General features: G+C 44.3%; 1 protein-coding gene across 1 annotated transcript; it reads left to right on the top strand.

The window, feature by feature from the left end:
• Window positions 1–17132: 17132 nt before the first annotated feature.
• On the top strand, window positions 17133–108620 carry MAP2K6 (mitogen-activated protein kinase kinase 6). Its single transcript, XM_074970819.1, has 12 exons — window positions 17133–17402; window positions 61067–61133; window positions 64321–64369; window positions 69953–70066; window positions 75389–75508; window positions 76628–76744; window positions 77574–77625; window positions 80431–80558; window positions 82046–82123; window positions 87079–87218; window positions 91753–91798; window positions 98276–108620. Exons 1-12 carry the CDS (start codon window positions 17387–17389, stop codon window positions 98351–98353), a joined length of 1005 nt encoding a protein of 334 aa, XP_074826920.1. The 5' UTR covers window positions 17133–17386; the 3' UTR covers window positions 98354–108620.
• Window positions 108621–135650: the final 27030 nt, after the last annotated feature.

The following is a 135650-nucleotide window of genomic DNA, read 5'->3' as shown; positions in this document are numbered from 1 at the left end:
CCTTTGGGCTGCGGCCTACAGTTTGGGAAGCCCTGACATAGATGCTGGACACATACGAAAGTAACTCCGAAAAATGATTAAAGCAGTCAAGCCCACATCAACACATACTACGCAGCTACTCTGATTTTGCCTTTGAGCCTCATTACAGATTGCAGACATAGACATGCATCTACCTTGCATACTTCTGCAGGTTTGGCTATGTTGGTCACAGGTGTGAAGAGGTATGATCCCGGACTGCCAGCTATGCCAGCAAAAGCCCCTAGGGTAGACATAGCTCCAGCAACAACACTGAGCATTTATTGACATAGTTTTTGTTCATTTGGGAGTGGAGGAAGAAGCTATAGTGGTAAGAGTGAGCTCCATTCACTCTCTAATACAGTATACCAGTGAAGGGCTTCTAGTGGAGACATGGTCATACTAACACTTTTGCATAACTGCCTAATGACCTTGACTAGAGGGGTTTTTTTAAAATTAATTTTGTTTTTTGAGAGACAGCGAGTGTACGCACCTGTGGGGAGGATTTAAAGGAATCAATTACAGTTACAGCAAAGGAAAATTATTCATAATCTTATGCAGCATGCTGACAAAAATAACCTCAAATGCTGCCCGTATGCTTATTCTCCGAAAAAATTCTTAGAAGGGGACACAATCATTTTCCCCCCCCTTGTATACATCCCCCTTTCAGCACTGTTCACTTGACACGATTTCAACATGGGAAGTTATTGAGGTTCATACGCAATATAACTGACAATAATTGGAATATTGTCCATGTAATCATAAAAAACCGCTTTCCTCAATCTTAACAAAGGCTACTTTTCCACATTTGAAGATTTGTATGTATATAATTACTAAGAGTCACATGTCCAAAGAAAGTTAGGATTTATGTATTAAAAACAATACTCTACATAATAACCATCCTGTAGAGAAGAAATACTGAAAATCTTGGGAAAGTTGTTACTGTGCCATACGCCTTCTAAAATCTTACCTATTTAAAATTAAAAAACACTCAGACCACGAGTGTACATTGTAAGCTCTTTATCTGAAAATTGTTCATTAAGTTTAGCGGCAGGGTCTGTTCCTCCGCTGCCGTGCCTCTTGTGTAGTCATTTACACGAGGGCAAAATAAGTGTAAAATGCTGCAAAATCAGGATGGGAGCATTTTACTCTCACTTTACACTGGTATAAATGATTATGGAAGGCAATAAGGAGTCCAGTTTGTGTGACAGCAGTGCAAAATATAGATTAGGAAAGACATTTTCTTTTTTGCCCTGTTACTTCCTATAACTTAAAACACTCAAACCAACTCCCGTGTTATAAACCCAAAGTTCAATCCTAGTGTGAGCCCTTGTATTGCAAGTTTCAACCCAGAATAAAAAAACTTTTATGGGGAAGTTAAAAATCCCTGAAAAACAAGTTTTAGATATGGACCATCAATGGAACCCTAACTATAGTGGCACCAGAGGCTACCACTATAATATATACATTGCATACAATACCCATAGTGTCCCGTAATTATATCCGCATCTACAGACAAACATTCATTCCTACCATGCCCAATACCTTACATTCACAGAGGGAGGGGTGGGGAGAGACTCTATTTGTTTTTTTTTCTATTTGCAGCATAAGCAGATTGTATTGTATTCTATTGTATTCTCAACTAGAAAACTCTATAGTCCAAACTGCCTTTCTTTGAGGTGAGCAAAGCAAGCAGAAAGTTGATCTCTCTTTACATGGAGGTGGAGAATGACTGGCGGATCTAGTAGTTGCAGAGCTCAGCCCTGCCTCTTTGCTGCGTGACCTCTGCCCTCTTTGCTAGGGAGTCTGCCCCTTGCGCCCTGCAGCAGGACTATACCAGATCTGTTGCATCTACAGCCCGTGGGGTCTTGAAGGAGAGAAAGGGATTATCCCCTTCACACAGAATGAATTCACACAGGCCTGTTTTCAGATAAAACCTTGTTGAGAGGTAGAATTTTAAAAAAGCTTATGCAAGCAGGTCCCCGGTATATGTCGGGGTTGTGTTCTTGAAAAGGGCGACAGATACCGAAATGATGGATACCGGGGACCCGCTGGTGTAGCAGTGGCGTAGGCAGGAGGGGACACTTGGGTGGGCCCCACGTGGGGGTGGAGTGGTAGGAGCAATCTGGCCGCCTCTCCCCCACCTTCAGCTGGCCTTGCGGGGGGGGGGGGGGGGGGGAGAGGGAGAGGGAGTCAGAAATAGATGCGCTGGCCAGGGGCTCCTGGAAAAATGGGGGGCCCATAAAAATGAGCTCCCCCACACCTCCACCCACTCTGCCCCCCTGCCTGGCGCTCAGGGCTTGCCCTGCTCCACCTGCCCAGTGCTCCTACCAGGGAGCGGGTTTGGGGCACGGGGGCTTGCCCTGCTCCACCCACCCGGAACTCCTGCTGGGGAGCGGGGTCAGGGCTTGCCCTGCTCCGCCCAGTGCTCCAGCCGGGAAGCAGGGTCAGGGTGCAGGGTTTGCTCCACTCTGCCCAGTGCTCCTACCGGGGAGTGGAGTCGGGGGCTTTCCCCGCTCCGCCCGCCCAGCACTCCAGCTGTGTTCTGATTCACATTGGTCTGCATATCCGTCGTTTGCAACTTACAGTACAGTACTGCAAACGATGGATATGCAGATCAGGACCGACATGAATCGGAACACGTTCCCCTACTGATGAGCGACGGATATGCGAAACAATAGATAAGGGGAGACTATACTGGGGACCCCCTGTAGAAGACAAACAGTAAAAGCAGAGAAGGAGTCCCACACATTTAATGGGGCTTGGCACATTTACAGAAAACAAAGGGCTTTTTTATTTTGTTTGATTTTTAAAATGCTGCATGTGGTTTCTTCTAGATTAGTTAGAAATCTAAATTCAGTCATTGTTAGCCACTTTACAAACACTTGTATTTTTCAGATAAGAGCAGCTGGAGTATTTTTCTTTCCCAATGTGTCTTGCTGTACGGATGATTTTCTTTTTTTAGAAAAGCGAGTGCGAATTTGCTGCTTTTGTATTACAGCACATTACTATATACACCCATATTCAAAAAACGCTATCTCCTACTGCCAAAAAAATAAATGTTCTTGCAGAAAAGAGACAGACAACAGTCTCTACTTTATTTAGCCCTATTCATCTGGGAATTTTAGAGCATTTTCAAATGTTAGGTCTGATTCTTCAATGCCTTGCACCTTATATGGCAGATTACACTTGTGCAAAGCAGATGTAAAATACCACATCAGAATTCCACACTCAGCAGTGGTAGCGAGTTACATGCATTACATACAAGTATAAATGGTTCCACAAGATACAAGGCTGTGGAGAATCAGGCCTAGAACACTCATGTGAGGTAGGAAAAGGGTATAACTACCTTAAAGATGGGAAAACTGGAGGTGCAGCCCTCAGACAGCGGAGTGCTTATACATATTTATAAAGTTAAGCACATTCTTAAGTCCACCCCTGTTCACCCAGGCATTTAATCACATGCTTAACTTTAAGTACATGCTTAAGTCCCATTCAAGTCAACCTTTTATTTATTCATGGACATTAATATTCTATTATGTAAGAACGTATATTATTCCAAGCTCTTGACAAACGCTTAAAGTACATTCATAAAGAAAGAACGCTCCAGTAATTACCTCCAGATCCCACTACCCTGCCAGCAACATAAACAAGGGTTTCAAACACCACCACAGCAAAAGCACCCAAAACGTGCTTGGTGTGGTAAACACACAGCAATGGAGACCATCTCTATCCTGAAGAACTTACAGGCTGAGATTCTGATTCTGAAAAGAGCTGTGAAATGGGAGCATCCATGTGGTGCTCTTAAGGGGCTCATTGCAGGCTTGGGAGTTTAAGGATCCAACCCTGCCGACTTTTACTACCAAGTATAGCGCTTACTGCAAGTAGTCCTTTTGACTTTGTTAGGACCACTCATGAGTAAAGTGTTTGAAAGTTTCTAGAAGACAGGCACAGAAGACCACATATAATAGAAAAGGATTTTTTTTTTTTTACACTTTTTTTTTTTAAATTAGGACTCATTTTGAGAGTAGGGGGTGTCACAAAAGGAGGAAGGTTTTTGAGTCAGAAGACTTTGCAAATTAGTACCGGCAGTTCATTTTATGTCTAGGATCAGCCTGGGAAAAAAGGCACAGAAGACTGTCAGCGGTGGAGCAGAGGGGTCAGGAAGATAGAGGCAGAAATAAAGTCCAAGGCACAGGCCACAACTACACTTGCGGAAAGCAAGCATAAGCCAGGCAGAATGCTGCTGCTCAGAAGCGATATACGAAGCCGGTGACACTCCACAGCTCCAACATCCTTCAGGCAAGAGGTTGCAACTACATCTATCATGTTGTACAATCAAATCACTCTTACAGAACAGTCTCACAGGGTCGAGGTCTCCTGCTATGGAAATACAAATTTCTGTCTTGCTTCTGCTGCCACCTGGCAGCAGGAGACAGTTACGCTGAAATGAAATGCTATCCAACTGACATGGTCTCTTAATTAAACCAAAAAGCACCCTTATCTTAAAATAGCCCTAAGGGATTCATTTAAAACTCTCTCTCCTGGCTCTTAGTTTTGCAAAAGTCCAAATGCTATCTAATGCTTTCCTAATGTGAAGGCAAGGGTGTGATATTTTTTACTCAAACTAACGATATTACTTGTGTTATAGTACCTAAGTGCAACTGGATGAATTTAAATTAAGAATTGGATTAGTCTGCAGTCTCAGCTTTTATCCTAAGTTTATTTATATTTTCTCCCCAGCTTCACGGGGAGGGCTAGGTTTTCACGTAATGGCTAACAAATTACTGTGGATCTAAATACCAAAGTGATAGGTGCCCTAAGATTCGCCATATTGGATCAGACTAGTGCTCCATCTGGTCCAGCATCCTGTCTGACCCGTATCCAATGCTTCAGATGAAGTGGCAGGAAATCCAGTGATGCACAACTATGGAAAGGGAAATTACTTCTTGAATCCCCCATCCCCATCATTTAGCGGCTGGTTAAGGACAGAACCAGCGCTATGTTTTTTGTCGCCCCAAGCAGCAAAACAAAACAAAAACCTGCCGAATACGGGGCTGCCGCCGAATTGCCGCCGGGGCTGCTGCCGGAGTGCCATCCCAAGAACAGCCGGAGTGCCGCCCCTTCAGCAGCGCCGCTCCAGGCACCAGCTTGCTTAGCTGGGGCCTAGAGCCGGCCCTGGTTAAGGACTTGAAACTATATTTTTTAAAATTGTAGCCTATCCTTATAGGTGTCCAATTGATCCTTGAACCTTATACAAAAGGTTTGCCTCCAGTATATCAGGGTAATGAGCATCAGATTAATTATGCACTGTGTAAAAATATTTATCCATTTAAAATGCTGCCTATATGTTTATTTAATGTCCCTTTGTTTCTGTTAAGAGAAAGGGTAAAATAGCATCCATTTTACTTTTTCTGTTCTATTCACTATTTTGCATGCCTCCATCATGTCCCTCTATCTTCTCTACACATAGGCCCAGTCTTTTCAAACTCTTGTCATACAGGAACGTCTTCATGGCTATGAGAAGAAATAAGAGGGGTTGTGAGACGGGTGACAAAAAAAATTCTCCCTTTTGAGAGAAGGTGACAAGAACTGAATAGAGTATGTCAGATGAAAAAGTACAATTGATTTATACAATGACATTGTAAGATTTTATTGTTTTCTATCCCCTTTTTTTAGATTTGTTTGCTTTTGGTGACCGCTGATGCTAAGTGAACTTTTCAGTGTGCAGCTAGATCAACACCTAGGTTTTTAATCTGAGTGGCCACAATGAATTTAGAACCCAGCAATAGGTATAAGCAGCTCAAACTTCCTTCAAACATGCATTACCTTGCATTTGTCCACACTGAATTTCACCTACCATTATGCTGTCCATTTGACAAACTCTGTTAGGTCCATCTGTAGTTTCTCACAGTCTTCTAGGTTTGACTAAGGTAAACAATTTTGTTTTATCTACAAATTATGTCACCCCTTTTCCAGTTCATCCTCCTTTCACATTAGTTTTATATTAGGGTAACTTGATTGAAATTACTCCTGATTTACACCAACAGAAGTGAGAGGAGAAGCAGGATCACAATATCTTACAGCCCTTGTACGTTTCACAGTGGTTAGGCCCCAACCTTGCAATTAGACCGAAGCAGGTTTACACCACCACCACCACCACATCAACATCAACGATATTCCATGAGGGTATAAAGGTCCTCCCTCATGGATGCAGCTGCAGGATTACAAAACACCTCTACTTTCAGGATCATAGATTTTACCAGACAGACTATTAAATTAGACTATTATTTGGCCAGATCTGTTTCGTTAAATTGTCACAGCAAACAAAGAAGTCATTGAACCCTCCACCCCTGTGGCAAAGAGCTTGAATGGTTTTGTGAAATCTGTGGTAACCATGAAAACAATGCAGACCGTGCCGAGCAAAAGGCTGTGAAGAGTGTGAATGCTGAGTTCCTCAGATATACAAAAATTTTTTGTATTATTTAACCAAGTAAAAGGAGAGAAGCCTATTTATTTATACATATGATACACTAAGAGGGAAATTGTCACTGAAAATGAACAGTGAGGAATTAGTGGCTGAACTATAGGCATACCAAAATCCATGTAAACATTCAGAGGAGAAAAATCGAAGATGCAATGCTAGCTTTGAACTTGGCAATCTCCCACATTACAACATCACCACAGAGTGACCAACATGCCCCCTCGACAGCACACAAGAAGGAAGCGTGGTTGTGATGAAAGCCCTGTGCTTATCATGCATTCATCCGAATACGGACTTGGGGCTTCTCGCGCATTTACGTTTTGTCAATCCATTTTTACGCAGCCTAGAGAATTTCAAGTTTTGTTTTGTTTAACAAAATGTCAGTCATGTCAGTTCTGTCTATCTTGGCAGATTAATAGTCACAGAAAGGATACCATGCTATATGGAACATGTCAAATATAAATACAAGATTTCTAATTTCATAAACCCCCCGTGGTTTGTCTGTGTGGGTGAAATTGGCCATTCATTCTAATAAATCCTTCTTGGCTCTTATACCCGGAGTTGGCATAGCTCTGTGTTGTTTGGCAAATCAAGATACATACAGTGGTATATTCTTGCTTGCAGCCACTCTTTAGCCTACATGTCTGAGTTATGTTGAAGGAAACAAATATCATCCTCTCTCATTACCAAGCACTCAGTTCTTTATTCTTACCTGCCAATTTTTTCCAGCTCTAAAATTGTATTATTGCTTAGACTACTTAAGTTGTGAATGGGGTTCATTTATTGGGCGCCTGTCGCTTTTATGACCTGATCTACTTTAAGACTTTATAGGTGGTTTTATCCTCTACAAGAATTCCTCAGCCATCTGGTTAAAAACCAAATCTCCAGGCTTAACTTCACAGTGTTAGCTTTAGTTTGTCTGGGTGGGGGTGGCAGGTATTAAACTAATGAAGACATCAGGGGAAACGTGCATTAACCGCTAAGGGGTGCAAGAGAAAATGCGTAAGAGTACGAAAGACAAATAAAGGAAGCTAAAATCAAACGAAAGATATAGCAGCTTATCGCTCAGGAGCTCCATTTATTTGACTTGCAAAGGGCAAAAGCACCCACAGCCTACAATTACCTTCAAAATAGAGAACAAAGGAATCCATATCATTTTGCACCATTCATACCAATAAAAAGCAGATGGCTTTTCCTCCCATAAGCCACCAGTACTCATGATTGTTCATTGTTTGTCACCTTCTCTATTGTGAGGCAAGTGTGTTCTTGTTAGCTATTTCACCCACCTATCACCTTGGCTTTCCTTAGCAGGCTCCCTTGTGGCATCCTTTCCTCCAGATGGCCAGTTTCTTCTTGACAAACATCCAATGGTTTCTTGATCTTCTAAAGCAGCGGCGTCCAACAGAAATTCGATGCTAGCCACGATGCTAGCCACACTTGTGGTTTTGAATTTTTCTTATTCACCACATTATAAAAAAGCCACATTCAGCCACATCATAAAAAAGCCACATGCATTAGCCACAATTCAATAGCCTATTTGCCACACGTGGCTAGTGGCGAACTTATTGGACACCGCTGTTCTGAAGCAATGAAGATTTCTTTGTCCACCCCGCCCCCGCCCCACTACAGTTATTCTTAGGTTCATTTACTGGTTTTTAAGAGTCCATAGCAGTCATCTTTTGGTGCAACATTTGCTCAATGTTTGAAAGCTAAGCACCCCCCATTTCCCTTTTCACACATGCTTGTTGTAAAAGACTGTTGTAATCTGAATGGTCACTCAGAGTAGACTGTGTAGATCATGAGAATATGACATTTCCACTCATTCCTTCTGACTGTGAAATATTTAAAATAATCCTTACTGATATGAGTTCACAACCACTGTGGTGAATGGGACAGTTCACATATCAGAGCTGTTGTTTCAGGCTCTCTGCAAATTCAGACATCATTGTGTTAGTTACACTCAGGTCGAGTCGGGTCTTAAGGTTTTCTTTACAACTAGAACAGCGACAGACTTTCATTTAAAAAGAAAAAAGCTTGAGGCTTCGTAGAACAATTAAGCAGCCTGCTCATGCCTGCCTGCAGCTGGTGCTTCATACCCCATCTAGCTTGGTGGCCCCTCTGCCCCCATTCTGGGAAATATTTCTTTGGTGAAAGAATCTCATTTAGAAAACTCTCCATCTGTTTTCTTTGGTTGTTTTTAAAGTCCAAATTGACACTCATGCACAGTGATGGGCCAAAGTAGCTCTCCTAAAAGCCTACCTTTTTATGCTTGCCCCAAACTATTTTTTCCCTTCCACATAGTTCTCATTCCCATGAAAGGTGATGATGGCTGGAAGTGGCATATTCCAATAAAAATGCAAGGAAATGAAGGATATACAAAAAATCACAGACTGCTTCTTTGAGATATTGTTGGAGCACATCCCATCTCTCTGCTCCACCAAAGCTAGCTGACAGTGCTTCTCCACTTGCTTGACTTCATTTACAATCTGCATTGTTTTTGGAATATCTCGCTTCCCAGGCATCATGACATTTGTCCTCCATGCATATATCAGTCATCCAAAATCCACACTGGCTTTGGACAGTCGCTTTATCGTACTAACTCTAAAGGCAATTCTTCACACTATATGACAGGGAGGCACATTCACTAAACTGTTTTACTTTGTCATCAAATATCTGACCTCTTATACAGGCCCTCAGGCTGCGTTTCAGATACCAATTCTGCTTCCACTCTGTGTTTACCTTCACTGTTGCAGTTTACATGTGTATTCCACCTTCCAAACAAAGGATCTCAAAAGTGTTTTACAAACGTTCCTGAATTAAGTTGCAACTCCTGTCTGAGGTGGATAGAGGGAAATATTATCCTTCCTATCTAGATGCAGAAACTGAGCCCCCCCCGCCCCCCCCCCCACATTCATGTGAAGAGACTTGTCCAAGTCACACACAAATAAAGCAAGGAGAATATTCAACAAATTGTGCTTTTTCTCTGTCTTTTCAACCAGTCATAGATTTTTGCAAATAATTATTGGCCTACGCTTATTCACAAGCAGTTGTTAGCAAATATTCAATATTTGAAGATTCCAGCTGTATTTTGATTGGACAAATACATCACATTGTATATTTCTGCTCCCTGATCATTGCTCAAGCTCCCCCGCCTCTCAAAAGAAACCAAGTTTCCAGTGTGAATATTCTAGATTATAAAGTTGGAGATTTGCTTTCTGCAGTGTTTGCCTTAAAATATTGCCATTTCAGCAAACAGTCCTGCCAGCAAATTCATTTGCTAGAATATCTGTGGAAAGCGAACTCAGAACAGGTACGAACAGTCAAAAAGTGTATAAAACGGGAATGACTCTTCCCAGAATATTGCTGAACTATTTGCCCAGTTCTGCTCCCAAAAATCTCAGGAAAAAACCAGAAATAGAATCCATATCTCATGACTCGATTCTGTGCATTAACCACAAGACCAGTCCTCTTCTCTTATTTCCTAAGGCCCTTTTTTCTTCCTGATCCCTTCCCGCAGTATCTCACTCACTCAGTTCGTTTATTTGCACTTTCTGCTGTTCAGTTCAAAGATTAGAGGCTGAGATAACTATTTCATGTACTGAGTGAACTTTGCAAGTCACAAATCTTGATCAGAATCAATACTGAAACCGGGTTAAGTAGGGTATATAGCTAAGAATAAATCAAAGGAACGACCACCAGGGGGAATATACAATGAAAGGTGTTCTCCAGTGATTTAGGAGCAGGGCTGAGAATCAGGAAGTCCTGAGCTCTGACAGTGATTCCCCTTTAAGCCTTTGGCAAATACTCAAATAAGTAAGGCCCTACCTGAATCGCAGGACGACTGTCAAAAAATTGTGACTGAGTTGTGGACAAGCCATGGAAAATCATGGAAAAGTAAAAATGGACCTTGTTATTTGCAGGAATAAGGTTCATTGAGACTTTTCTGCAATTTTCCTCCATGTGCAGTCCCGGGGCTCAGAACAGGGCTCCTGCTGTCAAAATTGTAGTGGAAGCCCATTATTGAGGGATCAGCAATATCACAAATTAAGTAGGGCCTTATAATTAAGACGTTTCTGTCTTGCATGCACATCTACGACTTACTCATTTATACAGAACTAAGAACTAAAATCACCACTCTTCACCTGTGTTTGAAAGTTACTTGAGAGATGAATGGTCCTAAGCATAGAATACAATTGAGTAGGGGCTCTGAGGGCTGTAGCCCTTCAGTGTAGACACTCCCTACAGTGACAGGAGGGGCTCTTTTGAGTGTAGACCTGGCCTTAGACAGCCCATTGAAAAAGATTTAGGATGGTGCGGTGGTGGTGGTGGTGGTGGTGAGAGGAGACAAATGTTGACCAAAACAAACAAACAAAAAAAAGACAGGGTAACTTTTGCAAAGGGAATTTTGCTTTTGACTTTACTGGGAACAAGACCAAATCCTGGAAAACGATAAAGATACAACAGCATTATAAATCTGGACCAATGCCTGTATAGAGATTAGAGTAGAAGTCGACTCAACCCCATGTGTAGGTGCAGCTAGACTCATGGACAAATTCTTCTGCTGACTTAGCTACCACCTCTTGGGAAGTGGATTAACTACACAGATGGAAAAAACGCTTCCACTGACGCAGGAAGTAGACATGCCAAACCTGCGGGGGAAAAAAAGCAGAAATTGGGCTTGTTTTTGGCTTAATTGGCTTGTGAGTTGCTTGTTAGCTAGTTTTTGGCTTGAAGTTTGTTTGTCTTGTAGCTTGTTGCTTCTTTTTTTTTTTGATCGGCTCCCAGCAAGCAGGGCCAAGGGGAGGAGAGAGTCAGGGGGACGCAGCGGGCCCACTACAATCCCGGACTGCATGCTGGGGGGAATCTAGTCACAGAGTGTTGGGGTTCTTAGGGATTGGCTTGTTTTGAAACGGGATTATCTTGATTTTTGGCTTATTGTGAAAGCCGGGGTGCTTATTTACCATGTGAAAGTTGGCAACTATGGCAGGTTGTATGCCACAGCTGTGCCGCTATAGTGCGGACCTACCCTAGGGCTCTGACCTGCAAAGACTTGTATATCTACTTAAGTTCATGAATTGCGAGTACTCAAGTGAGTAAAACTTTATGCACAATGAATTGTTTCACTGTGCTTAAAATTAAGCTCAAGTAAGTCTTTCCAGGATTGGGGCCTTAGACTGCAAACTCATCAGGGCAAGGAGTCTCTGACTCTGTGTTTGTAGAATGATTAGTACAATGGTGCCCTGATCCTGACTGGGGCCTCTAGGCATCACGGCAATAAAATAAATGCAGCCATCATTACCACTCAAAAGTTACACATCCTGGGGGAATAAAAGACATTAACCAGCAAAAAAACCCCTCTACACTTCATTATTCATAGTGTTCCTGCGGCATACGTTTTGCTCCTATATTCGGTTTGTGCCTTCCCATCTAAAGTATATAACAGAATGCTTTTGGGATGTATCAACTTTTATGTGCAAGCCAGCGATGGAGGAGCAAGTAGAAAGTGTTGCTAAAACTGCAAAGAAAGATAACTCCACCTTCTACAGGGAAAATGCATTACAACAGATAGTCATAGAATCATAGAATATCAGGGTTGGAAGGGACCCCAGAAGGTCATCTAGTCCAACCCCCTGCTTGAAGCAGGACCAATTCCCAGTTAAATCATCCCAGCCAGGGCTTTGTCAAGCCTGACCTTAAAAACCTCTAAGGAAGGAGATTCTACCACCTCCCTAGGTAACGCTGTGGTCTCATGGTGGATTTTTTTTGAACAGCAGTCCAAAAGCTAAAAAGTGAAAAATCAAAAGGAATATCACTTAGTATGCCTCCAAATCTGACCACCTACTTTTAATCCAAGGATTGAAATCAAACCAGAAGAAAAAGACCAACTCAATACAGATCTTCAAACTGGCTAGGTTTGTAGACTGCTGCCAGGTTGCTACAGCCATGCTTGAAAGCCACACATGCTACTGTTAATTTAGCTTACGGCTACTGTATTGTAACACTGCCATTCAGGATGTGTTAGTTAAAGGTCTGTCAGCATTTCCACAATAAACCCCTAATTTTAGGGATTTATTGCTTGGTTGTAAAGATTTTCTCTCATATGAAACTTGGCATGTAAGATCTCAAAGAGGGGCACATTTTAAGCCATTTCCCTGCCCCGCAAACAATCACCCTGGACATTAGAAAGTTATACAAACATACAGCTAATTGAACATTGCCATATCCTTTTAATTTTTGCTCTCATAACTAAAAATGGCAAAAATACCATTTGCCAAGTGACGACTGCATAATATGGTTTAAGTCACTTGAGGCATGTTGGAAGGAAAAAGGGGAGAGAGATGAAGTTGTGGTATAGAAATCTGCTACAATACACATTTTTCAATGTATGGAAAAAACATAGTGATGACTAGTAGCACTGCTTATAATTATAGATATGTTCCTTCTGAACCCTTTATGCAGGATTTTATACCGCTGGTATCGCTATTTTGTGTATAAAAGTTCCAGCACAAACTTTGCTGGAAGTCTTTTAAGAGTGTACAGCTATTCGAGCCCCCAAAACAGATGTTAGATTGTTGAAGCCAGTTTTTACACTCCCATAATGAAAGGCAGCTTCATTATTTAAAATGACACTTTGCAGATAATAGATTTGGAAGGTGGGAACCACTTAAAAAAAAATCTGCTTTAAACAAAAGTAGGGCTTTTTTAAAGTGGTTCCCACCTTTCAGTTAGGAAGAGTCCACCTGCTGGCCACACCCCTATTTTCCAGTATGATGGGGCAAACTGTTCACCATTCTTAAGATTTGCTATGGAGTACAACAGAAATGGCCTCTGGCTCCTCACTTCATTGGCATCTGTGTGAATTCTCCATGGGATCACTGGGACAGAGTTGACCATTACACCTCAGCATGGTGCAAACACTGCCTTGAACTGCCTCTTCCATTTCAATTGAGCATCTTATCCACCTGAAAGAAAAAAAAGAAAAAAAAAAAAAGAGGAGAGAAAATAAGAGCTCACCCGTCTCTGATCTATTTGCACCATGTGTTTCCACCTGTGTGCTTCACACTTTAATTGTATTGTGTCCTAATTGAGTGTGTAAGCTCCCCAGGCAGGGAACTGTATTAATTATGGGCCAAATCCATCCCTGGTATAATTCCAATAAGTTACACCACGGATGAACTTGCTCCTATGTGGTTTGCAAAGTTCCATGCAGACTCTACGGTCTTTATAAATAATTTCTGGAATGGATCAGTTAGACGGAGAAGGCAAGATTTACCCAGGAATAGATCAGAGTTATATCCACTAGGATCTCCCATTAATATGCATCCCTAAGACTGATATCTGCATCCAGAATAAGACCTCCTAGATCTGCTGAAGAAGGGTCACTCGGCAATATTTATTTTTGAGGACCTGAGTGATAGCGGTGGGCCTAGACACGGAGGAGGGCCAATTGCAGTACGCGTAGGCATCCCCTCGCTAAAAATAGCAGTGTAGCCGTGTCAGCGCGGGTGTCGTCTCAGGCTAGCTAGCTGAGCACAATCCTGCTCAGGCCCCGGGCTACATACTCTGGTGGCTAGCCCATGCCAACGTGGCTATGCTGCTATGTGTAATGAGCTGACTCGATCAAAGCTACTTTGGGTATATCTATATGCTCCTCCTGATTGCAGTGTAGACATAGGTCAGTTGTGATTCAGACTCTCTCTGTTCATCCCAAATGGACCACAGCTGACCCTCATTTTGGAGAATGATTACTCTAAAGTGAGGCATTTTGCTGCATGTAATGGGTACAGCATGCTGCTATAAGGACAGCTTTTACGCAGGTTGACCCAGCTGCCATTGGTACAGCAGATCAACATAACATATGCAGTTTAAAAAAAACCTGTCCAACATGAAGACTTTACCTGATCGCCTTGAAGAGCCCTATAAGCAGCTGTCTGGGTTTGTCAGCTTTTTACTTAGTACAAGATTAAAAAACAAAAACAAAAAACCACCCTACATATTGATCTGGAAGTTTGGAATGACGTTTTCAAAACAAACCAAAAGTGAATAATCTGACAAGAGACAGGAAATTAAAAGCTAAAGTTGACATTTATTCCCTTCCTCGCTATATTGTACCTTCTGTTCCTCCTAACTAAGGGCTCGTCTTTACTGCGGGTTAATTTGAGGTATAACTCGAGTGTTGCCCATAGCCCAACTCCTGACAATGCACAAAAGTCTCTAGCTTGCGCTAAATGAGGTTTTAAATTCAACTTATGTGGTTCTGCGCATCGCACACAATCATTCTGTGCCGCTTGAGGGTTTTTGCAGTGTGACCGTTCTCACTCAAGCTAGGCTAACTTGAGCTAATGTATGTTTGGGCTGTAAGCGGCTTGGAGGAGACACATAGGCCCTGATGCAGATCTCACTGGTTTTATTCCTGATTTGTGCCCAATCCTGCATGCACAGGCGCGCGCACACACACACAAACACACACACACACACACAATTTAAGCACACGAACAGTTCCACTGACCTCAAATTAAGCATGAAGGTAAATCTTTGCATGATCAGGGCCCTGGTAGAAGCAAGATCACACTCAAAACAGTCTTCAGAGCAGCAGCATCCGATGAAGTAAGCTGTAGCTCACAAAAACTTATGCTCAAATAAATTTGTTAGTCTCTAAGGTGCCACAAGTACTCCTATTCAAAACAGTGTTAAACTTCCATATTCACTTACAGCCCCCTAGATAATAGTTTAACCTAGAATGTGTTAGGTTCTTCTTCATTACTATCACATCCTAACTTTTATACTGGTGTAGTTTTAAAAAGTATTCTAATGTAGCTAATGCTATTGTCTCATTATTACAAACTATTCTATAAAAATACACTATGCAGCATACCAGTTATTGAAAACTGTTGTTTTTTGGGGAAACAACAAAACCAAAGCACACATGATCACTCTGAATAAAATTGCAGCAGAAAAGCAGGCTTACTGCTCTTCAAGAAAATACCATAATATTGTTTTGTTTTTTCAGTCACATAAAGACATTAAAAAGAGCACCCAGATGGTTAAAGACTGTCTGAGTTCAGAGTCTCTCTCCATAAAATAGTTACTCAGTATAAGAACTTTGTAATTGAAAAATTGTACATCAGACCTTGACACACCACCTGAAAAAATGAATGGAATAGGATTCTAAATAGAGCCATTCATTCCTATGATATGAAGAGGACTTCACAATAAAATTTGACAGCCTGGATACCACATGTTTTGTATGAAGAGAGAGGTCAAGGAAATATAAGGAAACGAGCACGATTAGTTTTTAATACATCAGTGATGCAATAACAGTGACGGGCATGCCTGAATACAGGCCTGATGAAAGGGAAAACATGTTTGTACCTTCCTTTTGCTTCTTTATGATGCATAAAGGGAAGATTTGGATCGCTTTCATTCCTCCTTTCAGAATTATTTTTCTCGGTGGTTGATTTTTTTTTTTTATTTCAGATTTTACAGATTTCAGTAAACGTCAAGTCTGATCGCCTCTGTATTTGCTGGAGGAATTATTGGAAAACTGGAGTGGGAGATTTTATAGCCTTAACTGAAAGAGGAATCGGTGTTGAATCTTTCACAAAGAGAGGATTTCTCCCAATGATGTGTTAGTTAAATGGGTGGAGGTTTTTTTTAAATGAAGTATTTCTATGGCACTGTCTCCCTGAACTGCCTCCAAATGGCTTTATTGAAAACTGCAGCATATATGCACCAGTGTCTCCCTTCCTCTTACATATTTAAATATTGGAGTAATCTCTTTTTTCCTTCCACAGGAGAAACAGCATAACTAGACTGTAAATTCATGGTGTTTATTTTTGTGGGTGGCAGCGAATCAATGTGCTGTATGCAAACACTAACAGAGCGAAGGCCAAACTGAAGAAATGAGTCCGGCACTTAGTTTTGAAAGCAGTAAATTCCATGGACATTTTTATTTCCTGGGGGAGTTAATTCCATGATCGGGCTCCAGCTCTTGAGCTCAGCAAGCTGCCCCCTACTGACTGATGGTTTCATTGATCCAGTGGAACATGGCTGTCCTTGGAGGCTGCTGGAGAAAGGAGACATGGTTTGTCATTGTCAGGGCGTTAGGACCAAAGCCATCACTGGACTGTGCTACACTGGAAGCCAGTGAATAAGCATTGGCGAGATGTGTTCTAGTCACCCTGTGTTGCTAAGCAGACAGGCTGCTGGATTTTGTACCAACATGCATAACAAGGAAGGACTATTATTAACTACCATAAACAGAAAAATGCACACAATCGCCAAAGGAATATTGTAACTAAGGAGAGAGTAATCTGCATCTCCCCCACCTTGATCAAAGCCACACTGACTCAAAGGCTGCTGTTGCCGTGACACTCCCTGTAAGCACAAGGACGTGCAGTCGTTTGTGGCGAAGCCGATTTCTGCCGTGTGAACGAGACGATTATTTTTTGCAATGCATCCAGATCGACTGTGCTGTGCAATGCACCACGGCAACTGTCTCCCCCTTAAGGAAGCGTTCCATGGACTTCTCCGGGAAACTACATTACCCAGTGATCACTGCGGTGCTCGTAGGAAGGACGTCTGCGCACTAAGATACTCAGATCCAAGTTTGGAGCTTTTAGCTGCCAGCCCTGGCCCATCATGTAGGTGCAGCAGAGCCTTCCCTTCCATTGCAATTGGGGAAAAAAATACTTTGCAATCTGTTTTGCAAGGTGTGCAATTGCACCGCCCCTCTCTGCAAAGAGATCTGCTGCAGCAAGTCAGAAAAACTCCAGTTGCATGAAGATTGAGCGCTTGCAGTTTGCATCTTTGTTGCAAAACTAGCTACAGAAGAGAGGCAAGGCAAAGTCTTTTGTGCTCCCCTCCCCCATCAAAGCAAAGGGGAAAATGTCTCAGCCGAGAGGTAAGGATCCGACTTCTGTTCCTTGCAAAATATGCAAAAAAGCATGCATGCATTTTCAAGTGCATGAATGCAATTTTCGGGATGCAATTGCATTTTGAAGTTTGAGGCTTTCAATTGCTTTCAGTTGCATTTCCTGTTTAGTATGTGCCTTTTTTGTAGACAGACACACACACACACACACACAGTTCCTGTAAGGCAGGGCTTGCAGTTCAGCTGTGCATTGACGTTATTTGCATTCTTCTGCTGGGATTACTGAGCTCTTTTTGCCTTTTGCACAGTCAGGACAGATAAAGAATGTTGAAGAGCACATGCATGCACTGCTGTATACATTTGCAAAATAGGCAAAATGCATCCAAACTGCGGATACTTTCAAGTGCAGCATTAAACCAAACTTTTTTAAAAAAGGTCTCTTCAGGGGATGGAAGGTGAAACTTGAGTGGAGTTACTCGGAATTAAATATATACCTATGTTTCCATGAGAAAGTATTGTTCTAGTGCCAGCATTGAGATCATTTTCCACTGACATCTCCCCCCCCCCACTTAATATTTGGTAAGTTTTGGTCAGAGGCAGCGAGGGTGACAGCAGATCGCTGGGAATCTGCAATGGAAGGCTTTTGTTTTATTTCACCTTTAAAAACAGGCTGGGGGTGGACTGGGGCACTACTTATTTTTTAGAAGCACTGGGGACTTGGAGAGAACGCATCCGATGAAGTGAGCTGTAGCCCACCAAAGCTTATGCTCAAATAAATGGAGTACTTGTGGCACCTTAGAGACTAACCAGTTTATTTGAGCATAAGCTTCCGATGAAGTGAGGTCTAGCTCACGAAAGCTTATGCTCAAATAAACTGGTTAGTCTCTAAGGTGCCACAAGTCCTCCTTTTCTTTTTGCGAATACAGACTTAACACGGCTGTTACTCTGAAACAGCTCAAATAAATGTGTTGGTCTCTAAGGTGCCCCAAGTCCTCCTGTTCTTTTTGCGGATACAGACTAACACGGCTGCTACTCTGAAACCTGCTCTCTCTTTGTAAATCTTGGATTGTGCAGGACTCCTACTGCTTTGTAGCCCAAGGGGAGGGGGGGAAGTTGTGGGCGATTTTTTTTTTAATTGTAAAAATGCTGGGGAACTGCAGTAAACGTCTCAGACATGTCTTGAATGGCATAAGTAGGAGTCACTGCACATATTTGTCAGCAACGAGATTCCTGAGTACACAAGATGCAGCTTTGAGCTGGCTGGTTTGGCTCTCATATGGGGGCTGCTTAGTCTTGCATTTTGCAGCCATCAGGTAGCTTCTGGGGGTGGATTAGAGACATTGCCAGCAGCGGACACTTGGGAAGGTGATCCTAGGACTTTCGGGCAGTCTGTCCCGCAACTTTAGTGGCAATCAATACACTTTGATTAAGTGCAATGGGAAAGGACAGGGTGAGAGGGTAAGTTTATCCTTTAAATCAAGGGGTTGCGCTCATATTTCCCCCACCCCCAGTTTTCCTTTTGTAACAGATTCAGAGGGGTTATGTAATTTATTCCTAATTTGGATTTGCTGCAATCATCTTTCCCAGCCAAGTGGAGAAGTGTAGAAAAGTTTCCAGTAGAAGGAGGCAAAGAAGTTTGACCAGATAAAATAGAACAAGAGGATGCTCACAGGACTTGTCACTAATGAGACCCCAACATGCTGATCTATAGCTCATGGGGGGATCCTGCCTCATGTGCAGGGGGGAATGGAGGGATGGAAGGCGGATGGGGTGGGGTTCTTCCTGAGATTCCCCCAGCCACAGAGTTGGAAAAACTGATCAAGCAGGACCAGATGCCTAGTAGAAAAAGACATTTAAGCAAGTATGCCTAGTAAAGGGAAAGCAGCCCATTTCTGGTTTTAACCTAGCTTTTTGCATTTCCCAGCAATAGCCCTGTCAGTTCCCTTTGGTACCAATAAAATGGAGTGGACAAGTAGCCAACCCACAAAACATTATTTCAGTGAATAGGCTCATTCTTGAATCCCTTTTCCATCCATCCCACTCCATCATATGAGTGCCTTTAAGTTTACATTACTTTTGAATTGAGTCATCAACAGCCTTCCCCTACCTCAAGAAACTGTATTGAAAATAGTCAGTCTTCAGAATGAAATAAAGGTATAACATATGTTAGATCATTTAATATTGGATATGAAGTTTTACCTTTCCAGGCTTGTCAAAATAAAAATTTATTGAATAGCTCTTGCCCTTCAACTCTAGAATCCCCCTCAAGTCATTTCCCACAACTTGTTCTGAAAAGTTGACTAAGATTATATTTAATTTGGTTTTGGTGCCTTTCTTCACAACGGAGATAATGCAGTGAAAAGAGATTGGTCAGTAAGTTTCTCTTGTACATACAAATATCAAGTCTTGTCCTTGGTTTAAATGAAAGATCAGTATTTTTAGATACCACGTTTCAGATGTACGTAATTGGAAATAAAATATTTCTATTCCATCAAAAATGTGTCGCCAACCGATTATTTGAGGGTAGAGACCATCCTCGGTAAAGTTCCTTCGTTAATTGAGAGGTAAGTCTTATGCAGATTTCTTTTCATTAAATGTGCTTATAAGCATATTAAGGCTCAGAATTCCAGTGCTAGAATTCAAAAGTTTTGTGGCAGGTAAAATATAAGTTAAGAAGGCAGGTCACGAGAAGGTACAGAATTCTAGTATCTCAAACATTAAGCAAATCACTGGGAAAACATGATTTCCTTATTTTTGTTATTCAAGAGACTAAAACTACATTCCTATGTATGGAATTATTTCCTACCCTAAAGAAAATGCGGTAAAAATGAACAGAAAGAACTGGAAGGCTAGAATTATATGCAAGTATCATTTCTGTATCCCAGAAGTTAATTCCACCTTGATGTATGCAAAATAGTATAGAAGATTATCTGTTTGAGGAAATTATAGTACAGAAGAATTAGAATCAGTGCCAGATATGGAATACAGGGCTGTCACAACTAATAGGATATCACAGAAAAAAAGTGAGGAAATCCCTTATTACATAGATTCCTTGCTAAACACATGAAAGTCAGAGGCTGCAAGTCTGAATAAATGTGTTTATATTTACTTTTTAAATCCATATTAAAGAAACAAAAACCACCTTGTAGACACTTTCGTTTGTTTTTTTTTATGTTAGAGAAGTTCTGATCACAATACTATACTGAGATCACCGTGTGAGATAGTAAATATACTTAGAGCCCAGTTCCTGCATTTCAGTGATTCAAGTTTAGGGGGGTTTTTTTGTTTGTTTTTTTTTTCAAATCAAGTTAAAACTCGATGCAGATAATGTTATGAGAAGCTAGTCACGTGTGACTCACTGACATATGTACTTATGGACTTTGATCAAAGGAAGTGCACATATTGAACGTTACATTTTATTTATATTTCATTGTTCATTTAATTTTTTTCCTGCTCTAAATAGCAACTGAACAGATGTAACACAAAATAGCAACTCCTGTTTATCATCTTTGTGTATAGCACCCCTATGGGTATCTGCTGGTATAAAATTAACCTCTTCTAAGCTGTGTAAAGATTCAGGTTAGTTATGTAATATCCACGTTTTCTCCACTGTGCTATTTCAGAATTTCTTGCCATTAACATATTGTCCTTACAGGCACTTGGCTAGGAGAGAATTTGCAAAAGCAGCGTAAAGTAATGCTTGGTGTAAGTCCAGGAGGCTTGAAACTAGCGAGTTTGTCTAGTTGGGCAAATGCTGCAAATGTTAAGTTACTTGCAGGAATTCTGCCCTTTTAGTTTGTAGGGTTTCTCCCCCCCCCCCATTTTTCAAAGAGGGTTAATTATGGTCCCCCTTGTTGTATGGAACAGTAGAATATATTTTTTATTATGTGATTGGCCCCGCTAACGGAGCTGTGTTAAGAATAGAGAACACATTGTGCATTAAAAAAATTGAGTGAATCTCTCAGACGACAAAGGAAGATATTTCAGTTTTCTCACAAACTATCAAAAGGAATTTTCCTAGGGTTGAGAAAACAGAATGTGAAACTGAAGATTAAGGAGTGGAAGATTGCTCCTAGGCTATTAATCACTTATAACACAGAACTGACCAGTATTTTGAACAGCTGACTAAGTGGGAGTGGTTATAGCTTAGGGTTCCCCCTCTCTTTTGCTAACTTAAACAGATGCCATTGGCGGCACTATACCCGTGCTTTTGATAAAGCATCTTCCAACATCACTCTCTGTATTACCTATCGGTAGCTTTGGCAGCATTAGATTTTTAATTGGTAAGTGTCGGTAAAAGTTGATTTCACTGCACACACAAACCGATGAAAAATATTTCCATTGAGAATAATCAAAACGTACATATAGGCAAAGTAAAAAAAAGCTGCTTGAGGACTTTGTAGAGTTAGATTTAAGGATATTTATTTGGTATGTTTTGACATGCAATGTTGACAATTTCTGCTTTAACTTTTTGAATCTCAATGTCTCAAAGTCATTGTTTGGCCATCCCCTGCAGTTTCCCACAACTGGAAAATTTAAATAGATAAAAATAGGAAAAAAAAATGGCTTCAAAATAGGGCTGTCAAGAGATTAAAAAAATTAATTGTGATTAATTGCACTGTTAATAACAGAATACCATTTAAATATTTTTGGATGTTTGGATATATTGATTTCAATTACCACACAGAATACAAAGTGTACATTGCTTACTGTATATTTCTGATTACAAGTATTTGCGCTGTAAAAAGCAAAAATAGTATTTTTCAGTTCACCTAACACAAGTACTGTAGTGCAGTCTCTATCATGAAAGTTGAATTTACAAATGTAGAATTACGTACAAAAGAATAACTGCATTCAAAAATAAAACAATCTAAAACTTTAGAGCCTACAAGTCCAACCAGTCCCATTTCTTGGTCAGATCACTCAGACAAACAAGTTTGTTTATATTTGCAGGAGATAATGCTGCCTGCTTCTTGTTCTCACTTTCAGGTGACATTGCGAACAGGGGTTCATATGGCACTGTTGTAGCTGGCGTCGCAAGATATTTACATGCCAGATGATCTAAAGATTCACATGTCTCTTCATGCTTCAACCACCGTTCCAGAGGACATGCATCCATGCTGATGACAGGTTCTGCTTGATAACAATCCAAAGCAGTGCAGACTGACGCATGTTCATTTTCATCCTCTGAGTCAGATGCCACCAGAAGAAGGTTGATTTTGTTTTATGGTGGTTTGGGTTCAGTAGTTTCTGCATTGGAGTGTTGCTCTTTTAAGACTTCTGAAAGCATGGTCCACACCTCATCCCTCTCAAATTTTGGAAGGCACTTTAGATTCTTAAACCTTGAGTGCAGTGCTGTAGCTATCTTTGGAAATCTCACATTGGTACCTTGTTTGTGTTTTGTGAAATCTGCAGTGAAAGTGTTCTTAAAAACGAACAATGTGCTCACTCATCATCCGAGATTACTCTAACATGAAATATATGGCAGAATGGGGGTAAAACATAGCTGGAGACATACAGTTTTGCCCCAAGGAGTTTAGTCACAAATGTAATTAACGCTTTATTTTTTTAACGAGCGTCATCAGCATGGAAGCATGTCCTCTGGAATGGTGGTCGAAGCACGAAGGGCCTTATGAATATTTAGCATATCTGGCACATAAATACCTTTCAATGCTGGCTACAAAAGTCCCTTGGGAACACCTGTTCTCACTTTCTGGTGACGTAAATAAGAAGTGGGCAGCATTATCTCCTGTAAATGTAAACAAACATGTTAGTCTTAGCAATTGGCTGAATAAGAAGTAGGTCAGAGCGGACTTGTAGGCTCTGAAGTTTTGCATCGTTTTGTTTTTGAGTGCAGTTACGTAACAAAAAAAAAAATCGACATTTGTAAGTTGCACTTTCATGATAAAGAGATTGCACTACAGTACTTGTATTAGGTGAATTGAAAAATACTATTCCTTTTGTTCACAAATATTTCCACTGTAAAAATGATAATCAAAAATATAAAGTGAAGAGTGTACACTTTGTAGTCTGTGTTGTAATAGAAATCAGTATATTTGAAAATGTAGAAAAACATCCAAAAATATTTAATAAAATTTCAATTGGGATCCTATTGTTTAACAGTGCGATTAAAACTGCAATTAATTTTTGAGTTAATCTCATGAATTAACTGCAATTAATAGACGGCCCTACTGAAAACCAACCATATATAAAATATGAATATTAACTAGAGTGTGTATTCTGCCAAGCCTACCGATCAGGAAAAGGGTGCATACTCTGGGCTCACCCTCTCACACCAGGTCGTCTCTCCAGATGTTGCCACTGGAAAAAGGTGCTGTGGGCGTTTGTCCCACATGTTTTGGAGCTGAGAGTGGTTCTGTGAACACACTCTGTGCTGGTGAGAAGGAGTGGCTCTGGCAGAAGGGCTCCTGAGGGTGCCCTTGCACTTCTTATATGTTTGATGGGAAGTTTTGTTGCCAGCTGGCTCTGGTTTTAGGAATGCAAGAGTGAGCAGGGTTTGCAAAATGCCAGTTGGATGCTAAAGCGTATAAGGTATCCCGTCCTTCGATCTCTGAGCCACTTGTCACTCACTACGCTGTAATAGCATGGGTGGAATGGCCGACATACTTTCTAGGACACCAGCTTTGCACAGTGCGTTGCAGACCACTTGCTGGTTATGAGTATTTGAGAAAATGGAAATGCTAAAATAATTTGAGCTATAAAAGTGATAAAGTAGGGAAAGGGAGAGAGTAGGGTAGAGACTAGTGCTGTTTTTGGGTCTCAAATGACTTTAAATCTCACAGCAACCCTGTGATATAGGGGAGGGATATTTTAAGAAGCACATCACTCACCACTGAAATGCAGCCACCTCTGGGATGAAACAAGACAACTACTTAGCAGCCTCTTGAAATATCTTCAGCTATTTAGGAGAAGGGAGTGAAGATCATCATATTCAATTAAACCTGCTGGAGGGATTTAGAGAGGTAAATATTAATTCTGCCCAAAGACACTGGAGTTAAAGGGATCCAGTCAACGTGAAAATTATACTTCTGTCAATAGTACATACCAATTTTAGTTACAAGTAACATCTATGACGATTGGGGGGGAAAAATTCCCCCCCAGTATTTTCTTTAATCAGTCAGTTTCTTCCTTGCTGAAAGGTCCTTAATAAAAACTTAAGAAACTTACAAGAATTTTTTTTTTTTAAATTAGAACCATTTTAAAAAAGGATTTCAAAAACAACTTCAAAACCATACTATCTGAGGGTGGTTTGTCAGAAACAGAAATTGTTTTAAAGTAGTTTTTTAAAAGTCAAGTTACAGAGGAACACTTTTAAAAGATAACAGGGGACCTGGAATGATCACGAGAGAGACACAGCTGAGGTCCTGATCATGTGTCATTGAAGGCACATTGAGCATCGCTGTGTCTATTATCATATTTAACTTTTGTTGCCCCTGTTTGCTCATCGCTGTCTTGTCCCTCCTTCCAAATGCGTTACCTGACTGCGTCCTGTGGATTTGTTGTTGTAGCTACGGCGGTCCCAGGTTATGAGAGAGAGACACAAATCACCCACCTTGTCTCTCTACTGTAGGTTTAGCATTTCCAGCCCCTTACTTCACTGGATTGTGGAAATACAAGAAGAGAGATGTCAGAGCTTGTTTATTTTAACTCCCATGTGGAATGAATTGTACTAATTCTGTGCTACCATTTTGTGGAGAAATGCACATGTTCCATGCTTTCAGACTTGTGAGGCAGGCTTACAATTTGTACAGCAGCTAGTCAAAGTGACTCTAGCACTCCTATTGTCACCAAGGAGAAAAATAATTCAGACCACCTGGAAGGGAAAGCGTGCCTATTACTGGATATTGCTGCCTTCTCTTTTTCCCCACAGGCCTCATCACTGGACACTGGGGTTAATATCACACATTCTTCTGTGTGTCAATTTGTCTGTAAAACATCAGCATTTTAAAGACTAGTCATCTACCCGTACAATACCGAGTAGGCATACAGGAGCATACACATTCTGCAATACGATGAGTCAGTCTCTAGGGCAGGGGTAGGCAAACTTTTTGGCCAGAGAGCCACGTCGGGGTTCCGAAACCGTATGGAGGGCTGGGTAGGGAAGGCTGTGCCTCCCCAAACAGCCTGGCCCCTGCCCCTCCCACTTCCCACCTCCTGACTGCCCCCCTCAGAACCTCCAACCCATCCAATCCCCCCACTCCTTGTCCCCTGACCACCCCCTCCCAGGACCTCCTACCCCTAACCGCCCCCCCCGGGACCCCACCCCACCCCCCCGTTACCTGTCCCCTGCCTGCCCTGACCCCTATCCATGCCCCTGCCCCCTGACAGGCCCCCCTAGGACTCCCACACCTATCCAACCACCTCTGTTCCCCATCCCCTGACCACCCCCACCCCGAACCTCCAACCCATCCAACCGCCCCCCTGCTCCATGTCCCCTGACTGCCCCCTGGGACCCCCTACCCCTTATCCAACCTCCCCGCCCCCTTGCCATGCCGCTCAGAGTGGCAGGACTGGCAGCTGTGCTGCCGTGTGGCCCGTCAGGAGCTCACAGCCGGCTGCGGGGGAGGAGGGATAGCAGGGGAAGGGCCGGGGCCTAGCCTCCCTGGCCAGGCCCTCAAGGACTGGGCAGGACGGTCCTGCGGGCCGGATGTGGCCCGCGGGCCGTAGTTTGCCCACCTCGGATCTAGTGGCTGGGAAATAGAGGGACTGTTCCTTTAATTCCTAGGCATGGCCAGAGCTATAATTTAAAAAAAGTGTTTTATTTCTTGTAAAAGTGCTTAGAGGCCTGTCTGGAAATGTTTTGAGATTAGAGTTATTGGCCGCAGTGATACTAGAAGCAAATTTAGGAGCCACGATTTACACAGCTTTAAATATTGTGCTGTACAGTAACAGAGCTTATGTAGGTGATTAAGTCTAAGTTTCATATTTTCTTGGATATTGCATTCAAAGACTTTTCTTCTGGCCTCTCATCCCTTCCAAATCTACCTTAGTTTGGACATAAGCAAGTGGGGAGAGAGGAAAATTTGTGATTAGTCATCCTTATTGAATGAGAAGGAGATTTAAATAAATAGTGTTAGGATTTGGGGGACACAGTTGCTCCTTTTGTAGTTTACTATTTTTTTTTTTTTTTTTAAAAAAAGCCAAAATTAAAAATTATTTTTAAACTGAAAATCCAGAGCACTTGGCTGGAGTTTCATATATTTCATCACACCTGTCCTATCAGCATGTGTTTATTTTAACATGGCCATCCTGCTAAAAACCTCTTCTCTTTGCCAAGCTACTTCAGTTAGCTTAGAGTCATCCAGAGCAGATGCTGGACATCCTTGATCAAAATTCCAGCAAGTTACACTCATGCTTTTGCAGATCGTTCTTGTTCAGTTAATGACCTACTTACTGGAAAAGGAGGCTCCTCACTGTGCCAATTTCGTCAGTTTGGACTCTACATACAGGAGGGGATTGAGCTTGCATAAATGTGGTGCAAAGAGCCATGCAGCTAGAGTCAGGGGGAAAAGCAGCATTTTGGGCATCTAGTCAGGTTTCATGTACAAATGTACATAATGTTAGAGTTGAAGTTCCTTTTTCCATGAGGCCTCAGTGGGAAGAAAGGGCACCACTCATTAGGGCTGCTACCTGGCTTAGAGGGGAAGTGAAGGTAGTTATAAAAAATGAAGTAACAAGTAGAATAAAGGAGAAGTTGATAGTAATGAACATAACTCATTGTATTGTAGAAAACTGATAAGGGAAGCAAAGGGATACAAGATGTCGTCTATGGCCAGCAAAGTTAAGGACAATAAAAAGGAGTTTAAGTTTATTAGGAACAAAGAATCCTAACAAGGCTCGTGGTTCATTACTAGATGGAAATGGTAGAATTATCAATAATACAGAAATATTTCTGTTGTGTGTTTAAGTACAGATGTAGTCATATCATAACACTTTCCATTCAGCTACTATCTCAGGAGGATATTAAATAGCAGCTGCTAAATTAAACATTTTTAAGTTAGTGAGGCCAGATTACTAGCTTTTTTAAAAAACTCTTGGATGCAAGTTGAGGTGCTCATTGGATTATTAATGTTGATTTTCAATAAGTCTTGGACCATGAGGGAAATTCCAAAAGACTGGAGGAAAAATGATAGATGGGACAACCCAGTTAATTATAGGTCTGACAGTCTGTCATTGATCCTGGGCAAGATAGTGATGTGGCTAACGGGGACTCATATAATAAAGAATTAAACGAGGGAACATAACTAATGGCAATCAACATGGGTTTATGGAAAAACAGATGTTGTCAAACAAACCTAATTATTTTTGAGGGGTGGAGGAAGAGATTACAAGTTTGGTTGATAAAAATAATAGTGTTGATGTAAAATACTTAGACTTCTGTAAGACATTTGACTTGGTACCACATGATATTTTGATTTAAAAAATTAGAAAGAGATAAAACTAAGCAGGCACACATTAAATAGATTAAAAACTGGCTTACTGATAGGTCTCAAAATGTAATTGTAAACAGACAGTCATCACTGACTGGATTTGTTTCTTGTGGGTTCCCACAGGGATCAGTTCTTGCCCTACACTATTTATGTAGGAAGTGGAAGGCAAAAAACAAACAGCTAATGCTTACAGGTGACAAGTTGAGAGAGTGTTGAAATAACGAAGATAGGTCACTGATACAGAGCAATCCGGATACAAGCAAACAACGTGTGTTTTGCTATGGCAAAATTTTAATGTTTATCTCATGGCAAATCCTGCAGGATGGGGGACTCTATCCTGGGAAGCAGCGACTCCAAAAAAAACGTGGGGATCATCAAGCCGAACATGTCGCACTGGGAGCTCAAGGGGCTGATGCAATCCTTGGGTGCATCAACAGCGGAGTCTCACGTAGTAGTCGAGGTATTTTACCTCTGTATTTGGCATGGGTGTGACAGCTACTGCAATCCTGTGTTCAGTTCTGATGTCCACAGTTCAGGAGGGATGCTGATAAATTGGGGAGGGGTCAGTGAAGAGCCACAGAAACAAGTAAAGGATTAGAAAACCTGCCTTACAGTGAGAGATTCTTGGAGCTCTATTTAATTGAACAAAGAGAAGGTTAAGGAGTGTCTGTAAGTATCTACCTGTGGAACAAAGATTTAATAGTGGGCTCTTCAGGTATAACACAGTCTAATGGCTGGAAGTTGAAGCTAGACATGTTCAGACTGGAAATAAGGTGTAAATTTAAACAGTGAGTGTAATTAACCATTGGAACAACTCCTCAAGGGTTATGGTGGGTTCTCCATCACTGATTTTTAAAAACAAAAATCCAGTCTTGATTTAACATCTGCTCTAGGAATTATTTGTGAGGAAGTTCTCTGGCCTGTGTTCTATAGGAGCTCAGACTAGTTGATCACAGTGGTCCATTCTGGCCTTGGAATCTGAATGTCTGAAAATAGAGCTTGAGAAGTGGCCTGGTAACAGCCAAAGGTAATTGCAGCTTTTAAAAATCAGATAAAGTTTTGTCATTTTAGGCAAGATTTCACATTTTCTTCACTGGGGGAGGGGAAGGGAGGGAGAAAGGCTCATCAGACAACTGCTAACACACAGTTTATTGCTCAGCCACACTTCCCTTCCATGCAGTCACTGTTTAGTTTACATATTTACACTCAAAGCGGGCATTTATCAGAACATAGTGAGAAATGTAGGAATTTGTTTCTGTCATTAAAACCCCAGGGTGCTGTCAGATCTTAGCTTGCTTGTAGGGGGCAAGCAAAGAAAAAATCAAGAGATGCAAAGGAAGAGCCAAAAATAAAACTAACTATAGCAAATACTGGCTACAGGAGTCCATACTTTCTACAGGTTTCAGAGTAGCAGCCGCGTTAGTCTGTATTCGCAAAAAGAAAAGGAGTACTTGTGGCACCTTAGAGACTAACCAGTTTATCTGAGCATAAGCTTTCGTGAGCTACAGCTCACGTCATCGGAATGCATTCCGATGACGTGAGCTGTAGCTCACGAAAGCTTATGCTCAGATAAACTGGTTAGTCTCTAAGGTGCCACAAGTACTCCTTTTCTTTATACTTTCTACAGTTACTGAAAGTAGGTGCAATTTATGAAGGCAGCGTACATTTAGATTTTAAGTCGTTTTGTAGGAGGCGTCTCAGTATAAAAACTTAACTCCAGCAAAAGAAACACACAAGCAGAATGTTCATTAGTCATAAGTGACCTTAGAACATCACGAAGATCACAATTGGCTTAGCTTCTCTGTGTTAATTACAAACAATATTTACAGGTGGAAGTTACACTTAAGTCAAAGGTGCAGAATCAATTAATTAATTGTGTCTTGGAGAATAAAGTCCCAATCCTGCAAGTAGTTCTTTCCATGCACATGCTCACTCTGTCATATAGTCTCAGTGGTAGTACATGCAGGAGTTACCGTTTGCCTGATCAGATGCTAAGGCAATTACTTCTTTATCAGTCTATAAATTAAATCTGTGATTAGATGCCTCTATCTGAATCGCCCCTCTCTTAACTGCTTCTCTAGAGAACAATATATTTAGAAGATCAAGACCAGTTATTGTAGAAGGGGACTTTGATCCTTTATTGACAAATCTAAACTTTGATTAAAGTAAATGGATTAAAAAAAAAAGTTACCCTGCGGAAAAGAGCAGTTCCCCAACCAATAAGGGATTTGTGAAAGGGGTAGGTTTTATATAGGAATTGTCTCATCCTTACAAAAAGAGACTTTTTTTTAGCAGGTCAAAACAGTCCAGAAGCGATTATTAAGTCAAATTTCCCTAAACGGTCCACGCATTTGTTTTCTCTCTAGAGTCTCTTGATTATTCGATCACATGTGACTTAACACTAGCAAGTATCTCATAATTCCCAGTGCACAAGGCAGATGACAGCATAATAGAGTTACTAAATGTTCCACAAATTCCAGGAAAATCAGAACCAACAAGTCTCTGTGGCACAAGCACCGAAAGAGAGCTGGCCATACCATCCTATGGGTGCTTTCCAGCCCTCCAAACAAGAGAGCGAGTTCACTTTTATTCCCTCGGGGGAGGGGAGACAACAAATCTAAAGCTCACCCAGAGTTCAGGAACTGGACTCAAAATTATTTAGAAAATCTTAAACATGAAGATTTGATACATCCCTGAGGGGGGACAGACAGGGAGGGAAGTGGATTAAGAGAGAAGGTCAGTGGTATTGTCATGTATCAGAGGGGTAGCCGTGTTAGTCTGTATCCACAAAAACAATGAGGACTGAAAGCTTATGCCCAAATAAATCTGTTAGTCTTTAAGGTAGCACCGGACTCCTCATTGTTTTAATGGTATCCTCAGGAAGACAAGTTACTGAAGCAGTTGCTCAACATCTGTTCAGGCTGAGATCCTTAGTGAAGCTTTTAGCAAAAGTGTGGGTGCAAATTACCTTTACCCTAAGGGATTGGATTGCCATCTCTGGTGGCCTGCATGTAGGTTCCCCCTAGCCTTATAATACAGCCGTGCATGCCCAAATAAGGATGCTTGGAAATTTTACTAGGCATCTTTTCCTACAAACACACACCTTTCACGTCTCCGTTTAATCCTTACCGTGAATTAAAATGCGATCCTCCTTGATGCCTGGTGCCCTGCTGGCTACGGTCAGTGGGCAGCCAGTTCCCATTGTCCAACATAGGACTAGGGCATTGTTTGCATAATTTGCCACCACCTGTAGTCACCAGTCCATTCTCTCATCATATACAAGCCTTTCTTTAGTCCACTAGCAGATGCCATACTGTCTACTTAGGGCTTCCATTAGTCACGGCTCGGACAAACAGGGGGCAAGTAACAAGCCTTTTTATTTACCACGTGTATTGAAACAGGGTAGCAGTGCGCTGCCCCACAAATACATTGTTTGTGGAAGCAGCTATAGGATTAATAGAGGCCTAAAGGCCACCCTGACAGAAATTGGCTCCTCTGCAGTCCACAGAGGTTGGTCAGGTGCATTCAAAATGGCCGCCATAGGATAGCAGTTGACCGCTCTAATATTTAGCGGGCTAATTGCTGATAGGACCAATTGTGAACATGCAACATGTCCTGTACAAAAGAAGCAGTCTGGAATTCACAGCCAAAGAGGATCAGCCTTTAGGTAATGCTAGAACAGCAGCTGAATGAGTTTCGAGGCACCTGACGGTCAGGGCGTGGGCTCGGTTCCTTGTATGCCTTTGACACAGCCCTAGCTACCTTGAAAGGAGGCACGTTAAGTAGAGAAATCGAGCCTTAGAAGGTTAAACCCAGTGGAAGAGCCATCCCAGATCTAGGGGTTAGTGAGATGTCGGAACCAGGCAATGAGAATCTCTGGAAAAGCTATCTGAAAAAACAAACCAACCATCAACAAAGTCTATGGCGGGTGATGTGTCCCCTTTCAGATCAGTTTTCTGTGTTTTTTTGAGACTGTAAGCTGTGGGGCAGGGACTTTTTTGTGTTTGAACACCACCTAGCATAGTGGGGTCCTGCTCCATGCCTGGGGGCTCTTAGATAATTAATAAATAATAATAATGCTGCTGCTAACTGGAGGGGAGTAAAGGACCGGCTTTCTCTTTTGAGCGAGGCAAAGCGCTTTCATTTGAATGCAACCTCGGTTCTTGGTGTTTCTTTTTATGAGCGGACAGCTGTGGGATCTCCCATATTCTTTGTACTGACAGAATATCAATGAGAAATAAGTAGAGTTTGAGGTTTGGAAGGGCCGAGTTTGATTTTGTAACCTGGTGCTGTTACAGGCTTCTTCCTTTTTAAAAGGGGAGGGGTTTAGTGTAATCCCTCTCCTTTGAAACTGGCGGGGAGAGAGAGAGAGAGAGAGAGTGTGTGTGTGTGTGTGTGTGTGGTGGTGATACAAACCCTTCTGAGTAAAGATTAAAAACCCCAAATACACCATATAAGAAAACAAACAATGTTTTAAATTGTAGTGTTCTGCAGGAAACTGGAATAACTTCCAGTTCTGGAAACTTTAATGGCTATCTCCTGTGGGTGTATCATAAAATAATTTATATTCTGACAGGAGCTGCCACACTCGCACCTTCATTAGGTAAAGATAGCCACTGGCCACAGCTGTACCTTAGAACATAGATTTAAAGTGCAGTTCTCCTCCAAGGAGTGTCTGGTGGTGGGGTTTTTGCTTTTTTTGTTTTTAAGTAAAGTCTCCTGTTTCCACAACCCTGTCCTTGTTCATATGCAAACTCATAAATCACTGACTATGGGGACACATTTTTATTGCTCTTTGGTCCTGTTAGCCTTGCAGCAGGAAAGAGCTAACATAAGCTCGGATTCTGGTCCTTCTTCTGCAGCACCAAGATCACTTCCTAAAATCCAGTCAGTGGCACCAGTGCAATCCCATTGCCTCTGGTGGGGTTACACAGGGGGCACGGAGGCATAATTTGAAAGTGATGGGATTCCACAGGTCTAGAGCGAGGACAGGCTCTGGTCTGTATGAAACTTTGCTACTGGTGGGCTGCACGGGTAGGAAAGAACCTCGTCTGACTTACACAATCCAGGCTGAGTTTTTAGGGCTGGCAGCTGGGAAGAGGGCACCCCCAGTTTGATAGTAAAATTGGGCACTCTTGGTGTTGGAGAGAGAAGTTTAGACACCCCACAGGGCAGAATCACTTTTCTGAATAGCTGATCTGTGCACTGGAATTAGAATTCCAAACAAACCTTAATGCTTAGCCATACCAATTAATGTTTTCAAAGCCCAGAAGACTGACCCTCACAGCATACCCGCAGCAGGGGGGTCATTTGTTGTGTGGCAAGGGGGATAGCTGCCCCCTGCAAACCTTGGTTTGCCCCCCAGATTCTTCACAGGTCTATGCACTCCACCCCCCCCCCCCCACACACACACACTACTGTGCAGGGTAATATACAATATTGTTTGTACTGACAACTTCCCCCCGCCACAGATTTTCCTCGGTTATCTAAAACGCATAAGGTTGATAGAGTAACACATTGCAAAGAAATTAAATGCGAACCCGTGGTTCGGAACATTTTCCTCACTGGGAATCCCCTCCCATTTATCAGTAGGAGACTGTCCTAGTGTTTGTAATCCCCTAATACCTAATCTGTTAGCTTCCAAACCCCTGATATAGACAGTAAGATTTGGGATAAATTACTACCTGATAAATCTCAACACACGAGTCTCCAACTTACTCAGACAGCTATAAAGAAAGCTAATATGAGCAGTTATATACACTGGAAGTGTAGAAATAGAGCTAATCCAGGTGTTACAGAATTGTCCTTTGAAATATTTCTTCCCAGAAGGAGTAAGGAGAATCCGTGCAGACTGACCACCTTGCTATTCTGAAAGACCATATATTAGACATCAGTAACATGCCCAAAACACACACACAATTTCTACTGAAGACTTGAGTTATTGTCCAGAGTCTAGGTCGATAAATGAACTAGAGAACAGAATTTCAGGCATCAGACATGGAACAAAGTGACCTCAGGCTATTACAATTTACAAAATAACATTTCAGCTGAATGAAGACACAGAAAGACACATTACCAAGGTCTGTAGGATTAAACCTACTAGGGTTATGGGTACATACCACTAGAGCATCAGATCCCACTGTCTTATTTTTGTGTCATGTAAGAGACTAAAAACATAGCTGGGATCTTTTAGCCTTGTTCTGAATCTGCAGCCCTTTGAATGGCAACAGGGCACACACCATTTGTGATACAAATGCGTTTACTCCTGCTAATACCAGCACAGGCTAGACAACCCAGCCAACCTTTCTTCCTTATCGTGCAAATGGAGTTTTATTCTTGTTGTTAGGCTACATCCTTTAAAACCTAGCAGGGGATTTCTCGAACGCTGTTTGGGAGTGCCCCTCACAAGAAGGCAAGAGCTGGAACAGCTTTCTGTATTAGGAGAACCCTGCAAGCCCCACATGTATTTTAAAACAAGGCTAATTGTTCTAAGCTTTAAATAAGTATTTACACTGTGTGCATATTTGTGAAGATACTCACCAGTTTGGGCCCGTTGTTAGATAATTGCTTTGCTATCAGCATTTTTTCTTCCTCCAAGGCAGGTTTCCTTTCAGAACAGCTTGTTTTAAAGAGACTACATGATGGCTGATTGGGAGAGCTCTAACCACAGGGCATCCTGGGATATTTAACTCCAACTTCACAACTCAGTCATGGGGGGGATATCCAGATTTTGTGGGTTCTGGGAATTATTTTCTTTATAAGAGGCGTGGGAGTTGGTATTGATCTTTTAAGGTTCTGATTTTACAAATTCTTATGTATATGTTTAACAATAAGCATGTGAGTAGATCTTCAAGTTAAGCACATGTTAAGCATTTGCAGTGTTAGGGATAGATCTTCTCTTGATTGCTAAGTGGAGTAGTTAGAGGATGGGCTGTAGTGTGTAAATGGAAAAGGAGTACTTGTGTACCTTAGAGACTAACCAATTTATTTGAGCATAAGCTTTCATGAGCTACAGCTCACTTCATCGGATGCATAAAGTGGAAAGTGTGTAAATGCTGTATATGTGCCTGGCTGCACTTGTTTTTCTGTTTGTCAAATACTGACTGCTTATGCCATCAGTTCTAGTGACTTATAAATACAAAAATCACTTAACCCCCTTCCCCTCCCCCCACTATGGTCTCAAAACACCAACCTTGCACAGGGAGCTCCAGAGAGACAGTGGCAGGAATATTGCTGTGGGGAGGTACACTTGAAGCTCCTGAATGAAAAATCCTATTCCCAATTGAAGAGCTGGAACTTTCCCAGGGGGCGTTTGTTGCACCTGGTCTCACTTGGCCTGGAAGAGTCGTTAGGAGAATAGAACTGAGGTACTCAAGCAGATCTGAGTGTGGGCATGCTACTGAAAACAAAAAAGCACTGTAGTCTCTTGTGTGTTATTACTATGCTGTAGTACGCTCATTCAGCTTGCTTCTCAAATTGAAGATAAAGCTGCACAGTAGGTAAACAGATATTTCTGTTTTGTACACTGTGTACTTTGTCATGAGATACAAACCCACTTAGATGTCTAAAATGATGGCTAGAAATTTACACTTGTTGCTCCAATTTGGTTGAAGAGGGTTTATCTTTTGGCCAAGATTCACTGTAATTATCAGTGGATATGGCTTCTATTGGAAGGCTCAGGAAATCTTATTCTGTGAACCCAGTCCTGCAAACATATAAACTTATGCTCTGTGGGACTACCTGCATGTGACAGGTTTCAGAGTAGCAGCCGTGTTAGTCTGTATTCGCAAAAAGAAAAGGAGTACTTGTGGCACCTTAGAGACTAACCAATGTATTTGAGCATAAGCTTTCGTGAGCTACAGCTCACTTCATCAGAATACATCCGATGAAGTGAGCTGTAGCTCACGAAAGCTTATGCTCAAATACATTGGTTAGTCTCTAAGGTGCCACAAGTACTCCTTTTCTACCTGCATGTGTAAAGTTATTCATATATTTAAGTGTTTGCAGAATTAGGCCTATAGTTGTTGCATGAGAAATTCATTGCCCTCAGAGCGCTTCCCTCTAATACGTATGAGCTTTTACTTGCTGCTAATCTCTATTCCTTGTTTTTAACAGCTATTTGTTTTGCTAAAATGTTAAGGTTGCAAAAATGGCAAGAACCATTCTTCTTTTAGCATCTTCCCTTTCCTTCTCTAAGTTCTAATATATCAGCTAGAGGGTTCAGTAGTTGATGCTCAAGTTTTGGAAATCTGATGAGGATTGTCTTCTGGTTGTCAGGTGTTTTAAATTTAAATTAATCAGCCTGCCAGTGAGACATTAAGATATCTACCTGTGTAAGTAGGACCTGTATGTGTATTTTGTTCTGTGACATTGCCAGCAGAGGGAGTAAGAGTTAGCTCTCAGTGTGTGCACCCTGAACAGTTTGATAGCATCATCAATGATACTAAAATATCCCTCAAAACAGGCCTTATCAAAAGCAAGGGAGGGGTGTTTAAAGGGACAGCACCAGGGTAATTTAGTAAAAAACCAGGCTTTTACAAAACCTAAGACTAATAGAAATGTTGGCTTGAAACTTTAACAACCGGAATGTTGTTAAACAAACACGCATTCCCCTGCTGTGTTTTTATTCCAAATATTGCAGTGTCATGTTAATATATGAAAACCCTGAAAGTGAAATTGATTAGGGTTGTCCCCTGGGAGTAAAGTGCAAAATGTAAATAGTATAAATGGCACAAAGTAAATTAGATCCGTATAACTCACAAGTGCTGTTTGAAACACGGGAAAAGAAAGTTCTAACAATTACTTTGACTCTGTCCCATTTAAAAAAAAAAAAAAAGGAATAATTGCCAAATTCAGCTAGATGACAGTAGGATGGGGGGAATATTTCAATGTGGAGGGGTCCCTAAAGAACCACTTAACGCTTTAGCAGGCTGTGGTGATATTAACCTGCAGGGAAAAAAAATTAAAGTCCCATGCTAAACTGTACTGCAGTCTGCACATTGCAATTCTGCTTATAGTGAAACCTCTGAGAGTGAAGTTACTTGGAAAAGGAGAGAAAAAGTTACACTCCAGAAAATAAATATTCAGAAGTAAAAGTGAAACATTCTCATTATAGCCATGCTAACAAAAATAAAAAAACTAATGGTCTCTTGATGGCATTTAGGACTTAATTTTTTCGCATGGATCTTTAACCATGGGTTAGAAGTGCTAAAGAAGTGTAAGTGTCGGGGGTTTGTGTGTCATATTTCATTCGTGAAAGATGGTTGTAAACAGGGTATAAGCTGCTCATGCTACAACGTCTGGAACATGCGGAACCAGTTAAATCTATTCTTGGTAAGATGAGATGCCTGTGGCTGAGTAGGTAAGGCCCTTGGTAAACAAATGAAACTGTAGCTCTGATTGCCATGCAGTACCACTCATGGTTTATCCCACTGAAAGCCTGGTGATGCCACAAGTAATAATTATTTGGGAACATTTTATTCAGTGATACTGTTTCTTTGCTGGGGTGGGATGTACCAATTTAACATCATTTGGGTGGATTGAAAATTAAAGGGAAGATAGAAAAAAGCAGTTTGAGTTTATTGTGGTTTTTAAACCGTGATTCTGCAAAGATTTCTGCACATGCTCAATGCGTGAAGAGTCCCATTAAATTTGGTGGGACTTCTCCTGGATGTAAAATAACTCATTGCAGGATTGAGCAAGAGATGCAGACGGTAGGCTCTCATTACAGGCAATAAGGCTGCAATTACAGGCAATAGGCAATAAGGCTATAATTAAGCACTTGCTAAAGTGCTTTGCAGAGGTCCAGTCCTGCTCAGTGAAGCCCTTGAATATATCCTTAGAGTGCAGTGTGGGATTAAGTGCCTTGCTGAATAGGGGAATGCTTTTCTGAATCAGGGCCTAAGGGCAGACTTCCTTTTGAAAAGGAAGGCTTTGAACAACTTAAAGAGGACTCTGAAGTTGTGAGCAGAGAAATGCGGGACAGAGGTTTTTATGGAAATACAGTAGTTTTGAACAGAGAATTAGAAGGTGCCGAGGGTTGAAATATTCATTCGGTTTAGCTGATAGCATGTATATTGATGGCCGATATATCATACCCTCCCCCCGGTGCTGAAAAGCCTCTTATAACCTGCAGATGTGTCAGGAACATACCAGGTAGCATTCTAACAATCTGGATTCCCTTTGCTTGAGCTGAGAAGTGTAATTATTTTCCTCACGGCTGCTGATTATGGATTTTTCTGGCTTTGACAGTGAACCACCTTTTAAAAGAGCATTTAGGCATTCAGTACCTTTTTAAATAATGAGTGAGGCACCTAAATAGCTTTAGAGATCTCATCCTGCGTGTCTAGCATGCTGAGGGGCAGAACCTCATTTGGTGTAGGTTGTACCCCATTGGCTTCAGTAAGGCGATGACAGTTTACCCAGGTTCCCCTAGAAGCCACCTTTTACACTGGAAACAAGTTTGGTTGATGCGGCACCCAGCATGCTACAAGTGCTGAAGGTGCCTTTAGACAACAACAACAATAGAAACCCCCCCACCCACCCCCAACCCCCTCCACACCTTTTAAAACCCCACTATCCATTTAACTACAAGCCTGAGAATAGAAATAAGTCTGGAGGGCAGCTTTGAACAAAGCCACATTGGTTCTCTGATAGAGAAGAATACTGTACTTAAAAACAAAATAAAAAACCCCTCATACCTTTGCGACTAGACAGAAAATCCTCGAGCAAACTACTGTATGGCAGGCTAAGGAGAATTGCTCAGAAGGCACCGTGCAGCGGGAGCTTGGTTACAACAAAAAGTTGTAAAGACATCAACTAATTAGGAGGAAGAAGAATTGTTCAAGCTGTGTTGTAGGCTTAAACTTAAAAACAGATCTAAGCTCTGGCCATGGCTGAGATCGGAGTGATGTGTGAATTAATTGTGTTGTTGGACTAAATCCAAACTTCCCCGTCAGGGGTTGCCGCAGTCTGGAAAGTGTGCTAGTACGGAGATCATAAAACAGACATCTGGGGTCACCAGATGCAACAAGGCTGTGGGCTATCAGCAGTTTTGTAGACTAGTGCCTGGTGCAGGTACAAAATGGTCTTAAAAAATATCACACACAAGAGAGAGGTATGAACAGCTGGAGTAATAAGACTTTAAAGATCACAGATAACCCAAAACCCCGACTTAATTCAGTGTGAGAGCCCATCCTCACGAGAGGAGCAGATCTGTCTAAAGTTAGACAAACTAATGAGCAGCATGTAAAATCCTTTAGACCAAAAGAACCTGGAGAAGAATAGCAGAAATCATCCACTCCTAGGCAGGTGTCTTAGGATTTCACTGCTTAAAGCAGGGACGGACAACCAGTCTACACGACAAAGTTTGGTCGTCTTAACTACATCACTCAGGATTGTGAAAAGATTTCATGCGTTGCACCATGTAATTAAAGTGACCTAAGCCCTGGTGTAGGCACCGCAAGGTTGATGGAAAAAGTCTTCCATTGAATTAGCTACTGTCTCTCAGACAGGTGGATTTATTACCTCAACAGAAGAACCTCTTTCATCACTGTATAAGTATCTCGGTGCAGCTGTAATGTTTCTAGTGTGTGGTCAGTTTTTCAGAGCAGGAAGAGAGAGGGTCAGGTCTCCTGGGCCCAGATTCTCAGTTGATGTAAGTCAGCATACATCCACTGAAATCAAACTGCTCTCTCATGCAGAGTCCCAGAATTGCCATCACTTTGTAGTGAGACTCAAAGCAAGCCATCCAGCCTGTCTGCAAAGTGGACATAAACCTCTTTACTCTTGCACAGGGGTGATATGAAGCATAATTAGAGTTTATAAAGCACTTTCCATCTGCAGCAGAATTGCTGGTGCATGAGAGATAATGGAATTAATTGTTCAATAAAGCCAAACTGGTCTCTTTTAACACACAGGAGAGTCCTTTAAAAGTGAATACAAAAAGAAGGAGCTGAAAACCAAAGCAACTACAGATCTGGAGAAGGGGAAGAGCCAAAGTGCACAAAAATAAACCAAACCCCCGTGTATAGTTCAAGGGGTGACTCTATTGTACTCAGGCAGATTCCCACTGGACGCAAATGACCTAGGGTTTGGCCCAAGGGTTGGAAGACAAAGCAACAATTAAAGAAAAGGTAGCTAATTAAACAACCCCCCCCCCCCCATAGGGCTGGAAGCCTCTTGCATGATTTGGAATTCCTGTGGATTTCTTAATTTGAGAGATAAACAGTATCTGGGATGGAAGGCAAAGCAGCCAATGGACCTTGGCAGAATGAAAATACAAGCGTGATTGATGTTTCCCTGGGGACTCAGCAGAGCTACCCCCACCCCTGCAGCTCAGGTCACTGGATTTTTATTAGTGCTGTTACGTCCAGAGATAAGTGGGATGATGAGAGGCTGTGGGGGCTTGCAAAACTGTTACTTGATCAGATGCCTCATAAACTTCTTGAAATATAAATTCTTTTTTTTTGGTGATACATATGGTGAACTAGGTGCCGTGCCTGTGAGTGATCGGGATCACTTTCTTGGACGGGCAGGGTCTCTGCCAACTGTATCCACTGCTGCCCATGCTCTGCCAGTTTATCTCAATCTTCTTCAGTGTTGGATCCCTCCTGTGCAGAGGCTGATGGTCATGCACATCACAAACCCACCGCCAGAATGAAGGCAGATGGAGACCACGAAACTTGTCTTGGTTGGACTTGACTGATTACGTGCAGAGACTGAAAAGCGAATGGAATAAGCCATCACCCCATCTGGCTTATAACTAGTCTTATTTGTTTTACAGCAGCACCTGGAGGTCCCAGTCGAGATCAGGGCCAAGTGCTATACAAACTTAGTGAGGGAGTCCCTGCCATGAAGAGCTCACTTTTTAGACGAGGCAAAGTGAGAGAGGGGAAACTGAGGCAGGGAGAGAGATGAAATGACTTGCCCAGAGTCACACCCAGCAGGCCACTGATAGCTAAGGGGGAAAAAAGGAATAATCTGTAGCCTCCATTTGCACGCCTGTGAGTTTTCCGTAAATCATTCGTGCCGTTGTAGGCAAAGAGAGATTTTGAAGGAAGAAATATCTCCATTCTTATCCTTCGTCACCTCTCTCTTCACAGTGTGGGGGCAGCAGATGCATGTCTTGAGCTGCTTTGTCTTAGGGAATGCCAATCAGTGCAGTCAACGACATCATTTAGCTTTTGGAGCATTGGTTTGGAGCACCTCAGTTATTGCTGCAGAGACCTGAGGCTGCAGCTCAAGGGTGTTTGCTATAGCACTTCCAAACTCCACGCCACGTTAGCTTCCACTTGCTCATCTCGATGTGTCCAACAGTGACACGGACAAGGTTCTGCAGCTGTGCCAGCCAGTCAGTGGCACCAGTCTGGCGCTGAACAAGCTGTGAAGAGCCAAGTGGGTTAACAGCTAGTTGTGAAGAGCAGGTAACTTCATGTCTTGTTTTGGCCTTTCTTTTGGGGAAAAGTTTACAGGTGAAAATGACCCTGTTAGGCCCTAATTGATCTCTGGTGTAATTTCACTGACGGCAACAAAGTTACTCCTGGGATGAACTTGGCTCTTAGAATATAATAGCTCACCAGCTAGATCTATTATACTGAGCATTAGCTAGATTTAAGGGGATTTGTGGATGGAGGCAAGAAATTAGAAGCCATTTTTGGTTCTGCATAAAGAGAAAAGCCCAGGTTGCTTGCACAGACTCCTTATTGCACCTGTACAGAGAGGCTGGGATGAAAGGCTGAGCACTGAAAAAAAGTGCATGTTAAACTAGTGAGTAAAAAGAACAGTGTAAGGAAAGGAAAATGTTTGGAAAGAGGAACAAGACGCATGGCGTCGCAGTCCTTGAGCTGATCGTCCTGCTTTTGCCCAGACAATATTTCTATCCGTGGCAGAACATTGGCACGTTTATGCAAGTCACAGAAATTTGTATTTCGTTGTTAGCGGCATTGTTTTTTTTAATGCCGCTAACTAGGAGCTTCACAAGCTCCCACGAACCTTGGCATGTGGTCCAGCACTTCTTAGCACAACATATCCTTCAGCACAGACAGGTGTCCCTGTCCAGTTTGAAAAAGCAGGTGTATTTTTGTCTTATGTCAGGATCATGGAACACCTGTGAGCTAGGCACATAGATAAGTGAGGAGGGACATTTCAGTTTAAAAAGCATCATCCCTTTGACAGATCCTCCACTGGTATAAGTTGTCAGAGTGCCAGTGAAGCCAGTGGCAGTTTGTGCCAGCTGGGGATTTATGCAACAAAGTGCAAGTCTTCGAGATCAGTGGGGCTCCATTCAGGTTCCAGGGTCTGCCTGTGGGGATAAACATGCAGGATCCAAGCCAATATTTGTGCCTTCAGTTCACCCACAGGAGCTGATCTCACCACCTAGCGCTCTGAGTGCGAGGCTCATTTCTTTCCTTCCCTAGCAAGCCTCCAGCAATGTGTGTTTTTATACATCCACAATGTATATCTGCATATTCTGTATAAAAATATCCGAAAAACCCCATTCCACTGCACACACTTCTCCCCCTGGGCAACAAGGAGAGCAGAAGCACAGGGCAGATGTTAGTCATATTCCTTAATTCCATATTACTGGAAGGCGCTCAGCTATCACGGTGCTGAGTGGGATATAGGAACCGATACAGAACAATCGGAGCACTTGCATTTCCACCTGTCCAATGAAAGTAATAGATAATATCTAGCATATTTGTGGAGATAAGCATCATCAGCCCCATTTTACAGAGAGGGAAACCAAGGTAGAGAGATGAAGTGACTTGCCCAGGGTCACTCAGTAGGCCAGCGGCAGAGCGGGGAATAGAACCCAGGTCTCCTGAGGCCCAGTCCTGTACTCTGATAAGCCACACTGCTCCTTTTGGAAGGAGAGCATGATGCGGGATAGTGATAAAGCCATTCATGTCCCCAGCCTGTTGAGGTGCTTGAGTAGCTGCACATTTAAAATGGTGACAAAAGGTGATAAGTGTTATAAAACCAAGGTAAGCCAGTAGCACATAATGAACGTTATTAAGGTCCAGTCTCCATCCTTACAGGTTTTTAAGGCCTGGCTTGACAAAGCCCTGGCTGGGATGATTTAGTTGGGGTTGGTCCTGCTTTGAGCAGGGGGTTGGACCAGATGACCTCCTGAGGTCTCTTCCAGCCTTAATATTCTGTGATTCCAATCCTGCAGTTCTTATGGAGGCACAACTCTCCTCATTATTTCACTTTTCATGTTGTATCCTCTACCGGTGCAGAGCCAGGTCAGGGCCCCATTGTGCAAGTCCCTGGCTAAATAAGGACTTTTGCTGATTTGAGGCTGAATAAAGGTCGCAGGACTTTCCCCTGGCCACAGAAACGGACAGCGTTGCTGCATCATGGCTGCAAATATCAGCCCATTTCTGGCACCAGCACCACTGAACAGCAGGCGTATCTTCCCCACCCCCTTTCCAGATCTGCGCCATCTGCTTAGAATTCTATTGCTTTGGCATTTCCTTGTTGCACTTCTTGCGCGTCCGGGTACTGTTCAGATAGGCAGCGTCTTCTGGGCCAGGAAAGGGGGAGAGCTGAGCAAGCCACCCGTTTCCTCAGAACTGCGGTAAATGAGAGGGCAGTATGTTGAAGGCAGAGTTTCTTTTCCTGGCCATTGTCCTGTATCCTCTCCTGCATGCTCCGAGGACAATCTGATGAGTAGGCACATAGTCGTGTGGACTGAAACAGGAGGAAGAATATAGACAGACCTCCTAGAGCCAGAGCTACTTATTCAGTTTTTACCCAGCTCTAAGCTAACTGTTGGTCATTGCATGAAAACCTCAGTATACGAAGGGTTCTGTATAAAATGCAGCTGGCTACAGTAAAGAGAAAGGAGGAAATCTTGGCCCTACTGAAGTCAGACGAATAAACAGCCAATAAAATCAACCGTGCTGGAAAGCCTTGCAGATGGCAAATGCAAAGGGGTGGTTGCTGACTGGGATAGGACAGCCATAAGCTCTGGTGTAGGGAGTGGGTCAGGTGCGTGGCTGGAGTAGGAGGGAGGATTCTAGGCAACTAAGATTCAGAGCTGCACTGTACCTCATAGGGCCAGCCCCAGGAGGCTGCCGTAACTTAGGCCCCCAGAGCCATCTAAGATATGCTGGGGGCCACAGAAAGGCATCTTAAACCCACTTTAGTGCCCCCTCTTCCTGAGCTGCGAGTTCTATGCTGCACCTCTTAGAGCACAGCTGCACAGAATCTCACCTCTTTCCCCTTTAAATCTCTAGTCAGTTTAACACCCAGATGTTTCCAGCTCTTATTAGCTACCTGTACATTCCAAGGAGCAGTCATAGCAGAGTGACAGCCTCTCAGTACGCTTTGCATATGTTTGTTATGTTTTCTAAAGATGAAACCACCATAAGACGTATAGGGTGAAGACAAAACGGAAATCTGGAGTCTTGTTTCAGACTAGATGAGTGTAACCTTGGATACCGGACCCTGGGTCTGCTGGAATATATGTTTAAGGACAAATTTGACAACCAGTGTGAGACTTGACTGAATCAGGAAATTGACTTAAAATTGAATTACCAGCATCTCGAGTCTACTGAAAGGACAGGTAAATAAATGCATGCTGGTCTTTGCATAGTTTAGGGACATTTCCGTGTGCTTCACTCACTGCTAAGAGAGAGAGCCATTAGCTTACAGGTGTTCTTTGTGCTTGATGCTTCTGAAGAAGGCAGAAAATTCCCCTATTTGTGTAGCATTGTACAGGGAAGGGGGATTTTGTTTTAGATACCGGAGCATTTCCTGAGTTTACTGCCAATAAACCTATACAGAGCACTGCTCTAAAGATAATTTATCCATTGTCTCTATCTTGTCTTAACCGTGGAATTTCATTAAGAAATGTGTAATTGCATTACCAATGTTATTGTCAGTTGTAATAGCATCCTCAGGCCCCTTTTCTTCTCCCATTTACATTAGCGTAAATTCAGAGTCACTCCATCAAAGTAAATGGCATGACTCTGGATTTACATGGTGCTAAAGGAGAGTAGGCCCAATGATGTTGGGAGATGGGAGTAATGTAAATGTGTACAACACACGCACATGAAGTTTGTATACACTGGCAAAGGTCATCCGGCTCAGGTTGCCTGTGCTTTCCTGCAGCTTTTTATACTCCTGTAAGTATCAGTGACCTGATGACTGCAATGAGAACAAGATTTCAAGGCTCACCCTGCTCATGTTAAATTGGAAGGAGCAGGAAATAATTAGGAACCAGGCGCCCAGTAAGGAGATGGGTAATTAGTTAATGTAACTTGTTACAGACCTAGATGACAAAATGCAGTTTAATTTACATAAGTGATTTCTGGAGCTGTGAGACAATATTGATGCCATGGAGGATGAAGTAGCCTGATATTTTGGGGCCTACACAGCCTGGCAGTCTGAGCAGCTTGGCCTTTTGCATAGACCTTTCTATATAAGAGTATCCCCACTATGTAGCCCATAGAGCTGGCCTTCCTGCTTGTTTTATTACATCCTGTCTTTATTTACTAGGTTGCTGGGTTTTTTTATTAGAATTGGCTTATATTTTGTATTGAATTACTTCATTTGACATAACTTCAGGTTAAGGGGATTTGATGATTTTATTTCATTTTTGTATGTTTGACTCTGGGCCAAGTAACTTGCCAGGAGGCTCCGCAGTCAGGACCTCTGAGCAATGCAGTCCACGTGGAACTGGCTTGATCAGAGCAGAGGCCGCATGAGCTTCCCCACAGTTCATCCAGTGCACCTCAATCCTTCTTTTGTAACACCCCTGCTATTTTAGTTTGGGGGCTCTCCTGTGCAGCGTTTATTACAGGTTGCAGGATTGAGTCATAGGAAGGGGTGGAACATTGTGACAATAAAACCCCTGAGAGGCGGCTTGCAATACTGCTAGATCGACAGGGTGCTGCCACCTCTGGAGTAAGCAGCAACAAGTTTGCTCAATCTTTGGCATTACAGTGTAGTTACTAACAGTGTCACCAAACAGTTTGGGAACTATTCACACACAGTCTCTGTCATAACCATACGGCTAAGGGTAGCCTAGAATTCCTCCTTACCTGTAAGGGGTTAAGAAGCTCAGATAATCTGGTTGGCACCTAACCAAAAGGACCAATGGGGAAAGAAGATACTTTCAAATCTGGATAGGGGGAGGCTTTGTTTGTGCTTTTTGTAGGGTGTTCTCTCTCCTGGGACTGAGAGAGGCCAGGCCGAAATCCATCTCCTCCAACCAATACTGAACCAGTCTCTAATATTACAGAAATAGTAAGTAAAGCCAGGCAAGGCGTGTTAGATTATCTTTTGTTTTAGCTTGTGAATTTTCCCTTTGCTAGAGGGAGGTTTACTCCTGTTTTTTGTAACTTTGAACTAAGCCTAGAGGGAGTGCCTCTGTGTTTGTGAATCTTTTGTTATCCTGTAAAGTTATCTTCCATCCTGATTTTACAGAGATGATTCTTTTACCTTTTCTTTAAATAAAATTCTTCTTTTAAGAACCTGATTGATTTTCAGTGTCCTAAGACACAGGGGGGGTTGATCTGTGCTCACTTTGTAACCAATTGGTTAGGATATTATTCTCAAGCATCCCCAGGAAAGGGGGCTTGGGGGGACATTTTGGGGGAGATAGGGCTCCAAGTGGCCCTCCCTAAATGTTTGTTTAAATCACTGGGTGGTGGCAGCATACCGTCCAAGGACAAAAGGGATTTGTGCCTTGGGGAATATTTAACCTAAGTTGGTAGAAATAAGCTTAGGGGGTCATTCATGCAGGTCCCCACATCTGTACTCCAGAGTTCAGAGTGGGGAGGGAACCCTGACAGTCCCTGAAAGAATCGCTCCTCAGACCAATTGACTCTGCCTCACCTTGACTACCGAGGTGAGGTGCTTGCTGAATTCGAGTAACAGCAGAATGAAACTTAGGCCTGGGCTATACTAAAGTTAGGTCAATGTAAGCGGCCTTGCATCAACTAACTGTGTAAGCATCTACACTTAAATTTCACTCCTGCCAGCGTAACTGCCTCTCTATGCCGACTCTACGCTGCTTGTGGAAGTGAAGTTGAGTCAAGGTCAGTGTAGGCAGGTCAACTCAGTATCCATGTAGACACTGCATTGCTTATCTCAACAGTTATTGGCTTTCAGGAGTTGGCCCACAGTGCCCCACACTGACAGTACAGTCGACACAAGTGCTCCTAGTGAGGTTGTGCACTGCTGACAGAAGAAGAAAAGTGTAGACATGCACAAGTGAAGTAATTACTGCAGCGGATGTATGCCGACGTAAATTAGGCCGACTTAATTTGTAGCGTGGACATGTCCTTAGTTCATCCACATGATGTACCACTGCTTGGCTGTTTTCCCTGGTGTGAAGGTTCCCATGTCGAGAGCCCTCTGTCTACTTTGTCTGGACTTAAAGCCAAGTGGAAAATAAAATCTTCTGAACTTTGGATCTGATGCCACTTTCTTCTCACTAAGTATTTGAGAGTGAGACCCTGGCCTCATTGAATTCAGTATGAGTTTTTCCATGGACGTCAGCATGGCCAGGATTTCACAGCCCAGTGTTAGAGGGAAGGGATGTGTAAGGGACAGATCCTGAGCTGGTGTAAATCATCTCTGTTAAAGTCTGTGGAGCTCCATTGTGGTCAGCTGAGCTACATGAACCAACACCAGATGAGGACTAGAAATGGAGCAAATGCAGCTGTTCCCTAGACATGTCTGAGCACCAAGGCCTGGCATGTCACCGCCCCTTTGATTTCTTATATATTGGCAAAGTCTATGACATTCTTAAAGCACTCTCCCCTCCCCTGCTTCCCTTCATTAAAGTGTTTTAATGCTGTTTCCTGTAAGGAAAATGAGAGATGATAAGATGGTGTATGTAACCCAGAACTCAAGAGCAAAGCTACAATTCTAAGCCAGTGCGTGCAGTCCAGTGCTCAAGAGCAACCCTACAATAGCCACCAGCTTGTGCAGGCAAGCACATACCAGCTGCCCCCTGATAAGCCAACGTGCGCAGGCCAGCAACCCTGTGATAACAAAGGAAACTAGTACGAGGAAGCCCAGCATTTGCAAGTAGCCCTGCAATAACACTACGTGCACTGTTCCCTACTCCTCTTTGAACAGGCCTGCAACGATGAGTGAGTTGTTAAGGAAACCAATTTCAGTTTGCAGCTTCCAAGGTGTTATTGCAGACAGTGAGTAGAGACGTTAATAAAAAGCAGCAGCAGGAAATCCTTTGAATCCCACAGTCTGTTCTGTGTAGCTTCATCACTGTATTGTCCGAGCACCTCCCTCTGATCCACCTCCAGCTTTTTTCATTGTAAAATCCTCCAGGCAGTGCAGGGCTGTATCACTTGCTGTTACCCCCAAGGAGGTGGGATGTCTTTTGCACAAAACAATCATGAAGATACCCTGCAGGCCCTGGGGACGTGTCTACCCACCAAAGTTGTCCCTTTAACTATATGGGTGTACTTGATGCAGTACCGCTTCTCTCCCATGGGTGCAGTTATAGGGGTATACAATGCTTCTACCGGTAGTTTATTCCTGCACAGGCTTTATACCAGTATAGCTGCATCCACATTAGGGGTAGTACTGGTATAACTGTCAGTTAACCCTGCTCCCCCGCCCAGCCATCGTCATAGCAACGTAAGAGACTCTGTAGACCAGGCTTCAGGGACAGACCTTTCCTAGCTGCACTGTAGTTCATCTGCGTCAGTCAAACATGGTCCACTCCTCGGTGAAATTAGGAAGTTAAGTGCATCCTGGCAACTCTGCCAGAATGGGTAAGATCTTAGGCGACAGAGCCCATGTCAGCTTGTTCACCTTCAAGGTTGCAAAAGGCTTCTAATATTGATATTGAGCCCTCCTGTCTTCATCCCAGTCTGGGTTTCAGTAATGAGCTTTTTGGCTCACCGTTAGCCTACTGGAGTGTTTTTCATTCCAACACTAATACAGAGACAGCCAGGTACTAACACTTGGCAGCTCATATTTATTGACAGAGCTAAGGAGAGAGCGTCTTAGTTATATTTCAGTGATACAAATAAAATATAGGTTTCAGAGTAGCAGCCGTGTTAGTCTGTATTCGCAAAAACAAGAGGAGGACTTGTGGCACCTTAGAGACTAACCGATTTATTTGAGCATAAGCTTTCGTGAGCTACAGCTCCGAAGTGAGCTGTAGCTCATGAAAGCTTAAAATAAAATATAGCTCTCTCTTTGGCTCTTCCCTTGGCTTTCGGCTGAAGCTTTAATGGTGCTTAGAAAGTTCTTGCATTCTGACTGCTTCGGCTATAGCTTACTGGGGCTATGGCTACACCGTGAGGCTTTTAGCGACGCCTACAGCCGTGCTGCTAACAGGCGCACAGTGTAGCTGCTGTTTGTTGGCAGGAGAGAGCTCTACTGCTCACAAGTCGCAGTGGCTTTGTGGGCAGGAGCGCTCTCCTGCTGACAAAGTGCTGTTCACACCGGCGCTTTTCGTCGGTAAAACTTTCGTCGTTTGGGGGGGGTTAACACCCCTGAACGACAAAAGTTTTGCCGACAAAGTGCCAGTGTAGACAAACCCTAAGGGTCTGAAATGCAAAGATTTTTGTCCATTTTCACCTCATTTGTTACTTTAAAAAATGTGCCAGCGTTTTCTCCCAGACTTGTGGTTTTTTAGGGGCAGCCTTAAAATTTACACCCATTGATTGAATTGCACGTGCAAATCAGAATACTTGTTCTGTGTCCCTGCTGTAACCATTGGTCCACACTACCCCATTTAAGCACCAACCATTTGAAACACAAAATCCCAATAGGTCTAGCCCTCAAGGGCTTAGAGGTCAGTGGTGCTTGAAAAATGGTTCTCCTAGATCAGTGGTTCCCAAACTGGGGTTTGTGAACCCCTGGGGGTTCACAAAATGTTACAGGGGGTTCTCGGGAAAAAATTCCCTAATGGCAGACAGAGCTGTTCCTAGGGACTCCGGGCAGCACTGGGCCAGTAGCCTGGAGCCCCTGGACTTCCAAGAGCTAAGCAGATCAAAGCAAGCATATCTGTCACACTGAGGAGATTTAAACTTCAAGACTCCTTATGAGAAATAGAAAGGGAGGTGGATACTTTTTGCTGTTTTTAAAATTAAATAGGCAGCCTGTATTGTTTTAAAAATGATTATGAAGGACAAGTTTAAGCTTTGTTGTAACGTGCGTTGTTTGCCTGGACTGCTCAAGACCTGAATGCTTGTGTAGGAGGAACTCTTTGAGTTGTCTTCTTAAATACCTTCATGCTGTTTCACATCTGATACTCCTTGATGAAACCTAGGAGCCTTGTCTTATAACAGGCATAGTCCAAGTTTTACAGGCTACGAAAGTGAGATCTTGGAAGAGTGTTGCTGTTTTCATAATGTAATAAATACTGTAATGATAAATAATTAATAATAGTGTGTAAGCATGTCATAAAAACAAACTTTATATTTCCAAGATCACTGCTTTTATACTCAGGTAAAGGAGAAAATCCCTGGAAATATTCATTTTTAGGAGGGGGTTCGCGAGACTTGACATTTTAGTGAAAGGGGTTCACAGGTTGTTAAAGTTTGGGAACCACTGTGCTAGATCTACAAGGTCCTGATCATCAACTTGTCTAAATGGTTGTTGGTCACTTGAAATAATTGGAGCTATAACAGTTTACACCAGCTGAGATTTTAAAGCCAGAAGGAACGACCTAGTCAGGCCTTCTGTATAACACAGGCCAGAGACTATCACCCAGCCAAAGTCTGAGTGAAGGAGAGCTGGGGAATAAAGAGATGCTGATGCATGTGACAAAGAAGGGCAGACGGGGAAGAGAAGGCATTGGCAGTATGATCATTCACGTCTTTCTGGCATAGCTACAGGGAAGCAATGGCTGGGGGAAAATCGCAGCCCGGAAGCTAGATCTGTGCTAGTGAAGTGACCAAAAGTCACTAGTTTTTCCTCCATCTCTGTTCTTTTTGGTTGGGGGCGTGGCTTGCATTTCAGCTGAAATGGAGCCAGCTTGTGAAAATTCACATGGAGGAGCCAAGCCATCAGGAGCCCAGGAAGTGACATTCCTCTCTGAGGAGGTGCATTTAAAATGTACTTTGCTTAGTTTAAATCTTTAAGTCCAAAGACTTGGCTGGGAAGCAGAAAGGGTCTTTACTTGGTGACTATTTAGTCTAAGGGTGGTAAATGTTTAAATTCAGGCAATGTAACATCCTTTTCCACTCCTCTTAGACTTGGCCGGAGTGTCCTCAGTTGGGGGAATTCCTGGGGGAGAGACATGGGGTGAATTAAATGCTTTTCAGGCTGATAGTTGACAAGTGGCTGATGTGCAGCTGCTTGAGGTAAACGTATGTGGATGTACAGAACAGACAAGTACAGCACCTGCTAAATAACAGCTGAATTCTTGTAGGTTCATAAATAAATTGCCGTCTGTTACCTTGTGTGTGTTAACCTGCAATCATTTGTTTGCATCAGTGGTAAACCTGCAAGATGATCTGTAATAATTTTCCTTAATTAAAAGTGATACTCATTGCTTCCTGGATCATTCTAAAAGGACAACCATGATATTAATAATGCAACACATGCTTCTGTTAGCACCACTAGGGTGCTCTGTTTCTTTGCCGCTGTGCCCCAGCATAACGGGCAGTGCTACCAAAATATGCAAGTATCCTGATCTGGAAAGCGCCAGGAGAGCAGGATTTCTGCCTGCTCACCAGTTTCGCACAGGCCACATACACAGCTAGATCTAAAGAGAGGTGGGAGTCTAGGTTTTAGCCTTGATAAAACTGCTTTTGTTAATAGGACCTTTGCCTGTGTAAGGACTGCAGGAATAGGCCTCTGGAAGTGCATGGTTTGCAGGCTTGGCTGGACACGGTTGCTCTGACTCTGTTGGATAGAATCAAACAGGCCATTGCACTGTGATCTGTTCAGCTCCCATAGGTGATGCCGGGTCAGGCTTGTTTGCAAAGTGTTCAGGGTGGAAGGGGTACCGGAGACATGTGAGCTGGTTATTAAAAGCCTCTGTGGGTGTGCACTGAGGCACCAGGTGTCTAGATTAGCTGCCAGCATGCTGGTTTTTTAGGGGGTGGATCTGTGGTGGGAGCTGACCCAGCAAACTCACTTGCCTCCTCCCCGGGAAGCTTTTACTGTGCAGTTTACTGAAGTGGGTCCAATGAAAGGGGCCACGTACAGCACACTCGATTCTAATACCCACCAAGGGAATGAATGATTTTCATTACATGAAGATATGCCCCATTCAGTTGTTTAACTCATAATTAGCAATCCACCTCCTGCTTCCGCCCCCAAGCTGTTCCGACACCCAGTTGGGTCTGTTGGCATTAAATTAATATCTGTCTCTGTGCAACTCTCTTCCCTCCCACAGCTAGATCCGGTTCACTTTTAAGTCAGTGGAAAAACTCCAATTGACTTGATTGATGCAGGATCAATCCTGCAGGGCACAGGGATGGGAGGAAGGAGACCTGGTTCTGTTCCTGGCTTTGCCACTGACTTCTCTGAGACCATGGGCAAGTCTCTGCACCTCTGTTTCCCTTCTTGCTCTCTGTCTGTCCTGTTTGTCCCTGCTTACAGGCTAAATAGTCTCTCACTAGGTATTTATACAGCACTCAGCGCAAAGGGGCCCAGATCTCAGGTGGGGCCTCCTGACTCTGCTGTATTGGTTTTCAAACAGTGGGGTGTGATGAGATTATCAGGGGCCCAAGGTGGGGTATAGGGCTGTGGCTGGCCAGGTGCCCAGGTCAAAGCATGGCAGAAGCAGGGAAAGCATGCAGGGAGTCCCCAGCAGCCAGGGGAGGAAGGTAGGCCCCCACCTCCCCAGTCCCATTCCAGCAGCAGCCTGACCACTGGGGATTTCCTGTGCGTGCTCCTAGGTGCTGCCCTGCACTGGCCCAGATGCCCCGTCAGCCACAGACCTGCATATTTTAAACCCTCCAGAGCTTGCAGGAGCCTGCTGCTGCCCCTGGGCATGTTATCTATTCTCTTCAGTGAGTTACTTTCTGCCCCGATGGGTGGAAGTTTTGCGGGGGCTGTTATGTTACTCCCATGGAGAAGGGAGGGCACAGTAAACCGTTCGGGAGCCTCCACTCTATTGTAATACAAATTAATAATGAAGGTCGCCTTGGGTCTGGTCTAAGCTCTGCCACTCCCCCAAGCTCACACTGAGACAGTATCTTCCCCGTTCCATACCTCAGTTTGCCTTCTGTGAAACAAGAGGAACAATAATACATCCCTGCCTCCTGAGAGGCCTACATGAGCAATGTTGGTGAAGTGCTTTCAGAGCCTTGGGTTGAAGACCCTGGACCAGTGCCAAGTATTTATTCTATCTGAAGTTTGTCATTGCCTTGATTTCAGCAGAACTCTTTGCACAGTAAAGTACTATTGATCGTGGGAAGGGGAAAATAATTTGTCCCTGAGTGCCTTGAGTAAAATCAGAAGCAGAGCCGCATATAGATACCAGCAGCTCTCTTTGCTCCTGGTTATTAGATAACACTCCCTCCAATCGTAATAGGGAGGAGTGAAAACAGACCTTCCTCTTCCTGTGACGTTTTACCAGTGACCCTTAACACTAAATAGCAGAACATTGCCATGTGCCTATTGAATTTGGCTTTAATAATAAATTGTGGCAGAGACAGAACTGGCTAATATCCTCTGAAGGAAACAGGAGCATTTTGGAGCAAGAAACCCTTGACTTTGGATTAGATCAAAAAGAGCTTTTGGCCACGATGAAATGCCTGGAGGCTGGCATACAGGATTTCTCTTTGGGAGCAGCTGTTTATTTTCTGTCCCAGTATCTGTGGGTAACAGACTCCTCTGTCTTTGCATTCTACACAACTACATTATTCTCTAGTAGGTTTCCTTTATTTTTCTGTGAAATATTAAAGTTCAGTGAATATTAATTTTTTTTTTTAAACTTTAAACTTTTTTTAAACTAGCAGCAGTCATCTTCACCAGTGAGCCTACAGCAAATTGCTGGACTCTGGAACCAGATTAGCAAGACTATTGCATGAATGAGGTGGTGTTTTTCTTCCCCCTGGGAATGGTGCTTAAGACTTTCAAAGGAAAGCATTCAGTCTGCTTGGGGTTTTTGTTTTGTTTTTTTAAGTCAGAGGAAAAATACTAATAATTTTGTTTTTTAGCCCTTACTTCATTCCCAGCCCCAGTTCCTCAGTTTGTGGTTTACGCAATGCCCCTGATTTAAAAGAAAGAAAAAAGCCAAAAGAAAAAGCACTAGAGGATTACAGCCCTAAAAGCTAAACAACTTTGCAGTATCTTGGCCTATTACTGGCCACTCCAGTAATTACTGGCCTATTACTGGCCACTGGCAGTGATTTCTCTGCGTCTAGACTCCACCCAGGTCTAAGTACTTAAGCTCCAGCTGAAGTGCATTGTAGGATGAAGATAATTTAAGCACATGCTTAAAGCTAAGCATGTCCTGAAGTGCGTTGCTAAGTAAAAGCCTCAGTTCTCTTTATCCCATTGTCTTCCCAGCCTTGGCAGGGCTAACACAAAACCCTGAAAAAAATCTGTTCAGGCCCTTCCTTCAGGACACAATCCAGTCTGCAGTACAAAACATTCACAAAGTTAACACCCAAGCAACCCTATTATCCTGACCAAAGCAGCTGCAGAGGCCCAGAAGGCTGTCTTCTCATGTCTCGCCACTCCAGGATGACCAACAGCAACCAACTTGCAGCTCTCCTCCAACTGAACTCTCTCAACCCTTTATAGCAGTCTCCTGACCCCTTTCCTCAGCTGGCTGTGATAATCCGACAAAACTGGCTAGTGCCAGTGTCCCCCCACCCCAGCCTTTAAGAAAAGCAGGCCACCCACGGCCCATTCTTGGTACTTCAGAACCAACCTTGTTTCATCCTCTTCTCCCCAATGCTATTCTTAAAGCCCAAGCTCCTGGGGTTAGGTGATCGGGTCAGAATCTCAGTGGTCATTTGTAAAAATGAAATAAGATTCTAGCTCTCATGATTGCAGAGAAAAATGTGACCTAAGTGCAGCCTGAATGCTCAGAAACCAGAAGGGAAAGAAAAGGACACACACCCTTTCTTATTTATTGATTGATTTATTTTAAACCTAATTATTTTTAAGCCAATTTTATGCCTTTTGGCTGTTTGGGGTTGACAATACTCTTGCCCTTAACCAAGGATGCAAGCTGTTTGAGGCAGGGACCATGTTTGCACTCCATCTTTGTACAGTGCAACCACAATGCATTCCAGTCCCTGATTCTAGTTACTACTGTACTGTAAATAATAATGCTGCAGAACAATTCTTTTTCTTTTGGTGTGTACCAGACTGCGTCAAACTTCATGTTTTAAAATTGCCTGAAAGCCAGATAGCCCTAGATCTTTATCTCCTGTACATACTACTCCTCCCTTCAAACTGTAAGTACAGTAGAATACATCCTTCTTATCGAGTTCCTTTTAGCTGTCTATAAGGAGGAGTCTCATCCATGCTGCAATCAGCTAACAGAGAGAGGTGATCACAAGCACAGAATTAGTGAATTGCACTCATGTAGAACGGACACCAGTCACTAACTCTGTTGGCTTGCGTCTTTTACTTCTTTTCATCTAAAGTGCATTTAGTGCTGGGAAAAGGACAATTTGTTTTTTTATCACAATGTGTGTGTATCTGGGCAAGGTACCTCTTCTTGCTCTCTGAAGAAAGCGCCTCGGGGTTATCAGTCAGTTTCCCTGGCTCACTCACTTCTTAACTGCTCTCTTGAGACTGATAAAAAGATGCCAGCTAATGTAAGGTGGGTCCTGTCCAGGAGGAACTGGGCTGAGAGCCACCCAATTCCTCCCACACAGTTGGTGGAAACAACTATTGGTGGCTGATAACCTGGGGTAGATTCAAACCCGTGACCTAAAGGCCTTTTATCCTGGGTCTGATCTAAAACCTCTTGAACATAACGAAAATAACATGGTCTTGTAGTCTGGGACTCAGGAAACCTAGTTTATATTCCCAGTACCGCCACTCATCGGCTGTTGGACTTTGGGCAAATCTCTTCATCCTTCTGTTTTCCTTCCCACCCTTGGTATATTTAGCTTACAAGCTCAATGGGCAGGGACTGTCTCTTGCTGTGTGTCTGTACAGTGCTCAAGTCAATCTTGGCTGAGGGCCCTAGATGCTTCAAGAATACAGTTAGTAATAAAAATCAGTGGGTGGCTTTCCATTGGCTTCCCCGGGCATCGGATCAGGCTCCTTGTTAGCAATCTCTGTGCTATCCAGTCTGCCCCTGCATTGCTGTACCGTCTTGTTTGGTGGTAGCTACTGTGATAAATCGAACATTACACTTTGTATCTGTATAAAAATGATGATTCCTGGGTGCGTCAGAATGAAACGTCATCCGATTCAATCCGAAGGCTGGAAGGCAGATTGTTCATGCTGCACTCTAGATACCCTGTTGCGGGCACAGAGCTCCGGAGAGCAAGCAATTTGCATGTTGTAACAAAAGGAGCGAAGAAACTTTGTCTAATTCAGCTGAGAGGCATAAAATTGCCGGATTACAGCCAGGGACTTTCATTAAATACCCATGAGGTGAAATGTGGTGCGTGATGTAGTTGTTTTGTTTCACACACTAATACTGCAGGGAATTTGCTGGTGCTATGAGGGTGAATTCCTGCTGGTTTAATTCCATCCTGCAGTTCCACTTCTCCCAGTGCCACGGTGAGATCCATATTTTCTTTTGATCATTGTTGATGCTTTAACGTTAAACTAGGTCCATGTCTTGGCAGCTTTGTTAAGGGAACAGATTGTGCTTCAAAAAATGGCAGAGTTTCAAAATATTGTATTCTCTTAAGAAAGACAAGGAAAATAAACTCAAAACATGCAGAATATATTTCAGCAGAAGGCGGAAAGGCTTTTAATATTTATTTGGGTTTGGTATTTTGCTACTTTGTTCTTCCTTTGACACCACTTGTGAACCAAGATAAGATTAAATTCTGTACAGTCTATTATGGTTCATGCTCAAATTAGGTTAATTTCCAGTGGGTTAATTTCCATCCCTTCAGAACTGCCTAAAATATACTATGCTGAGATATTGGTACAGCATGTGTGATTCTGCAAGTAAATTAATGCAGGAAACAAAAAACAAAAATGGGTAAGAATCTGTGCTTGTTTTCACTTTTAGGTAGACCATTTGTGAGTGTTTTTGCAGCAGCAGGGGCTAGGATAGAGTGTTTCTCGATGACCGGTCTGTGAACTGGTGCCAGCCCCTGAGATCTCCCCGACGCAGTTTAGGAAGGCAGCAAGCCAGTCCCTGGTATCAAAAAGCTTGAGAAACACTGGGATAGACGATCAAGATAAAGACGAAGTAGCAAACCAGAAGAGGACAGATGGTCTTAAGGTTAGGGCCCTACCAAATTCACGGTCCATTTTGGTCAATTTTATGGTCATAGGATTTAAAAAATAGTAAATTTCATGATTTCAGCTATTTAAATCTGAAATTTCACAGTGTTGTAATTAGAGGTCCTGACCCCAAAAGGAGTTGGCGGGGGGTGGGGGGGTCGCAAGGTTATTGTAGGGGGCATTGTAGTACTGTTACCCTTACTTCTGCACTGCTGCTGGCTGGGTGCTGCCTTCAGAGCTGGGCGCCTGGCCACCAGTCGCCACTTTCCAGCCGCCGAGGGCAGAAGCAAGGGTGGCAATACTGCAACCCCTCTAAAATAACCTTCTGACCCTCCTGCAACTCCCTTTTGGGTCAGGACCCCCAATTTGAGAAACGCTGGTCTCCCCCATGAAATCGTATCATATGGGATAAAAGCACGGAAAAGACCAGATTTCATGGTGGGGGAGACCAGATTTCACAATCCGTGATGCATTTTTCATGGCCGTGTATTTGGTAGGGCCCTGCTTATGGTTAAGAGGCTGAGATGGGACTGTGGAGTACTGGGTCCAATTCCTCAGTGTCCCATAGACTCCTTCTATCACCTGGGGCAAATCGCCTCGTTTCAGTTCCCTATCTGTATTACGGGGATGGAAAACTAGGATTCTTATACTCTTTGTCTTTGGAGCCAAGCTTCCTCTTCCCCCACCATTAGCAACTTTCACAACGTAATATTAAGAGGCAGTCCCTGCCCCAAAGAGCTTCCAATCTAAATGGAGACCATAGACAGTCACGGACCCCATCAAAGTCAATGGGTGTGCCATGCAGGATGCATGGGGTTTCCCTGGTTGCATGTTTAGGGGTTAGGATAGAGGTTGCAGGCTGTGTCAGAAAGCCAGTGAGAGGAATTGTGAGGATGATCTAAGAGGAGGCAGAGAGACAGGGCTTTTTGGGCACTGAGCTCGCTGGGGTGGCAGGCGTGGAGATTTCTGAGGAAGGAAACTGCTGGTTGCTGTTTGTATCTCCTGTGTTCAAGGAAACAGGACTCTATACATTTTTTTTTTTTTTTTTTTTGGTAAATAAACAAGATTACACCAAAAGTATACCTGACTCCTCTTACTGATTCGTCAGCCTAATGGAAACAACCCTACAAGAGCCTGAATTTTGGCTAACCACTCCGGCTGACGAGGCAACAATATGTACAGTGCCTAGCACGGCCCCAATCTTAGTTGGACCCTCTAGCTCAGGGGTGGCCAACCTGAGCCTGAGAAGGAGCCAGAATTTACCAATGTACATTGCCAAAGAGCCACAGTAATACGTCAGCAGCCCCGCATCAGCTCCCCCACACCCCGCTCCCAGCGCCTCCCACCCACCAGCAGCCCTGCCGATCATCGCCTCCCCCTCCCTCCCGATCAGCGGTTTCGTGGCACGCAGGAGGCTGTGGGGGGGGGGGGGGGAGGGGAAGGAGCGAGGGCACCTCGGGCTCAGGGGAGGGGGCGGGAAGGGGTGGAGTGGGGGCAGGGCCTGTGGCAGAGCCAGGGGTTGAGCAGTGAGCACCCCCTGGCACATTGGAAAGTTGGCACCTGTAGCTCCAGCCCTGGAGCCTATACAAGGAGCCGCATATGAAGAGCCTCATGTGGCTCCGGAGGTTGGCCACCACTGCGCTAGCTGCTATTATAATACTAAGAAGACCAGAGATGTAATGGCCAGGGGTACTCTGCTAGGGTTACCGTACGTCCGTATTTTCCCAGACATGTCCGGCTTTTTGGTTCTTAAATCGCCATCGGGGAGGAATTTTAAATATCTAAAAACGTCCGGGATTTTGCCATTATTATTTTTCCCCAAAGATGAGTTGATCATTCAAGAAAGAGAGCAGGAGGACTTGTGGCACCTTAGAGACTAACACATTTATTGGAGGATAAGCTTTCGTGGGCTACAGCTCACTTCATCGGATGCATAGAATAGAACATGTAGGAAGAAGATACATACATACAGAGAACATGAAAAGGTGGAGTCAGAGGCTAATTAATTAAGATGAGCTATTATGAGCAGGAGGGAAAAAAAAACTTTTGTAGTGATAATCAAGATGGCCCATTTAGACAGTTTGACAAGAAGGTGTGAGGATACTTAACATGGGGAAATAGATTCAGTATGTGTAATGACCCAGCTACTCCCAGTCGAATATCCACAGCTGCTACTCTGAAACCAGTCTCTATTCAAACATCTCCCCCTGGCTCCCATGGAGTGTCCTTTTTTTTTTTTTTTTTTTTTGAATGTTCAAATATGGTAACCCTAACTCTGCTAATCTAATTACAGAAGCGTCTGCATTTGTTTTTACCATTTTCCGTCTTCCTTATAGACCAACTGATGTCTCTTGGGAAATTTTTGAAAACTATTCATTATTATTCTCAATAATCTGTCTCTCTCTTAAGCTGTTCTGCTCGGTCTTGTCTTCTGTTTGCTTTTTTCTATTTAGACTTGAAGCTCTGTGGAGCAGAGAACATGTCCTTTTCAAATGCAAGTTTGTAGTATTGTTTTTTAATTAATAACAATAATAATAATAAATAATATAAAGCAAGATATGTGCAATAGTTTCCAAGTAAATGTTTTTTCCATGAGGCTGCATTGCAACCATCTGCCACATGCTGGAATGGCCTGTGGCAAACTGAGCAGGCTTGATCTTGTGTGTTCAAGCTGAGAAGAAAAAGATCTACAGTTAAAAAGTTGACTAGTTGCTTTAAAAGGGTCATTTTCAGTTCTGTGGGCATGCATCGTAACCCAGTGGCCCCTGCAGCCCTGGAATGCACAGATATTTATAGTCCTGCGTGTCAGAGCATGATGGTAGGGTGCGTCATAGGAAAATAAACTGAAACACGTATAAGTAAAAGGCTGAAAGAGAGTGTCGTGAACAGGGAGAGACACAGAGGTTTGAAGAAATACAGTAATTGATGTAAATTGTTAGGTTAAAAAAGTCTAAATTAGGTGGCTGCTTTTTTGGGACCCAGTGTTTTATAACACACCCAAGCTGCATCTGTATGTTTATCCTGGGGGTTTGGTGACATGACTTATGTTCCCAGGTTATTTTGTCCCTGGATTCAGAACCTCGCTCTGAAATATGACTATATGTGACTATATGTTTAGCAATGAAAAGGTTCTCATATTGCCCTAGTCCACTGGACTCTGTCACCCTCTGGTTTGGAACCCAGTTACTCTAGGGTGAACTGCTTTAGAACTTGGTTTTAATCCTGTTCATGTTAAATCACTTTAAGAAAGGTTTAGCTAGCCAATGTGAACAAATACTGTTGTATATTTCGAGCCTAATTCTGCTCTCATTTGTGCTGATTTTACATAGCTACATTGACTTCAGTGCTTAATCCTGGTTGACACTCGTGTAAATGGCCCAGACCCTCAAAGGTATTAAGGTGCCTAAGTCCCATTGATTTCAAGGATCTGGGCCTATGAGATCAGAATTTGGCCCTATGTTGTCAAACTCTGTTTAAAAAGATTCTGTCCCTGCTTGCACAAGGTAAATAGGTATTTACACCCGGTATATTGGAACTGGTTTCGGTCTGAATTGAATCAGTTCAGGAAACATGGGAGCCAGTGTAGATAGGGCTTAAAAAGGTGAGATGCCTTTCCCCTCTGCACTTTCACGGGGGCTTCGGTTGCCTGAGCTGCCGCCTGCATTCTGTGCTTGCGTGGGAGCTAGAAGTGCTGGCCTGGTCACAGCTGGCTGAACAAAGGAACTTTATATTTTGAACTCTGTGCCCTGAATCTGCACCACCAGACTGAGCTGGTGTTTCTGTTAAATAAGGTCAACCATGGTAGACAAACTGTGTTTTACAATTATAACCACAGAGGTTAACACCCCACCGCCTCCTTCACCCCCCCACATGGAAATCATCTCTCTTTCCTTCTGCCTCTTTCTTGTTTCACAGGCAAGAAGAGAAACCCTGGGCTGAAAATTCCTAAAGAAGCGTTTGAACAACCACAGACAAGCTCTACGTAAGTCTCAAAAAACTTAGGGTTTATAAACACCCCCCCCCCAGTTAATTTTCTCTTTCATGTACTGCTTTGTCGCGTGTCTCAGTCAAAAGAACAAAAGGGGGTCTTATTTTAGCTGATGGTGTCACTTCTTTTGCATGAATGAGTTAATAGATTCAGAAGGGACCATTGTGACCTGCTGCATAACATGAGCCAGAGAACTTCCCCAAAATAGTTAAGAACAAGCTTTTAAAATAACCCCCCAAATCAACACACTCAGAAGAGAGAGCCCGGTATTATTAGGGTGCTGTTCGCTGCACAGGGCAAGCCCTGCAGCTAAGGGTTGCTTGGCTTTATCAGCCTCCTTGAAGGTTAACGTTGATTATTAAAGCAGCAGCACCCACTATCCTGTATGGCTTGGGTATCTATTTGCATTGGCAGGTCTGCTCAGCTGATAGGCATAAACGGAAACACACAAGGTGATCTGATCCCATCCATCAGCCCCTTCCTCATGCTCATTCTGCTAATCCTCTGAAAGGTGAGCCCCTGGGGGACTGATTTTAGACATGTCAGAGACACAGACATTTGGGAAACTACATGGGGGAGGGAAAGGAATAGGTACATGGGGGAGAAAGCCCTGGGCTATAAAGTGGCCAACAGCTGAAGGGATGTCACGTCTCCCCCAGCAATATGAAAATTGTGGCTGATGCTCTTGTGGTCGTTGGGAGAGTAATTTAGATTTAAGTTTCTCTTAAGAGAACCTGTATTGTCTACTTGCTTGGAACTGTTGCTACTATAATATCCCTGGAGCTGTCTCCTGGATGGTTTATATTCAATACATTTGCTGGTATAGTAATGTTGCTTAGAGATATATGTGTGGGATAGTTTATTTTGTTTGGGGAACTGGTAAAAGATAGCCCAGCAAAAGTACTCTTTTACTGGTATGAGCTGCGTCTGTACTAGAAAATGTTTGCTAGTGTACATCTAGACTGGTATAGCTATAGTGGCAAACCTTTTCTAGCATAGACAAATCCCCAGTCAAATCAGTAGACATCAGATACTGCGACTATGCACTGCCCTGTACTGTGTGCCCTCATATGGGAATAATTTTATGACATTGATGAGATTCCAGAAACAAATTAGTTAAAAAAAAAAAAAAAAGCAAACAATCCAACTGGCTTTTTATTCAGAGCTTAATTCAACTGCCTGATCAAAGGAGCAGCCCTGGTATGGGCCTTCTCAGCCAATTAGCACATCATGTAGGCCACAATGTAAAGAGATGGCATGAAGGCCTCGATTTGCCAGGGCAATTCTACTTGGGCTCCCCAAGCTTATGTACAAGCAGGAAGCCTGACTTTTTAAAGTGTGCGAGCAGTGGTTTTAATAAATTAAATAAGTTAGGCAGCACCAGAAAGGAGAAATTTGAGAAATCTGTCTCTGGGCAGATATACCTGATGCCTCCCCTTCCCCGGAGGAGGAGCATTTTCTGAGAAAGAGAACCGTCCCCCACCTTGTCTTACACTAATCCTTTCCAGGAATAGTTAAGATAAATGACAGGTTTCCGAGTAGCTGCCTGTTAGTCTGTATTCGCAAAAAGAAGTACTAGTGGCACCTTAGAGACTAACCAATTTATTTGAGCATGAGCTTTCGTGAGCATCCGATGAAGTGAGCTGTAGCTCACGAAAGCTTATGCTCAGATAAATTGGCTAGTCTCTAAGGTGCCACAAGTACTCCTTTTCTTTGTAAGATAAATGAAGGCTGCTTCAGGTTCTCTGTAAATTGGATGGGGTAGCTGTTCCTGCAGAGACTGTGAAGGAATCAGAGCTGGGATTCCCTTTTTAGCTGCCTTTATTTGTATTCTCGCTGCCTTGTGGAATCCTAGATGGAGCAGGTTTCCCTTAGCAGGACTGTGGAGAGATGTAGCTTTGCTTAATGATCATTTTAGAGTAAGTGGGACCGTGCTAATTGACCTGCGTGGGGTCTTGACGTTAATGGGCTGCTGTTTTGAACAGCGTTGGATGTGAACGCTAAATAAAGATGACAAGAGGGTGACAAGATGTTAACCTTTTTGCCTGGAGTCAGGTAGTAAGCAGTTAGAAGGGCTATCAATCCTTATGCTTTAGGACACAGAGTACATCTACACTCCAAAAAACCCCCTTGTCGCAGCAAGTCTCAGAGCCCGGGTCAGCTGACTTAGGCTCATGGGACTTGCTGTATGAGGCTAAAATTCACAGTGTAGACAGTTCCCACGTGGGCCGGATCCCGGTCTCTGAAATGGGAAAGGGGGAGGGTCTCAGAGCCCAGGCTCCAGCCCGAGCACAGCGTCTACACTGCTATTTTTAGCCCTGTCATGCAAGCCCCGTGAGCCTGAGTCAGTCGACCCAGCTTCTGCTGCTCACTGCAGCTGGGTGTTTTTTGCAGTGTAGACATACCCACACTGATCACCAACTCAGAGGCCAGGGCTATTTCACAGTTCGGTGCATTAGGGCTTACTGCTTTCTTCTGATTTTTGTTTAAAAGCTCTACTGGGGATGTTCCTTCATCAGGGGAAGGGGAGGAAGAAAACAACCTGCCAATAAAAATCAGCCATGTCCTACTGAAAAATAATTTCCCTTTCTAAATGGAGAAAAGTCCTGAACAAAAGCATCGGGTCCCAAACCCCTTTTAGCCCCAGGTGCGTTCGGGGACAAATGCTACTTCCGAGACAGAAGTGAAACTGGGCTTGTGTTTTTCCTCTCTGCCTGTTTAATCTGTCCTGTAAACTGGCTAAGGCGGATTTGCTTCTCTCTGCCTCTCTTGTGTGTCCCAGGAACTGGTTCCAGTCCCAGCCTCTCAAAGGGAGTACTCTGTTTGAATTCCTTAGCGCTGGAATTGGACGCAGGCTTGTGAAATTCCAGCTCCAGCAACTTCCTTCCCGACACCTTTTGGGGTGACTTTGTGAACCATGGCAACATCTAATAGCACTGAAAGGCTAGGAAGCCAGCTTGGCTACTCTGGGTGACACTGCTGCATATATTGCATCGGGCTGCTGTCCCATCAGTTTGAGGGGAACTTACACCCAGACCTCCCATTACTGAGTCCCATATCCACAGGGCAATAGCCCCTGGACTAGGGGCTCTGAAAGGCTTTGTCTCTTTGGAATATTATCTGTGTAAGGTCTCTGTGACTGATGCTTTCTGCATACTATTTTGTTCTTTCTCTTCCACAGGCCCCCTCGAGATTTAGACTCCAAAGCCTGCATCTCTATTGGCGAGAAGGTACAGTTACGAGCTATGGCAACCGAAGACTTCATATGTGTTTGCGTACACAGGGTCAGGAACTAAGTTGGGGAGCGTGTTTAGAAAAACAATTCCTGGCTCTTGTGTGGGAGGGGTGCGACGATCTGAACGTGGAGGAGGATTGAAATCGGGTTTAGGGCAGGGCTTCCTGGCCATTTTTAAGCATAAAACCACTGACGTTTTCTGTCAGTACTCCCTAAACTATGTGTTTCTCCATTTCTTAACATCTTTTGTGCTTTATCAGCTAATTCCACTCCCCCTCCAAAAAAGAGAGACTGTTCTGGCCCATAATATGTATATTATCTTATGTTCATTGTGCCACTATGTTAAAAGTTTATGTTCAATGCATAGAAATGGGATCATTATACATTTTAAAAGCCATCTCCAGAAAGTATTGTTTATCCATTCAGACTGAAAGTTTGTGGATTACATACTCTCTAGTGCTGTATCTTCAGTAAAATTGTTAACTGGAGAAATGGGTAGAAATGCATATTACATATTTGTTTATAAGTGTGTGACAGAAAATAGCTCAGATTGTTCAGTGTATTGAAATTATAGCACTAGGGATTATATGCATGTGCGTGAAGGGATATATGTCCATCCTAAATCTGTTTTCTAGGGGCTGTAAAATTTTCTACAGAATGAAAGCTTTCATTATATATCTCTATGGTTTAGAGGATGGAGGTAGGTTCATGGTGGTGGTTTCCTTACACGTATGTGTTTGGCAAAACGAGAGTAAAATTGTAAAGTCTTTGGGTCAGGGACAGTCTCTTTGTTCTGTATTTTGTGCAGCGCCTTGCACAATGGGGTCCTGGTTCATGACTTGGGCTCCTAGGCATTATCACAAATTCCCAGTGCAAATCATTATAATTGTTATTATAATACAAACCAGGCTGTGCAGTTACAGTGGATACTAGCATGCTTCTAGAGTTTTTTTAAGCAGGAGGTCATAAGCCAAGCACCCTCAAGCACCTTTATGATCGGTGTCCCCTTTAGCACTGCAGCCTCTCAGCCGGTTTTAGTTCTTGTCTAAGGTTATTTTCCCCCCTCCTAGGTTTTGATGAAACAGCCCTGCCCCACGGATGCACAGGGATGAGAAGTGTGCTGTCATGCTCATAGCTTGGCTGCTTTAGCTAGGCTGTAGCCAACAGGGACTTGGTCCCAGTGCAGAGCATCCGATGAAGTGAGCTGTAGCTCACGAAAGCTTATGCTCAAATAAATTTGTTAGTCTCTAAGGTGCCACACGTACTCCTTTTCTTTTTGGAGATACAGACTAACACGGCTGCTACTCTGAAAACTAAACTGGCTAGTGAGTCTTCTTGACCCAGAATCCCACACAATCAGAACCCAGCCTACCCCCTTCTGGCCAGTGTCAGTGTTGCAGCTGAAACGTTTCCGTATCATTTAGAGAGGGATTAGCCGCAGCTCATCGAACCTGCCTCGGCCTGTATTCACCTAATCCGGAAGTGAGATCAAGGAGCGTGTGAGGGGTCTTTTGTGTCAGCACATCTGTTAAAAAGCAGCCAGGCTCAGAGCTCGCATATGAGACTGTCCAGCTCCTCCTGTGAGCAAAGCAGCTCTGCAAAGCCAGCCCAGGGGAATGGCCTAGCAAGAGGCCATCCATAGGAGCAAATCCTTCTGTGGAGAAGGCCTAAGAGGTGACTCCCATTTGGTGTCCAAGGAATAACCCAGTTTAATGAGAGTGACCTCATTTCCCTCTGCGACACTTGCAACATCCTTTAACCCTTGCCTGGCTTTTACATAATGCCCCCAACACCACACGCTTAATGGGATTAATAGTAACATGTAGTCAGGGGCAAGGTGCTGATTGCTAAACCCTGGGTAATGTTAGTAGTTTTCTTCTACTTCATTCTCCCACCACCAGGATCAATGCAAGCCAAGAGGACGTAGCCCAAGAAGTTTACTTTTTAAATGGTCTGTGTGAGCCGTGGTGGTCACTTCTAATAACTGGAGTATCTGCCCTGGTTTAGTCCCACCCACCTGCCTGGCCCTGAGCTATTGTTCGGCGTCCTTGCTACGAAAGCAAACTCCTCCTTCGGTGGCAGAGTTAACACTTGTATCCTCAGCTGGTGGTCTTAGCACACAGGGCGCTGCCCAGCTCACACAGAGATGGACGTGGAGTTGAGGCAGGGTTTTAAAATTCTCTGGAACTGGATGCAGGCTGGGGGTTTTTCCCAGAAGATTTTTCCTGGATGAGTTTTCTGGGAGCTCAGGACACTAGCAGTAATGCATGATCTTAACTCTGGTGATCCCAAAGACTTCAGAGCATTCCTGGACAATGTCCTTGTGACTGGAGTCGATGACAGTAATTGGCTAGGATCGCCTGCTGCTGCTGGTCCTGATGTGGGATACTGAGTTAGGGCATTATGCGGACCTCATGGAGGGATTCTGCTTAGAATGCTGGCAAAGAACTAGATTGGCTGCTAGGAATCTCCATGTGCCTCATAAGTGTGACTGACCTGTTCATTAGCCTTTCATTTGTGGGGGTGGGGATCCTCTTTATGGGCATCGGATGCCCCCATTTCTCTTACATAGCCTCACCTTCAAGGCAGCCCTCCCTGCGTCAAACCACTGAGAACCAAATGGGCTCTTGCTTCTTCAGTGGCCAGAAGCTGATTGCTCCTCTGTAAAGTGTAATAGCCTCAGAACAGCCCTAGATACTGTTGACCCATGAGGTGGGACATAGGGGAGCTGTGATCAAGTATGTGCGTGTACAGGCGTGCATGAACACCTCAAAACTGAGCTGGGTAACAACTTGACCTGGGGCTCTTGGAAGCGGCCTGATCACCTTGTAAATGGCCATTTTCTCCTAGCTCTAGCTGGAGCAGAAAGTAGGGCTTGTTTTCTTTCCCCATTTTTTCCTGCTTCCCCTTGGATACTGACTCATTCCTCAGGAACAATGTCCCTAGCTCCAGCTGAGGTGTGAACTTCCACTGTTTGTTGCTGGACTGTTAACTTCAAAGCCTAGTTCCTCCCCTCTCCCCAGACGCTATTGAACAGCTTCCCCAAGTGCTCGGCCTTGGCATTTCAGTGAGGGACACCTCTTCTGGCTTTCACTCTGAAGACACATGACTGGTAGGCCTAATGGATGAGGGGGGAGAGAGCCCACTCTCCCCTCCTGAAATATAATCAAAGCCAACTCAGTCATCCCCAACAGCTTGCAGGGCTATAGCTTGGATTGTCAACCTGGGGGAGGGGAAGAGATCACACAGGCTTCAGCGAGCTCTGACCACCTTCCCTGGCTGTGAGGAGGATCCCAAATCTTTTTTTTGCTGTCAGAACATGGCATCGCTGAAATATTGTATTAAAAGTACGGTGTGGGTGTGTACCTCTACCAGCAGGAGGGCAGAATCAGTCTGGTCTACTGCTGACTTAACCTGCCGTCTGAAGTTTTTGACTCCTTTCTTACATTGGAGGCTTTTCTTCATCTGTGCTGCTACCATGAATTTATATGTCTAAGATTCTAACCAGCGCAGGTCAGCCTGTCCCCAAATCAGATTCCGAGGAAAACAAGGATAGAGTCCAGTTCCATTTGACATTGTAAATTTTTCCAGGAAAACAAGAACGTGCAACAGCTGTTTTTATTAGCGTAAATGTCCCAGGAGCTTTAATAAGAGCACAATAAATCCAGGCAATAAATTGGTTAGGACTATCTCTTGCCACTGAACATCAGCCAGTTAATTTATTAGGTGATGTATTAGGTCATTAGCATTTTACGATATCTGTCATTGGGCGTTTGTCTCTCTTTCAAGTTCGAATTTTTATTTTCCCTGGCATAGCACTGGGGCTGGGAGATGGAAAGGGGGGTGCGGGATCTGCAGTTCAGGGGCTGGGAGATGGAAAGGGGGGTGCGGGATCTGCAGTTCAGGGGCTGGAAGATGGAAAGGGGGGTGCGGGATCTGCAGTTCAGGGGCTGGGAGATGGAAAGGTGGGTGCGGGATCTGCAGTTCAGGGGCTAGGAGATGGAAAGGTGGGTGCGGGATCTGCAGCTCAAGGGCTCAGCGTCAAGTCAAAGAAATACCTGCTGCTAAAGTGATCCCTTGTTCCAAGAAAAGTGGTTCACATCCACAATCCCAAGAAAGAGGGAGAGAATTCCAAAAGGAGCTCTGCATGGAGGCAGAAAGACCGTGCTAGAAGGCGCAAAGAGGCAAGCGCTCATAAAATACAGAGCTCAAGCTTTTTTTTTTTTTTTTTTGAATATGGCGTCCCGTGGAGGAGGGGGACTTGATTGGCTAGCAGTCAGTACCCTGGTAGGAATTAGCTGTCTCTGTCCCAGAATGCATTTGTCCTGCAAGGTTCCTTTAGGACATGATATCATCATGTTCCTGTTCCACAGGCTGTATTGTGTTCCCTAGAGTAGGCTACTTGTCCCTTTCCCTTTAACTTTGCTGCTAAATTTCAGAACGCTGCCTGAAAAAGAGACAAAGGGCTCGTTTCGGAAGAGTTTGCATTAAACAGCAGGCACGGTGTTGGACAGAACAAGATGCTTGGATCCACGTTAACACAAAAAAAGCTAGTGAGGGCTGGTTTTACAGTAAATGTAATTGTGACCGAACAGCCCGCGTCCAAGGTGTGCGGTAACACAGTGCGTGCGCCCAAGCTCTCGGAACCCTCTCCGGGTAGCACTTTGCAGGCGGCAGATTTTCCGCGGCTCAGGTAGAAAGCGGTGTGGGATTACGTGCTGTGAATCAGTTCATTATAACCAGTCGCTTTCAGCAGGACGGTTGACTTCTGCGGTGGGGCGTTCAGCCGGCTTGAGCAGCGGAGACCTATTTCAAAACCCAGAAATAATAATGAGCAAAAATACAGCCAGTGCACAATATTGCGTCAAAAAGAAGAAGGGGCAGGGCAGAAGGCAGAGCTGAAAACAAAGTCGTCCTTTAGGCAAAGCCAAGAGAAAGCAATCGGTAACGCTAGACAAAATAAATCTACCGAGGTTTAAAGTGGCACTCTCAACTCCGATCTGGCCCCGATACAAGCTTTTCAAACCCTAAGACCATTTGGAAACACTTCCCTGGATTATTTTTTTAAAGACATTCCCATGGGAAGAGTTGTTTCAGCATTTTCCGGCAGCGTTTTCAATGACCATTGCAGCACTGAGAACCTGAAAGTGAAAACTGACTAAATGAAATGGGAACTGGCTTGATTTTCCTTGCCTAAAATTTAGGAAATATAACTGAAAAGGTTGGAAAGTCCGTTCTTAAAACTCCTTCAGCTCCATGTGAGGTGCTGTTAGTCACACAGGTGAGGGCTGCACCACTGTAGTGATATACCTCTTCTGGGGCCTAGCTAATCCTCACAGCACTCCTTGGGGGTTAGGGGCAGTATTCTTATCCTCATTTTACAGATAGGGAGACAGGCTAGAGAGGGGAAGGTCATCTGCCCAGTACCACTAGTGGGAGCTGGTGTTCAAGCAAGGCCTAGATCTTAGGAGTTCCTGACTTCCTTTATCACCCTGTCCATGGTGCCTTCAGTGAGGAAAACCGTTGCACCTGTTCTGTTGCCTTTGGCCTTTTTCACGGTGGTTTTTTCCTCCCACAGAACTTTGAAGTGAAGGCCGATGACCTGGAGCCGATCTCTGAACTGGGCCGAGGTGCTTACGGGGTGGTGGAGAAGATGCGGCACATGCCTAGCGCACAGATCATGGCGGTGAAGGTAGGGTGAGACTCCTAAGGTGTTTTCTATGTGTGTATGTGTGCTGACCCGTCAGGCTGTCCTCAACATAAGCTTCCACTCTTACCTTCACTCGAGTAGGCCTTAGTCTGACAAGGGACTTACTCTTTCCATGTGGAGGTGCTGAGATGGACAGGACATTAAGCCTAATTCAAGCCCAGATCTACACTTGGAAAAAAGGTGTGTTTTTCAAATGTGACCGCTGACGTGTTTAAAAATCCTAGTGTAGACAGGGCAAGTTATTCATCTGCACACCTAGGACTTTAAAATGCCTTAGCTCTCGTGTTTTGAAAGTACACTTCTTTTCTTCGTGGAGATATACACTCTGGCTTACAGGAACTCCTCACTTAAAGTCATCCCGGTTAACGTTGTTTCGTTGTTACATTGCTGATCAATTAGGGAACATGCTCGTTTAAAGTGTGCATTACTCCCTTATAACGTCGTTTGGCAGCCGCCTGCTTTGTCCACTGCTTGCAGGAAGAGCAGCCCGTTGCAGCGAGCTGGTGGGGGCTTGGAACCAGAGTGGGCCGGCAGCCCCCCTATCAGCTCCCCACTCCTCTAAGTTCCCTGTGCAGCAGCCGCCCAGCAGGCTATCAATTGCCTGCAGTTCAGCTGTCCCTCCCCCCTATTGCCCTGTGCTGCTCCTGTCCCCTGCCTTGGAGCTGCTCCCCTAGCCTCCTGCTTGCTGTGTGGGGGTGGGGAAGAGAGGGGCTAATGTCAGGGTGTCCCCCTTGCTCCTGCACCCCGCTTACCCCATCTCCATAGAGCAGGGGGACACAGGACAGGGCTCAGGATGTAGGGAGCTTCCTGGCAGCAGGTGTGGTCTCAGCTTGCTGATTAACTTAACAAGGCAGTGTACTTGAGTGGGTCAGCGTACACACACACACACACACACACACACACACACGGTGTGTGTCTCTGTCTGCCATGCTGTCTCCCCTCCCTCCATTCCTGCTGCCTTGTAGAGTGTGAGGCTACATTAACAACGAGTTAACCCTTGAGGGCTCAGCCAATTGCTAGTTCATCATTTAGCAGTAAGGCATTCCCTGGGAAATATCCCACCCTCTGACTCCACCCCCTCAACCAAGCTTCACAATCATCATTGCTGTGTACAGTATTAAATTGTTTGTTTAAAATTTTGTGTGTGTGTGTGTGTGTGTATATATATAGTGTCTTTTGTCTGGCAAAAAAAAATTTCCCTGGAACGTAACTCCCTCTATTTACATTAATTCTTATGGGGAAATTGGATTCGCTTAACATACTTTTTTGCTTAAAGTCGCATTTTTCAGGAACATAACTACAACGTTAAGTGAGGAGTTACTGTAGTTTGAAAACCAACTACAGCAGGTGTGAATTTGTCCCATATAGTCAGGAGGATCCATGTTTTGCACTGCCGGCCACTTAACAGGAGCCTAAGGATCACTTATAATTAAGAGTATCCACTTTTAATAGGCATGTGCAGACCATGGAGATTCCAGAAGACTTGTGGGTGGATGAAGACGCACCACATCATACAAGGAGATGCATGCTCCACAGGCTGTACGTCCCTCTTAAGTGTAAGGGCCTTTCCTTTGCCCTCGGCCTCCCCCTGCGTTAGAACTTTAGGAAGAGGTGAATTTCTCTTACTGCAAACAGAACAAAAGGATGCAAGGAGTGTCTGTGTGCACCGTTTATTGTATCCCGTCTCCAATTTAACATGACATTTTTGGGGGGAAATGGGGTAATCTTTGTTGTAACCCCTCTGACTGAGGCAGTAATTGCAGTACACTCTGATCTGAGCCCTGTATTGTGAACTTTACCCATTTCCGTTCATATTAACCTACGTTCATTTTATTTTATCTTCGTCATCATTTCATGGGGTTGCTCCTCTGCATCTTTAATAATCCATGGGTGGGTATGTATGTTTTTATACACCCCCCCTGCCCCCAAGTAAATAGTACCTGTAATAAAGTACCTTCAGGGACTTTTGGTAGTTGACAGCTCTTTAATCTATCAGAAAAAGGCATAACAAGACCCAGTGGTTGGTACCTGAAGTGGGACACATTCAGATTAGAAATAAAGCCCAATTTTTTAACATTGTGGGGAATTAACCACTGGAATACTTGATGTAGGAATGTGATGGATTCTTCATCACTTTAAAGGCTTTTGATCATGACTGGATCTCATTCATGTAGATATGATCTACCTCAACCAGAAGTTAAGGGCTGGATCTAGAAATTACTCGTTGGCCTGTTATACAGAAGGTCAGACTAGATTATAACAGTCCCTTCTGACCTTAAAATCTATAACTCTGAATATACATGCATATGAAGAGTGAGAGGGAGACGTAGTATTGGGCAGTGTGTATACCACAATCAGAAGACCTGGGACCTGATTCTCCTCACGCTTACAAAGGGGCAGCAGACCCCCAGACCCTATGCCTCTGACACAGAACATCTGTTCTGCAAATGGTGATCGTAGCAGAGCCAATTTGCTGCCACGGCGCCTCCTGCTGGGGATTAGCTCTCTTGGACCACCAGGGCGCCTTTTACTAGTGGTGTCTCACTTGCCATTACTTCCGCTTCCTCCACCGTCTCCACCATCAGGACCTGCGTTGCTCCCGGACCACGGTGTCCTCTTGGGACATGGCCCTCCAGCTGTGCCCCAGCCTGCTGCCTCCCCCATTTCAGGGGACAGGCAGTCCTCAGTCCCTCCACTTGCCTCAGCAGCCAACTGCAGTCACTAGTCTAGCCCCTGGCTTCAGGGGCAAACTGCAGTCTGGATTTAGGCCATTCTCCTCATTGGCAAGTAGAGGTAAAGGGTGTGTGTGTATGGGAAGGAAACCCAGGCCCACCTGCTACTCTGGGTCCCAGTCCAGGGACCCTATAGGTGGCAGCCACTTACTGCCCCTCTTCTTATTCCCGCTGCCTACTTTCCCTGGGCCACTTCCCCCATAGCCCTAGCACCTTCCCTGCCCTTGCTTCAGGGCCTCAGTCTGGCCATGGTCAGCCAAGAGCTCCCCTATTGCTCTGCTACCCTGCCCAGCACTGCAGTATCTTCAGTGCTCCTCAGCAGAACTTCCCCTTTGCTCTCCAGGAAGAGACTGCCCCTTGCTCTGCTGAGCAGCCCTTTATATATGGGCTGCTCCAGCAAACCTTCTCCTGATTGGCTGGGTTCTCTAAGGCTGCCTTAACCCTTCTCCTGCCTGTCTGGGCAGCTGCCCCACCACAGTGACTCTTCCAGCTTCATGCCTTCATGGCCTCTGATAAATGCAAGAAGCTCAGCATCTTCATCGAGCATCTGGACCTGCTAGCTTCAGAAAAGCCCTCTGAATACCACCACTTGGAAACAAAGAACCCCCTTGTTACCAGCTGTCACAAAGTTGCATTCTTTTCTTAAAGCTCCAGCTCCTTGGCTCATGAGATTATAGGAGAATTGCCACTTTCAATTTTTATTTTAAAGTAAATTTCTAGCCCTCCTGACTGTTGAGAAAAGCCTGAAAATGTAACCCCTAAAGGTTCTGGCACCAGAAGAGAAAACCCAGACATTAGTTTAAGAAATCTCATGCTTTTTAATGCAATCTCATGATTTTTGGAAGCCTGATTCATAATTTTTTAATCTTGGGGCTGGCAGTACTGGGATCCACTTAGGGCTATTTAGTGCAGGGACCCTGTTAGGGTGACAAGATAGCAAGTGTAAAAAGTCAGGACAGGGGGTGAAGGATAATAGGTGTCTGTATAAGAAAAAGCCCCCAAAATCGGGACTGCCCATATAAAATCAGGACATCTGGTCACCCTAGACCCTGTCAGGTTGATGATTTTGTTAAAGTCCTCTGTAAGAAAATTGTAGATTAAAATGGCAGTAATTGTTAAACCATAATTTACTTTTTACTGTGCTCTGTTTTTCTGTGGATTTCTCTTCGCTGGGACACTGAAAATATTGAAAAGTCAGTTTCACTCTTGTTTCTAGTCTCCTGGGGGCAAAACTGTGTTTTTGTTCTGTATTTGTACAGCGCCTAGCGTAACGGGGACCTGGTCCATGATTGGAGCCCCTAGGTTCTACCACAATATGAATAAATAATAATAATAATAATAGTTAAAAAACAAACAAACCCCAAACTGTCTTGTAATTAAAGAAAAAAAGTGAGAACAGATATGTTGTACATAAGTTTTCTAAAAGGCTATTTTTACAGAGCCTGAATCTTGGGCCAAATTTGAGCTGATATTTTCCTTTTAAAATAAAAGGAAAAAAAAGATGCAAGGCTGAAAGCAATAGGTGAAGTGAAACAAAACTCTTAGCTCATCAATACTGCCAAGAACACAACAAAGCTTTCCCAGTATCTGTGGGACAAGGACTAGTCTTAAGGTACATCTACATTGCAGCTTGGAGGTATAATTCCCAGCCTGGTTAGCCATACCCTTAGAGCCTGCATTCTGTACATTTTGTCTGTCCTCTTTGTTCTGGTGTCCACCAGGTTCCAAAAGCCCTCTGAAAATGGGCATGACTGGGGTTAGACAGGATGGTGGGAGCGTACAGAGCTGTTACTTATTTTCTTCCTAGCTGCTCCACAGTGCTGAGCCATTTAATTCTGTTATTAGGCTCCAGTGGCTTTGACCAAAGAGCCTAGAATATCTGCATCTGGTCCACGTTTAACTGTGTGAGCTTATAAAGCTACCCTAGCACCACAGGCACTTGCTGGCAGCTGCCACTGGGGACTTCCCGTGATGGAAGGAGAGAGAGAAAGAAAAAGAGATGAAGAAAGAGATGTTTCAATAACAATAATCCTTTGCCCTTCTATAGCAGCTCTCCTCCGAGGATCTGTCAGGGCTTCACAGACATAAATCCCACCTCACCCCAGTGGGGTAGGTAAGCCCGATTATCCCTGTTTTACCATGGCACAGAGAGGTTTAAAGATCAAATTTTCAAATGTCCCCTCTAGTTTTGGGTGCCTGACTTGAGACATCTGATAGACGTGTTTCAAGCCACAAAAGGAGTCATTGGGCAGGGATAGAACTTGGGAGTCCTGACTCCCAGGACCAAATTCTCTGCCGGTGTAAATTGCTGCAGCTCTGCAGTGGTGGCAGTTTACACCAGCCTAGAATTTGCCCCCCAGTTCCCTGCTCTATCCATATGACCACAGTGCCTCTCAGTTGTAAAGAGAGCCAGGAAAAGGGGAAATGATTTAGAATCCGGAGTAAATGCCGGGACTTCAGTGTGTTGCGTTGTGTGGCATTTTCCCCTCATGTAGCTGTTGTGAGCACACATATGCGAGTGAAACACGGCATGCGGCTGGGAGAGCCAGTGCTAAAATGCTCTCTCTTCCAGCGGATCCGAGCCACAGTGAATAGCCAGGAGCAGAAGAGGTTACTGATGGACTTGGATATCTCCATGAGGACGGTAGACTGCCACTTCACAGTCACTTTCTATGGTGCGCTCTTTCGAGAGGTACAGCATTCTGGATTCCTGCCTACGTCTTTCCCTTACTTCGCACTTACACTTACTTGGCTTGGAGGCCACTGTGATGGGCACTGTTAAAAAAATGTAATAGAAGTTAGAAGATTAGACTACATTGTAAGCCTTTCCCCCAGCCATCTAGGCACTTATGCTGTGCCCCTCCCAGGGGTGTCTGTTTTAATACACCACCATTGGTGTGCACTCTGCTATGCAGATAGGTATAAAGACGTGATCCATCCCTAGGGGAATTTACAGTCTGATTCACAAAGGCTTCCTTGATCAGAGGAGATAAAACCCCCAAGGATCCTGGGTGAGGTGGGGAAAGCCATCTCTATGGCACTACCAGTTTCTATAGTGTTTGTTTAGACCCGGACAGTTGCGTGCTGAGAACATCAGCTCATGGCACATTGAGTTGCCTAGAGTTTAAAGCCAGAAGGACAGTTAGGTTCTCTAATGTGACCTCCCGTTTATCACAGGCAGTAAATCTTACCCAGGCACCCCTAACCCATAGTTCTCTTAAACATCCCTCCAATGGTAAATACTGCTCTAGACGTGTATTGAGCCAGGGAACTAGAGAAGAAAATCACCACTGGGGAATTTTTCAAAAGCATCTCAGCCCTATTTTCATAAGTGATTTAGGCCAAAGTGACTAGTGATTTTGGGTACCTCAGCTTTTGGGTGCTGAACCTGGGACACCGTAGAGGGGCCTGATTGTTAGAAAGTGCTGAGCACCCATCCTCTGAAAATCTGTCCCCTTTGAGAAGTCCAAGTTGAACAACCAAAAATGGAGGCATCCAGAATCTCTAGTCACTTGTGAAAATCTTGGGGCCTTAGGAACTTAAGTCCCATTGACTTTCAGTGTGGCTTAGACTCCTAAGTCATTTAGGTGCTTTGGAAAATTTTACCCAATATCTGATTTTTAAACCCTTGAGCCATGTAGTGCAGCACCATATATAAATCAGACACATTGCACTTAACCCTTGTGTGCTTGGAGGAGAATGGAAAGCCCAGTGCAATCTTCTATGAGACGTTTAAAAAGCCAGCAAAAGCAAGCCAAGGGCGAGCGCTGTAGGAGAGACTGGGCAGATGTTTGCTTTCTGTTTCCCCCAGGGAGATGTGTGGATTTGCATGGAGCTGATGGATACATCGCTGGACAAATTCTACAAACATGTCATTGACAAAGGCCTGACGATTCCTGAAGACATCTTAGGGAAAATAGCCGTCTCTGTGAGTACAGGCAGGGGTGATGTTTCTATTCTAAACCTAGGCTGTGGGGATCTAGCGTCCCTGCCGTCGGAGCCCTGGGATGAACTTGGCCCACAACCCAGCCCACATGCTAATTCTTATTTGGCTTCCAGTATTTGGTCTGCAGTGACGTGTCTGCATTTGTGAGCCATAAATGCTCTCAAATCTGCCGATCTGCTTTTCAGTTATGAAGCAGAAAACCCGATTGATGTGGAGAGGGCACAGCAGCTGCTTTTCCGTTCCATCAATGCACTGTCATTCCCAGGAGATCTCTGAGCATGCATATTCCCTTAGAGCAGTATGGATCAGAGGAAGGTTAGCTGTTGGGTGCGGGGAGGGGACCAGCCTGCCAGGGAGGGAGGAAAGCTAGGGGGAGAGTCAAGTGGAAATCAGGGAGGTGTCCAGTGCGGGAACGCATTTTGCACGCTCACATATCTCACAACTATTGCCATGAATAGTAAATCCAGGCGTGGCGGGGGGGCAAGAGCCCCCCAGGAATTCCTTCTTTAAAGATCCTGTGTAGCAAGAAAAGTTGAACATGGCTCGCCTGGGTGAGCTGCATTCTCAGCTCTCCACTAGGAGTCGTTACCGAGGCACATTAGCCCACACCTGCCACTGAGCACGCTGCCTCCCTAGCACGCACGGCTGTGTGCTCCCAAAATGACAAACCAAGATCGTTTCCCCCAAGCGGGGCCGATGGGGCGAGCGCGGGGCAGTCGCTGTCGAGGCGGGAGAGGTGAGCTAGCAAGGTGTGATCAGCCACGTCATGCTCCCGCCAGCTCTGGTTCACTGTAGATTTGTTATGTTTCAGATTGTAAAAGCACTAGAACATCTACATAGTAAGCTCTCCGTAATTCATAGAGGTAAGTGTGACCTGCGCAGCTTCTGGCACTGCTTGTTTCTCACTGAGCCCTGTGTCACGCTCTTAGTCCAACAGGGCTTATACTCAGAGCCTGGCTTGGTGCACTAAAGATAGCCCAAATACATGAGGTTTGGGAGGCAGGGGAAATCCTGTGGTTCAACAACCCAGGATAACCCAAAGCCTGCTCAGGACGAGTGGTGGGTTGTTGAGTTGCTCTTAAAACTCCCATCGACTTGCCAGCACATCTCCCCTGAAGCTGAACACAGAAAACAGCTTCCACCTTCACTTGGCTAGCAGAAGAAATGGATCATTTGCCTGCTTGCTTCACTGGATTCCTCTTCTGCTTCTGCTTCCCCATTGCATGCTGGGAAGGGCACAGCTGGCTAACTATGGGCCTAACTCAGAGCTCCTTGAAGTCCATGGAAAGACTCCCATTGGCTGGGATGGGCTTGGGATCAAGTTCTGCATATGCAAACTCCTCTCCGGGTGCAGAATGGGGCAGAACTGCCGTTTGGTGGCATTTACACTAAGGCCGGTAGCAAGTCTCAGATTATTCACCCTCTCATGCAGGCCAGATCAACAGCTTAGCCTGTGGGAGAGGCATGTAACATACGTTTATAGATGAACTAAGCTTTAAAAAGCCCGACATAGGTACTAAAAAATAAAAATTGGGGCCTACCATATTTTCCTTTCTGGCAACCACATTTGACCTCCAGATTTGTGATCAAACCTGCAATGTTTGGTAATATTAGAGACACTGGCAGGGTAAATATCTTCGTGTGTGTTTCAGCCCCCCCCCAGATTTCCTGATCAGTGTCAGAAATCCAAAATTATTAAAGCTGAAAAAATGTTTGTTGTGTGTTTGTACAGCACAGTGGGATCTGGTTCATAACTGGGGCTGTCAGGTGCTACTGTAGCTTACCGTAGCAATAATAATTCATTTCCCCATTTGTTTTTCGTTTTTTTGCCCTCCGCTTTAGTGTCAGATCAGTTTCAGGATCTGACCCTAATGCTCTCTTGCAACATTGAAGGGTTTGAGTTGCAAAAGCTGAAGGGGGCATCATTTCTGTGTCATTCGGGCGGGTTTGTTTGGTTTTTTGTTTTTAGCAGAATCTAAATTTGGGGTTTATACTCTCTTGACAATGTCCCCTTTAAAGCAACAACTTGCATTCAGGTCGATGCCAAGAACCTACTTGATAGGAAACTGACTACCTTACTCTTTTATCAGTTGGCGCGTTTATGTAAAGGATTGTTTTCCATTTGTTGTCATGAAAAAAAAAAAAAAGCCCATATCTGCAGCGTGACTGCTGAGGAAAGAGTTGTTTGAAATGATAGATGTTCAAACGTAACAGGGGATCGTGTCTTGTACATAATGTGTGTAACTGAGGTTGAGCTCCTGCCTTTTGGATATTTTATGGTGGGTGGGAAATGCCATTTCGCTTCTGGATTTTTGTTTGTGTGACTGAGTTCAACTGAAAATTCCTTGTTCCGACCTAATAAATGAGGGGGAAGATCTCAGATGCCAGAGGCTTTGATTGCAAAGAGACAAGATGCTAAATACCATGAACCTCTAGGTTCTGATTAGCGGGCTCAAGGGGATGGTGGCACTGCTAGCAGCAGCAAAAGCGTTTACAGCTTTGTATTGTTCTGTAATATGTGTAGTTAGAGCAAATGGTTCAGAAGGAATGGTGGGTGCCTCCAGCGTGAGGGATGAGCCCATGGTTAGGTGAGGGCACTACCCTAGGATATGAATGACCTGGGTTCAAATCCCTGCTCTGCCAAAGGCCTCTTTATGTGAGCTTGGGCAAATCTCTTAGGAAACTGAGGCACAGAGACATTATCTGAATAATGGGGTTAAGAGCACTGGCCTGCCTCACATATTGAGCGTGGCATGCTCACGTACTATGGTGTTGGAGGCCAGATAAGTATGATAGAACAATAGAATTTCTGACCCCTTGGGCCTGATTTCCAGGAAGTCTGGGTGCTCCCAACTCCAGCTGAAGTCCGTAGGAGTTGCAGGTGCACTCATAGGGGCTGGAACTAGGGGTGCTGGCTTAAAGTGGTTTCCATCATATACTGGGTTTACAGTTTGGTTCAATTCCTCTCAGCATCCCCACTGTACAAAGTGTCCCAGCACCTCTGGATGCATCTCTGATTCAGGCCCAAGGTGACTCAAGTTGGGCACCAAAACTAGAGGCCACTCTTGGAAACTTTGGCCTCTGTATCTTGTCTTATGATTTTCTCCTTTCCCCAGCTCTCTATTCTCTCCTCCCATCTTTCCAGACTTCCACCCTTCTTCCCCGTCTCCTGGCCCCTTCACATCTTATCTCTGGGGTTTTCCTTCATGCTGCTGTGAAAGCATCTTCAGTTAATGCATCCCCACCACGCGGTGGATTTTCACTGCGGAGATTTTTGGTATCTGTGCTGCCGATGGTGTGCTCAACGGGCAGCTTCGGGGTGCTGCTCTGTGGCATCGCTCTTTTCTGTGACATCATGATGCTGCGCCCTACCCAAAGTAACAATAACAGGGAAATCTGTTAGTTTCCCTGGGAGCAATGTTTGTAAGACGTGGGAGGGGCTTGTGTAAATGGGGAAAATCTTTTGCATTTGCAACAGCTCCCAATCTTAGTGCAGTGGCTAAAAAAAGCCCTGCAGATGAGCCTGCGTGGATTGATGCAGTCGATATTGCTTGGGTGCCTTCTGGTGGTAGGAAGCTAACCCGCCTTGTTCGCTCCCAGGGATGCTTTAAAATGATGGGGCTAGGCCCAGCTGTGAGAGTGACAATGGTGTGTGTTCCTTCTTGCAGATGTAAAGCCCTCTAATGTGTTGATCAATACACAGGGGCAGGTGAAAATGTGCGATTTTGGAATTAGCGGTTACCTCGTTGACTCTGTTGCTAAAACCATGGATGCAGGATGCAAGCCCTACATGGCTGTAAGTTGGGAAGATGTGTGGGAAACTGACTGCCCCACTGTAGAGAGGAATGTGGCAATAGATGATCTTAAAACGGGAGACCTAAAACAGAGCAACTTCCAGCATGTGTCTCAATGGCTCGCTTAGTGAAACATGCCTCTATAGTTATTTATTGTCTAATTATTTGTAAACATAAAGAGGAGGTTCTTACAGCTAAAGCTCAAAGCTGGGAATCAGGACTCCTGGGTTCTGTTCCCAGCTGACACTGACTCACTGTGTGATCATAAGGAAGCCCCGGTAACCTCACTTTGCTTCAATTTCCCTATTTGCACAGTAGGGACAAGAACACTTTTAGCAACATCCAGGCTCCTCTGTGAAAAGTCAGCAAGAGGCACCCGTGAGCACCACGGAGGGGTCAATTTAGAAGGGTCAGGTACATTAGGGCCCATCAGGTTTGACATCCTGTGGGCCCCAGGACAGCTGCTGCTTCGGATTCACTTAGCAGCCAATGCACGCAGCCTCTTTTGGCTCTTTAAAGAGATGGTTTGCAATTCCCCTTGCAGTGCCATTGCCCAGCGCGGGAGAGGGTTCACAATGCTACGCTATTCAGGGGTGCTGTCAACGCCGCCTTTCGGCCCATGTTTCCCCCCCACGTTCATAGAATCATAGAATATCAGGGTTGGAAGGGACCTCAGGAGGTCATCTAGTCCAAGCCCCTGCTCAAAGCAGGACCAATTCCCAACTAAATCATCCCAGCCAGGGCTTTGTAAAGCCTGACCTTAAAAACCTCTAAGGAAGGAGATTCCACCACCTTCCTAGGTGATCTGTCTGCGTAGCAGCAGCTTTGTTATAGCTTCTAAGTCAGGATGGATCTCACCTGCCTTGCACTTTTCTATGCCTGTGCGAGAGTGAGTGTGAAACACTAACCCGGGGGGTGGGGAATCCTTCGCCAACAACCCCTGGTGGAGCATTTTACTTTGCCGAGGGGCAAATGCCTACGTGAGGCTTAAGGCACTAGTGAATTGTGGCATCCAGTCTCCTGGATAAATCCGGACCAGACCATGTTTCAAATTGGGAACTGGGGAAACAGGAATTCAGCTTCTACTATCTAGATCTCAGAATGCAAATGCCATCCGCTTCCGGTCCCCAGTCTTGTTGCCTGTCCTTGCAGAGACCCTAGGCCAGATCCACTCAAGAGATAATAGGGGAGTGGAGTTTCAATAAAGAAATGGCCCTATGGGTTTCCTCTCAAAGACTCCCCTCGGGATTGGGGATTGGTCCTGTGCATTCAGCATGGTTAGTGCTGCAGTGGGGATTGCCTGCTGGAAAGCATTCAGAGATGGTGCAGACTTGCTCTGGGGATATTTGCTGAAACATAGGGAATAGTTGCTCAGTATGGGGAGCTCACATCAGTCTTAACAGGCACTCCAAGGGGATGGAGAGGGACCGAACGATGTAGGGATTGAGCCTGTATGTCTATTTCAAACTGTTCTCGTCTCTCTTTCCAGCCTGAAAGAATCAACCCAGAGCTAAACCAGAAGGGATACAGTGTCAAATCGGATATCTGGAGTCTGGGAATCACTATGGTAGAGTATGGAGCCCTGGAAGGGCAGATCTGAAAGGGCTTGGGGTTTAAGGGAACACTCAGCAGGGCTGGCAGTGCTCTCTGGTTCTGTTTTGTTTTGGACCTCTCCCTCAGATCACTGACACAGTTCCAGAGCCGGGGGATATTCAGCTCTCTCTGCACCAGTAGCCCATAGCATATTGCAGTTTAAAGGGGAAGGAGTCTAGTGCTAATTCACTAAGCCACGTAATCTTAGATCCTAGTGATTGTCACTAATCGTACTAGGCAGTCAGCACCTAGAAACTACAGCAATGAACACACTTGCAAAACAGTCAGTCACAGGAGACCCAGCCGCAGGGAGACTCCTGAATCCGAGTCACACGTCATTGAACAGAAACCAAGAGCATGACTCCTCTGAACACCCAAGACAATGTGTACTAAGCTAACCAATAAGCAGGAGAGGACCCTGATTTCTCGAACATCCAAAGATCTCTTTCAGTCTCCCCTCTGAGCACCCTTGCAACTCAGCTGCCCACATCCAAGTGATGCACTTAGAGACAGCAGGCCTGATATCTACAGCAGTCAACCCATAATGCTTTCATTGTTTAAAGGCACAGTGTTGTATTCTCACATTGAGCTCATAACGTAAGAACATAAGAATGGCCATACTGGGTCAGACTAAAGGTCCATCCAGCCCCGTATCCTGTCTACTGACAGTGGCCAATGCCAGGTGCCCCAGAGGGATTGAACCTAACAGGTAATGTTCAAGTGATCTCTCTCCTACCATCCATCTCCACCCTCTGACAACAGAGGCTAGGGACACCATTCCTTACCCATCCTAGTTAATATCCATTAATGGACTTAACCGCCATGAATTTATCTAGTTCTCTTTTAAACTCTGTTATAGTCCTATAGTCACAACCTCCTCAGGCAAGGAGTTCCACAGGTTGACTGTGCGCTGAGTGAAGAAGAACTTCCTTTTATTTGTTTTAAGCCTGCTGCCCATTAATTTCATTTGGTGACCCCTAGTTCTTATATTATGGGAACAAGTAAATAACTTTTCCTTATTCACTTTCTCCACACCACTCATGATTTTATATATCTCTATCAGATCCCCCCTGAATCGCCTCTTTTCCAAGCTGAAAAGTCCTAGCCTCTTTAATCTCTCCTCATATGGGACCCGTTCCAAACCCCTAATCATTTTAGTTGCTCTTCTCTGAACCTTTTCTAATGCCAGTATATCTTTTTTGAGATGAGGAGACCACATCTGTACGCAGTACTCAAGATGTGGGCGTTTCATGGATTTATATAAGGGCAAGAAGATATTCTCCATCTTATTCTCTATCCCTTTTTTAATGATTCCTAACATCCCGTTTGCTTTTTTGACTGCCGCTGCACACTGCGTGGACGTCTTCAGAGAACTATCCACGATGACTCCAAGATCTTCCTCCTGATTAGTTGTAGCTAAATTAGCCCCCATCATATTGTATGTATGGTTGGGGTTGTTATTTCCAATGTGCATTACTTTACATTTATCCACATTAAATTTCATTTGCCATTTTGTTGCCCAGTCACTTAGTTTAGTGAGATCTTTTTGAAGTTCTTCACAGTCCGTTTTGGTTTTAACTATCTTGAGCTGGTTAGTATCATCTGCCGACTTCGTATCAGTTTAGTATCATCTGCTCCTGAGATTCTCCCACCACGACAATAGGAGGGTTGTCTTTCACTGTGCAGAGTTAAAAACAGGAAGAAGGGGGTTGGCAGCCACTAAAGAAAAGAACAACATTGACTTGTGCATGCCCGGTGCATGGTTGGGCAATGTAAGTCATCTCCAGGAAGTGACATGGAGGAAAAGAGGGGGTGCCTCTTTCTGGGACCCTTACATAAAAACCCAGTGGCTTTCACTCCTGCCATGAATGTGGTAGTTCTCAGCCCAAAGATCTCCATCTAAGGCTTCTCCCCCCAATATTTTCTTCCATAATTTTTGGGCAGATGTGGTGAGGGGAAGGATCAGGTAAGAGAAATTACCTCCATGTAATTTCACTTATGGAAACACATTTCTTTTCTGGTGCCAAATGGTTTTCAAAACTGAGCCTTCTCTAGACCAGTGGTTCTCAACCTTTTTGGGCTCAGGACCCATTTGTAAATGTTTATGGCATGTCGCGACCCAGTAAATAGTCTGGGGGTGGAGGCCCTGGGGTGGTTTAGGTCGGATCCTGCCCCCATGGGGGTTGGGTTCTTCCCGGCACTTACCCCATAGTGGCAGCTCCTGTGCTGTGGGGCTGGCTGGGCCTGGCTCCCTGCTCTGGGGGTTGCAACCTCCGGGGGTTGCAACACTACTCAGGTTTGGCCCCGCCCCTCCTCACTGGATCAAATTTGCGGGAGTGGAGTTGTGACCTGGCTCATAGGGTTGCAGTTCCACTCGTTCAGATTTGGCCTACCCGGACTCCCATCACTATGATGGAAGGACCAAACCTGAGTAGTGCTGGCACCCCAGAGGCTGCTGTGCCTGGAACAGGGAGGCGAGACCCACCAGCCACATGAGACAGGAGCCACGGGAGCTGCCTTGCGACCCTTTGAAACATTCTGGTGACCCAATTTTGGGTCCTGACCCACGGGTTTAGAAACCCTGCTCTAGAGCAAGTACAGCCCATCTCTTTAAATATCTTCTGAATTCCATGTGAATTCCATTGAATTAAGTGAAAAATGACTGACATTCCTTCCGGGCAGGGTGGGAGGAATTTTAAAGGGCAAGAACTGTCTATGGAACCTCCCTCAGCCAATTCCTGTCTTTTGGACCCCTGCAGTCACACTGTGTGCCTTCCTCATCCACTCTAGAGAGGCAGGAGGGTCTGGTGCTTAGGGTGCGCGCTTGAGAGACACAAGTTCAATCCCCCTGCTCTGGGTGAGCTGAGGTAGGTCACGAGGGGACATTTTTAAAAGGGCTGAAATGTCTTAGGCAGTGAGAGTGAAGCTCCTAAGTCCCTTCCAAAAATGGGACTTAGGAGCCGAAGTCCTGTAGAGACTTTTGAAAACTTTACCCTCAGCCCCCGTGCCTCAGTGTCCCATCTGTACAATAGTTAATAGCACTGTTTCCCTCGCAGGGGTGCTGTAAGGCTGAATACATTAATGATTGTGAGGCGCTCAGACATGAAGGTAATGAGGACCTTAGCGAGGGAGTGGTTTAAAGCCCCCTTTAAGGGTACGTCTGCACTGCAGCTTGAGGTGTACTAGACATGCACATGCTAGCTTTGACCTAGCTAGCACCAAAAATAACAGCGTGGCGGTGGTGGCACAGACAGCGGCTTGGGCTAGCTGCCCAATACAGTCCCCTCCTGAGTCCTAGGTCGGTACTCGCTTAAGCTTGATCAAAGCTAGTGCCTGAACGCCCACCTCCAGCTGCGGCATAGAGGTACCCTGTGCGGTGGCTTTTCCCAAGAATAGCTGGCTGGAGTGATGTGAACTGCGGGGAACCCACTGACCTAGCAGGATAATTCCACCCATGCTCTGCCGGTGGGGCAGTGAGGGTAGGCTGTGACCCTAGGTTGCTGCAGCCCTGTCCTTGGATAACTTGTGTGCTCAGGGCGTGCACAGTCTAGTTCTTGTGTTGGCACTGCATGCCCCTGCGGGGGGGGGGGGGGGCATCGTCCTGCGTCACTCAGCACAAACCAGCAGAACTGGCCTCTTCTGCTGCACCCTGCACTTCCCCTGAGGCACAGAGAATCCTGGGACTCTCCTGGTTGGTGCCTTAGAGACACAACTGAGCCCAGTGTTCCTAAGGTAAATTGTTTTAGGGTTCGACTGCACTCCTTAAAACTGAAAAGCAACTTGAGTGTAACTTCAGCTGGCCAGCTGATGGCAGTACAAGCCAACACTAGCAAAGGGCCTGAAATGCTGATCGGGAAGCATCCATCCCTACTCGGAGAGTCTGTCGTTTCGGAGTCTCTTTGATTTCAAAGATAAAAATAAACTCGGTGGTTATTAGCAAAATCTCTCTTTAAACTCAGAATTGGAAGATCTGCCCTGAAAGCCAGGAAAACTGGAGTTAAAGGGACTCCGCCAACTTAACTTGTCACAGCAGTAGGTCAAAGATTGATTTTTAACACCTGAGAGTAGGGTAATGGAGAGAGATAAGAGGGAGAAAAGGTTTTATCTCAGATTTGTTCACTTTGTGCATTTAACTTACTTGCTATATAGTCCATTTCCCCTGTAATTTGAGTGGGTCTTTCACACAGAATAGTACATATTAAAAGAAAATTAGGAAATTATCATTGTACTTAGATTGTAAGATCTTTGTGGCCAGGAACTGACCTTTATGATCGGTATGTACAGTACCTAGCACCGTGGGCCTCCAGTCCTTGATTGGTTGGGCCTCTAGACACTCTCAGAATACAAATAATAGTAAAGCTACAAGCTGACAGAGTGGATGCAGTACAGATACCATGAGTCAGAATCCACTTCTCCCTTCTTCCAGGTGGTGATGATACAGACTCACTTTGCAGGGGTGTGAATGACGGCATAGGGGGTAGGGCAGTGGGGATCGAGTCCTGGAAGCATGAGATGAAGAGAAGCGGAAAAAGTTGTTCACTGATTTATCAGTATGGGAGAAGGAAAATCAGTACACCCCCTTGACTGTATTTTAAAACTGGTTCCACTAGTGTCCCTTGCAAAGTAGGGACCTGCTCCTATGCTCCGTTCTGGCAGAGGAGGATTTAAGCCGAGAGTGCTAAGTAATGGGGTACGTCTTGGTCTCTCCCATTCCCAGCCCCTCCAGAGAGCAGTGCTGCGGGAAAGAGTGCGCACTGTGTTCATACAGGATAGGTGGTGAAAGGTGCCTTGGAAATTGACAGAGCCAGTGATCGAGACCCTTCATTACTGTCGGTGTCAGTCGAGCTCTTCGGGGGCTTTAAAGCCACGAGGCTGCGGGGGGGAGGGGTGTCTTCCGTGCTGACGCCTGCCCCTCTCTCCCCCCCCCAGATCGAGCTGGCCATCCTGCGGTTTCCATATGACTCTTGGGGGACGCCGTTCCAGCAGCTCAAACAGGTGGTGGAGGAGCCGTCGCCGCAGCTTCCGGCAGACAAGTTCTCAGCGGAGTTTGTCGACTTTACCTCACAGTGGTAAGCGGATCCCTCCTGAGCTCTGGCTGTGGAAACCCAGGAAGACACCCCCCCTCCCCCCAACGCATCCAGGAAGCTCAGTCCAAGGCTGAGCCCTGTCTGCTTGGAGTCTGTAGCTCTGATATGTTTTTCTTGCATTTGGTAAAGAGCAAGAGGCTTGAATGCTGGCTGTGTCACGAAGAACAACGTAAAACTGAAGCCTCCTGCCCCAGCATGCCCTGGGCCTGGAACCAGAATTGTCTGTCACTGGTCAGGGATGTGGAAGGGGTCCTGGGGGGATATTGTGCTATCAGCGCCAATCTTAAGCCTATTCTGCTGGTATAAACTCCCCATTGAGTGTGTGCGATGGCTCCCATCTTGGCCGACACGAGGGATTGAACCGGGGACCTCCAGCATGGCTCTTTACAAGTCACAGCCCCAGCTAGCGAGCCTGGCTTTTTAGGCAAAGACTCAAATGTTGTGTGTATCGGGCATATAACACACACTGTCCAGAGGCTCTCACACGTCTTAGACATAAGGGAGAAATGCGAGAGAGAACAATGGCAAATCATTTCATCTTTAAAGGGGACACTAGCTAAGTAGTGTGGGTCCCAAACTGGAACTACTCCAAAGCAGTTGTGCTGACCTGGGGGATGTTTCCCCAGAGGTGAGATGGAGGAAGAGAATTTTTCAAGCCACTATGTTCTTTGCTGAATAACTAAACAACCCAAGTCACGCCTCGTGCCGCTGTCGACGGGGAGCCATGACCCGGGCCCTGGAATTGGCTCCTCTCTTTCCACAACAGGTGGCTTCCCCCAAGAGAAGATTCAGAAATGCACGTACCCCTGGCCCTGCACATCAGCAGCCTCGCACTGCTTTCCTGTGCACGGACACGTGAGCCTGAGTGAACCTTCCGTAAGGCATCCAGGGTGGAACGTGTTTGGGCCTGAGAATGGCTGTTTCCTGTGGCTTTCAGGAAATGTAGCGCTGACCCTGAACGACCCCCCCACCGCCTCGGAGCCCCTGGGAAGCTGTGCCACAGAGTGTCTAGCTGAGGGTAGTGGAAGTTCAGAGTTTACTCAGAGCTCGGTCACATCTTCCTTTCGATCAGTGCAGGGGGCAGGCTCTGCTGTGGCTTACAGCAGGGCATCTGTGTCGATTTCAGTGGGGCAGGGTGGGCCCGGAGGCGCAGAAAGAGGAGGTGAGCACGGGGAGAGGTAAAGGATCCATGTTACAGCCTGGGGCAGACTAGCACTGTCAGCAGGTTCGGAAGGCTGCATGAAAGAACAGATCCTTCCTGCCCCCTAAAATAGACTGGCATTTGTCCTGGTCCTGAGGTGCATTGTTTAGTAGCAACAGCCCTACAGCATTTGAATGCTCCTCCCTTCAGCCTCCCTGGAAACTACTCCGGAGGCCTCCCCCCCTTTCTTTTTTCCACTTGCTGTTTTGCCACTTGCTGTTTGCCAAGTTGGCAGATGGATGGCTGTTTGCATGGTAGCCAGGGAAGTGCTACAGGCTGACAACTGCAGAAATATGAGACTGTTCCTGATCTCCCAGTGTCAGGGCTCACAGCCCTGCCAGCCCCGCTTGTTCCCCAGGAAGGGGTTTATCACACCAGCCCAGTGGACCTTAAGAAACAGTACTTGGGATTCTGCTTTGGGGCCCTGTTTAAATCGGCCACGTGCTCAAGGTTCCTGGAATTTATTTCCTCCTCTTACTATGCAGAATCAATCCCATTTGCCCCACTTCTGCCACACACACACACACACACACACAGGACTGATGCCCCCCGGGTAGGGGAATGTGACACACCCCCGTTTTGGAAGCCAAACACTGAAATTCTCCTTTCTAGACAACCTTCCTTTCCTCCATCTTGCCTGCTTGCCGCTTTGTTATTGTAGGGTTGTTTGAGCAAGCTGGGCAGCTTGTTGTTTTCCGAAGAACGCTGAGCTATTTGCTTTTCCAAGCCCCGTTGCTTGTTGCAGGTCACATGGACTTCACCAGCAGGTTTAAGAAGAGGAAATCCAGACTGTTTGCGATGGTTATAATGATAATATCCTATCGTTTAGGACTTGCAAGAAAGTGTGTGTGCAACTCAGAGGGCCTGATTTAGCATCCACAATCTCACTTGACGTCTGTGGGAGATGCTGGTGCTCAGGACCTCTGAAAACCAGGCCCTTAGTGTCTTTGGCCTGGTTCAACGTCACTGAACTCAATGGAAGCAGATTTGTACCCTTAATTTCTGGCCAGGATCAGATCTGGGGGTGTTGGGACGCTGATCTTAAACAAGAAATGTAGGAGGTGTTAAAGAAGCTCATGGAACTGAAAAGAGAATTTGGCAGAACCAGAGGTTCCATATTGCTGTGAACTCTATGGTCAGTGATGATCAGTAGTGGGTTTTGAAAGGCTTCTTAAAGATTAACGTTAAATTCCTTCAGTAATAACCTGCCGCTGTATGCCGTGGGATTGGTAATCCAAAAATGAGTCTTTTCCACGAAGTCTAAATTAACAAGAGCACAGACCAAACGCTGGATGAGAACACATCCAAGCTTTGAAGCTCACCTTCAGCTTGAAGGTACCTCATCGCTAGACTTGAAGGATATGATGCATCTCTTCCCAGTCACTTACCACAGTTAGCAGTTTTGACATGCATTATACCAGTGCACCATGGTTACAGTAAACGTGAGCTAACCATGTGCAGCAAGAGACAGGAAATATCTACTCAGCGGGCATCCATCACTTCCCTTGGGCCTGGCAAATCCCACAGTGGAGTGGCTTATCATAGCTGAGGATCACACTTTTTTGTTTTGCTCAGCATGACACCTTTCCCTATGGACGTGTCAAGATCTTTTAAAATCACTCCAAGCTTCTTCCCATAAATACACCATCAGGAAGTGAGTAGCGATTACGTCCTGTGATTAGAAGCTATTTTCTGCTGGAGGGAAGCAAAAATAACCTCCCAGCCACCAGCCTCCCAAGCCATCTGTTGTAGTGGAGGAGACTAAAGGATGTTCCGTGTAACTGTCCCCATGTCATAACTGAAGTGCAGAGATAAATAATAGCCAGGCATGGGTTTCCAAGCCATTCAGTTCTCCACTCCCTTGCTGGAGCATTGAGGAGCTGCCAACTTCTGCAAGCCCTGATTTTGCCCTGAATATATTCAGAGGGTCCCTTCAGAGCTCACCAGATGTGCAATGTGTTGGCTAGCATGTATGCTGTCTAGGGATGTACCTGCAGGAGTCAGAGCTCCTGGGTTCCTTTTCTGCCACTGACTTGCAGTTTGATTTTGGGTAAATCCCTTCACCTCTCTGCTCCTTACTTAGCTCTCAGGGGTTATGGGAAGGTTAATTGGAGAATGCCAGCTGCAGTGAGCTCATATGAACAATGCTGTAGATGGACTAATTATTATGACTGTGTGTGTATCACTCTCCCTTCATGATTGGCCTTCCACGAGATAATCCTTCTATCGCCACCACTAGAGCTGGGGCAACTGTTTGTTTTTGCAGCTGATGGCCCTGGCATTATTCAATGACTTTGTGGACCACAAGTGAATGGTGTAGCTTGTCACCGTTATCTGTATGTTTGTTGACCACCAGAGTCCATATCTAGCTCGAGGGGATTTTATTGAAACACAACGTGCAGTAATTTCCCCTACCGCCATGCAGTCCTTGCCCCGGAACTGAGCTGCTCTGGCTGAGGGACTGAGAAACCAAGACTCAAAACCACAGTGGCAGAGTGAGGGTACATGCCATTGGGCTGTCGTGGGGTGATGAACTGAGTGTGCTGAGCCTGCAAGTTCTTGGGGCTCTGTGGTGGGCCACTTGGGGAATGAACCTTGGCAGACAGAGCCACAAATAATGAATAGATAATGGAAAAGGAAGTAACAGAGGGGATAATTCAGAGAGGCCCATGGCTGCAGACGGATGTTATCTTGAAAGTTTTAAAATGCAAAGGATCTGATGGGTGAGATGTGATCGCTAGAAGGCACAGGCTGCCAGCTTTCTCCCAGGATGTCGGTGGGGGTCTGCATGCACAGACTGCAATCGGAACATGGCCCTAAATTTGTAGCATGTCTTTTTCTAGATAGTGGAGTTTTGAATAAACCCAAACTTGTGAAGTAAGAACACAAATGGGGAAAACAGGACTGCCGGGGAGGTCTGATCCAAAGCCCATTTGCAGTCAATAGAAAGACTCTGGTTGACTTTTTAATGAGCTGTAGGCCAGCTCATTATTTGGTTCCCGATGAGACTGAATGAATCCGAGGAAGGACTACATGCTTCAGAGATGTACCATGGAACATGGTCTTCAGGAAATGGCGTCAGCTGTTCAGAGCCGTGGAAAAGCCAGAGTCACAGTGAAGCAAAACAAACTAACTGCTGGGAAATCTACAGTGTTCATACTCCAGTCACTGGAAGGTCCTGAAATCTGAGGGCTGTTGATCTAAAATATGGATGCAGGACTTAAATCTTTGGGTATTTGCGTGGTGTATTTTATGGCTTTGCTTAAATTACATACAAGATATAATTCTCTTTTTATTTCCTTTCCTTCCTTAAAGCTTGAAGAAGAATTCCAAAGAACGGCCAACATACCCAGAGCTTATGGTGAGTGTGGCAAGGCTAAAGGTACATGGTAGCCAGACTTAAAGCTTAGGTTTTCAAAAGTGACTAGGTTTTCACAGGGGACTAGTGATTTTGGATGCCCCCTTTCATGTGTCTGGAGTTGAGCACCCAAATCACTACTCGTTCTAGGAAATCTTGGCCTAAGTACCAAATTCGGTTCTTGGTTACTCAGGTGCATGTCCCATTCAGATCAAAGGAAAGTGTACTGGTATAACTAAGAGCAATATGTTTCCCTAACGGCGTAATGGACCAAGGGTGTATGGGGAGTACTGCTAGGATGGATGAGGATGGGTTGGCAAAGGCAAAACTCTCCACTAGGATCTGCATGAGGGCCTTCTACACCCATCCTGAGCAGAGGTTTCATTGCTGTTCCACGTGGGCAGCAGGAGCAGAAGGTGCAACAGAGATTCATTGCCATGGCAACTTGGAGAGGAGGCTTTTGAACCGAATGATTTCCAGATGTTATTGGCCAGGATCAGCATGTGACCAAAACAAGCATTCACCTACTGAATTTCTTCTGCTGCTTGGAATATATTTGCTTTGGGCAGGGCTGGGGGAAGCAACTGTGGAAAAAGATTAATGATAGGAGGGCAATGCAAGGTAATTTGTGTGCAGTGCTGAAAGGGGCTCAGAGGTCAAGTGTGCTTAGCTGCAGGTGAACTCCCAGCTGTTCAGACACTGCTCTAAACTCAGCCAGAGCTGTAGGAACTGATTTGGAAAGAACAGGCTATGCAGTGAGGTGTCCTGTACCTCCAGACTGCACTTTGGTCAGAACCTCTCTCCTGATCTTCTGGAGCTACTTCTGCTCCTATTTCTGGTTAGAATCTGGAATTGCCGAGACCTGATGAAAACACGAGAGAGAGAAATAACAGAGCTGAATAGCTGCTTGTGAAGTTAACGTCTCACTCTCCTAGACATTCTGCTCGGTTTCTATTTTAGCCCAGTGCTTTGTCCATCCCCAGGTGCATGTCCCACTCCCTCCCTGCCATTTCCAACACCTCTTCCATTTGCTGGGACGCAGGAAGGAAGTTAGTTAGTCAGAAAATATGAAAGTATCCTCCCTCATCGCTTCCTCCCGGCTCACTTTACGTGTCTTTGCGATACCTGCTGTAAGAGAGCTCTGAGGTTCCTAACACTCTATAGGTGTTCTCTGCGCTGGAAGGTCATGTACCTTTTAAAAATTACTTGTAAGCAGTGAGTAATTCCTGTGGCATTTTTGCTGGGGTCTGTAATGCGATTAGACTATGTGGAGATCTACTTTACACACAGCTTTGCTTGCACACCGACTTTCAGACAAGGGGAAGACCAAATGTTTTTATTTATGATTGAATAGATAGATATAGAGAGAGAGCAAATCTCAGACTTTGCCAAATGGCCTTTTATCAAAAAGGCTCACCAGGGCAGATTTGTCTGTTGCAGCATAATACCCATTGGTAGCTGTGCTCACGTCTATTGAATTAGGCCCTTGGATCACCTTTCCAACATATCTCAACACTGTGGTATTTTACGGCAGATGTTAATGTTGTGAGGTCCTGTGGTTTTGGGGTGGGTTTTTTTTTTTCTCTCCTGTTCTCTTATGGCATTACAAGTTGCGGTACTGGAACGGACTTGCCTTTTTAGAACACGACTGCTCTTTGCTTTCCTGTGGAATTGGGGTTTCTCATGGAAAATGTGACTCTGTGTTCTCTGACTTGAGTAGCGGGAAAACAGATACTGATGGTCTGTGCTTAATTCTTTTTTAAAACCTGTTTCCCCAGGTGAAATGGAGCATGAAACAATAAAAGGAATCCCTCTCCCACAGCTTGCAGGCTGTAAAATACAGCCTAGGTCACGTGGCGGTGGCTGGGCCATTAGCTTTGCACACTGTTCTCTTTCAGCCAGTGGCTGAGGTTGAGATCCTGCAGGGATCAGCATGTGACCAAAACAATAATGGGAATTGCTGTGAGAATTGTTCACGGGGCACTTGTGAAAAGTGACTCAGGTCACTTGGTGCATCTTTCCCTAGCCTCTACTCATATAATGTCACGGTTTGAGTCAAGTGACTCTCTCTGATCAGCAGAAATGATCTCCGGGCTCTTATCTCCTGTCTCATACCTGCTTGAGCCCTGTTCTCTGCTTAAAATCTATGCCTCTCTCAGATGTTCCTCCTCCTCCTTGCAGTTGTGTCTCTGAACCTTTTTTACATGCTGCTCCCTATGCTTGGAGTAGCCTCTAGTGCATCAAGCTACATCACTCTCCTTTTTCAAATCCACCCTAAGACAGCTCACTTCTTCCCTCCTCCAACCACCCTCTCCTGTCTCCACTCGGTCAATGCAACAGACTAAAAATAATTTTGATCTGCTTTAACAAACAAATCTTATAATGCAGGTGCCAAGCCTAAACCATAACCGCTCCCATGACATCTTCACGTGCACTGTCCATCCATTGTCTGATTTAGGTTGTAAGCTTATTGGCAAAGGGACTTTGTATTGACTTTACTGACAGATGCAAGACAACAAATTAGATTTAGCAGCAGGACTCTTGGATCTGGATTGAGACGCATTGGCAGGATGGTACTTGGAACCTGAACTGGAGTAGAAGGTGTTGCAGGTCTCAGTTGAGGGGCATCAGGAGAGCTGCAACGAAGCCCTGAACTGAAGTATGGGTATTGCAGGGTTGGACTTAAGGTGCACCGGCAGAGCCGGGCAGGGGCGTGGGGCTACAGCAGGTGTTGCAGGTCAGGACTGATGTTCTTTGGCAGAGCGGGTACGCTTTAGACATTGTCATGTAGTCAGGCTGTGATCCATGCGCTTCATTCCTCCATTTTATGAGCTGCATGTTAGTGTTTTAAAGAAAGCCAGGTGAAGAGCCTTTTCCTCTCCAAGAGGTGACACATCTGGTGTTTCTCCCATGGCTTGGCAGGGCATTTCTGCAACACAAGCAGAAAAGCAAAACCCCACCCACGCCCAGCCTCAATAGAGCTGCGGGAGGGACTTCTCCCATCCAACAGCTCACTGTCTCGTGCATCAGAAGCTGAAGGGAGTAGCAGGACCCATGTGCCAGGAATCGTCAATGTAGCCGACTCCAGTTAAATTGGTCCCATATCATCAGTGAGACGTTTTGAAGGATTTTGACAAAGTCTTTAAATGTCAGACGAATTCAGATTTGGGGTGTGGTGGGGGGGTTCTTGGAATGCGATGAGCAGTTAAGATTGCCCAGCAGGAGTGTTGGAGGATTGTTTACACAGAGTGAGTAGGTCGCCTGGGTCTGATCCTTGCATTGCTGTTAGGGTGCCGCAGGAAGCTTTTATTTTTGCAGAGTAAGGGTGAAGGAAATGATCTGAAAAGTAGATTCTTTCAAATCCTCAGCCTAGCATCCAATGCCAGTAGCTCAGGTAAGCACTGGGGAGATGGGCAAGGCCCAGGTCTCCTTCCCCCGAACTCAGGCAGTGATTGCCACGTCCTGCTGTTTGTGTAGGGGGACTGAGGGATCTGTGCAGTGGCATCTCTCTCCCGAGCTGGATTTGCCTATTGCAGTTCCATATAACTCCCACTGCACACAGATGCCTGCATGCAACAGCAAGGAATATTCAGCAAAAACTTGGTAACACATGCCGGTGACTGGAAGGCCCAGTGTAGGTCACTGAGCACAGGGAATCGTGGCTACTCGCTCCGAAACTGACACCCACTGGATTGGGTGTAACCCAGGACAGAACGTAGCCTGCAGTGAGGAAACGAGCAAACAGGATTTGTGAAAAATTCACAGCCAAAATAGTCTTTGCTCTTTCATTTTGAAGGTGGGGGGGAGAAAGCGGGAGATAGAGGGAAGAGTGGAGGGTGGGTATTACAATACAGCAAAATGTCCAGGAAAACGTTCTAAAATGAATGAAAGTTTAGAAGTATGAAGCCTTGTTGCAGCCCTGGCCTCTCAAATCTGCTGAGGTGTCAGAGATTTTATTGCTCCCTGCAATAGCACGTCTAATACATTGCACCTTGAGCCAGATTGATTAGCTGTCGTCCCAGCTGTGCCCCGGCATTTGGACGAGCGCACAAATGGCCCTTTTGGTGCCTAACTAGCTCCTTGTATGTGAACGCACCTGGCTTCCCCTCAGCAATTTCATGTGCAAATTACAGGCACAAAGAGTTACACAAGTGTGTGGGCATTATGCACGTGAACCTCTGCCCATAGTCTTTACAAATCTAGCTGTTTCCCACTGGACTGCCAAATGCTGGGATTGGACAACAGGGGGTGGATCACTTGATGATTATCCTGTTTTGTTCATTCCCTCTGAAGCACCTGGCATTGGCCACTGTCGGCAGACAGGATACTGGGCTAGATGAACGGACCATTGGTCTGACCCAGTATGGCCACTCTTATGTTCTCATGAACCAATAGTAAACCAGCCTGGATGTAAGTTAGAGATACCTGCAGTGAGGTGTATGGGACCTTTGTGTGCAATCCGTCTCATTCTCAGTACTGCTGTGCCATACAGGCAAGAGTAGGCAATGGACAGCTGTGTTTTTAGGTCTGTGCAGGGTGAACCGACACACATCATGGTGGAGCATTGCATGTCGGGACTTTTGGTCTCCATGGGTCACACCTCCTAGCTTAAGGTGGAGATTGCCTGCTGGGACCTGGGTCATGCACCCATGTTGACCTGTCTGTGAGGGGTACATATATGGCTCCAATCAGAGTAGTGTCTGAGCACCCCAATTTATCTTCCCAACACCCCTGTGAGGTTGGGGAGTAATATGATCTCCACGTTACACCTGAGGAGCTGAGACACAGAGAGATTGGCCCAAGCAAGACTTTCTCAGAACCAAGAATTGAATCCAGCACCCCCGTGCATTAACCACAGCCCCATCCTGCATGAAGATGAGGGCCATAGCAGTTTGCTCCATTTTACGCACATTGGTGTTTGGACTGTAAGCTCTTTGGTGCAAGGATTGTCTTTTGGATTCTATGCACAGTGGGGTCCTTGTCCCTGACTGGGCTCCTAGGTTCTCCTTTCAATCAAATAAATAACAACAATAACTGATCGTTCGATAAGCCTCACCCTGCTTCTGGCAAATTGCAGTGGTGGTGCTGCTGTGTTGCTCAAAGCCTTGGTGATTTCTGGCTTAAGTGAATTGATCTCACCCACTGAGATCCAGCCGTCAGTAGCACATGTTAGTTTCTGGTCAAAGTAGGGTTTGGGATTGTTTTGTTTTTTGTTTTGCTTTTTGCACATATTTTTCCATTTACAGAAATGTAGACAGAACCTCCGGCTGGATGCCTTAATATGTTAGTTACAATTAAGTGTTTAAATAGATAGCTGTTTATCATTTTCCAGCCAGCATAGCTGGCCTCTCTGCAGAGTGGTTAAGAATGAAGTAGCCTTAACAGTTGCTGATGGGAAGGAACAAGACACAGAACTGAGCAGAGGGAAAGGGATAAAGAAATAAAATTGGAAGCTTGGTAAATATTCACTGAGGATGCAGTTTCCCTGAGAGGCTTTTCCGTGGAAACATTTACACGTTTGTAGAACTATATTCATGCTGTTAGTCCCATTTCTGTGAATTCAGCGGGAGCATGCTCTTTGAATGCACGCCCCTAACAAACGCATGAGTATCTTCCCTGAGGATGGGAATGCAAATTCAACTGAGAGATGTCTCCGCCTACTAAAATAAGGGATAACACCTTTCTTTCTTTCTTTCTTTCTTTTCTTTAACAGTTCAATGATCCAATGCCTTTGATTTATAATATATAAATCAAATATATATATATATATATATATATATATATATATTTGAAAGAGACAAATTCAAGGCTAATGTGCCCAGCATTTGTCTGACCTTCCTTGTTTTGCCTTGGGCCCAAAGCATCCTTGTAAACCTATATCTACTGTGATCTTCTCATGTGCCATGTTATTTACATCTTGGACTGCTTTGTTCCCTTTGTTGTGGGCTTGTCAGGACGTTTCCATCTATTCCTACCCACATGGGGTTCACGTGCCCCGATGGTCACTTTGTAATTCTTAGATGAAAGGTGCTGACAAAGTGTTATAATTATTATTTTCATCTGGGAAGAGAGGAGGAGCCTTTCCACTCTTGGACCAATAGAAGTTCTACGTTATACACCCACCAACACCCATGTAGAGTTGAGTGAGCAGTCCATTCCAATACTGCTAATCTCTGCCAGGACTGAGGGACAGTAGACAGCAGAGGATACTGGAGCTAGAGAGCCAGAGAAAACTGCAGGGTCCATCTGGGTCCAGATATAGAGAATCCACATTTCATTCATTTACCAGCCCAGACATGATATGTACTGACCCACCTGAATGACACCATTGTGGTACTAGCAGGGGAAACAATGTTGTTTTACTAGGAAGACTTTCCCCAACTGAGTAGAATTTTGCCAGGCTGACACTGAGAATGTCAGCTTGGTGGTTATGGTTTGAATAGTAGATTTTAATATGTTCTCTTTTCTTTTCTTTCCCAGCAACACCCTTTCTTCACCCAGCACGAATCCAAAGAGACAGACGTGGCTTCTTTTGTAAAACTCATCCTGGGAGACTGAGAAACGGACTTGTACACGATTTGCCTTTCTGTGGACTGGTGGGTTTAGGGGAAAAGGGGTGTGCGGCGGGGCTTGGTCACGAAAGCACCAATAGAAAGTCGCCTTTTTAAAAAAAAAAATTTAAATCCCCGCCTCGCCAATGTTTTTAAAGGGTTCTTTGGTATCCATAGTGACATAGAGTGAACTGGTTAGTGAAATGAATTTTAATAAGGTTGGCACCCTTCAAACAAACAAAATAATTTTTAACAAGGGTGATTGAAATATTTAATGACTGTCAAAATGCCATCCCCCTCCATGCCCCAACCTTCTCCTCAACCCTCTTCCCTTGTTTCTGTCAAATTGCTTTTGTCATGGTAATAGGTGCTATGGTAGTCATGAAGTTGTATGTAGATTTTTATTTTGTTCCTTCCATTATTTTAATATTTATGTTAAGTGCTGGATTGAATAGATTTCTGTTTTATATGAGAATGAACGTGTGATGATGATGACGAAAATGAGGCTACAGCAAGCAATATTTATAGGGCTTTGCTGTGGAAAGGGTTAAAAGGAGAAAAGGAAAGAGAAAAAAAAAAAAGAGAGAAGAAGCCTGTATGTTGTGGAAAACTATTTAATGTACATTGTTAAAGAATTTTTAACAAGGATCTTGGTTCAAATGCCGGGGCTACCTCGGAAAACACGCTGAGGGGATTGATAGGATCTCACATGATGTGGGACGCGGTCGGGCACAGGAGAGATTGCTCTGATGACATGTAAAGAGGAAACACAGCTTGGTTCTCATGGTGTTTGCGGTGCATTCCCAGTGCACGGCGTTGCTAAAGCCTCTGGTTCCAGCGGTTTAGACGCGTGTCTGACAGGCAGTGATGTCCTGAGGCAGAAACGTAGTGACTGGGACTAATGCAGGGAGGAAAGGTTCGTTTTAAAGTGCGTGGCAATGTGAAGAGGCAATAGCTGATCCCTCACCTGGCTATGAATTCGGGAGCGTTTCATAGAGAACCTTGTGCTGATGTTAGAGTTCAGGTTTTGTGATGGTTTTGGCCTCGGAAGGGAGTTTTCCTGTCCTCCCTGAACAGAAAGGAACATTATGGATGGCTGGATATCTGCAAAGGGGGAAGCAGGGACAGAGGATTACGTCCCAGGGTGGGTTTCCAAATTTCCAAGCACTACACAGACAGAAATCCCCTGAACTTACCCACAGTCATTTGAAACGGTAACGAGCTCCGCAGGAACTCCTGCTGGAGTGCAGTTTGATTCACATCCAGGGCCGGTCAGGATGATCGATGCAGCTGTGTGTGTTAGGCTATTGCACACATTGCAGGTGCCCCTCGGAGGGCTTCAGTCCAGGAAAACCCGCAAGGAAACCACAGCTACACCGATCCCAGGAGCTTGTTGCCATTGGACATGGTCCACAAAGAAAACTGCTAGCCAAGGGAGAAGAACATTGGGGATGTCAGGATGGGAGGGAAAGACAGCATAAGAATGCTGCTCTCGTGTTAACACAGTAACTGGTGCTCTGTAGGGTGAGCAGATGGACCTTAGCTCTGCTCTCGGTGACTCCACTGACTCCGGATTCACTCTGGTGTCACCGAGCAGAACGTGGCCTGATCAGCTTTCCTGACTTGGCTCTTTCACTGCAATCCGGTCTTTGCGCCTTGTCTCCCTTGATCTCTTCCCTCTCACCCTCCCGGCAAGGCAGAATGCATGTGTGCGATGTCTGTCTCCCTGTTCTGTCTCTTAAAAGCCACCCTCTCAGCACTATCCCTCTCTGCTGGGAGGGTCACAGACAGAAGCTCCAGATTTGCTGATTTGGGAGCCAAGCCCCATGTCGCTCCAGAACAGCCGGGAAAATTGGTGCTATGCCAGTCAAGAGAGCTCCTCTTCCCCAGCTTATGTGCTGAGGGCAGCCTTTTCTGTTGCATCACGGGAAACAGAAAGCTCCCGCTCTGACCCAGTCTTAGGCCTCCCCCACCTTTGTTTGCCTTTCTCACCCGTATCAAGGGAAGGAAAATCCACTGAGGCAGAGCTAGGGTGGGGAGAGGGAAAGTAATACGAAAACCCACAGCAGCCCTAGCTGAAATCCCTCGAAATCCACTCAGGCCCAGAAAGGAACTGCCCGAAGAGTAGCTCTCACTGCGGCACAAGACTCAGGGCCAAGTTGTGCCTTGTTTCACACACTCCACCAGATCGTCAGCTGGTGGAAATGGGCGTAACTCTGTGGACAAGCCCAAAGCATCCATTTGTGAAGTGATCCAATTCCCCAAGGCTGCATTGTTCCTTTGCAAGGTCAGAGGGGGAGGATGGTAATTTGCATTGCATCTGTCCAGGGCGGGGGTCATTAGTAATTGAAGTGCTTATGGGAGTTCTACCATCTCGTTCACCGGGATCCCGTCATTTTGCACCACATACTTGCTACGTCCGTCGTTTGAGGAGGCTCTGGAGAGTTCAGAGTTTGGATTGTGGGATAGTTCCCTGGGGGCGCAGGGTCCTGAAGAATTAAATTGGTTGCAAAGACTTTGGGTATATCTGTGCTATAATCACAGGGGCTGCCGTTTGAGCAGAAGTACCCAAGCAAAGCTAGCTTGGGTCTCGGAGACGTGAAGCGGCAGCAGTGTGAGCTACAGATTGGGCTAGCCCAATGAATAATTTCCCAGGGTTCCAGGCTGGCTTGCACAGCCTGCTCTGAAAGTCATGCTGCCTCGGTTTCCCTGTCCTAAGCGCTGAGCTAGCTAAATTAGAGCTAGCTTGGGTCTGTCTGCTCGAGCTGCAGTTGTGCCCAGTGATTACAGCATACCAATACGCTTTGTGTGAAGAGGTTCCTTGCTCTCCTGCATCAGCACCCCTTTGTAAGTTTTACCTCTCTCTCACATGATCCCATGGGGAACTTCCAAGGAGATGTTTTGTTGCAGATGAAACACAAGGTTCTTTTACATTTCAGTGTAATTTTAAAGGCCACAGGGGGGCTCATAATCTGCGCCCTGGTTTTCAGCTTTGTGTGTGTCTGTCTTTTCTCTCTTCACACTTTCACATAGACTCCAAGCTGTTTTGATTGATTGTCTTCAGATGCAGCAAAAGTCCAGCCAGCCAGCCAGCTTAAAGAGCTGGTTCCAGCGTCAATTCTCACTTGAAAAACATGACATTTAAAAACAGCCTTTGGTTTTCCTGCATATGGATCTGATGCTTTCGTTAAAGATCGGTTTTGCCTTTTTTCTCTTGGAATATAAGTCTCATTTGGACACTAAATTCCCTTGACCTCAGAGCACCTTTATTCCAGTGCCATGGTAACTGACGGGTTGAATTTATGGGATACCGTCAAAGATCAGTATTAACAGCAGATATTAATATCCCCAGCGTTTTCCAACAGCAAACTGTCAGTGTTGTATGCAGTTAGTAACCCTATAAACGGAATTGTGCATGGCTCAACACTACAGGTCGAATGTTTTCTTTTGTGCTTTTTACTCTTGTGATGTCTGGCTCATCCAAAATCTTCTTGGTTTAATTGCATTATAACAAAACAAGAAAGAAGGACTATTGAAAAGAAACAGTCACCACATTCCTCTATCTGATGTTCAAAAGCCTGATTCTCTGCTGCCTTTCACCTTGGGTAGGCCCTTGAATCATTGCAGAGTAAGTATAATTTGCCACTGGTGATGTGAGTGGAAAATTCGGATTGAGCAGCATTACACGCCCACTTTGCCCAGTATAAATGACCGTGCTAGGTGTGGGTCAGTGGAGAAATTTGAGATTTGCTCTGTATCTCAGCATCCATCTTGGGCAAATAGCAAAACAAAGCTTGTAACATCTGGGGATCATTTGAAACCTTCTGAAAGTAGTGTGCCACAGGTCGTCTTGGGGGAAGCATGGCCTAGTGGTCTGAGCACAAGATTGGGAGTCAGGATTCCTTAAACGCTTAGATTACCATTGTGGTGGCTCTTTTACTAACACTGTGGTAGTGGGCAGGTGTGTAATCTCTGCCTCGGTTTCCCCATCTGTAAAAATAGAGATAACAACACCTACCAGGACAGGTGTATTGAGGGTTAATTTTCTGGCTCATGCAGTGAAGGTGAAAAGTGTTCTGTCAGTGTCTTCCCAAGACTCTATTTCTGGACATCACAAGAGGTCCCTCACTCCATCACACACTCAGAGGGAAGGCTGGGACTGGGGTGGATTTGTTGCTGCTGTTTGTATGGTAGGATTTCGTTTTTTCTGGAGAAGATTTTCCCAGGCAGCACACAAGACTTTAAACAGAGATCCGTCCTTTCTTTTACCGTGTTCGCTGGTTATTGAGGAGTTGTTCCTAACTCACGCCCACAGGGGCTGGGTTTGTGGTGGTGGAGCGGCAGTGTCTGGAGGCAGGGGGAGCTAGAGAGGGCCTTGCTCAGAAATGGCTCTTTAAGTGGGGAAGCACGCACTCCCCCATGTGCCCCGTTGCACATCGGCAGGTGAGGGGGAGGGGCGTAGCCATGCCAGTCCGCCCAGTCATGCTCTCTTTGGGGTGTACAGTGCTGCTGCCCTACACCTTGTGCTTAAGAAGCCCTGGCTCAGCTAGCTGGTGGCCTTCTGCATGTGGGCACTGGTAACGAAGGAGCTCCCTGCACCCCTTTCCCTCCCCACCTCGCACAGCCATCAAGGGGCAGCCAGAATATGGCCCCAGGCTCTTTGTATTTCACAAGGGCCGCCTATGCTTGCTCCTTCAGCAAAGGTGTCATGCCAACACCACCCTTGTTCCCTTCAGCCCCAGATGATAGGTGGTGTGAAACGGCGATTGTGTCTACACTGTAGATTCCAGCAGAAGGAGGCAGTGGGTGGAGTGGGAGGATCTCCTTGATATGCAGAGGGAGCACACAACAAAGGCATTTACACACACGCAAACATGGCCAGTATTTCTTGCTGTTCACTTCAGTAGAAGAGTCTGCCTCAAACCTTTCGTAGAAATTGTAGATGGGAAAGACCTGCTAGGCCATCTTATCCATTTCCCTACCAATGCAGCATGGATCCTTGCAGCCCATTCACTAGAGCTTGGTCCAGTCTAGTTGTAAAAGTCTCAAGCAGAATGGCTTCTATCACTTCTTGTCCCTGCTGCAAAAAACACGTCAAAATGCTCCTTGTCCTCTCTTCCATCTCATTGATGTCCATCCTCCGTGGACCATGCTTGGTGCTTACACACTTTCAGATGGAGATCATTATCACATCCCTCCTAGGTTAGCATGCCCCCAAACCAGCTCAAAAATCAGCTCCTTCCAGCCTCTTAATTACATATTTTTGCTTTTCATTGAATTTCCTCCTATTTATTGACATCTTTCAGTTACCGAGCAATTAGTTATATTAGTTTTGCTGATGGGAGCGGGATCAAGACAAACAGTTGCCTTCACTGGTCTGCTTTTATTGGTGCATGGGGGGAATATTGCAGAATGTTTACTGCTATTAATGGAGTAAAATCTCCTGACCCTAAAAATGGGAAAGAGACTTGTTAGGGCTATAGATTCTCAGCTGGCATAAATTGGTGTCGCTCCATTGATTTAGCTGGAGTGACGCTGATTTACTCCGGCTGAGACTCTGGCCCCTTTTGTATAAACAGCTATTCTACAATAATAAAGTTTAATGAATGGAAATTTCCCCTGGATTCACATAAAGTAGCAAGTTCCACTCATTAATCTTTATTGCCGCATTATGGCTGTTTATGTCTAAGGAATCTTGTCTCCCTGTTGTGCATATGTATTTATATAGTGGGAGGGCTGGGGTGAGAAGTGCATATAAAAGAGACATAACTGACCTGATGTCCACATATTTTATAGTCTGTAACTTCCTCCCCTAGTTGATTGTTTCCTTGAAAGCTGTTAACTGGCAGCAAAGGAGGTGTTACAGAGCTTTGTCTGCACAGCTGGCCTTTTTGCTCCACTATGAAATCCAGATTGTTTCTTGTGAAAAAAGATCAGATCTCCAAATTAATATTTCAGCTCAGCCTTTAGTGGAGCAGGTGGATAATATGGAATTTGACGAGTTCTGGCAGGCAGGCGCTCTTGCTCCCCCACACCTCGATGGGAAGAAACAGCTGCTGTTGAGGTCTCCCCAGGAGACAGATGTGTTTCTCTAGTTGAAAGAGCATTTACTAACCCCTGCGATGCCACGCAATAAAGTCAGTTGATTTCACTTAGGAGAGTGTCTGCCCCTTCCCAGTGGGGGTTTTTTTTTATTCCCAAACCTGTTGCCTTTGCAAGTTGGTCGACTGAGTTTTTATTGTGGGCATGGCAAGGACACCGTTGTATTGGAACTATGGGCAGATGACTGCTGTGCAATGCTTGGTTGCACAAACCATCTGTAGTAAAAAATATTTCAAGTAGTGGCACAGGAGAAAGAAATCTTCCAGGAAAGTCAAGCAGCAGAATGACCTTCAGCACTGGCAGTCTGAGAAGCGAGAGCTCAGTTATAGTCCTGATGCCTTCCCTTTGCCCATCTCAGATGGTGATGTTGATGCTTTCCTTTAAACATAGTAGAGGAGAGACAAAATGGCGTTGCGAAATGTGAGCATGTTGAGCAAAGGGTTGTTCCTTAGAGATTTCCCATGGACCTCTGGCTGCTGGGCTGCATAAATGGAATGTAATCTAACAGTGGAAGATGTGTGGGGAGGAGCACAGTCCCTGCATGGCAGCAGGCAGAGGAAGTACCAAGGAACTGGCCACAGTGCTGATCCTCCTATTTCCCTTCTGCTCCTGGTGGGAAGCAGAGCATAAGAGCTCACTGAGTATGCCCGTGTAGTACACCCCATATACCATAGGCTGCTACAGGCACTAAGCAGCCCGGGAGGGAAGATAACTCCTTTCCCGTGTCCGGTGCATCTGCTTAGCACATGGCCCAACTACACAAGTCGTCCCTTTGCAACATCAAAATGTTTTTTTTATCAAATACCGATTCCTACTGTTCTCATCTCCCCAGGGCAGTCCCAGTGCAGGCCTTCAAGCAAAGAGCAGCAGAACCTTAAGATCAACTAAAATCCACTCTGACAAATGTGGCTAGGGAGTAGATATGCATAAGAACACGTATTAGCTGGTAAGGATAAATTAGCTGGCAGTGTTTTTCTAGGACATGACTTTGGCAGCAGTACAAAGACAAGAGAGCAAAGGGAAGTTCTACAAAGCCAAGAAATGAGAGGAGACACCTTTTAGGATTGTCTTTGAATATCCTATTACAAGGAATAGATGACTTATGGTCTATTAGGGAAAGTTCATTCCTCATTGAAGCCAGTGGCGGTCCACCAGGGATGAATTTGACCATGTGTTATTTTACACCTAGCTGTTATACCTTTACAGTTCTCATCCCAAAGCTGCATGGAAACTATTGGCTACCAATGTCCTCATCTCATTTTTTTTGGCCATCCTTTAAGGCTTGCCCTGTGTTCCTGGGATTTCCGCAGCTTTTTGGGAGGCGGGGGCGTTGCCTGCTGTTGTTTTTAGGATCCTTTTTATTTATTGATTAATTTTTTTGTCCAGTGACTCATGATACGGCAGCGAGCCACATTAAATCATCCATGGGCGCATACCTCCGATGGGAGGCTACCACCAGCTGAGAGGTGTACCTGTGGCCCACTAATGCACGCCCCAGCTTGGCTTGTTGCTATCAGAGTGTCGCTCGATAAAATCTTTTCCAGAAATGGAGAAAGTCTGGATTTACACCAACGGAACAGAGATCTGAATCTGTCACATCCACAGCCATGCTGCATTGTGGACTGTGTTTACTTCCCAGAAGGATTTGCAGGTTCCCTAAAGCAATGAGGCAAAACTCCAGGGGTTGAGTGGTTCTATGAGGATAAGCAGGCAGAAGCTCAGAAGCTTCTAAAGTCCTCTGGACGTAGTGATGGAAATCTCACAAGATCAGATGTCATTTGAAGATTTCCAATACATCGTGGGTTTGGCCGGAGCAGAACAACCTTCTTATAGCTTCTCTGATGATATTTTGATATGTTACTTCCACTTCTGGGCCCAGCCAAACCTAATAAGGACAGAATTGTGGAATTTTTAAATAGAAGGGGGGGAAAAGTGAACCAAGGTTTTTTTTAACTTGGTTGAAAAATGTCTTTTTGGTGCGCACTATAGGAAAGATTCAGGCCAGTTCTGATTATATCTCCTCCCTAATTCTTCACCTTTAGAAGGTGATAGTGGTCTTGAGTCTCACTTACACTAAGGTGCCTCCGCTTTGCCAGAGCAGTGTAAAGGAGCTTTAAGGTAAATGCGATTTGGGCATTCAATCCTTTTGAAACTGCGTGGCCCCTGATTTAGTTCAGTCTCAGTGCTAGATTCTGTGATATGACTGTCCAGGTGTATTCTCTGCTCGCGTGTACGCAGAAGTGACACACACCAATTTGTGCCAGAAGACAACGTGAGATAAGGACTAGAGTACAACTTTTGGCCACGGTGTGGTGGTGAGAGCAGCCATCTTAGAATTAGGTTGGGAAATTCTTTGACCTGTCCTATGCAGGAGATCGGACTAAATGTTCACAGTGGTCCCTTCTGGCCTAGTGATCTATGAGCAACTGGGCCCTGCAGCCTCAGGGTGAAATGACTTGTGCCATCTCATTCTTCATACTGAATCCATGAGGAAAAGCCCAGGTTTCTGCCGGGTGCTTCACTCCTTCCGATGACTGAGAGAGGAACAGGAGCATTGACTGCACTTTTGAAGTACAGATGTGCCGTATAACTAACACTTGGCCCGTCGCTTGTATCGCACAGAGTATTAATGAAGGATAAGCTGCTACAGATTCAGGTTGTTGTACATACAGGTATATTTGTGAGGAAGGAGGGTGAGGAATTAGTCCTAACTGAAGGGAAGAGGTTTTGAAACAGACTTTCAGAACAGCGGGCAGATGGGCTGTTGTCTAAGGCTCAGAACCTCAGCTGATGTACATAACCATTGCTCTGTTGATTTCAGTGAAGCTACAATGTCTGAGGTCAGCTGAAGATCTGGGCACTGGACTGTCGTTTGGTTTTTGTGCCGGTAGTTCTGCCTCAGTAGAGTGAATTTTCCTTGACTTAGCTAGTCCAGCCTTTTACTTTTTTCTGTTACACTGGCAGATGAATTTTGAAATATTGTAATACCAAAGGATGGGAACATTACGTTTCTTTCCTCAGTTAAGAGTGGTATTTTTTTCAACTAAAAGAACATTCAGCCATCCCTGAATTTGCAGGAACAGTCTCTTAAAGTTTTTAGTCCTTCTCAGTCCAGTCGTGTATTTTGTTTAAGAAGAATACTGTGAAAAGATAGGAAGTACTAGAAGTGAGAGGTGTATTAAGGAGGTATATTAAGGGTCTACTATGAGCTGGCAGAGGGCAGCAGAAGAGTTAAGAAGTTACCTGCTGCTCATGGAGGTAAACTGAAATAAACTACAGTCAGAATCATAGCTATTTAATCAGGATGTAATTCTGCTTTAATGTACTCTGGTGTAAATGCAGAACTCTCCATCCAACACAGAGCACTCACTCCAGATTTAGACCCTAATTCTATCGGAGTACATTAATGTCAATGGCAGTAGAATGTGGCACAAATTGTTGTGGATATATCCTACCATAGCTAATGAATTTTCAAAGCTATGTCACCTTTTCATTATCTCTGAAGCTGTGAATCATGTGAATGGTGTTTGCGGTGACAACTGCCATTGTACTGATCAAGGTTGGCTGAAATATTCACAGCAACATCTTGAAAATCTTGAAACTTTGCATTTCACTTCCGTTTGGTGAATTTAAATTAACTTTGAAAAAAAGCTGCTAAATTTTGTTTCTTGCAAGTTAGGAATAAACATGAACCCTTGTCAAGGGGGAAAAACCTAGAAATGACTGAAACTTTGAAATCAAGTGGTTTAAAAAAATTGGCCAAGATAGATTGATTGATTGGTTTTTTTTGGCATCGAAACAAATGAAGTTTCCAAATTTGCAGCATTACAATCTTCTCTTTCCTGGGGTAGTGGGAATTTTTGTAAAAAGCAAAAATGTCTTGCGATGAAATTTCTAGAATCAGGTAGTAGAAAAACAAATGGAACACCAGTTGCCTTGCAAATGGGCACATGTAAAGCAGTGTCTCCTGCTTTTCCATACATTCAAGTGGAAACTACTCTCTCTTGTTGTTATTATTTATTCATTTGTGGTAGCACCCAAAATGTACTAAAGAAAGCCATTCTCCCTGTCCCCATATGCTTACCTACGTCTTTCTTTGTTATCCTCTGAGTGTTGAAATGGCAAATGTCTATTGCTGGCTAATTAGTATTTTATGTTATATTTCAGAGTAGCAGCCGTGTTAGTCTGTATTCGCAAAAAGAAAAGGAGGACTTGTGGCACCTTAGAGACTAACAAATTTATTTGAGCATAAGCTTTCGTGAGCTACATGCATCTGATGAAGTGAGCTGTAGCTCACGAAAGCTTATGCTCAAATAAATTTGTTAGTCTCTAAGGTGCCACAAGTCCTCCTTTTCTTTATTATATTTGTTACAGTTTGAAATTTAACTTGTTCCGCCCTGTAATTAGACGTGGGAATAAGATTTTTTTTTTTAACACCTTTTAGTTGAAGGTCCTGGAAATTTCTAAATAGATCTTGCAGCCAAAATTAAAACAATAGTAACACTAGATGAGGGAGAGTTCCAATTTGGGTGTAACAGTGACTTCAAAAACAGATTGACTGAGTTTAAGGTTCATGGAGTCAGTAAATTCTGAGAGTATCGCAGTGTGATTAACCAAAACGGCCACTGGCAATTGCAAGGAAAGACCTTTTAAATTTGTTTTTAAATGCCTGTAATTCTCCACCTGAAAAATAAAACCTGTGATTTGCCACGGATTAAAGACGTTTGGTTGTCTAAGTCTTTGCTTGACTTGGTTGCTCCATCCCTTTATATGTCAAATTTGCATGGAGCATTTCAATCTTTCTTTAACTCTTGGCCAGTCAGACAGTCACTCGATGTCAATCAAAGGTTATGATTATTGTGTTATGAGGTCATAGGCCACCCATGGACTTGGAGGGCCAAATTCTGCCCTTGGATATGCATGACACAACTTCCATTGATATCAGCAGACATAGCACACACATTCCAAAGGCAGAATATAGCCACCAACACCTCTTGCACCGTGTCCTTGGAATACTCCGTGGCAAGGATCTGCTGCTAGAACCAGGTTGTGATAGTTAATCCTGTTCTGAATTGAGAGGTAGTGGGTGACTTCTTCGGGCTTGATTCTGCAAGCCGTCCCAGGAGTAGACCCACTGCAATCAGCAGCTATTAAATCAGTAAGCCCTGTGGCCTGGTAGGGTCAAACATGCACCCGCTTACATTCCTCATGTGTTATACAGAGGACAGAACAGGTATGCGGTCTTTGGATGATGAAACGGTAGAGTAACTAATGGAGGGCTCATTCCTGCTCTTCAACAAAATTCCCTGTGAAGTCAGAGCAAATCTTGTTCTTTATATTTCCCTCCTGCCATTTGTAAAGGTGCCTTTCTCTTTTGCTGGTATGAAAACCTCAATGGCCCTTCTGCCAAGAGAAGTCTCTGCATCTCTCTTTTAATTTCTTGTGTTGGTTTTTCTGTGAACAAATGCTGGGAAGTGGGTTGCAGAATATGGAACTCATTAGAAGTAAGGATCGCAGAAGGATGTGGGTCTAAATGTTTTCATGCATCTGAAGTGAATTTTAAGGAAATGTCTGTCCACAATTTACTTTCTGCTTTTCCAATACCGTTTGGGAGAAAATGGAGTTATCAAAGCAGGTAATAAACTTTGCAGTTTTCTGCTTCAAAATGCACAAGTAACCTGTCTTAAAGTGAATACAATAGCTGCACTAAGCCAGAAGAGAGTGTATGTATGCATGTGTGTGGATAGGGGAGGTTAAATCTGCCATTTAGGAGATTTTTAAAACAGTACGAGAGATTAAAAATAAATGTAAAATATTTATTTATCGGCGAAAGTACATCAAACTGCATTTTCATCCATCTTTTCATTGCTTTATGTTTGTTTTATTTAACAAGTCTTTGCCCGCCTGTTTCCCCTGCAGTGTGTTTTCCCACTGCTGCTCACCAGTTCCTAACCTCAGAGGCCCTTATAAGAATACATGAGCTGGTAACATAGGCTATATGACAAAGACATAAATTCTGTGGCTGATCCAAAGCTCTTATGTCAAGATAGATGAAAATGGTTGAAAATGACATTGAAATGTATTGAAAAGCTGGGCAATTTGGCTAGAAAGCTTTTGTTTCACTTCCTTGCATCGGCTAGGTAGCTCTTCCCTCCTGAAAAACAAAACAACCCAAACCATAATGTAGGGCCCCGATCTAATTGCTATTGTCTTTTGTGGGAGTTGGATTAGGCTGAGATATTGCAAGTGTTCAAGTGTTTTCCAGGCAATCATGTACATCTTCATGCCGTATTGTATTTCTCTTCTGTGTATGATCTGCCACAGCCAGTTACTGTGAACAAGTGTTAGAGATATGGTTTGCAAAAAAAAAGCTGCCAGATTTCGGCCATGTGCCTGTTAATGAGAATTCACTGTCATAAAGATTCCTCCAAACTTCTGCTTTAGAGTATTTTAAAGTAAAAGTCCTCCTAGCGCGTGCATGTTTGTTTCATCCCAAACTGTGGGGTGCCTTGAATTAGGAAGATGATCAACAGTCAGAAGCTGACATTAGAGCCAGCTGTGTGACAATGTGTGTGCTGTAATTTAATATTGTGTGTGTGTGTGTGTGTGTGTTTTTTAATTAAACAATTTACGAATCAGCGTTCTATTGGATTGAGGACATGGGTGAAATATTGGAACAGGTGTTCTTTACATCACTACTGTCTGTCCTTCCCCCCCATCCCTATCCCGACACTTCAACAAATTAAAATGGGAGATTATATTTTTACTTGAAAAAAACTGGTAGCAGGAGAGGAACTCTACTACCCTCTGGTCTTATTTCTCAGGATATTCATAGGGTTAATACTGCTGCTGAGAGAAGTGGGGAATAATACCTTTTTGAAACTTCAACCACTGTAACCATTGTCCAGCCATGTGTTTGCTAAACTTGGCACTGTGTGTACGTGTTCTGCTCAGTGTTGTGTTCAACCATCAAATGATTCAGACAACTGCTTGGAAGGAAAAAACAAAACAACAATAACCTCTTTGCTGAGACTTTTCATAACCACGCATGAACTGGTGGTATGGGATTAAATATTCTAAGAACCGGGCTTCTTTATAACAATGGTATGTCGGTCGAGTTCAGAAAATGTACAAAAGAATAAAGGAAATTTTTAAAAGGTGCTGTCTATATGTATTAATCGGGGGGAAAACACCTGTAGGGCATACTTACAGTAGCTATTGTGGACATTTTCAGTATTGCTTTTGTCATATATACCGGATAGTGACAGGATCCACTTGGGTCAAAAATCATATTACAAGTTACTCCTAATAATTTATTATAGATTATTAAAATCCCCAGAAGAATGTTAAAGCTCTAATATATTTGTTCACCGATTCTGCTGTTTGTTTTCACTATCCAAGCTGAGTGAAGTTTAGAAAGGAAAGGGACAACTCGGATTCCCTTCCGATTCAAGTTTGTTTGCAATCAGCCCCACTTTCTGACTCTCACATGCTACCCCACCTTGGCAATGTTTAACTGAGAGGCTTTTGGGTTAGCAGACGGGGGCACTGGATTAGCAGTCAGGAGACCTGTAGTAAATCCCACTCCTAACACAGCTGCATAGCACCATTGAATTTCCTAGGGTTTAGGAAAAGAAAGAAGAAACAGCTACTTCCTAGAGGCATTTGGGACAGGGACTGTCTTTTTGTGAAGTGTCTATACTGCACCTAGCATAATGGAGCCCTGGTCCATGACTGGAGCTTTTAGGTGCTACTGCACTTATATACAACTACTAATAGTAAATATCAGTGTCTGCAATGCACCTCCACCCCCTAGAAACAGCTGGAGAGTGGAACTTCTAACTGGCGTGTGTGTGTTGCACAGGATCACCCAGAGCCATTTAAATTACTTTGCTCCACACCCTCGTGATCGATCGCCGAGAACTTTCAGGATCCAAAATGTCCTTCCGATTGTGAGGTGGTCAAGCTGTCACTAGTTGTATAGCTGTTTGGAGACTGGTGAGACTTGAATGAGATGAATAAAATAAAAGGCCTCTCCGTTGCAAAGGGGTCAAGAAACAAACACGTTGGCAATGAGTGGAAGTTATTAAAATGAATGGAGAGATGTGCTGGGCATGTTTTCTCACTAGATTACCAAGTATTGTCTCACAAAGCTAGAAAACTTCTTCAGATTCCAATATTCAGAAGGACACCACTCTGTGATACGAGCAATGGAAAATACCATTCATCAAAAAGAGGTCCCCCACTGTCACAGAATTCAGAGCAGGATGTAACTTCCATTCTTCTTTGAATGCTGGCCTTTATGTGTATTCCACAAGTGGCTACGCATGCACACCGTGCGCCTGAATTCAGCCATTTCTGGCAAGTCATGTCCGTTGGTCCACACGTGCTCAGGTCTCCTCATGCTCCGAACCGAGGTCACAAGGGGTGGGGAGGACCGGCACCCCTCCAGTTCCATCTTACTGCTGCATGGCACCGTGTACTTCCCATTTTTAAATGGGGATTGCATTCATCTTTTTAACTCTCTATATTATTTTAACTCTATTTCCTCCATGAATGCCTGGCAGTTTGCATAAGCTGAGGATCTGGTCCTATGGATTTATAATATGGGGTAACAGAACCACAGTTCTTTCTTAGAGCTCTCATGTATTCTTCCTATCTTCCCTCCAAAAACTTCTCAAGCAAACTCATACCACAGTTAGCCCCAGCTCCAGCAGCTTCTAATCCCTTTTAGCAGTTTTTCTTTTCTTTTCCCATTTAGGTTTACTAATCATGGGATAAGAGTAATATTTTCCTCCAAAATGCAAACATTCCAAATCAAACATCTAAAAATTCTGCTTTCACTGCACCATGCCACAGGGTATGCTGCAGGCTAACTTTGCTTCTTCCAACAATCCTTCAGTGGCCTTTGGAAAATTTAGCAATGACAACTTGAATTTGTGAACTAATTTATATTGACTCATTTGAATGATACTGCCTACATTGCCAAAAAAAAACCCTCTCAAAGTTGGCTCCAGTTGTTTATGCTCCTTACAATTACCTCGAACATTTTCAGTAATAAAGCCGAAACTGTTATTTTTTTAAAACAAATTCACCACACTTTTGGGTCAAATTCATACTCGCTAGTTTTTGATTAGAGCTGCATAACTTACAATGAAAGCAACGAAGTGCTGTGTTTCATAGAAACACGTTGCAGTCTCTATAGATGGCATTTGTTCATTTCACGAACGACAGAGATCTGTTTTTGGTTTGATATGCATGCAAAATTCCCACGCGTGTTAGGAGACTAAACAGACTCTAATTTCTTTCATAAGAGATCATGCATAGCTACAGGTTGTTTTAAACACAAATTATTACTTTTAATAGGCTTGCAACTCTTTTTCAAAAATCAAACAAAATAAGCCTTAGAAAATTACCATGTGTTAACAAATTATTAACAGGAAGCAGTTTCAAGAGAGCTTTCTAATTGTTTAAATACAGCCCTACACATCAAAGTGTTATTGTGAACTCAGTAAAAAATCCCGCTTGAAGGAATCATTACTAAAACATTTCGTATACAGATTACTTCAGACTTCATCATTCTGATTCTCAGCTAAGGTTATGAGATGAAAGCCAAGATTCCTTGATTAAGATCAGATGGCTTGTGGCGAGAAGGAATCTAGATGACTTAACTGGAGGGATTAAACCCAAGACTTTTGGCTTCCATTTGGCTGTTTTATAAACTGAACTACTAGGCCAACTAGTTGGGCTGTGTTTCCCCCTGGTCATGAACGTGTGATGTTAGAGTCTTGGGTTTGCAATATCAGACAGGTGATCAGTATTAACAATCCAGATGTCTTGGGTGAGAAGAATAACAACAGTATTACTATAGGCTAAAATTAGGTCCCTAAGTTCCTTTTAGTGGACCTACCTGCTTAGTGACTGACTTACTGCTTGGCTCTGTTGAGTGTTTACTAGTATATTTATGTCTCTGAAGGGTTTGGCTTTTTTTTAAACTGACTGAAAATGTTGCCATCAGGCAGACATGCTATATCTCTGCCTATGGAAGCTCAAGTACAATCTGCACTTTCAAAATCTCAGCCCATTTTCAAATGATGGCTGTCCAAGAAAGTCAGCAAATTCAGAGAGAGGCAGGGCTTTCCATCATCTCAAGATCACGAGTGCTTTGACCCAGCGCCATCAAATCTGGACTTTGCACATACCAAACTCAACTTTATTGTTTTCCCTTCTTGGCTCGCTGGGAGGTGGACCCTAATGCTGATTCTGGTATTTTCTCTCTCTTTATACTTTAGTTGCAGATAGATGAGCAATTTAGAAACACAAGGATAAGGATTGTGTGACTGGCATTTTATATTTAAAACCACACCCTTTAAACACACCCACACAGGCGCAGCTAAAGGGCTGATCTTTTATAGCCCTGACATTTAATTTTATTTTTATAATCTCAGTTGAAATCAGGCATGAAAATAAAAGTCACAGGTTTAGCCTATCTGGGTTTTTATACCTCACGGCCATTATCATCTTCCCCCTTCCATCCTCATTTTAGTTCTTTCTCCCTCATTTTTCCTTACTGATTCTTCCTCTCAGATTGTATTCTCTTTATCATATATACATCTGTTCAGCCTGCCTATATTCCTTCTTTACATGAACATTATTTGACTCTTGCCTTTTAAGATGTCCTCGCTTCCCTTTCCAAACTCCTCTATTCCAGCCATGTTACCCTGCAAGAGATAAGATGTGGCATGTGTAGTAATGAGAAGTATGATCTAATAATCCGAGCAGGACGCTGGGGTTCTAGTCACAGCTCTACTGCCATTGACTCACTCTGGAAACCTAGGCAAGTCATTTGACCTCTCTCTGCCTCAGTGTGCCCATCAGTAAAATGGGGATAAAAATCCTTCTCTCCTCCTTTGTGAAACTTTGGCAATGAACATTTGCAAAATGCTCTCTGAGTCTCAGCTGAAAAGCTGTACTGGAGTGCAAATTATTATTAGAGACCAGGGAATGTTACTAGACTGCTATCAAGTCATTGTCGACAACTTCTCTGCAGAGAAAAACTTAGGCATAGCCAACAAGTACATGCTGCATGTTTTGAAATTGTGCATTTAGCTATTTTGGCTTTCATCTTTTGGTAAGTGGATCCAGTGTCATGTGAACTGCGTGGTCTCAGAAAGCACAAATCATTCAGTCAGCTTGGATGGAAATAAATCTCTGAAGACAAAAAAATAAAATAGCCACCTGAGATCACCAGGAGATCGGTGATGAAAATGATTTCCTATCCCTTGCTATTTCACCCTTCAAACACTGGCCTTTTCCCAGGGGAGAGCCTGAGTGCTTAGGAGAAACATGTGATGTGTAAATTACATATGTATCATCATACGTGAATTTCTAAGGGTTCCACGTATTGCAGAGAGCAGTGAGGGTTTGCCTAGAAGAAATAAGCCTAATAAAAATAATACATAACTATTGGACAATGAAATTAGTGCCACAGAAAGGGGGTGTACTGATAGCCCAGGGGATACTGCTTATCACTTTCTCCATCTGTAAAATGGGGATAATGATATCAACCTCCTTTGTAAAGTGCTTTGAGCTCTGCTGATGAAATGTGCCATATCAAAGCTAGGCATTATTGTTATTATTCTTGGGTAACATATGGCATAGAAAGCTGAAAGGCAGGCTTCCACCACACTCCTTTGCCAATGTATCCCAGCCTGACTGACCTGGAGGGGTCATTTCTAAGGAAGTGCCATCTCCATGGCCGTTGAGGGTCTGATACAAAGCCCATTGGCTTCTTTGCTCAGATCGCCAACAGGGATGCCCTTTCGTGCGTTGGCCTTGGTGGCATGCACACACTTCTAACGTAGTCTGCCAAAACCTCTTTCATGTGGCCATGACATCATCAAGCTCAACACGGAGCGAAGATGACTCAGAATTAGTGGCTTAGAAGCTCTGTGTCGTATATCAATCCTCATGGGCCATCCAGTCCCCAGAGCGCACAACGGGATATCTGCAACCAGTGTACTTCGGCACTGTGGCCTTGTCTACACGGTGCAGCAATACGCATTAGAAGGGTGGGATTTCCAATGCCCATCAATGTGCTGCACGCTAACTGGCCTGTGTAGACCCTGCTGGTGTGCACTAGGAGTTTCCTAGTGCATGTTACCATAGTATGTTAATGCACATTAGGGAGCTTTTAGTGAATGGGCCAGTTAGTTGTGTAACATGGGGTGCTTTAGAAATCACTCCCCTCTAGAGTGCACGGCTGTGCCATATGGACAAGCCACGAGGCACGGATAATCTATGGGCACAGAATCTCTGCAACTGCCTTTACTTCCACGTGAGGCATGGCTTTTGTATGTCCAAGAATATGTTGAATCCAACATGCCTTCCCACTGATACCTTAAAGAGAATGGCTGCCTTAAACAGGGCGTTTCCCCCCATCCTTTATCAGGCAAGCCCGTCAATTGCATTTGCCTGGTGCTAGCAAATATAAGGGAAGATAGCTGGAGGCTAGACTGCATTAGTGAGTATATAAAGACGACACTACCGATTTGAACACACAAGCAGACTATGTACTGCAAACGGGGTTATTCTCATAAGGTCTAAGTTTTGTGCAACAGTGACTTGTCATTAGGGATTGCCTGGTTTTACTTAGCAAGCTTTTTTTAACACCCACAGTGCTACTCCAGGTAATACATGATTTTCCAATGCTACTCCAGGTAGTACAGGATTTGCATCTTTTGATGAGAAATCAGACATTTCACAAAAAAATTGTAAAACACACACACACACCAATTGGTTACAGCATGGGCCATGATTAAATGTACTAATATTTTAAATAAAATTTTATGAACTGTTGGCAATTTTATACAACACTGCTTAAAATATGTGTGAAGTCTGTGCTTCTCCTAGTTAACTATGCGTACTTGTCCCATGTCCATGTAGGTATATGTTTACGAAATAGAGATACTATGTAAAGCATTTGTAAATATATTGAAGAGAGCTGGTTGAAACAAGGGCGGAGATTTTCTATTTAAATAGTTCTCCCCTTTTTTTCAAAATACAATGTTGGTCAAAAAAGGCTGAAAAAATTCATCAAAACTTCCCTGTTCCCCCCCCCAAATTTTGAAATTTGAAAAATTTCAACCAACTATTATTTAATAACTGATGAATTTTGACCAGGTGAAGCACTTTTGTCCCTCATGATGGCACCAAACTCTCTTCAGTTGTCTGCTGGACAAAGATCAATTTCCAAAATTCTTAATAATAGTAGAGTCTTCAATTTATGGAATAACAAAGAGCATTCATTAGTCAATCGTCCTATGTGGAACCCTTTCTTCTTAAAGAGCATCTAAAACCACAGCTGGACACCTCCAATTATGGAGATTATAACTTTTGGGCCTGAAACTGCCAACACTTGCATGAGTAGATCTCACTCACCTGAGAAATCCATTGATTGTTGGAGTAAACATTTGCAGGGTAAGGGCCACAGCCTGCAAGATAGTGTCTCCTTAACAATAGTCTCTTATGATCTGTCTGACTTTTCTGAGGAGGGCTACAGCTAATGGAAATTTGTATTCTCCTCTGAGAACATCAAGCCATCTACTAAGCCTTCTCTGCGGGGATCAGACAGGAGAATGTTGGCCTGAAAGAATAACACATCAGACTTGGAAGCATTTTGAGCATCAGTGCAGGGAATATTTCAGAAGGCGATCGAAAGGGTGGTCTTTTGGCAGCAGCTCTCATAAGTTCCAAGCTTCCAGTTCTAAAGGCACCTGCTGGGGGGCTTCTACGTCCTCTCAGTCATTTCACAATGGCAGGCCTTCTTGAAATGTGCAGTTATATGTGGACAGGAAATCTCCTCGGGGAGAAAATGTTGCCCATAACTGTAGGCTGCTCAGGGGCACATTGGAACATCTTGGAACAAATATGTTGAAGTGATGCATCTTTAATTCTTACCTACAACGTTCCTGAGCCACATGTGCATCATGCTGATCCTGGAGTGACATTCTGTTCCCATCAAGAACACAGCCACCACAATAGCCCTCCCCAGTACTTAAAAACGAAAGTACAACATTAACCAGAGTGAAGCCTGGGGGTCAATTTAGTTAATATGTTCAAAGTGCTTGGAAGGTGGAAAACTTTATAATTGCTAAGGGTTACTCAAACCTCTAGGTCGATCACAAAGTGTAGGAACAAGAGGAGCTGGATGAGGTGCAGATTCCTAGGTTTTGCTAATTGACATTGGTAGAATATGTTTAATGTTGGAGTCAAATAGTAGCCAGAAGAGGCAGCTTGACAGGCAGAGCTAGTCTTCTCCCTGAAAATGAAGGGGCAAAAAGAGAGGAAGCGTAGTTTGATGGGTGGGCAGCTTTTCCAGGGGAGTGCCCGCAGCTTCGGCAGTGGGCTTATGCCACCGATATTACAGCTAAGCATTAACTAGACCACATAACATTGGGCTGTCTTATTTAAGCCACATACTGCATTTAGTTAGATGCAAATAGTGGATTATTTTAAGCTTTGAGTCACCCTTGACTCAGCAGTTCCTCAGGCTAACAAAACGAATATTGTTCTCCATCGTTTTCAATAGCTCAGTACTTTTAATATCTATTAAGTGCATAGATTGGAAAGAGCCCCCCCCCACTTGAAAAAACAACAACAATGAGGACAATTGTTGTGTGAGCACGTAGAGTAACTGCTTTAAAATAGTGCTATTGAGTCGTCACCATGCTTCAGCTCAATTATTCTAATAGAAGTTGATCCGTGACCATGCAAATGATGTCACTGTTAGTTAACAAAGCAGAGAATATGTAAAAAGCAATTGTGACAGAGATGGCAAGTTCCTGCAATTGCCCAGACAAAATTCGCCGTGTAGGCAGGGAGCTGTGCGGCCCGAAAATACTCGCAGGGAGGGAGAGAGACGTGTTTGCACCCCAGAGAGGTGACAGCTGCGAGCCTGAGCGTGAGCGCCCTGGCTGGACCATAGAGGGGAAATACAGATGCAGGTGCCCTGAACTGTGACAACAACTCTATCGCAAAAAGAAAAGGAGGACTTGTGGCACCTTAGAGACTAACCAATTTATTTGAGCATGAGCTTTCGTGAGCTACAGCTCACTTCATCGGATGCATACTGTGGAAATTGCAGAATACATTATTATAGACACAGACACCATGAAACAAAACCTCCTCCCACCCCACTCTCCTGCTGGTAATAGCATAAGATAATAGATAAGCTATTACCAGCAGGAGAGTGGGGTGGGAGGAGGTATTGTTTCATGGTGTCTGTGTCTATAATAATGTATTCTGCAATTTCCACAGTATGCATCCGATGAAGTGAGCTGTAGCTCACGAAAGCTCATGCTCAAATAAATTGGTTAGTCTCTAAGGTGCCACAAGTCCTCCTTTTCTTTTTGCGAATACAGACTAACACGGCTGTTACTCTGAAACAACTCTATGTAAACTTCATCTAGCAACAATGTATCCCCAGACTACAAGTATGCCTGTATTTTGGTTTAAGCATCCTCCACGAAATAGATTCCCAATGTGACTACATCTGAATCAAAGGAGTTACCCCAGGGCTGTTGTTGGCCCTCTATTTCTTACTAAGTGTGTCATTTCAAATATAAATAAATATTAATGTTCCTAATTTCCACTGAATTTGACTTACGTCATCAATAGCAATCTTGTATGAGTCAGCATTTTGCTGAATAGGTGTTACACAAATAACATAATTCTCTAACTCATATGGCTTGTTAGCTCTTGTGTGTTAAATGAATAAAAAATCCTGCCTAAGTTATTCCTGACTGACGCCTGTCCGCTTCCTTCTTGCAAACTGGAGCTCCTGCGCACTTAGGTCTGCAGTAGAAGTGCAGTGTGCTTTCTCCCACTGGGCTCTATGCCTCTATCTATTCCAATAACACCATTGATCTCCTCATCTCTTTCCCCTCTCTGTGCATTTTTCATGGAGCCCCCTATGAGAGGAATGCCCTTTATGGCCAGTCTCCCACACTCCTCATTCATATCCATGCATAAAGTCAACAAGCAGTGAATGTGTAATATATGAGTATATAATATTTATTTTCATTTATACATTCATTTAAAACCACTAAATCATAGAATCATAGAATATCAGGGTTGGAAGGGACCCCAGAAGGTCATCTAGTCCAACCCCCTGCTCGAAGCAGGACCAATTCCCAGTTAAATCATCCCAGCCAGGGCTTTGTCAAGCCTGACCTTAAAAACCTCTAAGGAAGGAGATTCTACCACCTCCCTAGGTAACGCATTCCAGTGTTTCACCACCCTCTTAGTGAAAAAGTTTTTCCTAATATCCAATCTAAACCTCCCCCATTGCAACTTGAGACCATTACTCCTCATTCTGTCATCTGCTACCATTGAGAACAGTCTAGAGCCATCCTCTTTGGAACCCCCTTTCAGGTAGTTGAAAGCAGCTATCAAATCCCCCCTCATTCTTCTCTTCTGCAGACTAAACAATCCCAGCTCCCTCAGCCTCTCCTCATAAGTCATGTGCTCTAGACCCCTAATCATTTTTGTTGCCCTTCGCTGGACTCTCTCCAATTTATCCACATCCTTCTTGTAGTGTGGGGCCCAAAACTGGACACAGTACTCCAGATGAGGCCTCACCAGTGTCGAATAGAGGGGAACGATCACGTCCCTCGATCTGCTCGCTATGCCCCTACTTATACATCCCAAAATGCCATTGGCCTTCTTGGCAACAAGGGCACACTGTTGACTCATATCCAGCTTCTCGTCCACTGTCACCCCTAGGTCCTTTTCCGCAGAACTGCTGCCTAGCCATTCGGTCCCTAGTCTGTAGCGGTGCATTGGATTCTTCCATCCTAAGTGCAGGACCCTGCACTTATCCTTATTGAACCTCATCAGATTTCTTTTGGCCCAATCCTCCAATTTGTCTAGGTCCTTCTGTATCCTATCCCTCCCCTCCAGCGTATCTACCACTCTCTGCATTCCCTAGCAGGTGTGTATATTGTCAAGATGCATACTCTTGGAGGTACGATAAAGAAGCTTATCAATAGAGTTAAAAGTTCTTTCAGCAAATACCATGGGTTCTTTCTCCACTGAAAGAAGTCAAATTACCTCCTGCAACACCCCACCCGGGGCTAAACAGCCCATGCCATGTGCTTGGTGTCAGTCTCTAAATGGTTGACAATACCTAAATTCAAAAGATCTGTCTGCTCCTTTAAACTAATGAAAAAACCCAAACAGTAACTGCTTAGTGGCACTGTTTAAGCAGAGGCCCTCACCTGGCCCTATAGTTCTAGGCTAATAACAAGGAGTTCCTCTCCTGCCTTATCCTCACCCAGCACTGTCTCCAAAGGCCACAGGCAAGCCTTCTTAAATGGCCTGCTGGCTCTCTATTGGTCAGTGTCACTTCCTGGCCCTTCTAGGCCTCTGGAGGACTAAGTCTCGTTGGTAGCCTGACCCAAACAGATTTTCCTTAAGCAGAGGGTGCCAATGCAGAGGTGGCCTGGGAGACCCTGTCACTGTTCCATTCTTTCTTTCCATTCCTTTACAAACAGTAGACCCTTCTGTTTCCCTTAATAATGGCATAACAGTCATATTTTAGCAATGAAAGGGGCCTTGGTTATAACTGAGAATTGAGGTTTCTGTGCTAATAGGCATGGTGCAAAGCAGCTCTTAGTATCTTTATTATGTGTATTGCAGGAGTGCCGAAAAGGCCCCAATCAGAAATTGGGAAACTATTGTACTGGGAGCTGTACACGTATAAGGAAAAGACAGTCCCTGGCTCAAAGGATTTACATAGATGCTTTAAAGGTAAACTATGCAGAGGTAAAGACATCTAGATTTGAAGCCATTCACCATGAGATTGCAGCTTCAAATAAAACCTGGATTGAAAGTGGCTTAAAGCTGTTATCAGATAGGTAGCTGGTAGTCTTAGTCTACAAAAAATCAGCACTGGAGCTAGTAGAAATTCAAACCATGGTTTAGGCAGTCCCAGGAGAAAGGCCCAGGAAGAAGAGGCATGAATAATTAATTACCCTCTCACCACTAGATATAGTCTTACTGGCTCATAGATGGAGGACACTGATTTGAGAGAGTGGAGAAGTTCTCACTTGATTGTACTGAACCTATTGGATGGATAAAAAGAGAACATCTGCAGAATTATAATGCACTGCATCATCCCCATGTCCATACCCAGTCTCTACCATGATTGGCAAGGTGTAAGAGAGCTATTGAGAAGAGAGGAAGAGCAAAGTCTGAAGGTTGCAGGATGGATGGCTATGAAGAAAAATATTTACCATAACAAGGAAAAGTGACGACTATGCAAGGACTACAGGGGCAGCTGGAGAGAGCAATATGACTGGGTATGGTCCACATTTAATCCCAATTTTGTGTGATGTTATGCAGATGCTGGTACACTGAGTGTCAATACCTTTGTCTTATCAAGGACTGACTAAATCGGTACCAAACATTTAAGCTGGTCGGGAAAAGTCTCTCCATCAAAAGAATCTAAATTTACCATTGTGTTAACAATTCTGTAAGACTTTTTTGGCAGCTCCTAATGGAAATTTCAGAAGCAGATGGAAAAATTTGGAGACATATCGGACACATGAGCCTGCAACATCCATTTTTATTTTCTCAGTGGGAGGGGAGGCTGTGGTTTTGTGATGCCTTTAATTTTTTCCCCTTTCTTTTAGATTCTAGGAAAAGCAAGAGAGAAAATGGACACATTATACACACAGGAATTTTCAGTGGATATTGCCCTCATGTGGTCTGTCTGTCTGGACTCTCCATAGAATTCAAAAGAAAGCTTCATCCAAGGCAAGGAAGGTGTGTGCTGTGGTGGTTAGATCAGGGGAACAGCAAGAATTGTAGGATATTTCCTCGACTCTGGCTCTGTAATGTTGTGGAAGGGGCAGTGGCTTGAGCTAGCCACTTGAGCTCGGACCCAAAGTATTGGGCAAGTTTGGACTTGGGTGGCTAGCCCGAGCCGCTGAGCTGCCATCAGCTATTTTTAGCCTGCTAGCTCAAGCAGATCTAGTACGTATGTCTGCCCATGTTGAGAAGCACACTGCCGGTTGCAGTGTAGACACACCCTCAGTGGCCCAGCCAAAGCCTTTAAGTATAATGGACGTTCCTGGGCCTGCTGGTGGCAACAGCTATCCTGGCTGGGGGGCGGGGGGGAAGCATCTTTTATTACAGCAGCAGTGAGTGAGTCCAGTGTGAAAAGCAATTACAGTTCAGAATGGGGAGATATTCCTTTCACTGTAGGAGCTCCCAGGATGCTGCCCTGGGAAAAACGGGTGCTGTTTTCCCTTAAAGCACATGCAAGCTGCAGGAAGACGATTTGAGTGAATGGGATGTCTTGCCCCTCAACTACCTGATTAGCTAATGGGAAAAAGTAGGCCACGAGTCACTCATTGTCTCTGTAGATTGGAAACAGCATAAGAAGCCTTTCCATGGCATGACACCAGATCAAATACAGCCCAGTTTAAACACAGCCACCATTCGTGATGGCTACCGTCACCAGTTCATGAAAGGAAATGGCTTTCAGTTATTGGATCATGGAAGTCATGTGTATCATGGAAGTTCTAAACTTCCTGATGGCCTGGGTGTTAGCCTACATTTACTCAGTCGAGTCACATTTTCCCAGACATCCTTTGTATACCATCTGTAAGACACCATCTGTAAGAGGTGATGTGCTGGTGCTGAATGGACAGCTCCAGATAACCTTTGGACCCCCATTTTCCAATTTTGCATTAGTGTAATAGAAATAAATAGCCGGAAGTGTAATATTCTGTCATTTTTTGGCGATGTGAATTGTGTCTATTCTTGCTACTGAAAAACACCATGGAACAGACTTCTCCCTTAATGAGGTTAGTACAAGGGGATCACATTACTTTTTTCAAGGTTGTCCCAGCAGCTGGGGCATACAGGCCCAGATTCAGAAAGGTACATATCTACACACCTAACTTTAAGCACATGAATAGTCTCACTGAAGTTATCGCAGTGCCTGGTGTTAAACCAAAGAGCAAAGGGCTTGGTCCTGAGAAGCAGTGTACCTGCAACCCATAGCAAAGCCCTTCGCTGCATGGTTACATGTTTTCCTCTTCATCTTTTGGTAAGTGGATCATGTCCTAGGAGGTGCCACATGCAGCTGAGAGACAAAAGCCCATATCATTAAATATACTGAGCAATTGTTTGGAAGAAGAACCGTCATGCATCATTGCACAAACAGGACATCTCAATGCAAGCAGAAGCTCGTCACACTGCATTCATGAAACACCTGTATAGAATCAGTAGCCCGTGGTAGTCTACCCCTTGAACATCTGTATGGAACAAGAAGCCCACAATGTTACATCTACCGTATACAAATGAAGTGCTTTAATTTATTGACATTTTTCTCAGAATCCTCTAGAGTGTTAGAAGTAATATAGATGCAGAAACATGTTTGTCTATAGCTTGTGATTCATAAGTTGACAAAGCCCCTTGTCTTTCAGTCACACTCATGTTCAAGGGAATGAGTTTTTGCCCCAGGCCCATACAGTCCTGGAGTTACATACTAAGATTATTCTCATTACCTCAACACAGGGTTTACAAAGTGAAGGATATGAGCATGTGGGGTTCTTCTGCGTCCCCCCCCCCACTTATATTTCTCACGTTGCCTTAAAATTTCCCTCGATACGTGCCTGAGCCAACTTCTTTCTAAAATTCTGTCTGTGCCAGTGTCTCCCGTTCTTGTTATCTTGAAGAGCATTGCTTGATAACTGCCCCTTCCCTTGGGAATTTAAGTAACACCACCCCCAACAGCCTGCTGGCTCGGGGAGACATCCTCTCAGCTGTGAACAATCCACAGAAAATTCAGAACCCAGCTGGGATCAGTGCAGTTCTATTGCGGGTACAGTAGCAGCTGCGGGCTGACTGCAGATTCCCCATGCCTTGGATCTGGGCTTATTTTTTACAGTGTGTTATACAAGGGGATGAGAATTTCAGTCTAAAGGGCAAAGTCTCCCCGTCAGCCTCAAACACGGTTTGTGTCTTCAATAGCATATTGTGTTCAGACCCAGGCCTACATTGTTGCTTTCCTTTATGTGGATAGCATAAATATCCTCTTGCCATTTAGCTGGATGATTCTACCGTCTCTGGCCTCAACAGAATCTTCTAATGAAGCAGAGGCCAGCCCTTGGTTGCAAAGGAAGTGGTTGTCAGCATGGGATTTGGAATAACTGGAAGTGCCACCTTAACTTCTACAAAGGCCCCACTACCCTGAACCCTGGGAAATCCATGAATGTGCACCTGGAAACTGCTCAGGGTGGCTTCTAAATTAGTCTAAAGATCCTCACTGAGACAGAGTTTTCAGGAAGACAATTATGAGTCCTTTGCGGGCTGCAAAGCTCCTTGAAAGGAGCAGCACCTCCCAAACATGGGTTTTGGTGTGCCGCAGTCAACCGGAACGTGCTGATATGTTTGTGGCCTGCTGCTGAAATTATGTTACTGTATCATTTGGGGGCAGAGCCAGATATGGTTCCACAGAAAGTGTCTGGCCTTCTTACAGCTATAAAATAAATAAAGGATACATTATTGAGATGAGCCTGGCAAAGAGTCAAGCACTTGCATAAGGCTGGCCATGGCATTATTGATACAGCCTTTATAAAACCTCTCGTGCATTTACACTATGGTGGCAGAGATGGTGAATTATTTTTTAAGGGATTCACACAGGGCTCTGTCCTCTGCCACGTGCTGAACTCCCACTGATGCCTGTGGGAGCTGCATACTTGGCTGGGCATGGGGATCTAAAAACCCATGCAGACATGCTCACAATAAGGGCCCACTGACTTCAATAGCGACCGAATTTCACCTCAGAAAGGGAAGATCCCAACAGTTCTAACAGTGAAATTCCAGCACTGGGTGGCCATATGGCCCGTTTAGGCTCATCCACCTTTCTAATAGCCATGCCTTAGGTTGTTGTTTTCTTGTGCTCTAACTCTTTTAAAAAATATACTCAGAGTAGCAGGGTCTATTGCTGCCTTTGAAAGCCCATTTCATGCCATACCTCCTGTGTTGTTATAATTCTTCAGTCCTGCATATAACCCTTGTTGTTATAGCCCCTTGCCCCTTCGTATAACTTTCCGTATAGTTATAGCCCTTCAGCCCTGTCTCATCTCAGTTCTACTCTTCTCTGTCCCTTTTCCAAGCCTTCAGTACCCTCTTTGTAGTCCAGTGAAGGGCAATCCAACAACTACACTAAATCTAACATTACATCCCCTGGGGAAGGATCTTATTTTCAGTCAACCATGTGTGAGTTTTTTAAAGCAAGCAACCAAGGGAGCTGTTGTTTCCCTCCACTACACAGTGTGGAGGGGAACATGGACATGGACAGGAAGATGGAGTAGCCATGTGGCACACTCTATCCTGTCCCCAAGGTTGTGGCCATGCCTATGGATAAACAATATGTATTAGGGGCTCTGTGGGGTGATGAAGTTTGGGCTCCCTGGCTGTAGATGGCATGTTCCTCTAAGAAGCTCACAAAGAGTGAAATCCTGGCCCCGCAAAGGATGAAATAATGGCAAAACTCCCAATGGCTTCCAAGATTTGTGTGGGGAGGGATAGCTCAGTGGTTTGAGCATTGGTCTGCTAAACCTATGGTTGTGAGTTCAATCCTTGAGGGGGCTATTTATGGATCTGGGGCAAAAATTGGGGATTGGTCCTGCTTTGAGCAGGGAGTTGGACTAGATGACCTCCTGAGGTCCCTTCCAGCCCTCATATTCTAAGATTTCACCCAAAGTTTCCAATGGAAATCCCAGAACAGCGTTAAAGACATCCAGCATCTTGTTTCTACTCGTCTCTCTCCCACTTCAGAGGAAGACCTATCCATGGAAACAAATGGCAACATAGCCACCAACTATCCATGCTGCTAGACAGAGGGTTTGAAAGGACCACACAGGGACAAGTTGGGTCCCCCAAAATACATGGTTCTCCCAAAATCCCAATTCTTCATGGGTCTCCAGAGTTCACAGGGCCATGCCTCATCACTGCAACTCATCCCAGTCTGCAAGAGGACGAGAATCCCATTGTTTTTCATGGGTGAGGGTTTTACATTTGTTTTTCTCCATCTCTGCATTTTGGCTTAGACAGGAATGCTCTGACCTAACGCATAAAGCTACCGATAGTTTGGTTTAAATATAATTTAATGTTACAAAATGCATTCCGCATGGGGACTGTTGGCGTGCACATGGGCGCTGGTGGCAGTAGCTCAAAGTTTTGCTTCCAGAAAGGTTGTCAACTGACCTTTGCAAAGTGCTACTGAAAACCAGGCTAAAGGAATAGAACAGAAGGAACGGTGCCAAAAAGTCATGATTTTAAAGTGCCCACGTGGGGGCAGCATAGACATATGTCCTCAGCATGTTCAAATTTGTTGCAAGGTAACTAGGCAAAAGGATTCTTTTAAAGAGCACTTTACAAGCATAGATATATGTCCCATCAAAATCCCTCTAGGATGTAAAGTCACGTGAGCCTCCCAACACTTGGCAAAAGGGTAGGTTGGTGCTCAATGCCTGCAAGAGGCTAGTTAGTTACACCAAATTGGTCCCTCTTCATCATTCAAAAATCACCCTTCCCCTCTCCTCCTGAAACATAAGGAGATAAAAGGAAAACAGGGAGAGGACAAAGACAGCTTGGACGGGCAGTGGATTCTCTTCAGTGGAGCACTAATGACTTTCTCACCTCCTCAAGACAGGCTAAGGAACATAATGCTCAGTAATCTGCTGTCTGCTTGTCTTTGCTAACTAGCCTGGTTGTAAGGAGGAAACGCAACAGGGACTTGTGAATCCATCCCCCTGCAAGACAATTCTGTGACTGTGGCAAAGAGCCCTGTGGCACCTTATAGACTAACAGACATACTGGAGCATGAGCTTTCATGCGTGAATACCCACTTTGTCGGATGCATGTCCCCCCCCCCCCCCCCCCGGGCCTTTCTACTCAACTGTGGAAGGTTGGAGGGAGATAATAAAAATCAGGGGCAAGCTCATTCTGTGAGACTCCTTTGCACCAAACTCAACCCTGTCTTTAGCAACCCTAAGCAAAGCTGTGGTGACTAAATAGGCCTCCTTCAATCAACTACACTGTACAGGGGACCTTTAACCTTAAAAGCCTCTGCCTACGGGAGGCTTTCTGAAGTGCAGGTTTCATAATTCAACGGCACGTGTTCAGTCTTAAGCAACAATAGACTTGCTGGTGCTAATGCTAAGACAACTAACCTTCCAGCGTTCGGGTCCGGTCTATACCTCGCCTGCTCCCAGTTTCATGAAACCCAGGCTTTCCTAGGAGTATTTACAAAGACTTATTAGACTATTTATGGAAGAGCCTTGATGACACCTGATTTCTAGGTTCCCCCTGTCCCAGCAGGAAGCATTCAATGTTCTAACCAAGGATGAGAAAAGCTCCCAAGATTAAAATCATTCTGGCTTCTTGGCTCCTCTAGAATATTTCCCCTTTAACCTGAGATTTAGAATCATTCGGATTAAAGGCTTGAATAATTGAGGCTTAGGTAGTAACGTGGCACAATGCTCCCAGATGCATTCTAAAGAGCCCTGGAGGTAAAACTCTGGGAAATGCTGTGCGCTAATACCTTGCAGAATGACTGCTGAATATCAGTGCAGATGACTGAAAGTTCACAGTGCGCTTTCTTCCAGCCAGCAAAAAGTGCCTTGTCTGAAACAAAAAAAATCATAATCTTTTTATAGAATTGTTTAATGGTCCTATGGAATGAATAATCATTTAATAATTTATCATCACAGTAGTGTCCGGGGGCCCCAGTCTGGCATCAGGGCGTCAGTTTGCTTGGAATTGTACAGACACATAATAAAAATAAAAGACAGTCTCTATCCCAAATAATTTACCATCCAATTCGAGAATTATATCCCAACCATAGCATTCCACAGGATATTAACAAAACAAAACATAGAGAGGATTTTACCCTTTAATAGATTCCATAGGTTTTTGAGTCATTCCTATAGAAACCTATGACATTTGTATAGAGGCATACAGGATTCGTACACATTACATTCTATAGCCATTTCCACGAAGGCAGGAAGTGAGATACCCCAAATCACCAGTCACTTTTGAAAATCTTGGCCTTATTGGAAAAGTGCTTTGCAAGCATCGCAACACTCCTGAGAGGTAGGAAATTTTACTACCTCTCGTTATCACTTCCCCTTTTAAAGATGAGGCAGACAGGCCCTGGGGAAAGTGTCAAAGCTGGGAGTCCAGAAGTTTTGGAACCATTAGTCCACACCCCTCTCTATTCTAGTGAAGGAATTTTGGAATTTGTTGTCTGGTGTCATGTGATGTTGGGGTTGGAGTCAACCACCTGTCACCAACGCTCCCCCCTGTAGAGACAGATTTTTAGCCTTAAAACAGATTAAACAACAAACAAACAGTGTAGAACTTGATCCAAAGCTTGTTGAAATCCTTGGGTCTCTTTCCATTCGCTTCTCTGGAGCAGGCCCTTAAAGCATTCTGAGGTAACTCTGGAAACACCAGTATGAGGAAGAGACTCACTCCCATCCTGACCCAGAACCTGTCAGCAATGAAAACAGTCCTGCCTAGAGCAAGGAACGTCGGGGGTGGTAGCACAGGAGGGCATCACAGATTTCAGAGAATGCCAGAGTCAATGATGGGAACGTTTGTATGTGCTGCACAAGAGAGGAGCATGTTCTCCTTTGCGCAACATGACAATCCCAGCTCCAATGATTGTTTATTCCTGGAGACATTGCTTCACTAGCCTTTGTTTCTTAGGAGAGAGACTTCCTATAGCCAGGGGATGTCCATTTAACCAGATGCCATTGTGTGCTCTTGGGGGTTATTGTTGTTTTAAAGGAACAACCTCTCAGCTCTACACAGCTCTAAATAAGGAGCTCAGAACATCCCCACTTTTACCCTTACCATAATCAAACATTTTAATTTTCTCCAGATTTCATAGAAACTTCCAAATAGCACCAAAATCATCAAGACAGGAAGGATGGTCCTGTGGCTCAAGCACCGTGACTCAGCAGAGCTGGGTTCAATTTCCTGCTTTGCCATGAGCTCCCTGTGTAACTTTGGCAAGTCATCCCATCTGTAAAATGGGCTCATACTGCTCTCCAGGTCTGTCTTGTCTAATTAGACTATAATTTCTTTGGAGCAAGGGCTGTCTTTTACTGGTTGTTCAAACAGCACCTAGCACAATGGGGCACCAAGGTTGCCTGGGGACTCTAGACGCTACTACAATCTTTAAAATAAGGCATGCTTTCCAGGGTCTGTAGTATCTATGTATATATGCTGTAGGTGGAGATTTAAAACATCTCTGTTTCTGTCTAGCTCGTGCCAGGCAACTTGAATGGAGTACAATGGAATATGCTGAGTAGTTTTTCCATTGTCCAGAATAATTCAAGCTGGCATGAAGGAATTCTTTAAGAAAACACAGGCAATCAGCTTTAAGCAAACATGCAAGCCCTTGTAGGTGGCGAATCGGCAGAGTTCATGCCAGCAAAACAAAACTGATCTAGTCAGCTTCTTAGCTGTGACTTATTAAAAACGACATAACTTAAAACACTGTCTGGAAAGGTTTATAAGCAATACTGATCTCCCCGGTTTGGAATGATCTTCAAGAAGGATAAAAAAAATTAAGGTGCTCCACAGCAAGAAATAGTTTGGGCTTTTGCAACCCAGTATCCCCAGCGGAAGGATTAAAGCTTAAAAGATGGAAAAGGAGAATTCTGGGAGGAATAATAGCATGAAAGCTGTCACTCAGATTGCTTGCTCTGGGGAAATGTTTGGGGCTGGTTTAAAAAGGATGCAACAGGCAGTATAATAATTGCCAGATTGTGATGGAATGCACCCCTGTAGTCACACCGTACACACTATTGTAATAGTCTTTGTATGAGGCATGCCAGGTGAGGTATCGTTTGAAAACTCATAGCTTGTTGATCAGTAATATCACGGTAGAATGCATGGAGCAACATTGTGTGTAAAGTTATGAACATAAACTAAAATATTGTCTGAAGTGTGTTTCCCAGATAAGTCTGGGGAGTGGCTAAATCAGTTTCTCAGATTAAAAAGGGCAAGCTGATGCCCCAGCCAGGTGTCGACAAAGCTGATGGGCCATCACCTATGGCCTTTGGCAAGAAAGGGGGGCAGGGACAAAGAGATCAGCATCTTAGCAGAGAAACAGCATGAGGTCTCCTTCCTCCACCAGAACCAATGTCTCTTGGTTCTTAGCTGGAAACACTTTTCAAACAGGGACTGAAACTGTAAAAGGACGAGCAACACCCCCCCCACACACACACAAGACACCCCACCCCTCCTGTCTCTCCCTATCCATCTCACTCTTTGCAACTGAGAAGACAAAAGAAGCACTGTTGGACTCTTGGGGAGGGGTCCTGATCTGAATTTGGTCAGCAATTCTGCTGGATGCACGTGGTGAGAAACTTTGCTTTAAATCTAATATAGTTTGTTAAAATAGGCATTAGAAAGCGTTTTATCTTTATTAACTACAAAGAGATCGATTTTTAAATGAGTACTAGCAATGAGGTATATGGGTCAGAAATGGTTACAAGAAAAATTAGACTTGTTTTATTTTTGTATCCAATCCAGTGTGTTTAGGTTAAAGTGTCTGGGTAACTCCGATGAAGTGAGCTGTAGCTCACGAAAGCTTATGCGCAAATAAATTTGTTAGTCTCTAAGGTGCCACAAGTCCTCCTGTTCTTTTTGCGAATTCAGACTAACACGGCTGCTACTCTGAAACCTGTCCATTTAAAGTGGTGAGCTAGTGTGTTTTATTTCCTTTAAGGAATAACAAAGTTAATGTCTAGGAGAAGGCTGGGCAGTACAGGACATACATTTCTGGGAGAAAATCTGAGACTGGGGGTGTTTTGGGGTCACCCTGCAGTATAACCAAGGCTGGTGAGAGCCAGAGTGTAACACAAGTGTGGCTGGCAGGCTGCAGTTATACAGAGACACTCAGGGTGTGACTTGCATGCTGGAAGGCTGCTTGTGAGCAGCCCAGGGGGAGCTATTACCAGCAAGGTATTTTAAGGCACCCAAGGTTGCAGGGCAGGGGTGACACAGCCCCTCACTGGTTTGGATGGCACCCTGGCATGTTACACAGATCACGGACTCCTTTTGCACAAATTGACAATAGAAAGCATCTGACAGGGAGCTGCCACCTGGCAGTTAGATGCTACGCTTGCTCAAACAGCAGTCTCCTGTCCAGTGCTTGGGCATTACTTGCATTCTGTGCATTGCCTGCAGCTGGGAGTCCAAACAGGACCTCCATGGTTCCAGGCAGCAGATCTAATGAGGGCTCCATCCTGTTCTCATAGTGGGAACTGCGTTAAGCTTGGAAGTTTCTCGTTTCACATCTTAACAGAAATCATCTTATAAAGTTAGGGCCCAATCCTGGAAACTTTTACTCCACTAGGATGATTTCAATGGGCTTCAGAGCTAGTTAGTAGATGGTTTTTTTAAAAAGAAGACCACAGTGTTAAAACATGGTTGTTTGCATACACATACAAGCATGTGTTTGCCCCTCACAGAGTCAGAGAGAGAATATATCACCCATATAAGCAGAACTAACCAAATAACTCACAAGGGGCATAAGGTCAAATGCTCAGCTCTTATAAGCTGACACAGCTACTTGACTTCAATGTAGCTATGCAGATACACACCATTAATGATCTGGCCTGATAGCCCCTTTTCTATGTGCAGATTATTCAAGAGCAGATTACAATTTCTTTGAATTTTCTAGATTGTTTGACAAATACATTGTTTTTAACTCTATTGACTGATTGCAACTATTCAAAATTTCAGCCAGGGATTTTAAGAGTGATTGGTCAGATAAGTTCCAGGGTATTTTTTTCTTTTGTGCCTTGAATGGATGAATGTTCAAGCGCCCGTCATAAATATTTGTTGGCATGAAATTAAAAGTCTTTTTTTTTCTCTAGAAAGATGTGCTGCCAAAACCAAACACAAACGAAGCATGAACATGGAGGTAGCGAGTTCGGTTAAAGGTCTGAATGAATAACTACGGAAAACATTTTGTATTATTCACTCAGCCCCAGCTATACCTGATGAAATATGTCTGCCAATTATGTGCAGCCTAAAAATATCTCCCCCAAAATATCTCTCATACCAATCACAGCTGGTAAGTCTTAATTTAGGGCTCTCATTGGCCTTGGACAGTGTCCCCTTTGACCTGTGTTATTATTTGCAAGGACCTGGTAGCACATTATACATTAAGGTAAATATGATTTCTGACACATTTTGTACAAAACAAGCCGCAGGATGGCCCTAAGCATGGGACTGCCTGGATCAGAAATAGATGCTCTTGAAGTTGTTTTGGGATTTGCCCTTCCCCTTCATCTACAATTGAAAGAAACTCTCAATTTGAACCGCGCTGGGAAATCACGGCCCACCCGCAAAATCCCCTAGAACTAAAAGCAAAGCTGACTCACAGCATATGCCCCATGTCTATTTTGAAGCTGCCAAAGCTAAAAAAAAGTCGTCAAGGCCCCTGTGCTATTTGGCACCTGGAGAGGGAACGCTTGACCCTCCCACATACTTGTGAGCTCACATGCAGCTTGTGGTGAAAAAAAGTTTGACTGAGACCCAATCTTGTTTATACTTCTCTTTCTGTTCCACCCGGGTTTCTTCGAGCACCTGCTTCCAGAACTCACTCTCCCTATTGTCAATAAACGGCGGTGGGGACACCTGTTCAGGATGACGCAGATTGGCCCCTACGCACATCCTTGCCTTGTTGCTGTCTTCTGGCATCAATGTCTGTCTTGCTACACCCAAAAAATAGAAAGATATTTTTAGCTTTTATCTCCCAGTGTTGTTGTGATTTTTTTCTCCCCACCACCTCTTGACCTGGGAGCTGGAAATAAGGTCTGACTTCTATAAAGCTGAGAAAGTTCTCAGCATCTTCCTTCCTTCCTGCTGACATGACAAGCTAAGTGTAGGCTTGAATGTGAAGAAGTGACATTTTACATCACTCTAGCTTTTGATCCTTTAAGCTTATTAAATACAAGTCCTCTTCCTCTCAATATCTCTGTCTGCTTGGGTGTCTGCATTGCTGTAAAGTTTCTCAGGAAAGGGTGTCATTTATAAACTGATTGTCTGTCTATAATTTTTCGGCCATTATTTATTTTTGTAACACACCCGCCAACATTTAGAGAAGAAATGATTCGCTATGCTGAAGGGGAACGAGAGAGAGAAATCTGTGTGTAACATTAACTCACCAAAGAACAGAGCTGACTTACGGGCTGTAGAAAAGTCAGAGCTACAGTACCCTGGGACAGGAAGGGCTTTCAGCACTTCGCTTCAGCCTGGCACTCCAGGTAAAGCCACTGTGCCAACCTGCCATCATTACCACGCAGTCGCAGCCACGGAGTTGCAAGGCCTTCCTGTTGTGAGTGGGCACTGGATGGCGTATGTCGCATTCCGCCCTAACGGTGGAAGTTTTCACTTGTAAAATATTGACATGCCTTCCCCCGCAAATAATAATTATGAAAAGTTTCTTCTTTTCAAAATGATTCTGGTGAAAAAGGCCCAGCCTGAGAGCCCTGAAAGGTGACATTCCCTGTTCGGCTTAGGTAATGATATGGCCCCCATTACCACGGTCTCTAAGCACCTCACCATTTGTTATTTATTCTCAGATCATCCCTCTGAGGTAGGGAACAGCTCTCAACATATTTTACAGAGGGCACCTGAGGCAGAAAGGGTTTATCTACACTGCAGCTGCAAGGGGTGATTCCCAATGTGGGTGGACGGACCCATGCTAGCTCTGCTCAGGTTAGCATGGGTCTGAATTTGTGTGGCTAGCCCATGGCGTTGTCTGTCCCACAACATGCAGACTGCTATTTTCAACACACTAGCTTGAGCTGAGCTGACACAAGTCCATCTACCTGCACTGGGAACCACACCTCCCAGCTGCAGTGTAGACAAACCCAGAGAGACTAAAGTGACCTGCCCAAGGTCACACAGGAGCAAAGAATTGAACCTGAGGTTCCTGAGTCCCTGGCTAGACCCCTAACAACTGGACGATACATCTTTCTCCAAGCTACAAAAAAAGTGCAATACATGCTAATCCTTTCAATGCACCTCAACCCTAGCACAGGTGGGAGGACGATGACTCATAACTCATTGAAATGGTGGCATCTTCTGAG

Source organism: Natator depressus, chromosome 14 (genome assembly GCF_965152275.1).
Source record: "Natator depressus isolate rNatDep1 chromosome 14, rNatDep2.hap1, whole genome shotgun sequence".
Taxonomy (NCBI): domain Eukaryota; kingdom Metazoa; phylum Chordata; order Testudines; family Cheloniidae; genus Natator; species Natator depressus.
This window is presented reverse-complemented; position numbering and strand designations above follow the sequence as displayed.

Coding starts and splice junctions, on each gene's coding strand:
- MAP2K6 (XM_074970819.1), top strand. Junction 75,509..76,627: donor ATGGTGCGCTCTTTCGAGAG/GTACAGCATTCT, acceptor TGTTTCCCCCAG/GGAGATGTGTGGATTTGCAT. Junction 77,626..80,430: donor GCTCTCCGTAATTCATAGAG/GTAAGTGTGACC, acceptor TCCTTCTTGCAG/ATGTAAAGCCCTCTAATGTG.